Source organism: Pocillopora verrucosa, chromosome 10 (genome assembly GCF_036669915.1).
Source record: "Pocillopora verrucosa isolate sample1 chromosome 10, ASM3666991v2, whole genome shotgun sequence".
Classification (NCBI taxonomy): domain Eukaryota; kingdom Metazoa; phylum Cnidaria; class Anthozoa; order Scleractinia; family Pocilloporidae; genus Pocillopora; species Pocillopora verrucosa.
This window is the reverse complement of record NC_089321.1, coordinates 20,873,292-20,974,728: the sequence shown is the minus strand read 5'-3', so window position 1 is coordinate 20,974,728 and position 101,437 is coordinate 20,873,292. Positions and strand designations below refer to the sequence as shown.

At 37.2% G+C, this 101,437-nt stretch overlaps 6 protein-coding genes and 2 pseudogenes across 6 annotated transcripts; 4 read left to right on the top strand and 4 right to left on the bottom strand.

Moving 5' to 3' along the window:
* Positions 1-4,376: 4,376 nt before the first annotated feature.
* LOC136283775 (52 kDa repressor of the inhibitor of the protein kinase-like) lies at positions 4,377-9,922 on the bottom strand. The gene is made up of 5 exons (XM_066172969.1): positions 9,674-9,922; positions 9,315-9,465; positions 8,958-9,094; positions 5,692-5,760; positions 4,377-5,345 (listed from the first exon to the last, which is right to left on the bottom strand). Exons 1-5 carry the CDS (start codon positions 9,920-9,922, stop codon positions 4,683-4,685), a joined length of 1,269 nt encoding a protein of 422 aa, XP_066029066.1. The 3' UTR covers positions 4,377-4,682.
* LOC136283786 (EH domain-binding protein 1-like) lies at positions 9,316-12,113 on the bottom strand. The gene is made up of 6 exons (XM_066172981.1): positions 12,058-12,113; positions 11,862-11,919; positions 11,648-11,743; positions 10,580-10,639; positions 9,674-9,953; positions 9,316-9,440 (listed from the first exon to the last, which is right to left on the bottom strand). Coding segments are annotated over exons 1-5 (228 nt in total). The 5' UTR covers positions 12,060-12,113; the 3' UTR covers positions 9,316-9,440; positions 9,674-9,941.
* A 2,124-nt stretch (positions 12,114-14,237) lies between these two features.
* LOC136283774 (ZP domain-containing protein-like) lies at positions 14,238-16,136 on the bottom strand (annotated as a pseudogene).
* A 5,977-nt stretch (positions 16,137-22,113) lies between these two features.
* Positions 22,114-30,036, top strand: LOC136283773 (tetratricopeptide repeat protein 28-like). The gene is made up of 8 exons (XM_066172968.1): positions 22,114-22,180; positions 22,403-22,468; positions 23,430-23,591; positions 25,542-25,619; positions 26,088-26,187; positions 26,946-27,135; positions 27,196-28,095; positions 28,336-30,036. The coding sequence occupies exons 1-8, from the start codon at positions 22,114-22,116 to the stop codon at positions 30,034-30,036; spliced, it is 3,264 nt and encodes a 1,087-aa protein (XP_066029065.1).
* A 13,906-nt stretch (positions 30,037-43,942) lies between these two features.
* LOC136283772 (oncoprotein-induced transcript 3 protein-like) lies at positions 43,943-45,764 on the bottom strand (annotated as a pseudogene).
* A 3,484-nt stretch (positions 45,765-49,248) lies between these two features.
* Positions 49,249-59,034, top strand: LOC136283771 (tetratricopeptide repeat protein 28-like). Its single transcript, XM_066172967.1, has 11 exons — positions 49,249-49,281; positions 49,815-49,879; positions 51,233-51,301; positions 51,524-51,589; positions 52,532-52,693; positions 54,652-54,729; positions 55,207-55,288; positions 55,421-55,445; positions 56,089-56,493; positions 56,614-57,453; positions 57,574-59,034. Exons 3-11 carry the CDS (start codon positions 51,235-51,237, stop codon positions 59,032-59,034), a joined length of 3,186 nt encoding a protein of 1,061 aa, XP_066029064.1. The 5' UTR covers positions 49,249-49,281; positions 49,815-49,879; positions 51,233-51,234.
* A 5,663-nt stretch (positions 59,035-64,697) lies between these two features.
* Positions 64,698-69,804, top strand: LOC136283770 (triadin-like). The gene is made up of 10 exons (XM_066172966.1): positions 64,698-64,789; positions 65,145-65,415; positions 65,719-66,244; positions 66,293-66,478; positions 66,870-67,010; positions 67,495-67,591; positions 68,151-68,249; positions 68,925-68,985; positions 69,092-69,095; positions 69,719-69,804. The coding sequence occupies exons 1-10, from the start codon at positions 64,698-64,700 to the stop codon at positions 69,802-69,804; spliced, it is 1,563 nt and encodes a 520-aa protein (XP_066029063.1).
* A 25,888-nt stretch (positions 69,805-95,692) lies between these two features.
* On the top strand, positions 95,693-97,250 carry LOC136284060 (uncharacterized). Its single transcript, XM_066173845.1, is given in 1 exon segment — positions 95,693-97,250. A coding segment is annotated over 1 exon segment (1,077 nt). The 5' UTR covers positions 95,693-96,018; the 3' UTR covers positions 97,096-97,250.
* The last annotated feature ends 4,187 nt before the right edge of the window (positions 97,251-101,437 follow it).

Here is a 101,437-nt window from a genome sequence, read left to right as displayed (position 1 = left end):
ACTTAGATCGCTCTGACGAAGGGCTAACGCTCGAAACGTCAGCTTTTTTACCCTTTACGGTGGCTAATTTACGTTTTCAACCCAGTTGTTAACACTAAATTACCTGCTATACTCTCCCACCGACGCAGCACCACAGTTTCTTTAGAAACTTACCCCTTTATTAGATAACATTGAACAGACTAGTGTAGTGCTATACCTACTTTACAGCTTTTCCGATCATACTAGTGAAGGAGTCTTAACCCATTACCTCCCATTAGTGACTAAGAGAGAATTTCTCCTTACAATATCAACACAATATCAAGCATAGTAGTGATGAGAATAACGCAAAATATCAATTAGGAGATTAATTGATCCAGTACCAAATTCTCCAAATTGACAACATAAGAATTGTATGGCGGACAGTAAGGAGAATTACTAATGAGATCTTGGGAGTTAAAGAGTTCATATTACACCACTCTTCTCGTATCAGTTAACATGAGCAAAAAAAAAGACTGGCTATATAGACACCTCCGATTCGATAAACGCATAAGCGTGGCCGTCGAGTTTTGAGCCATTGATTAAATGGGTGAAAAACCTTGAAGGACTACAAGACTCAGAGATATTAAATCGGCCTCCTTCAACTCCCTCCAAGAAAACTTTCAATATCATTTCATTAAGCCAGACGCAAATCAAGAAATTGCGAAGAATCAAGAATGAATTTGTTTACGCAGGTGCATAAATACTAATGTTCAAAATAAACGTAGGTCGACTAAACTTAAAATTGATGTCATATGCTTTGGAAAGAGACGCGTCAATATTTTTTTCACACAGCGTTGACGATTTTCACAGCCATAGATTTGTCTCTCCACCCGCATGCTATAACATCCCAACCAACCTCAGAAAGGTTTGGATAAAAAAGGCAATCGTGATTGAATTTAAAGAAAATTTTAATGGAAAAATTTGGTTTAGCAAGCCTTATTGACCCAGACATTCGAAATAAACGTGTATAGAAGTACTGAAGAAATAAACATGTAGTCAATGAAGCCAACTAATTTGCTTTAATCATAATTTCCCCCTTTATATGACCAGATGAAAATTTTGTAAAATTATAATTCGAAGGGATAAAGGAAAATTTAGGATTGTGCGAGGTTTATATGCAGAAAGATTGAGCTACACCTACGCTGTTGTTTGGGAACGTGATAATGTGGAAGAGGAAAAAACAACAAATTAATTGAATGAAAAATGTTCGCTGATACCGAGGGGAAAGGATAGAAAAGCGCAGCAATATCTTGTGAGGGGATAACAAGTCACGTGACTATCTCCATGCAGCACTATCAGCAGACTCCATCAACTTAACAATAAAAATGGCGGTGCTGCTCAAAACGTTACGATCTTTTTTTTTTAACAGGACAAGGGTTATTTAACGAGATTTGGGAGGATTCTCAACATTTCCAAGTTGTCTCCATATGATCTTATAATACTCTGAGGCAACGTTCACACGATACTCGACCGGTGGAAAATTCGTGCGTTTGGGCGTTTCGTTCACATTATGTAACTTGTGTGTTTGGCTAAATTCTAATTTTTTTTTTTATTCAAGTCGGTGATTTACAGGAAATTGTCTAGACACCGATGATTTATCAATAAACATCATCACAATAGCGTGATGCTGTCTTACTCTGTGAAGTTTCCATCGGTCACTCCAAAAGAAGACGAGAAACGGTTATTTTTCGATAATTCAGCAGATATCTGGTTAACCCCATCGAGACCTTCTTTTGCCGATGAAGAGGCTAGACTCCAAACAATTTAAAGAAAGACGTACTAAACTTATCAAATTAGGAACATTTGCATGGTTCTAAATAAAGTCTTCGAAAAGTCTTGAATCAAAAACAAAAGCAAGAGCGAAAAAGTTTCAATAGTCAAAAACTCAATAAACTATACTCGATTACCGTGAAAGTGTCCACGTCAACCTCAATGTCAAGTTCAAGCTCTCTAAACATGATTGGCTGATTGATTGGATCACGCGCGCTAAACACGCATACAAAAGTCTCACCACGGGGATCGAGGGAAGAGGGGAAAAATTGTGATTTGAAATGCATTTACGGAGCACCAAGAACCCACTCTTCTGTCCCTGGTTTTTGGATAATTTGGCAGTTATGACTTTACAGTTCCCTTGTTTCAAAGAATGAAAGAGAAATTAAAAAGACGAAAACATTTTAGAGGGAAATTTTTTCAACTGAAGGAGAGGAAGTAGAAAAAACCGCATCTTTTTGTTGTCTTCGTGTCTTACGAACAAGATTCACTTCGCTGTCGAGTGCAATTCTGGTTTTGAGAAGAAAATCAAGCAGACCGCAAGACCTTTTGATCTATATTCATTCCAATGTACCCAACTAATAAACTAAAAACATTTTTTTTTAATTTTTGAAACGTCTCAGGGTTTTGAGGCGATTTTCTTTCAGTATCTAGTATTTGCTGTACATATCTTCATCGCTCATAACTCAACGGGGTTTGCGCGCGCACATCAGTTTAAAACAACCACAGTTAGAAGCTATCTATAGTACCTTGTCGACCTATCATATATTTCAAGTAATGTAATAACTTTCTTTCTGTGAAATATCGAAAGAGCTATTTGCAGAGACGCAGCACACTCGAAAATGAGAATGATATGCTATCGTCATGGTTACATGACATCACAAAGTATAAACAGGAGATTTTCATTCTTCTGAAACGCCAATGATCGTTTTTACCACAAGGAAGCAACGATCAGTTTTATGAAGAAAATGCGAAAAAGAGGTCGAAGTAAAAACCATCAAGAATTACACTTGAGATCTTCGGTTCCTTTTCCGACTGTGGAATGTTCCAAAGAAAAATGGTTAGTGGAGAAAAAGGAGAAAAAAGGTCATCGGAAAGGTTCACCGATAAGCATGGGTGTAATAGATTTAGGAGAAAGTTTTTGCTCTCTGCACTTTAAAGGTAGAGAAAGATTACAGTTATCAGGATGCAACACAAGCAAGGAAATATTGAACAGTTTGTTTTCAAGTCCGGGACGAAAACGAAAAAAAACCAATAAAATTTTTAACTTAACCAGTGATTCTTTTGTCTAATTGAGGCGCGCTAAATCTCAGTTTTAAGAAGCCGATGAAGTGTTTTTTGGAAATCGAAGACTTAGGACAGCCCTTGCTTTGGGTTGGTGAGTTTCGGAAAATGAAATTGTCTGGAGTAAAGATAATGAAAACAACACAAATTTTCGAAACGCTATTTTGCGAAAAAATGAACAAGAAAATTTAATCACCTTTTAAGGCTTAGAGACTAGGCAAATTCATAAAAACTAAGTTAATTTCCACGTTCTTACTCTTAAAGTCTTTAGGGTACTTACTTAAATTACATGAGCTCACTATACCCCCATAATTATCCCACAGTCTCACAGATAAGGAAGAAAGCAAAAAATTGTCGCGTCCAGGATCCTTAAAAAGCTTCCGGAAGGAAAGCCGCAATGGCAATGTTACCAGTAATGCTGCCTGCTCCAAGGAGACCACCACAGAGGCCAATGCTGTTCCACGTGCTCCATTGTCAGACGTGGTTGGTGACCATGAGAAAAAGAGGGAGGCGAGTCAGGGGTGGATCCAGGATTTTGAGTGAGTAGTTTCCACCCGAGGACCCACTCCTGCTAGGGGGGTTTGGGGGCATGCCCCCCCGAGAAAATTTGAAATTTGGAGCTCTCTAAAGGCCATTTCATGCATTTTTAGAAAATTTAATTGCCCCCAAAAGACTAAAAAAGCATGTAATCAAAAAGGCAAAAAACATTTATTTTTCTTGAAAGTACTACAGGAAACACTCTGATCTACAAATATTCCACCTTTAGCTACTGTGCAAACCAGTGTATATAGTGTTTTCAGGAAGGCCAAGTCATCACCAAGACTTTTCACACTGGAAAACATCACCTCCCAGTCAGGAAAATCAAGATGTGGAGAAAAAAAAACGAACCAAGTGTTAGTGTTTTTGATAACGAAAGAAAAACAAGCACAATTGATGATATAGTTTAAAGATTGATAATAAAAATCTACTTGCCTTTTTCATCCTTGGGACCACAGGCTTACCATCCATAAAGCCCTTCTCTCTCTCAAACTTCTTCTGTGTTGTGCTCCTATAATGAATGAAATGAATGAAAGCCAGGCTCAATAAATCCAAATGTTTAGCAACACTAAAAACAACATTTCCTGAGCTGGCTTTTATTCATTTCATTTATAGGAGCACAACACAGAAAAGAATTTGAGAGAGAGAGAGAAGGGCTTTATGGATGGTTAGCCTGCGTTGGGAGCTGGAATTCAAAATATAAAACAATTATTAGAAAAATATAAATTATAAGAATCATAAAATGATATACAAATTGAAGTAAAATGATAATTTGAAATAATACTAGCCTTTCTTCATCCTTGGGAATTGCTGTGAAGCTGGTTGAGTTCAGTGAAAATGTTTGTTAACCATTTAAGCTTAACATGAAAACCCAATGTCAATGTCAATGGAAAATCATCACAAGTAAAACAAAATAGAAAATAACCTTGAAATGAGTTGAAAAAAGTTATACAGGCACCAGTTTGAGCTTCTGTACTGTTCTCCATCAGTTTAAGGATTATGAGACTTAAAGGCCATAACCCAGACAGAACATAACTCACAAGTACTCTAGAAACAGCTGGTGCAAAAAATTATTACAAAATGTTTGCCATTCTCATTCTCCTAGGATGTAACTCAGCAAATAAATCTATTATACATTCAAGGTCAAAATCCATGTCTCTGTGGGCATGCATCAGTGCCATTCCATTCAGTCTGTCCTGGGTCATTGTATTTCTCAAATAGTTCTTAAGATTCCGAAGGGATGATATGGATCTCTCACAAGATGCAGATGAAATTGGAATTGTGATCAGGACTTTCAGCATGGAATAGATGTTGACATATGCATCTTTGTCAATATCCTTCAGTGTAGCCTCCAAACTGTCAGGAATAATATCTCCTCTGTTATCCCTCCCCTTCCACAATCTCTCCCATAACAAAAGCTCTGCCTGTAATCCTGCATAATTTGGTATGTCCTGTCTGAAATGGTTACAAAATTCCAAAACATTGGCCTTCCAGGCAGGGTCAGTAGCTAGTAAAACAGAGGGAATAATCGAAATACCTTTATAGCAAACAAATACATCATCCTGGAATCTGGTGTTGAGCTGCTGGAGTACATGGTCAAGAAAAACTCTAGTGAGATTGATCTTGAAATATCCCTCAGGAGTTGCAGCAGGAGCATTATTTCTATGCATTTGTCTCTGGGCTATCCTTGGCATTTCTGGCTGGACTGCTACTTGTCTTGCAATGGTCACTGCTTCCTGGTAGAGATTATGATGTCTGTCTCAATTGGGACAGCTCCTCTTTGCATCATTCTCTTGAAATCATTCATAGCAGTCATAGAAAAATTGTGAATTTAACAATTTCCTAGCGAGTGTTTGGTTAAGCGAGAAGCGGCCGAAGTCCAATTTGTGAGAGGAGACTTCAATAATTTGTCTAACTTATTAGCGTTTCGCTCACACTGAACTCCAAAACAAACACAAGCTAAACAAAATGCTCCGTCGAAATATTTGGAGTAAGCTAGCCATGGAAATCTTTTCAGCCAGCCCGAGACAAACTTACGAGATTTTCCATTTTCCATTGACACGGGGAAATCAAAAAGCTCACCTGGTTTCCACACGTTTTCGACGAACTCCAGCTTCTGATGCGGTGAGTAGTTGTGGATCTCGTCGAAAACTAGGCCAATGTCGAAGGGAGAACAATCCTCCCTCCGACAAACAGGATCTCCGCGAGTCATAACACTAGTATTTTTTAAACGTTTAACAGTAAATTCCGTCGTTAACCCCTGAGCAAGTTCAAAAGTACTTGTATTGTAGGAGCAACGAAAGAGACCCGCTGGGGGAGGAACTGCCCTTTTTATACTTTGTCAGTAGTTTCCAAGGTAGTTTCCAAACACAACTAGCCAATCAGAAGACTGTTTTGAATTGAGTGAGTTCCGATGACGAAATCTTTGCTAGCCAATCGTGAGGGGTTTTGACTGTGTTCCGCCTGTTATTGTCACCAAATAACAAGGACTTACACCCACCGGTTGCGTAAAGATTGGCTCCACGAACATTTTCCGACGGCTTCCGACGGTTTCCGAGGTGTAATCGAAGCTCGAAAGGCCAGCGCGTGGTCCGGAGCGCTCCCGAACGCCTCATGACCGCAATTATAACGAAATTAGTCATTCTAAACGTATTTTCTTTAATAAATAACTGTAAAACAGGAAGATGGTTTATTTCTGGAAGACGTTTAGTGATTTCCACAAAAGTATCAGTAGTTTCCAAAGGGAAATTAGAGTGTTTTCCAAAAGTACTTTTATCAACATTTAACTAGGTCGGAAAAAATTTGAGTGAGTTCCGGAAATCAGGTAAACTACCTTGGATCCACCCCTGGCGAGAGTTGGTGCTGACACTAAGGGTGATAGATGAAGGCTTAACTTATTCAGAACTGAAATATCACAAATTTCAAAGGTCAAGTTGAATCAGTTACGTTATTATTTCTGTGATGTTAAGTTCTAGATATATACTGAAGTCACAGTGATTGTCTCTTAGTCTTCATTACTATGTGTTCTCCCACATCAGCACTGACATTGATTTACCTATAAATCAAAATGACACATGTGCACATATTATAACCACTTAGAATGATTGTTGACAATTGCCATTTGAGGTAGACCTTTTGAAAAAAAGAAAAAGAATTTGGAATGTGTCATGAACTAGTTACAAAATATTGTTTACAGTTAAGACAGGAGATACATATATGTCTTGTAAAATCTACTTGGAGTACATTATTTCAAAGTTATTAAATTAAGGAAAAGGATTTGGAAAGTACTGTTATTATAACAGTGGCTTCATAAAAGCTGCAGTAAGAAATTAATGCTTAAAAATTGAAATCCCATTAAAAGATTCAAACAAGAATGCATGATGACCTGTTTAAAAACATATTGTGGACTATTTATTTACAATAGAGAGAAGAAATGTTTAATTACAAGACGTTTTCTTTCTGAATATAGAGCACTCAATATCATACATCATTTTCAGAAAAATCATACTTAAAATACTGTTATAAATGAACTTATTAAAGAACAATTTGTTTGAAAAGGGCAGCAGCATATTTTTGGGCAATTCTTGTCACAATTTTACAAGAGTCCAAAACACAAATGACCAATGTTCAAACATAGTAGATGAATTTTAATTCAGTCTGAAATGCAAAAAGAGAAAATAAACCAACATAAGAACATCTGCACCACTTCATATGACAGAATTATAGACAGTATGTTTTACTGCTAGATTGTATTAAACAAAAACACTAAAAATTAAATTAGCTATATGCCTTAAATTTCAACTAATCAAGATAGATTGCTGCCATAGGAAGTGTTAGAGCCTTGCAATTCATCTTACTAAAGATTACTGTTTCTTACAATTATTTAGGTATGAAGGCTCCACTGGCGAATTGCATCAATGAGTCCTGCAACTCTTTTTTCTTGAGCTCTGTTCTGATCTGTTTTCCTCCACCCTATAATGATAAAAATACAAAACCTTGCTTCCTTCATCTACATATTAGCTAATGCCTTTGACCCCAAAGAGAGAATAGCATCTAATTTCTCTTTAGAATATCACAAGAATAAAGGAAATAATCTCTATCTAAAGAGACTCAAGGTTGTTACACAAATTCACCTCTCAGCACCTTAGGAAATGTAAAGACAACACTTTGGAGTATATATATATATACACAGAATGATATTAGGGCATAAAGGGGTTAAGAATCAAGGCTCACTAGACCAGTCCCAATAACACTTAACTGAGAAAAAGAAGAAGAAACAAATGAATAGTTACCTTCCACTTCTGAAAGGCATCTCAAATCTGAACACAGCAAGTTAAGACAATTTTCAATGTTTTCTCCTTTCTGACGATGTTGGTGAGAGGAAAACAGAAATTAAAGCAAATCTGCTTCAAGATAAATACAACCTTTAGTTTAACAGAACCACCACAGTCTCTGAAAAAACCCAAAGAAATTATAGGACAAATATTGGAACTGCTCAATCAGTAAATCAAACATTTTTCCTTCCATTGCTCATTTTTCATCACTAACAGTACTGAAAATATATCCAGAGCAACTAATTAAGCAATATATGATGGATAGATTGATTATCCCATATCATAGACAGTAGGTAAACATATATAGGCACCTATGAAGAGTTTTTGGATCATGGATTACAATATAAGACCACATTTTAGGTTATAATGGACATGTTTATTTCATTTCTGAAATAAGTCTTTATTACTTACAGGGCAAGAATATCTTTTCTTTTCATCACTTTGAAATGGAAGCTATCCAATATAAGCCAGCCTTGGTTTAAGCTTTGAAATGCTTCTTTGTAGTCTAAACACAAAAAGTAAACAAATACATTGTATATGCTGTGTAAATTATGCATGGCTTGTAACACCTGAAATAAGTGTAAAAACTTGCAGTATATCTAGTTAGGGGATTATCTGTTATTTAAGAAATTCTGTCTTGGTTACTTATGGGAGTTAAAGGGTCAACATTTTTAACCCTTTCACTCCTGTGAGTGACCAAGACAGAATTTCTCCTTACAATACTAAAACAATGTAAGTAGGAGACTACTGGTCCATCCAATATCAAATTCTCTTATCTAACATCATATTAATTGTACTGCAGACAGTAAGGAGAAATAACTACTAAAATCCTGGAGTAGAAGGATTATAGCTTATAAGAGGGGGAAAGAACTCTACATTTTTTTTTGATGAAGGAATGCATGCTCTAAATTTGACTCAAAATGGGAATGTAACATATTAGTTGTATTATTTGAAATTCCAAGGCAATTCCCCTTTATTTATTAACAATGATTGGCTCAGTTCTAAATGGATCACCTGATGACATGGCTTTCTGCATTTCAAGTTCCACTTTTGAAAGGACTTCTTCTGAAGACAATAATTCTCTTGAATAAGCTTTAGTTCCTCTTCAACATAACTGGCCACCTCTGAGTGAAGCTGGCTTCCACTTGAGGCTGAACAAAAAAGTTAACAACAATAATCAACAAAAATAGTTATAATTCAGAATAAAACTATGTAAAGTAATGATTTTTATTCAGTGCTTATAGCTCAGGGTTCCAAAGATTCTTACAATATAATTGTTTGATTGAAATTAAATCAGATCAAACAGACAAAAAAAAAATTTGAGCCCCTGTCCCTTTGGCATGGGGGGCTGGAAAACAACACAGAACTTACTTGAATTTTCATCTCTCTTGGGAATGCACTTCTCTTTTGTTGCAACTCCATCTTCCTCAATGAAAACTGTTTCCCTGTAAACAGTTGAGGACAACACAGACAAGGAGTCCACTGCTTCTTCATCATCTACAACAGGATGTAATACCTCAGGCTGTTTATCAATTTGAAACCTAACAGTTTTATGTAGGTTCTTTTTATTCTGCACCCCTTTTTTCTTTTCACCCTCTAGTGTCAGCCCCTGGCTAAAAGGTTGGTGTGTTTGGGATGGAACAGGACATAAGATGAGCATGACGAGGCAAAGCCTGCCTCCTGAACTTTCCTGAACCCACTTTGGTATCGCTGCTAGATGAGGAATCTACCTGAGGTCCGTCTTTTGGAAAAATGCCACCTTGCTGTTCATTATTTTTTATATCTTCCTCAGCAGCAATGTCTGTACCATTTGAGCAGCCAACTTCATTGTTTTCAGCTTTCTTTCTGTCTTCCTCAGCAGCAATGTCTGTATTACTTGAGCATCCATGTTTCCTGCTCCTTCTTTTTTTCAAAGATTTATACTTTGCTGTCTTTCCCTCAGCTTTTCTTCTTCCTTGTTCCTCCCTGATCTCCTGCATTATCTCTTCCCATATCTCTTCATCTGTAGGACTGTAAAGGTAATACAAATATCAAGCATATTTAACAGCAAAAATTTTAATGGAATTTCACAATACCATTACTTTTAGACATAACAAAGAAAAATTGCATGAATTTAAACCATTGAAAAAATGAACTTCAGATTTTAGTCAATCTCTGGATCATGCAGCAAAAATCATAGTATCTCATTTAGAAAGTTTATTGATCAAGCTCACTGATCTAAAATATAACACTATGATAGGGTAATTGACTTTTAGATGCTGTGCATAAGCTAGATCATCATTACAGTAACCAGCTAAGAAAATTAATGAAGAATAATCACTGAATGACTTTATCATCTTCTTGCATAACCCAGGATAATTCAAATTCAATTTTACCAGAAACAACTTTCTTGATTGCTGGCTTAAGGGTAACAGTAACATACACTTTCCCAGGCATCTCTGTAATGTAATTGCTGATATCAATACAGCCAGTGGCCAAAAGCTCATGACGACCACTAGGGGACACCTAATGATTTCAAAGAAGCAAGACGAAGATGAACAGTGTTCAGATTTACTCCAAACTGTGTGGAGTGAAAATAATATCAAAGGCAAAGAGCGACTACATGCTCATGTAATAATGAAAAGGGAAAAGCTTACATTACAGATGAAAATATTCCACTGCTTTTCTTGATATTCTGTCATTTCCTCCTCTGGGTTCTACAATACAAATAAATATTGTTATAAAATAAAGAAACAAACTTGATAACAACAAATTAAAGAGACCTTGAGCAAACCATAAGAACGATGGAAACGAAGATGTGGCAAAAGAAAAGATCAAATGAGCAGAACAATAGTTGAGCACTAATGTTTAGAACTTTGTTTATGTTGAGCCTGTCCTTGGCCAAACAACAACGTGAAGTAATCAAATTTGGCGTGGTGTGTGTACGGGAACATACACTGACAGAAAATTATTTCAGTTTCAATATGGAACTCAATGTAGCTCACACACATTATGCTGAGGTTGAGATGTGGCACGATTAGAGACAGTAAAAACATTCATGCAGCCATTCAGGAAATTCCAACTAAAAATGTAGATTTATTTTTCATCAATCTGTCTTCTCGGCATCACTCTCCTGACTGGTTAAGGTTCCTATTAATTTTGCGAAATATTGTGAAATAGAGTTCATATAATTGTTTTGGCAATATAAATTCAATCATCTGTCTTCAAACGTTTTCCAGGTTCAATAGCATTTCATAATTTTTTTCTCTTCTGCTGTTGTGCTTTGAACTTTTACAGTGAAAATTGCAATAGATTTAACATTAATAAATTAACATAATATTACATAGTAATTCCAACGCAAAAGGCTAAGCGATATTAAAAACCTTGTGGCTTCAAAAAGTCTTCACAACGAAAGATGGACTGTTTTTATTTCAAAATTTCTTTAAACGTAACGCAAATTGAATCGGAGGAAGGAGCAAGCCTAAGAAAAAAGCAAGGAAGGCTTCAGTAAGTGGGTGTAACGTGTTTACGAAAACGATGGTTTCATAAAAGTTGGCCATGATTTCCGCACTTCCCCATAGTTCATTACGCATAGAGCTCTTGGATAAATAAAACAATGACGAAAGAAAGTCTTTTGGACCACAATTTCGTTTCCGAATGCTGTGGCACTTTACGGAAATCTGTCCCCAAATTTGTACCTCATGTTGCCTTTGTTTAAATCTTACCTTGAGGAGAGTAAGTTTACTATCTACTGGATCAGGCTCAGGCCAAAAATGAACACCACGATAACCATTTTCAACACCTCCAAACCATGCTACAGGCTGAGAGCAAAAGTAATTGGAAGAAATATTTCTTTAACTCAAACTGAAGATTAAGAAATCAATAACGTTTAGTGAGCTAAGAGAGGAAGAACAGAGATCCAAAGTCAACACTGAATACCTTTGTGCTAAATTTCGCTTTTCTTTTTTTCCAAAACACTGCAAGCTTGTGGGGATACCTAATTGAGGAACAGAAAACACGAATGTCAGCATAATGTGAAGAAGTTGCCATAGTCAACCATACTTCTGTTCAGTGCAGATTGTTTCCTTGTAGAAGCGATTGACGTTTTACTATTCGATGGCCGAGATGCACTTACATCTTTTGTTATCTTGGAATACTACAAAAGGCAAAGGAGTACATTGTATGTTCAAGGGGCCGCCATGACGTCTTTATGCCAAGACTGGTAACTAGTAAAACTTACCCCTCCCTCCCCTTCGCTGTCAATAATTGACCGTTATCAAAAACCTACTCTTGCAACACTGCCGTGAAAAATCCGAATTACCTTAGTACTTGTTTTTCACGGAGTCCTGCAACTTCAAAGGGCAAACAATATTCAGTTTGGGGAAAGACCCTTTGTTTCTGTTGCTTTAGTCTGACGCGGTATTAAACAGTGAAACCGAACTCAACCGAATTCTAAAAGGCATATTTTTTTCCTCAATTCAATTAATCATAGTGAAATTAATATTGTTTTCGAAATTGTTTGCTTCGTCAGAGTTTAACTTCTGATCATTTTCTAATCAGAAAAATAGGAAAAAAAGCCTGACTCTGTTGAGACAAGCAGCTTCGAAGACTAAACTCCTAATAGTAAAGAGAGAAAGAAAATACTTTATCGTGTCGCTTACCACCTTTTCTTGCGTAATTCAACATTCAATAGCGAAACAGATGCTGTGGTCAAAAAATTATCAGCTCTTGCTTTTTCCCGGCGGAACGGTATGAGAACACAAGCCATTGCTGCTTCTCACAAAACCTCTCAGAGAAACTCCAAGGATTTCTGTTTCGTTCATTGTGATGTCATGTTGCCATGAAAATGATTGCCTCGAATTCATGTTGCGCGCGTTCAGTGCACTGCATTGACTGAGGCCGGTTGGAATAACTTGAATTTCTCCATAACAGTTGAAGTAGAAGTAGCTAAATGAGGAAAACAGTTGCATCTGGGAAAACAATGTCCGCCTCTTTACATTTCCTCACTCGTGTACCTGTTTGTCTCCATTATGTCTTTAAAAGTCGATTCATAACGATTTAGGTAATTGTAGTTTTTGTGTTTCTTCCTATTTATTTCTAAATGGAACATTTAGCACTGAGCTGATACAAGGCTGACACTTTCGCTGAAAAAAGGCGTGCATTAGTACCCCCATTTCCGGCCAAACTAACTGTGTTGAAAACTGTGGCAACGAACTAACCAATCGCAGCTTTGATTTCACCGCACAAAGGCGTGAGTCCGCATGCAAAGTTTAATTTGATTCCCTCTCTATTTTTAGGGTACTTGTCTTCTACTTGATTTGATTGAGCAGAGTAGCAAAGAGATGTTAAGCCTTCGACACCTTTTTTGGACACTAAGGGCTTTTTGTAATGTTTATAAAAATGCTGGGAACATTCAGAAACGCTACATTATTTTCAACATATTTTCTGTCGTTATCACTTTCGGAAGTTTAAAATATTCTCACACTTCTACATGATAAAATGTTTATCAAATTACCAATTTGATGTAGTAGATAATTCAGCGCACTGACAAGCAATCAGTGTTGTCATAGGTCAGTTCCTCCTTGTATTCTTTTCACTTCTCTCTAAGCATCTCTCCTCAGAGTTGGTAAAAAAAATTGGAACAACTGCTAACGTACTCCCGCGCTTAACGCAGATTTCTAAACTTACTCAGAATACTTCAACGAAAAAAAGCAAATACTTCTTTCTACTCAGTAAGCACGCTTATTGAATCATATTTTTCGACATTTCCGGTAATGAGTAGATCATTGAAAAGTTCCATAAACTATGCTTCATTACACAAGCAGAGTCAGCAAAGTTTTGAGACCAGTCAATCTCTACGTATTGAGTCAAACTTGAGTAGCAGATATCAAAATAAGGATGTTTCCTCTGACAATGCATCATAACTAATGGGCTAAAGAACTTAATATTTTTTATAGTGAAGATAATCTGGAGCAGGTCGGATTTATTTCAGTTTTAAAGGCAAAGGCAGGAAAGCAACATGGTTACGCTTGCATAATAATTTTTGAAATCCTCTTGCACTGTCAAGTCCGCAATGAAGAAGCCTAGTCGAGTTTGGTGTTATGACTCCTTTTCGTGTTCCCGAAAGGTAGTCTGGTTATTTCAACTTTCATCATTCAGGAGTTATGATATTTATAGACTCCATCGAAATCTGCATTGCTTTGTTTGGTAAAGGGAAGGGATGAAAGGAAAGGACTTCCACGCATTTTTTTTGGTATGTCCTACTCAAGTTTTCCCAAGATTTGTCGAGTCCGCTCGTTGTCATAGAGCATGTGTTTACTCCTGATCTCCGCTAGCAAGCAGAGTATAGCCAATGGGCTTGTCACGTGACTTCTTAACGATCATCAGCGCATTTCCTGCCAGGCAAGCAGCGCACATCACAAACACAGACCTCATGAAGAAAGGACTGGATCCTAAGGAAATAGAAAAGAGGAAATAATAAATAAAATTACTGGTGGCAAATAATGGCATACCTTCTGAAAGGGCCTTTTGTTTAGAAATCTAAAGAACTACAAATATCAACAACGGTACCACCATTTGCATGTCAAAGAAGCCACAACACTCTAATAACACTTTTATTTCATGTTATTTACCATTTTTAGCAAAGGCATTCTCCTTCTTTCTCTCTCGCTTGCCTCCTGCGAGGTGGATCGGGCCCTGGGCCAAAGAATACACGTCATCAATCACGTGATCACTTACTACACGTTTACCTCTGCCACTTGATGGACATATTTTTGCACACTGTGAAGCAGGGTTCGTTGCGTTGCATACAATTACGTGGCAGTGCACGAATACGAATGGATTATCTGCGATGAACTTGAAAGCCTCCAAGCTAAACCACTGAGCACTCGATGAAGGCCCAGAGAAATACTTCACGGTGACGTCATTCGGAAATCTAAGAAAAAGAGTTACGCCTTGATTGGATTTCAATCCCTACTTCACGAAGTATCTGTTACCTACATTTTATTTTCCTAATGTACAAGAGGCGGAGATCAAGTTTATTAAAGATTAAATGGAATCTGCGCGCCGATTAAAAAAAGATCAGAAACAAATAAAATATTTCCTATAATTATCTTTCACATACCCTTTCTTTATAAATTCGTGCTTTACAGAACTTTTCTCATCTTGAGTGGGCGTGGCATAGCATCGATCAGCCATGATTGACAACCTCTTGTCAGTCGATGTCACTGACACTTTAAAGAAGAGAGGTTTACGAAGCAGCACATCAACAGGGAAGTCATCCATCATGTAAGGACTCACGAATCTTTTGTCATGGAACATATTCAGAGAAAGTGTGAAGTTTCCTTTGCCTTCATCACTGAACCTAAGTTTTCTGTTGCTTGGCCTTCAACCAATTGATGATACCACGCCAAACTTGGATAAGTAGCAGCTGAATGGTATTTCTATTTCCCGCACGCGTGTTGCGACGTCCTTAGGGGCCACAGGGATTTCAAAGACTGTTTTGGAGTAGACTATAGCTGTCGGTGTAAGCCTGCGTTTTGTGTCACAGCCAGTCAGCGGGGTTACCAGAGAGAAGTAGGCGTTGGTTTCCTCAGCCTTGCATCTAGTGTCCTGGAGTCAAAGACGCCTACGGCTGAGACCGCGGAGGAGGGACTTAGGAATGATAATTGTCATATTGTTGCTGTTGCACTGGACATTGACCCCTGGAGCTTCAGGAAAAATAAAAGTTTCATTATCTCCTAGAAGGAAGGAAAGTGGAATGTCGTATAAAGAGAATATTACTTTGTCGGGAAAAAGTGGGATGGAGAAAACGATTACTTTAGCAAAAAAATGTAATTATGTTATTTCTACCAGTTTGTACTAACCATGACATGTGTTGTTATCTGATGATAAGCTTAGCTCTGAGTCTGGACATTCACTTTTGTAGCCCCCTGCAGTATTGACACACGCCTCCGTTCCCAGAACATTATCAGGCTCTCCAGAACACCAATTGGTAAAGGTTGGCCGCGAACCATCAACCCAGAGCCAGCGAGACTGGTGTTTAGGATCCCTGTGCAAACCAATATGCATATGGTGTGAAGAATGAATTACCCTGGAGCCAAGCGCTTGATTTTCAGCTCGAGAATTTATCACGACGAGATGGGATCCTTGCGCTTCGCAGGACGCTTTTGCTGCATTCCAGAAGGCTGAAAACGTACCCAGTTCTTTGGACATACTGTTAAAACAACATGCATCAAGAATCAGTAAAGGTTCAGAAGAAGCATCTGAAACATGAAGTAAGATTCATTTCTACATTTACATTTGGTTTAAAATAAGGTTGCTTCTGCGTGTATGCCTCTTTTTTCTATGTGGTCCAGAAATAAGAGTTGATAAAAAAGGGGAAGCCTAAATACATTCGACTGCAATGTATCGCAATAAATTACCCACGCTCCCGCCGGAAAGTTTTGACTTTCTCATTTAGTCTTAATTATCTGGATTTCCGCCAACAACATACGCTAACTCTCACTGTATAGGTTACTTTTGTGTACAACGTGCGCTATTGATAAATTTAACGGGGTTCGCATGTGCTTTTGGATTAGCGTGGGCACATGAACAAACGTATCGAGAAGACTCATTTTATGTAGCTTTTTCATTCCCGTCAAGCCAAAAGACTTGAAGATGGGTTCAGGAAAGAGGTAAGGCGGAAAACAATTCAATTTTACACTTGATTTCGAAGAAATCTATGGGACGCCGAAAATAAAAACATCGATTAAATTGGAACACATGAAAGCTTTGTATAATTCAAATTCTAGTTTGACCAGATCAGGAACGATCGATGGCGATTAGTGATTTAACTGAAGGGAGTAGTTCTTATTTTTGGAAAAGCTACGATAGTGTTACTAAGTAAGAGTCGGAAGAGGTTAAACTCACCTTAAGCATTTCTTGGTAAGACAAGGACTGTAAAACCCACAATAATAACAGACAAAAAGCGAATGATGAGCATACCGACACAGACCTAACCAGTCTCTCTTGTAAGTTGTCCTTTTAATTTTAAGCAAAGGTCTGAAGAATTAGTGGAAACAAAGCATAAACAATTTACTTAAACGGGAATTTTCTTGAGTAAGCTTATCTTATCTAGCGACTTAGACGGTTTTGGCATTGTGTCATATTGATTTAATATACAGGACTCAATAGGACGAACAGTTTACGATTGATAATCCTAAAACGAACTTGCAATGAGCATAAATTCCGTGTAGCTTTTGAGTGAGAGGTACTGCACAAATGACGCTGAGAATTGTGTACTTGTTAATCTCTGCTTGAGTGCTTCTGTTTTCGCCTCTGGAGCTGTAGTGATATATTACTCGGTTTTGCATGTATTGGGACGATCTCAGAATAGACAGTCATCGAAAGTTAATATAAGCAATATAAACTAGTGTCACCGACGGCTGCCCTCTGAATGCTGTTTTTCAGGTCCTGTCGAATATAACAAAGAAATGTGTTACAGCCAAAGATTTACCAATTTTATCATGAAATATAATTGAATTTATCGAAATGCCAGCTGATATGTGGCTGAATATTTCCGCGCATCGACGATCTAATTGTGTTCATTACACGGAACGAGGCTAATGTTTACAAACCGCTTAATTTCAATTTCGAGAGAGTTACAATCACGGGAATGCTCATCAGAAAGTTTCATTTTTCCCTGATATAAGAAGGAAGTAATTTTGATTGCGCTCGAACTTCTTGAACGCCTCGTATATAAATATAACTTTAAACAGCAGACAAGCACACGATACCACGAGCTCCCGTCGATCTAATCCGATGATTAAAGATCTCACTTCAGTCTTCCGTGAAAGTTAGCTATTGGTCAACTTGCGTTTGCAACCCACATCACGCTTTATTAAAACACCCCAACACCTCTCGATGTTGAGCATAATTTTTTCGTATTTCTGTAGGACGGTCCAATTTTTTTCCGTCACCGAAATCGACAAGGCGTTTAAGAAGGGTGAGGGGGAAAAGTTTCAACAATTTTGTCAAGGATTGTAACCTTGTTCAGTAAAAATAAATATCTATTAGCCAAAAAGAATCATGTCAATCACCATATCTTGTAACAGCCTGTTTTACGACTCTTCCTTGTCTTCTTTGAACTTGGGCTAAGAAAGAATATTTATCTAAAGAATATATATACAAGCACAGCATTGTGTTGTGGCGTAGGAAGTTGCCGAAGTTAAATAATTTTTGATAGTTTTACCGGAGAGGGGGGGAGGGAAAACGGCCAATGAATACCAAAATTTTGCAACTGTCGATGGATTCTCGATATTTACGCTCAGTGACTCCTATGAGGCTGATCAACAACGCACGTTTAACAATTTTTCACCATAGTTTCCGTTGCTCCATCCATACCGGGCCAAAAATTACGAGTTCGAAGAAATTGTCTAGTCTGAACAATTCCCTGATGGGCATCCCTAAAAGCAGAAACGGCGAAATGGCGGAAAAATTGTCTCAAATCCTAGAAGATGGACTGGCAGGTAACAGTGCCCCAAATCTTAGAAGACGGAATGACGGAAAATTGTCCCAGATCCCACAGATGAAACAGTGGAAAATTAGCTTCTCAGTGTTCTTTCTCCACCCAACCCCCCCCCCCCCCATCCTAAAATATAACCCTTACACGAGTAGCAGGCCTATATTTATGAATTTATTGCGTCCTCAAGTTGTCGCTTGTAACAGATTCTTCTGCCGCTGCCATTTAAAATTTTTAACGTAAGCAACCTAAATTATACCAATTTATTTGTAATGTTACGAGAATAAAATAATTTACATTCTCTTGTTAATACTTAGTCCTTTATTTCTGTTGAGAGAATTACATTGGAATTGATAAAACACCTCAAAAAATGAAACAAATGAGACTGTTTTCTCTAATACAGGGTTCACTTCTAACTTCCTGAATTCTTCATTTGAAGATTTGTAAAAAAATGGTTTCGATGTCTTTAAGGTATGAAGTAAAATCAAGTCACGGAGAGATTTCTATTTCAAGTGTGCTTCATGTTTGCTTGCCATCAGGTGATTATTTTTAATTTGGTGCACATGAAAAAATTATCGCAATTCTTGGTCCGTGTTAACTTAATAATATGCGCTTGAGCCTCTCTCGAGGGGTTTTATTTCTGCTTGTTATTCTTAACAGTAGCTACTGGCAGCTCTTGCTTGTCGCGTGACGGCTCTTGATGCCTCCTTGATGTTGATTGTAACGAGCACGTGACAGTAAACCGGAAACGGTTTAGGAATGACTTCACGAGCGCATCAAACGCTCTGCACGTGAGACTCGACTAAGATTCGCTTGCTAAAAAAGAAATAACAACTTTTGATATCCGTTAACATTTCTAAATAAACATCTGCATGGATTAAGGTGCGATACTCTTAAGAAGCTTAAAAGAACCTTTCGATAGCATTTCTGAGTGTCAGACCTTTAGTCCATAAGACAGGGCTTGGCTGCCGGGCATTTAGACACAGCGTTACATTTATATTTGTGCCATACTCCGCTCTGACGAAAGTGAAAAGTTATGAATTTATTTGACGTCCAGTCCCAACTTGGCGATTGAAAAGTGAAATACGATGCCCAAAAAATAAATCCATGACGAGTAATGCATCATTTTCTGTTTCCAGTTCGACAAGCTCATAATAATATTCAGCTTCTTCGAAACTGCTCTTGTTACCAAGTTTATCATTTTGTTACACACCTGTGAGGGAAATCACATTTCACAAGTCAGAGCTGAAGGTGAGAATTAGATTAATAGGTTGGGATCTTTGCGAGAAAATTCATAAGAAAAACAAGGGAAGCACATGTAATATTGTTGTGGTTTTATGGGTGAAATTATTCTTATAAAATAAATCTGTGCAATCAAAAGAACATGTGCTCTTGGTACAAAAATAATATGACTCGAGGGTTGTCTTCATCCTTCTCGATTCAATTTCATTTGCCTTTGGTGGAGTCTATACTGCTAAGAGAAGAAAGGGGATTTTGAACTGCGAATAGCGAGTGCTCTCCACCGAAAGATAAATGACTAAATCGCAGGATGAACTAATCAGAATACAAAAATATTAAAATATGTAGATACATATATATATAGTATCAAACAAGACCAAAACGAAGAAACAAGCAATTAAACGAACTTGCGTGAAGTAGAAGAGCAATCTTAATCTCTAAACTAGACATTAGAAGGAATTTGGTATTTACTCGTGAATATGAAATCTTTCATATTTTCATCGAATGTAATAAATGTAATAAAGCAAAACATATTATTCTTGATATTTTTAGGCATGCAAAAATAAAAATGACATATTTTGGAGGATAAACGGATTCAGAGGATGGCAGTTTAACAGGTACTAAAAAACATCTATATTGAAGTTCATTACACGTATACCCCTATAGTTGCGCTACTCTTCGAGCCCGAGCGTAAGAAGGCTGTATATTGGCCGAGTTCCTTCTCTGCATTGTTAAAGAGGGAGACAAAGGCTTTGTCAATAAAGGATTTATTGCATAGAAAAATTATACAAACCAAGAGGTTGTAACATATGTACTCGTTATGGTTGTCTTTATTTTGACTAACATGGAGACAAAATTTCGGCCCCGTTGTAGCTAAAACTGCTGCAAAACCCTTTTTTTATGGAAAATAAACGTCTGGTTACAAAATTACAAAGTATTGGACCGGTTACAAGCAAATTATTTCTTTTTTGCGAGTTCATTTATGGAAGTCCAGGGAAAGCACATTTTACCCTTTAGGATAGCCGATCACAAGATTCGTTTTGCTCGCTCGTGGGTCTCACTACACAGGAAAATATAATAATAGAAGGGAAATTAGGGTAACGTCAAAAAGATCTAACAAAAGTGAAAAATTTAACCCTAAAATACCATACTGATAACAAATTTTCCCGATGAAAAGATTAAGTCGTGTCATTAATCCAGTCCCTCCAAATAACATCTTACTGAGAGAGTTTTGGATCAAAATAAAAGCGAACTGAAAAAACAAGACTTTCCCCAACAATCTTTTAAAGGGCTTGTGGCTTCAGATCATTCATAATTACTGAGCGCCTCGAAACGAAAATTTGTGGAATATTTAATTCTCTCGAACTCTTGACTTTGGTTAAACACACTGACAACTTAAACTAACCAGAGCTTCGGAAATTTTTCGAGGTACTACATAAAGTAATTTAAATCCTTCTCTCGCTCCAATTGACGGATAGGTAGGTTTAGATGGCCATCTGGAAACACTTTTCTTTGTATAATAGGCCGCGTTAATAGGGGCGTTGGCAGAACTTGTGATAGTTGTACAAACCCCTGACTGTGTTCAGCGTTTGTAAAATGCGCCGTTCAACTCGAAGCGGTGACATCCCCCTCCCCTCCCCGGCAACCTTCGGGTATTTGACAGTGGTCCATACCCAGGGAGTGGGGAATTTGACACAGAAGGCACTCCGGGAGTGCAGGATTTGAGACGTGCCCGGTTGAAGTGGGAAATTTGAACCGAAACTGTCAAGTCTCTCCAGCGGAGTACTCTCAAGTTTCAATTTTTGTCATAGAGGAGATACAAATTTGATTTGCGCTCACACCAGCACAACGCTCTCAGTATTGGAGGCAACTGCATCATCATGATCTTTCACAGTTTTAAGATAAGGCCAGGCACCATGCCTTTTCTCTCTTTTTGATGATTTTTTCTTTAAAAGGAGCACTGACCATCAAATCTGGCGGTTGGATATGGCATTTGAACGCAATTTTGGCCCAGGGGGGAATTTTAAAGAGCGAATCTTCAAAAGTTTAAATGCCAGAGATATTGCCTTAGAAGGGAATGTTGAAACTTTAAATTAATCGACGCATACAACTTTCAAGAATTCTCTTAAAATAAAGAATTTTCTATGCTTATTTGAGTACAATTAGGTTGATCATGTTTAGAAACGGAGAGCCTTGAACGATGTATCGAAACCAACCAAACAAACGAACAAACAAACATGAAATTAGAAGTGGAATTTAACTCGTGTGGTCACGAGACCACAGTAGTGTGACGACGAAAACCTTGAAATTCTCATTCTTTTGTTATATATTAGTATCAGACACAGGTGGTCTATTGTGCTCTCTTTAAATTACGTTCATTTGCGTCAACTTTTTTATTTTTTGACGATGTTCTTTAGCGCAGTACAATCAATTTCATTTTATTTTCCAGCTATGGCGGAAAGTGATCCCCCAACAGCAGGAAAGGATCTGGACTTAAACAATGAGCTTGCAGTCACAGGTGAGAGAAAACAATTCAGTAAGACGGCTATATGGTAATCGAGTAAGTAATTGCATGTTTTGTTTGGTGCAGCTTTTTTGGACCGTTTACACTTGAAGGTTTTAGGAAACAAATGAAACTCTGGTTTTCCAGCGAACGAAAAGGGAAAAAGCGAACTAAAGCACCGGTTGGAATTGCACATATAAATAAAAAAATAAAAAAGTATATTTTTGTTAATTTCAGCGTCAAACGAAAGTCAAGTTACTTCAAGTGAAACAAAACTTGGTGTATACGATGACCTTTTAAGAGGTGAGGGATTAGATTCTTTGAGATACGCCCCTAGGTATTTTTTTAAGTCTCTAGTCATGGATGAATAATTTCATAAGTCCTGATTTATCTCAAATTATTTGTCAACTCCTCGGAATATAAAGTTCCTGGAAGCTCATAATCGATAGTCTAAAACGCAAAGCACAGCGGTCAAACGTCTGCACGTTTACCGATATTGCAAAACTAGGTGAGATACATCAAGGCTATCAGAACCAAGTTGTCTCACAAGAGCTGAAAAGAACCAAAAAAGACAGTCAGTCACTTATCTTGTTTCAAAACCGTATAACTATTTTGGTAGACCTCAAAATAGAAAAGTAAATCAACAGGAAACAAAGATACTTAAGTTTTCCCTTTCTCTACTTTTGTTTCCTTTCCCAGATTTCAGATGAATGTTTCAAGTTTCTTTTTCTTGTTTTGCAAGACAGCAATCGTGTTTCTCATTTTTGCGCGGGCAATTGGTGCGCAGCCGGTCTGAATTGATCCCCTTGCGCATGCCCAAAGGTTGACCGCTATTTTCCTTCGCATCCGTGTTTAAGATTTCGCAGGGGGGGACGTAGCGTAACACTCCAAAGAACGGCTGTCAAGAGAACAACAAAGTGGAAGGACCATATTTTCATCAGATTTCACTTATGCCTCCTAATAGAGCTAATCCTCAGTTTGTAGTATAGAAGAGGTTTCTGTGAAATATTCACGACCGAAATAACAATCGATTCAATTAAACTCAGTAGATGTGCTACAGTTAAGACTCCCATTTACTGAGTTTATTTTATGTGAGCAAATAGTTAAATGCGCGAATAATCGTTTCCGAATTCCTTTTATTTTGGTAGAATTTTAAGCTTCTTTATGACCTACAATCTACTTTGTTAAGCAAAAGTTTGCATTATCCATCAAGGGTCGCTTTATTCATCACTAACTTATTAACACTAAGCCGATGTGTTTTCAGAGAGAGCAAAGGAATGTCTCGAGGAAGGTAACAAGAAATACAAACAAGGAGAAACTAAGGAGGCGATAAACTTCTACACGGAAGGACTTCAAATGAACTGCAAAGATAAACGGCTGAACGCCAAGCTTTACAGCAACAGGGCAGCAGCTTATTTCCATTTGGGTTAGAATTGGTTTTGAAACTTCTAAAATCTTTACATAGCCGAAATAACGAAATAAACAATCTGCACCCATTTCAAACAGGATTTTATCCACTCCTGTTGTCTTTCCTACGCTTTGTGCATCTTTCCTCACTTCATTACCCAAATGAAATCGGCAAAATGAACATTTCATGTATAGCAGATACGCGGAAATGCTCCTTAAAAGAAACAATTCTTAAGTAATCTTTCATTGCATTTTTGAGAAGTCCCTATCGCATTTTTTAATAATCCAAGATTATAGCCCTCTTACACGGCATTACTTCCAACCTCGCCAATCGTTGTGACTCGCTTTTGTGCAAATTGTCTCCAGAGGAGACATTTTCGTCGAGAATAAGCTTGGAATCACTGGCATGTGTGACATTAACAATGATATCGGAGATTTGAATGGTAAAATTTTGGCATAAGGCATGGGCCAAAAGGAAGATCTCATTGCCAAATAGCAGAACTAGTCAAAATTTTCTAATCTTAGAACTCGCTCTAAATAACAACATTCTGAGAATCATAGGATTCTTTTAGCTCCATAAAAGAGATAACGGCTCAGAGATTTCCTCAGTTACGAACTGAGTCGTTGATATTGAAGCTTCGAAGGGATGGACGCATTGAAGGGCCATACACTTTAAGACAAACAAAAGCTTTAAAAAACGAAATTTCCCAATGCAAATCATCTGTTCATCTTTATTTAGATGTTCAAGGTTGCAAATAACAACAATAAATGTTTTTGTTCTTATTACTAAGCATCTCGTTTCCTGACGGAAATTTTAATGAAAAAGTTTGGAATATCGTAGTCAGATAATGTGGATATGAGTCGGCTTTCTCAGCCTAAGAAGCCAAATTCTGTGTGGTACAAAAATGATACAAAAGAAACGTAGAGATGCTTCCTTTGATATTTATCCGTAAAACGAAATCTTTGATGTGCGTAGAATTGCCTAACATGAACTCCCAGTGTTAGTTGCTCGTGACCCTACTCATGCAGTTTCCAATTTTAAAATATCCATAGCCAAGGGGCAAGTAGCAAAAACCGTGTGTGGCGCTGGGCAATTTAGTACTATCAACTAAGTAGATAACGTAAATTTATGGGAATAGTCTCGTGATTATATTCCCACCAATAGCTTAGCTCAATTTTCTGCGTATAACTTGACACACACAACCCACAATGATTTCCAGTGCAATTTGAGAATTATCGCAAGTAAGGTTTTCAAAGCCTGTCCAAATTGCACAAGCACCAGGGCGAGGGTAATTTGTAGTCGTTAAAAATTTACGATTGATAATTTATTCCAAATTGCACGCGAAATATCATGTGATTACCAGATAAAACATGCAAGCAAAAATATGACTCTGTTTCCCTTTTTAGTGTCTTTATTTCGTGTCAAGGCTCGCCAATTGTTGCCAAAGTAGTTGAGCTTTTTTTCAATAATTTGCTTCAAACTTTTTAAACCTCTCCAGAGAATAATTGAGCGTTTGTACCTTACCTCTGTTATGTATCCATCGACAGCAGTAACCATCACACGAAAGTTATCACTCTCGCAATCTCCCCCGTCTTTCGTGCAAAATGTTGCGTAAAATTCATCGATAATTTTATTGGGGGCCTCCGGTTTATACTTTCATATTCGTTGTTGTAAGCCAGACTGGTAGCCAGTTTTTGTTCCTTTGTTGTGCGTTTTTAGTTTTAGCATTCTCCCTCAAACTTTGAGTTAAAACGTTGCTACTTTCTTCATTATGTTTTGTTTTGCTTTCGCGGCTTACCTGTCAATTAATTTAACCTCGACTTTCTGCACTTAACTTCAACTTTCTACTCTGTTTGGGATTAATTGACGTGTTCTCAGCCAATAAGCACGCTGAAATTTTTGCATTGTATTATTAGCACGCAAATCGACGTGCGATGACGACTTACACGTAATTATTGAATTCCACAGAAAACTACGAAGAATGTCTTAATGATGCAACAGTTGCCGTTCAATTGGAACCCACTTTGGTCAAAGCGATAAAGAAAGGTTTGTGTTTCAGCTATGAGTCATCTAACCTCTTTTCTGAGATTTCTTCCAAGGGAACTGTATAGATTAAGGCAGCTGACTGTACCTCGGGTGTCAATGATATCTAACGCATCAATATCTGCCACGTAGGTAAAAACTATTTTCCAAACCAAGTCAAAACCTATCGAAAGCTCAAACATGATTTAAAGCTGTTTTGTCAAACACGGTCTGATTTTTGTTCTTCATAGAAGCTCCACAAACCCCTTGTTTATCGTCTTAAAATGTAACACATTTGAAATACAAGTTAGCGATTATTTAGATGGAAAATTCAGCTTTCCAGTTCTCTGTTTCTGATTTTCAGTCAGAAAACCATGTTCAACTAAACATGTTTTGCTAGTGTGAATGGGGTGTGAGTCGATATTCTGGATACATTTAGATGTTGACGGTAGTGAATTATTTACCTTGCGACGCTCATTATTACCTTCTCAGGAGCCAGTGCTTGTGTCGAGCTATCCTTGCTTGAAGAGATAAGGAGCTGGTTGCAGATGGGATTGGCCGTATCCTTTGACGAGTGTTTCAAATGTAATGCGTAAGGCAATGCAAGCAGTGTTCACTGACGCCTATTAGAAACTACAGTATTTTCAAAGATCATTTCCACAAAACTTTACTGAACAGAAGGGGCCATAATATTGAATTCGCAGAGATTAAACAGAATGCTCCTCATCCGTGTCACTACAAGAAAACAGTAGGACGCCCGAAACTAAAAAGATAATTGCGGTTAGAAAGCTCGTAATACTCAATCTAATAAGAGTATTGTTAAGATAGCAAATCATCCAGATAAACCCCCGCTGGTCACGTATGTCCAATTCCAAGGTTTTTATGAGGAATAACATGGTTACAAGGGGTATTTGAGGAAAAACACCCCGAGTGATTTTTCAAAATTAAATGACCTTCCAGTGATGTTACCAATACCCGCAAACTGTGTGGCTCATTGCACGAAATTGTCCTTCTTTCTTAGTTAATAACCTCTTCAGATTCATATCAAATTTCTTGATCTCGTGGCTCAAAATATTCGGACTGAATCCTTTCGCTTCAGCCCACTTTTTCCAGACTGTAGGCCACATCGTGCTTTTCATGATGTTTATATTTGCTGCGTTTTCCTTGCGCTCTTGCAGTTCTTTCAAAACAACATAATTTCATTTACCGTTAAAAATGCTACTTAAACAATTAAGTGATTCAAATTTGACTAAAATACCACTGCTCCCGGCCAATCATATGCAAAAAATTTCCCAGCCGGTTGTATAATATTCTCATTATTATTGAAACTTTCTCACGTCACGTCATCAGCCATTTATTCTTGACCCGTTTCAAGATTGACGAGAGAAAAACGTTTCTGGTTCCAGTAGAGATAGGAAAGGCCAAAGAGGGAATCCGTTGTAACCGTCTTGGAAAAGCTTATGGTGATATAGGACAGTTCAAAACGGCAATCAAGTATCATCAACGTGGTCTACAAATTGCTAAAGAAGTGGGAGACAAGGTCAGAGAGGGAACAAGTTATGGCAATCTCGGCTGCGCTAATCGTAGTCTAGGACAGTTCAAAACAGCAATCGAGTACCATCAACGTCATCTAGAAATTGCTAAAGAAGTGGGAGACAAGGCCGGAGAGGGAACAAGTTATGGCAATCTCGGCTGCGCTTATTATGGTCTAGGACAGTTCAAAACAGCAATTGAGTACCATCAACGTCATCTAGAAATTGCTAAAGAAGTGGGAGACAAGGCCGGAGAGGGAACAAGTTATGGCAATCTCGGCTGCGCTTATGATAGTCTAGGACAGTTCAAAACAGCAATCGAGTACCATCAACGTAATCTAGATTTTGCTAAAGAAGTGGGAGACAAGGCCGGAGAGGGAAGAAGTTATGGCAATCTCGGCTGCGCTTATGATAGTCTAGGACAGTTCAAAACAGCAATCGAGTACCATCAACGTAATCTAGATTTTGCTAAAGAAGTAGGAGACAAGGCCGGAGAGGGAACAAGTTATGGCAATCTCGGCTGCGCTTATTATAGTCTAGGACAGTTCAAAACAGCAATCGAGTACCATCAACGTCGTCTAGAAATTGCTAAAGAAGTGGGAGACAAGGCCAGAGAGGGAAAAAGTTATGGCAATCTCGGCTGCGCTTATTATAGTCTAGGACAGTTCAAAACAGCAATCGAGTACCATCAACGTGGTCTAGAAATTGCTAAAGAAGTGGGAGACAAGGCCGGAGAGGGAACAGGTTATGGCAATCTCGGCTGCACTTATTATAGTCTAGGACAGTTCGAAACAGCAATTGAGTACCATCAACGTGGTCTAGAAATTGCTAAAGAAGTGGGAGACAAGGCCAGAGAGGGAAAAAGTTATGGCAATCTCGGCTGCACTTATGATAGTCTAGGAGAGTTCAAAACAGCAATCGAGTACCATCAACGTCATCTAGAAATTGCTAAAGAAGTGGGAGACAAGGCCGGAGAGGGAAAAAGTCATGGCAATCTCGGCTGCGCTTATTATAGTCTAGGACAGTTCAAAACAGCAATCGAGTACCATCAACGTAGTCTAGAAATTGCTAAAGAAGTGGGAGACAAGGCCCGAGAAGGAAGAAGTTATGGCAATCTCGGCTGCGCTTATGATAGTCTAAGACAGTTCAAAACAGCAATCGAGTACGATCAACGTGGTCTAGAAATTGCTGAAGAAGTGGGAGACAAGGCCGAAGAAGGAAGAAGTTATGGCAATCTCGGCTGCGCTTATGATAGTCTAAGACAGTTCAAAAAAGCAATCGAGTACCATCAACGTCATCTAGAAATTGCTAAAGAAGTGGGAGACAAGGCCGGAAAGGGAAAAAGTTATCGCAATCTCGGCTGCGCTTATTATAGTCTAGGACAGTTCAAAACAGCAATCGAGTACCATCAACGTGGTCTAGAAATTGCTAAAGAAGTGGGAGATAAGGCCGGAGAGGCATTCTCACTCTCTCTTCTTGGAAAAAGTCTTGAGAGTCAAGGTAAACTAAGGAGGGCCTTTGACTGCTTTCACTCTAGTGTAGAGGTGTTTGATAGTATCAGGGCGAGTCTGCATTTCAATGATCAGTGGAAGATTATTTATCGTGATCAGCATAAGAGTGCATACATAGGCTTGTGGCGTGTAAATCTAATCCAAGGTGAAGTTGTTGATGCTCTTCTCACCGCAGAGAAAGGACGCGCTCAAGCTCTGAGAGATCTACTCACCTTAAAATATCAGCCCAGAGATTTTTCGTTCGCTCTCCTTAGTTTTATTCCATCAAGTACAATTTTTATAGCCATCAGTGGACCTTACGTTCACTTCTGGGTTGTCCTTAGCGACGATAATATCCAGTCGAGACAGGTACATGTGAACAATTATAAGTATCAGAAGGAATTGGAATTTTTCATCAAGCAACTGACCAAAACTGCCTTGAAAGAGGTTGGTTCAAGAGATGCTGTTGCATGCGAAAATCCTCCTCATTACTGGCCGAAACCGGAGAAAGTGGCGAACGATATGATGCAAGTTGATGCAAGGAACTCACAATTAAGTGCTCTACAGAAGCTTTATGACATCATCGTTACTCCTATTGCTGATCTGATCAAAGGCAACGAGCTTACATTTGTTCCTGAGGGTCCATTTTGTCTTGTGCCTTACGCGGCATTGGAAGACTCAAATTCAACTTATCTGAGTGATTCATTCAGAATTCGTGTGCTTCCTTCCCTGACGACCTTACGACTAATTAATGATTCCCCAGCTGAGTTCCACATGAAGAGTGGTGCATTGCTTGTTGGCGACCCATGTTTCAAAGAGATCATGTATCAGGGAAGACGTTTGGTGCAACTTCCAGGAGCAAGAGAAGAAGCGGAAATGATTGGACGAATTCTCAGTATTTCCCCCCTCACTGGAGAGATGGCAACAAAAGGAGAAGTGTTAAAACGACTGTCATCAGTGGCTTTGGTACACATTGCAGCGCATGGTAAAATGGAAACTGGGGAAGTTATCTTGGCACCAAACACCACAAGAGAAACTCCTCAGCCTCAAGAAAAGGACTATCTACTAACGATGAAAGATGTCCTGGAAACTGGACTGCGGGCGCAACTGGTTGTTCTAAGCTGTTGTCACAGTGCTCGTGGGGAGGTCATGGCCGAGGGTGTGGTCGGTATCGCCCGATCATTCCTGGGTGCGGGCGCTAGATCTGTTGTGGTAGCCTTGTGGGCGTTAGATGACGAAGGAACCCTGGAGTTCATGAGTTTCTTTTACGATGCACTTGCTAAAGGCAAGAAGGCAAGTGAAGCTCTCAATCAGGCCATGAGATGTATGAGAGAATCTGGAACGTTCAAGGAGGTGAAGTACTGGGCACCATTTGTACTCATTGGTGATGACGTCAAACTTGATATCAAGGACATCTAGTTGCTGATCCATGTAATTATTCTTTTCATAACATTTATGCAATTCAACGTAGCTTTTAATCAAAATTGTCTGTTTATATATTTTAGCACGGGTGCCTGGTTGTCTAGTGGGTAAGAACTGCTTTTTTTTCCCGAAGAAATTGAGATACTTTACAATTGAGTCGACACTTTATAGACTCAACGATGAAAACGTTTTTCATAGAAAATAAGATTGATAATAATTGTTGTGAAGTGTATCGTTTCTTGTCGTATAGCCGAATGAAAAATTTTATGTAAACGCAAAGATTCTCCCTAATTGTGGTTCTTTTATTTTTTCAGTTCAGGGACCGAGCATTGGAGCTGTATCATAGATGACGAAACCCAAGGAAATAAACCTTTGCCTAGAAGCGTTGACATTTGGAACAGAAACCACAAGAATACCAATAAAATCTCTGTAAGAGTCTTCTATGCAAAGCAAGCAGAATAGAAAGAGCCTTTGAGAGTCCGTAAGGATTTCTCTTCTTTCACAAGTTGATATTTTACTTATTATCTCAAATGTTCTTATAAGCTATATGGATTTTGGACACATCGAAGAAAAAGGACTTTGCAGCATTTTTTATCGTTAATACCTGATTCGAACCAGCTTAAAAGTAATTTTTTTAAAAGCAGTTTCGTGAAATTACTATGACTGACTATGTAAAAAAAAATTTTCATCTAACATGAGTGAGTTTGTTATCTATAAACAAGTTTTTGGGCCGATTATATTAATTTTACGTTTAAGCTAAAAAGCACCTGGAAAACGCCGTTTTCCCTAAAATATTTTTAATAATTTTTTTCTATTAATCGGTTTTTGTCTTATGGCTGATCTACAGCTGACAAAACCATGTGCATGCGTAAACGTTTTCATAGAAATTGGAGAATAATCAGTTGAGTGATCGTTCGATTATCTCACTTTCAGTTAAATGGAAATTGTGATTAACATTTGGAGGAAATTTACCAAGTTATGATTAGTTTCTGTATCACGATTATTGGATTTTTCGGAATTAAATTAACAGATTTAAGCGTTTATAGCCAGTATTTAACATTATTTTTACCGATACTTCGACAGATCTTTCCCGGGTGCGATTGAAAGCGATAAAGTTTTTATGCATAAGGATGACAATATATTTTGAGTATGCTACTAAAACTAATTTTCCAATTGCAAAACGAGAAGTTAAAGAGGAGTTTCCTTTTTTTATTGTTGTTTTCATTGGTCAGTTTTAAAAATGTGTATTTTATGAAACATTTAGAGGAGAATTTCAATAAGTACAAGGAAGTTGTAGTCAAATAATGTAATCAGTCACTTTTATTGGGTTATTGACCCATTTAATGATTTTTTTGCTATATTTGATTGAAGTGACATTAAATGCTGTTTATTAAATTACAGAGCAATAGAATTGAAATTTATTTACGGGAATGTGCTACAGTGGGAGAGGAAAAAATCTCAGCATAACAAAAAGTAACGACAACAGCAAAGCATACTTCTTAAAATAAAACTGGAATGTTAGCAGCTGTCTCCTGGCTCTAATTCCCTGTGGTGAGTTTAGCGCTGCGTCAAGCTTAAAGAAGATACTCTACTCTATTTTCCCTAACTCCGCCGTCATTCTGAGAAAGTAACTCACTCGTCAATCTACAAATGGCCCAGAAAATTGAAGAAACTTCCATCAGAAGTTTATAACCGTCAAGAGTGAAAACCCATCTCCACATAAATTCCCTCTTAACGCCTCAAATGACATTCAGTAGACTTAGATAACATTGAACAGACTAGTGAAGTGCTATACCTACTTTACAGCTCCTCCGATCATACTAGTGAAGGACTCTTAATCCTTTACCTCCCATTAGTGACTAAGAGAGAATTTCTCCTTAAAATATCAACACAATATCAAGCATAGTAGTGATGAGAATAACGCAAAATATCAATTAGGAGATTATTAATTGATCCAGTACCAAATTCTCCAAATTAACATCATAAGAATTATATGGCGGACAGTAAGGAGAATTACTAATGAGATCTTGGGAGTTAAAGAGTTAATATTTACACCACTCTTCTCGTATCAGTTAACATGAGCAATAAATAAATAGACTGGCTATATAGACACCTCCCATTCGATAAACGCATAAGCGTGGCCGTTGAGTTTTGAGCCATTGATTAAATGGGTGAAAAACCTTGAATGACTACAAGACTCTGAGATATTAAATCGGCCTCCTTCAACTCCCTCCAAGAAACCTTTCAATATCATTTCATTAAGCCAGACGCAAATCAAGAAATTGCGAAGAATCAAGAATGAATTTGTTTACGCAGGTGCATAAATACTAATGTTCAAAATAAACGTAGGTCGACTAAACTTAAAATTGATGTCATATGCTTTGGAAAGAGACGCGTCAATATTTTTTTCACGCAGCGTTGAAGGTTTGTACAGCCATAGATTTGTCTCCCCACCCGCATGCTTTTACATCCCAACCAACCTCAGCAATGTTTGTACAGCCATAGATTTGTCTCCCCACCCGCATGCTTTTACATCCCAACCAACCTCAGCAAGGTTTGTACAGCCATAGATTTGTCTCCCCACCCGCATGCTTTTACATCCCAACCAACCTCAGCAAGGTTTGTACAGCCATAGATTTGTCTCCCCACCCGCATGCTTTTACATCTCAACCAACCTCAGCAAGGTTTGTACAGCCATAGATTTGTCTCCCCACCCGCATGCTTTTACATCTCAACCAACCTCAGCAAGGTTTGTACAGCCATAGATTTGTCTCCCCACCCGCATGCTTTTACATCTCAACCAACCTCAGCAAGGTTTGTACAGCCATAGATTTGTCTCCCCACCCGCATGCTTTTACATCTCAACCAACCTCAGCAAGGTTTGGACAAAAAGGCAATCGTGATTGAATTTAAAGAAAATTTTAATGGCAAAATTTGGTTTACCAAGTCTTATTGACCCAGACATTCGAAATAAACATGTATAGAAGTACTGAAGAAATAAACATGTACTCAATGAAGCCAATTAATTTGCTTTAATCATAATTTCCCCCTTTATATGACCAGGTGAAAATTTTGTAAAATTATAATTCGAAGGGATAAAGGAAAATTTAGGATTATACGAGGTTTATATGCAGAAAGATTGAGCTACACCTACGCTGTTGTTTGGGAACGTGATAATGTGGAAGAGGAAAAAACAACAAATTAATTGAATGAAAAACGTTCGCTGATACCGAGGGGAAAGGATAGAAAAGCGCAGCAATATCTTGTGAGGGGATAACAAGTCACGTGACTATCTCCATGCAGCACCATCAGCAGACTCCATCAACTTAACAATAAAAATGGCGGTGCTGCTCAAAACGTTACGATCTTTTTTTTTTTTTTAACAGGACAAGGGTTATTTAACGAGATTTGGGAGGATTCTCAACATTTCCAAGTTGTCTCCATATGATCTTATAATACTCTGAGGCAACGTTCATACGATACCGGACAAATTTTCGACCGGTGGAAAATTCGTGCGTTTGGGCGTTTCGTTCACATTATGTCACTTGTGTGTTTGGCTAAATTCTAATTTTTTTTTTGTTCAAGTCGGTGATTTACAGGAAATTGTCTAGACACCGATGATTTATCAATTAACATGTACATCATCACAATAGCGTGATGCTGTCTTACTCTGTGAAGTTTCCATCGGTCACTCCAAAAGAAGACGAGAAACGGTTATTTTTCGATAATTCAGCAGATATCTGGTTAACCCCATCGAGACCTTCTTTTGCCGATGAAGAGGCTAGACTCCAAACGATTTAAAGAAAGACGTACTAAACTTATCAAATTAGGAACATTTGCATGGTTCTAAATAAAGTCTTCGAAAAGTCTTCGAAAAGTCTTCGAAAAGTCTTGAATCAAAAACAAAAGCAAAAGCGAAAAAGTTTCAATAGTCAAAAACTCAATAAACTATACTCGATTACCGTGAAAGTTTCCACGTCAACCTCAATGTCAAGTTCAAGCTCTCTAAACATGATTGGCTGATTGATTGGATCACGTGCGCTAAACACGAATACAAAAGTCTCACCACGGGGATCGAGGGAAGAGGGGAAAATTTGTAATTTGAAATACATTTACGGAGCACCAAGAACCCACTCTTCTGTCCCTGGTTTTTGGATAATTTGGCAGTTATGACTTTACAGTTCCCTTGTTTCAAAGAATGAAAGAGAAATTAAAAAGACGAAAAGATTTTAGAGGGAAATTTTTTCAACTGAAGGAGAGGAAGTAGAAAAAACCGCATCTTTTTGTTGTCTTCGTGTCTTACGAACAAGATTCACTTCGCTGTCGAGTGCAATTCTGGTTTTGAGAAGAAAATCAAGCAGACCGCAAGACCTTTTGATCTATATTAATTCCAATGTACCCAACTAATAAACTAAAAACATTTTTTTTTAATTTTTGAAACGTCTCAGGGTTTTGAGGCGATTTTCTTTCAGTATCTAGTATTTGCTGTACATATCTTCATCGCTCATAACTCAACGGGGTTTGCGCGCGCACATCAGTTTAAAACAACCCCAGTTTTTTCTCTACGGTAAAAGCTTTCTATAGTACCTTGTCGACCTATCATTTATTTCAAGTAATGTAATAACTTTCTTTCGGTGAAATATCGAAAGAGCTATTTGCAGAGACGCAGCACATTCGAAAATGAGAATGATATGCTATCGTCATGGTTACATGACATCACAATGTATAAACAGGAGATCTTCATTCTTCTGAAACGCCAATGATCGTTTTAACCACAAGGAAGCAACGATCAGTTTTATGAAGAAAATGCGAAAAAGAGGTCGAAGTAAAAACCATCAAGAATTACTCTTGAGATCTTCGGTTCCTTCTCCGACTGTGGAACGTGCCAAAGACAAATGGTAAGTGGAGAAAAAGGAGAAAAAAGGTCATCGGAAAGGTTCATCGATAAGCATGGGTGTAATAGATTTAGGAGAAAGTTTTTGCTCTCTGCACTTTAAAGGTAGAGAAAGATTACAGTTAGCAGGATGCAACACAAGCAAGGAAATATTGAACAGTTTGTTTTCAAGTCCGGGACGAAAACGAAAAAACCCAATAAAATTTTTAACTTAACCAGTGATTCTTTTGTCTAATTGAGGCGCGCTAAATCTCAGTTTTAAGAAGCCGATGAAGTGTTTTTTGGAAATCGAAGACTTAGGACAGCCCTTGCTTTGGGTTGGTGAGTTTCGGAAAATGAAATTGTCTGGAGTAAAGGTAACGAAAACAACACAAATTTTCGAAACGCTATTTTGCGAAAAAATGAACAAGAAAATTTAATCACCTTTTAAGGCTTAGAGACTATGCAAATTCATAAAAACTAAGTTAATTTCCACGTTCTTACTCTTAAAGTCTTTAGGGTACTTACTTAAATTACATGAGCTCAGTATACCCCCATAATTATCCCACAGTCTCACAGATAAGGAAGAAAGCAAAAAATTGTCGCGTCCAGGATCCTTAAAAAGCTTCCGGAAGGAAAGCCGCAATGGCAATGTTACCAGTAATGCTGCCTGCTCCAAGGAGACCACCACAGAGGCCAATGCTGTTCCACGTGCTCCATTGTCAGACGTGGTTGGTGACCATGAGAAAAAGAGGGAGGCGAGAGTTGGTGCTGACACTAAGGGTGATAGATGAAGGCTTAACTTATTCAGAAGAACTGAAATATCACAAATTTCAAAGGTCAAGTTGAATCAGTTACGTTATTATTTCTGTGATGTTAAGTTCTAGATATATACTGAAGTCACAGTGATTGTCTCTCAGTCCTCATTACTATGTGTTCTCCCACATCAGCACTGATATTGATTTACCTATAAATCAAAATTACACATGTGCACATATTATAACCACTTAGAATGATTGTTGACACTTACCATTTGAGGTAGACCTTTTGAAAATAAGAAAAAGAATTTGGAATGTGTTACTTTACCAGTGCCTTCATGAATATAGCAGGAAAAAGTGTTTTTGAAATCGTATGTATCAAAATATTGTGAAGATGATAAACTGTTCACAAAACATATCATGAACTAGTTACAAAATATTGTTTACAATTAAGACAGGAGATATATATATGTCTTGTTAAACCTACTTAGAGTACATTCTTTCAAAGTTATTAAATTAAGGAAAAGGATTTAGAAAGTATTGTTATTATAACAGTGGCTTCATAAAAGTTGCAGTAAGAAATTAATGCTTAAAAATTGAAATCCCATTAAAAGATTCAAACAAGAATGCATGATGACCTGTTTAAAAAACATATTGTGGACTATTTATTTACAATAGAGAGAAGAAATGTTTAATTACAAGACGTTTTCTTTCTGAATATAGAGCACTCAATATCATACATCATTTTCAGAAAAATCATACTTAAAATACTGTTATAAATGAACTTATTAAAGAACAATTTGTTTGAAAAGGGCAGCAGCAATTTTATTTGTGGGCAATTCTTGTCACAATTTTACAAGAGTCCAAAACACAAATGACCATTATGTTCAAACATAGTAGATGAATTTTAATTCAGTCTGAAATGCAAAAAGAGAAAATAAACCAACATAAGAACATCTGCACCACTTCATATGACAGAATTATAGACAGTATGTTTTACTGCTAGATTGTATTAAACAAAAACACCAAAAATTAAATTAGCTATATGCCTTAAATTTCAACTAATCAAGATAGATTGCTGCCATAGGAAGTGTTAGAGCCTTGCAATTCATCTTACTAAAGATTACTGTTTCTTACCATTATTAAGGCATGAAGGCTCCACTGGCGAATTGCATCAATGAGTCCTGCAACTCTTTTTTCTTGAGCTCTGTTCTGATCTGTTTTCCTCCACCCTATAATGATAAAAATACAAAACCTTGCTTCCTTCATCTACATATTAGCTAATGCCTTTGACCCCAAAGAGAGAATAGCATCTAATTTCTCTTTAGAATATCACAAGAATAAAGGAAATAATCTCTATCTAAAGAGACTCAAGGTTGTTACACAAATTCACCTCTCAGCACCTTAGGAAATGTAAAGACAACACTTTGGAGTATATATATATATACACAGAATGATATTAGGGCATAAAGGGGTTAAGAATCAAGGCTCACTAGACCAGTCCCAATAACACTTAACTGAGAAAAAGAAGAAGAAACAAATGAATAGTTACCTTCCACTTCTGAAAGGCATCTCAAATCTGAACACAGCAAGTTAAGACAATTTTCAATGTTTTCTCCTTTCTGACGATGTTGGTGAGAGGAAAACAGAAATTAAAGCAAATCTGCTTCAAGCTAAATACAACCTTTAGTTAAACAGAACCACCACAGTCTCTGAAAAAACCCAAAGAAATAACTAGGACAAATAATGGAACTACTCGATCAGTAAATCAAACATTTTTCCTTCCATTGCTCATTTTTCATCACTAACAGTACTGAAAATATATCCAGAGCAACTAATTAAGCAATATATGATGGATAGATTGATTATCCCATATCATAGACAGTAGGTAAACATATATAGGCACCTATGAAGAGTTTTTGGATCATGGATTACAATATAAGACCACAGTTTAGGTTATAATGGACATGTTTATTTCATTTCTGAAATAAGTCTTTATTACTTACAGGGCAAGAATATCTTTTCTTTTCATCACTTTGGAATGGAAGCTATCCAATATAAGCCAGCCTTGGTTTAAGCTTTGAAACGCTTCTTTGTAGTCTAAACACAAAAAGTAAACAAATACATTGTATATGCTGTGTAAATTATGCATGGCTTGTAACACCTGAAATAAGTGTAAAAACTTGCAGTATATCTAGTTAGGGGATTATCTGTTATTTAAGAAATTCTGTCTTGGTTACTTATGGGAGTTAAAGGGTCAACATTTTTAACCCTTTCACTCCTGTGAGTGACCAAGACAGAATTTCTCCTTACAATACTAAAACAATGTAAGTAGGAGACTACTGGTCCATCCAATACCAAATTCTCTTATCTAACATCATATTAATTGTACTGCAGACAGTAAGGAGAAATAACTACTAAAATCCTGGAGTAGAAGGATTATAGCTTATAAGAGGGGGAAAGAACTCTACATTTTTTTTTGATGAAGGAATGCATGCTCTAAATTTGACTCAAAATGGGAATGTAACATATTAATTGTATTATTTGAAATTCCAAGGCAATTCCCCTTTATTTATTAACAATGATTGGCTCAGTTCTAAATGGATCACCTGATGACATGGCTTTCTGCATTTCAAGTTCCACTTTTGAAAGGACTTCTTCTGAAGACAATAATTCTCTTGAATAAGCTTTAGTTCCTCTTCAACATAACTGGCCACCTCTGAGTGAAGCTGGCTTCCACTTGAGGCTGAACAAAAAAGTTAACAACAATAATCAACAAAAATAGTTATAATTCAGAATAAAACTATGTAAAGTAATGATTTTTATTCAGTGCTTATAGCTCAGGGTTCCAAAGATTCTTACAATATAATTGTTTGATTGAAATTAAATCAGATCAAACAGACAAAAAAAAATTTGAGCCCCTGTCCCTTTGGCATGGGGGGCTGGAAAACAACACAGAACTTACTTAAATTTTCATCTCTCTTGGGAATGCACTTCTCTTTTGTTGCAACTCCATCTTCCTCAATGAAAACTGTTTCCCTGTAAACAGTTGAGGACAACACAGACAAGGAGTCCACTGCTTCTTCATCATCTACAACAGGATGTAATACCTCAGGCTGTTTATCAATTTGAAACCTAACAGTTTTATGTAGGTTCTTTTTATTCTGCACCCCTTTTTTCTTTTCACCCTCTAGTGTCAGCCCCTGGCTAACAGGTTGGTGTGTTTGGGATGGAACAGGACATAAGATGAGCATGACGAGGCAAAGCCTGCCTCCTGAACTTTCCTGAACCCACTTTGGTATCGCTGCTAGATGAGGAATCTACCTGAGGTCCGTCTTTTGGAAAAATGCCACCTTGCTGTTCATTATTTTTTATATCTTCCTCAGCAGCAATATCTGTACCACTTGAGCAGCCAACTTCATTGTTTTCAGCTTTCTTTCTGTCTTCCTCAGCAGCAATGTCTGTATTACTTGAGCAGCCATGTTTCCTGCTCCTTCTTTTTTTCAAAGATTTATACTTTGCTGTCTTTCCCTCAGCTTTTCTTCTTGCTTGTTCCTCCCTGACCTCCTGCATTATCTCTTCCCATATCTCTTCATCTGTAGGACTGTAAAGGTAATACAAATATCAAGCATATTTAACAGCAAAAATATTAATGGAATTTCACAATACCATTACTTTTAGACATAACAAAGAAAAATTGCATGAATTTAAACTATTGACAAAATGAACTTCAGATTTTAGTCAACCCTCTGGATCATGCAGCACAAATCATAATATCTCATTTAGAAAGTTTATTGATCAAGCTCACCGATCTAAAATATAACACTATGATAGGGTAATTGACTTTTAGATGCTGCACATAAGCTAGATCATCATCACAGTAACTAGCTAAGAAAATTAATGAAGAATACTCACTGAATGACTTTATCATCTTCTTGCATAACCCAGGATAATTCAAATTCAATTTTACCAGAAACAACTTTCTTGATTGCTGGCTTAAGGGTAACAGTAACATCCACTTTCCCAGGCATCTCTGTAATGTAATTGCTGATATCAATACAGCCAGTGGCCAAAAGCTCATGACGACCACTAGGGGACACCTAATGATTTCAAAGAAGCAAGAGGAAGATGAACAGCGTTCAGATTTACTCCAAACTGTGCGGAGTGAAAATAATATCAAAGGCAAAGAGCGACTACATGCTCATGTAATAATGAAAAGGGAAAAGCTTACATTACAGATGAAAATATTTCACTGCTTTTCTTGATATTCTTTCATTTCCTCCTCTGGGTTCTACAATACAAATAAATATTGTTATAAAATAAAGAAACAAACTTGATAACAACAAATTAAAGAGACCTTGAGCAAACCATGAGAACGATGGAAACGAAGATGTGGCAAAAGAAAAGATCAAATGAGCAGAACAATAGTTGAGCACTAATGTTTAGAACTTTGTTTATGTTGAGCCTGTCCTTAGCCAAACAACAATGTGAAGTAATCAAATTTGGGATGGTGTGTGTATGGGAACATACACTGACAGAAAATTATTTCAGTTTCAATATGGAACTCAATGTAGCTCACATACATTATGCTGAGGTTGAGATGTGGCACTGTTAGAGACAGTAAAAACATTCATGCAGCCATTCAGGAAATTCCAACTAAAAATATAGATTTATTTTTCATCAATTTGTCTTCTCAGCATCACTCTCCTGACTGGTTAAGGTCCCTATTAATTTTGCCAGTGCAGTGTCTTTTAACCTCCAGGAAGTGTTATTGTGAAATAAAGTTCATATAATTGTTTTGGCAATATAAATTCAATCATCTGTCTTCAAACGTTTTATAGGTTCAATAGCATTTCATAATTTTTTTTCTCTTCCGCTGTTGCGCTTTGAACTTTTACAGTGAAAATTATAATAGATTTAACATTAATAAATTAACATAATATTACATAGTAATTCAAACGCAAGAGGCTCAGCGATTTTAAAAACCTTGTGGCTTCAAAAAGTCTTCACAACGAAAGATGCACTGTTTTTATTTCGAAATTTCTTTAAACGTAACGCAAATTGAATCGGAGGAAGGAGCAAGCCTAAGAAAATAGCAAGGAAGGCTTCAGTAAGTGGGTGTAACGTGTTTATGAAAACGATGGTTTCAAAAAAGTTGGCCATGGTTTCCCCACTTCCCCATAGTTCATTATGCATAGAGCTCTTGGATAAATAAAACAATGACGAAAGAAAGTCTTTTGGATCCCAATTTCATTTCCGAATGCTGTGGCACTTTACGGAAATCTGTCCTCAAATTTGTACCTCATGTTGCCTTTGTTTAAATCTTACCTTGAGGAGAGGAAGTTTACTATCTACTGGATCAGGCTCAGGCCAAAAATGAAAACCACGATAACCATTTTCAACACCTCCAAACCATGCGACCGGCTGAGAGCAAAAGTAATCGGAAGAAATACTTCTTTAACTCAAGCTGAAGATTAAGAAATCAATAACGTTTAATGAGCTAAGAGAGAAAGAACAGAGATCCAAAGTCTACATTGACTACCTTTGTACTGTATTTCGTTTTTCTTTTTTTTCCAAAAAACTGCGCGCTTGTGGGGATACCTAATTAAGCAACAAAAACACGAATGTCAGCATAATGTGAAAAAGTTGCCATAGTCAACCATACTTCTGTTCAGTGCAGATTGTTTACTTGTAGAAGCGACTGACGTTTTACTATACAGGGGCCGAGATGCATTTACATCTTTTGTTATTTTGGAATACGACAAAAGCAAAGGAGTACATTGTATGTTCAAGGCGGCTGCCATTACGTCTTTATGCCAAGACTGGTAACTAGTAAAACTTACCCCTCCCTCCCACTCGCTGTCAATAATTGATCTTTATCAAAAAACTTCTCTCGCAACACTGCCTTGAAAAATCCGAATTACCTTAGTACTTGTTTTTCACCGAGTCTTGCAACTTCAAAGGGCAAACAATATTCAGTTTGGGGAATGATTCTTTGTTTCTGTTGCTTTAGTCTCACGCGGTTTTCAACAGTGAAATCGAACTCAACCAAATTCTAAAAGGCATATTTTTTCCTCAATTCAATTAATCATAGTGAAATTAATATTGTTTTCGAAATTGTTTGCTTCGTCAGAGTTTAACTTTTGATCATTTTCCAATCAGAAAAATAGAAAAAAAAGTCTGACTCTGTTGAGACAAGCAGCTTCGAAGACTAAACTCTTAATAGAAAGGAGAGAAAGAAAATACTTTATCGGGTCGCTTACCACCTTTTCTTGTGTAATTCAACATTCAATAGTGAAACAGATGCTGTGATCAAAAAATTATTAGCTCTTGCTTTTTCCCGGTGAAATGGTATGAGAACACAAGCCATTACTGCTTCTCACAAAATCTCTGAGACAAACTCCAAGGATTTCTGTTTCGTTCATTGTGATGTCATGTTGCCATGAAAATGATTGCTTCGAATTCATGTTGCACGCGCTCAGTGTATTGCATTGACGGAGGCCGGATGGAATAATTTGAATTTCTCCATAACAGTAGAAGTAGAAGTAGCTAAATGAGGAAAATAGTTGCATTTGGGCAAAAAAATTTCCACCTCTTAACATTTCCTCACTCGTGTACCTTTTTGTCTCTATTATGGCTTTAAAGTCGATTCATAACGATTTAGGTAATTGTATTTTTTGTGTTTTCTTCCTATTTATTTCTAAAGGAAACATTTAACAGTCAGCTGATACAAAGCTGACACTTTCGCTGAAAAAAGGCCTGCATTATTAACCCCCCACCCTTCCCCACCCAAAGTTTGATTTGATTCCCTCCCTATTTTTAGGGTACTTGTCTTCTACTTGATTTGATTGAGCAGAGTAGCAAAGAGATGTTAAGCCTTCTGCGCCTTTTTTGGACACTAAGGGCATTTTGTAATATTCATAAAAATGCAGGAAACATTCAGAAACGCTACATTACTTTCAACATTGCTAGGGGAGAGAAGAAGGGTCACCCGTGAAAATAATCTAAGCTTAGAAGTCAAATAAATGAAAGTGCCCTAACAACCTTTGACCAGACTTGCAATACGTACTAGAAAATTAAAACGCGCTCGTGTTTAGTCCTTAGGTATAAAACACGATTAACTACCGCAAAAAAATCAGTTTAAGATTTTATTTCCTCAAAACCGTTAGTTAAAAAAACAGTAGTAAAATCCTAACACCTTATCTGAGTATGAAACTGCTGGTGAAATGCAGTCGTTAGCTCATGTTGTTAATTGTGAGTATGAGGCTTTCCTCCGATACCTACTTCCTTTGCTAGTATAACGATCAGGTAAAAGTAAAGTCCTTAATCTTGATTAAAGTATCATTTTCCTTTACCCAGCATCATTCCAAATTGTAAACTCAATTACTGAAGGTATATTTTTTGTCGTTATCACTTTCGGAAGTTTAAAATATTCTCACACTCCTACATGATGAAATGTTTATCAAATTACCAATTTGATGAAGTAGTTAATTCAGCGCACTGACAAGCAATCAGTGTTGTCATAGGTCAGTTCCTCCTTGTATTCTTTTCACTTCTCTCTAAGCATCTCTCCTCAGAGTTGGTAAAAAAAATTTGAACAACTGCTAACGTACTCCCGCGCTTAACGCAGATTTCTAAACTTACTCAGAATACTTCAACGAAAAAAAGCAAATACTTCTTTCTACTCAGTAAGCACCCTTATTGAATCATATTTTTCGATATTTCCGGTAATGAGTACATCATTGAAAAGTTCCATAAACTATACTTCATTACACAAGCAGAGTCAGCAAAGTTTTGAGACCAGCCAATCTCTACGTATTGAGTCAAACTTGAGTAGCAGATATCAAAGTAAGGATGTTTCCTCTGACAATGCATCATAACTAATGGGCTAAAGAACTTAATTTTTTTTTATAGTGAAGATGATCTGGAGCAGGTCGGATTTAATTCAGTTTTAAAGGCAAAGGCAGGAAAGCAACATGGTTACACTTGCATGATAATTTTGAAATCCTTTTGCACTGTCAAGTCTGCAATGAAGAAGCCTAGTCGAGTTCGGTGTTATGACTCCTTTTCGTGTTCCCGAAAGGTAGTCTGGTTATTTCAACTTTCATCATTCAGGAGTTATGATATTTATAGACTCCATCGAAATCTGCATTGCTTTGCTTGGTAAAGGGAAAGGAGGAAAGGAAAGGACTTCCACGCATTTTTTTTTGGTATGTCCTATTCAAGTTTTCCAAAGATTTGTCGAGTCCGTTCGTTGTCATAGAGCATGTGTTTACTTCTGATCTCCGCTAGCGAGCAGAGTATAGCCAATGGGCTTATCACGTGACTTCTTAACGATCATCAGCGCAGTTCCTGCCGGGCAAGCAGCGCACATCACTGTTATAATATTGTAATTTTCACGCCCTGTGTTGAGTTTCATTTGCACGTGCTGCTAGACTCATTATATATTCAGTTTCGTTTGTGCCGTCGAGGCGCTTGATAGAGATTAAATGTCTGTTCAGTAACCGCTTGAACGTGTGGATCGCTGTGTTATTACAATCACAAACACAGACCTCATGAAGAAAGAAGAGGAAATAATAAATAAAATTACGAACTGGTGGCAATTAATGGCATACCTTCTGAAAGGGCCTTTTGTTTATAAATCCAAAGAACTACAAATATCAACAACGGTACCACCATTTGCATGTCAAATAAGCCACAACACTCTAATAACACTTTTATTTCATGTTATTTACCATTTTTGACAAAGGCATTCTCCTTCTTTCTCTCTCGCTTGCCTCCTGCGAGGTGGATCGGGCCCTGGGCCAAAGAATACACGTCATCAATCACGTGATCACTTACTACACGTTTACCTCGGCCACTTGATGGACATTTTTTTGCACACTGTGAAGCAGGGTTCGTTGCGTTGCATACAATTACGTGGCAGTGCACGAATACGAATGGATGATCTGCGATGAACTTGAAAGCCTCCAGGCTAAACCGCTGAGCACTCGATGAAGGCCCAGAGTAATACTTCACGGTGACGTCATTCGGAAATCTAAGAAAAAGTCGATGTCACTAACACTTCAAAGAAGAGAGGTTTACGAAGCAGCACATCAACAGGGAAGTCATCAGTCATGTAAGGACTCACGAACATTTTGTCACGGAACATATCCAGAGAAAGTGTGAAGTTTTCTTTGCCTTAATCGCTGAACCTAATTTTTCTGTTGCTCGGCCTCCAACCAACTGAGGATACCACGCCAAACTTGGATAAGTAGCAGCTAAATGGTATTTCTATTTCCCGCACGCGTGTTGCGACGTCCTTAGCGGCCACAGGGATCTCAAAGACTGTGTTGGAGTAGACTATAGCTGTCGGAATAAGCTTGCGTTTTGTGTCACAGCCAGTTAGCGGAGTTGCCAGGGAGAAGTAGGCGTTGGTTTCCTCAACCTTGCATCTAGTGTCCTGGAGTCAAAGACGCCTACGGTTGAGACCGCGAAGGAGGGACTTAGGAATGATAATTGTCATATTGTTGCTGTTGCACTGGACATTGACCCCTGGAGCTTCACGAAAAATAAGTTTCATTATCTCTTAGAAGGAAGGAAAGTGGAATGTCGTATAAAGGGAATCTTACTTTGTCGGAAAAAAGTGGGATGGAGAAAATGATTACTTTAGCAAACGAATGTAATTTTGTTATTTCTACCAGTTTTTACTAACCATGACATGTTTTGTTATCTGATGTTAAGCTTAGCTCTGGGTCTGGACATTCACATTTGTAGCTCCCTGCAGTATTGACACACGCCTCCCTTCCAAGAACATTATTAGGCTCTCCAGAATACCAATTGGTAAAGGTTGGCCGCGAACCATCAACCCAGAGCCAGCGAGACTGGTGTTTAGGATCCCTATGCAAACCAATATGCATATGGTGTGAAGAATGAATTACCCTGGAGCCAAACGCTTGATTTTCAGCTCGAGAATTTATCACGACGAGATGGGATCCTTGCGCTTCGCAGGACGCTTTTGCTGCATTCGAGGAGGCTGACTTAGAAGAGAACTTGTAGCACGAGTTTCGAAAACGTACCCAGTTCTTTGGACATACTGTTGAAATAACATGCATCAAGAATCAGTAAAGGTTCAGAAGAAGCATCTGAAACATGAAGTAAGATTCATTTCTACATTTACATTTAGTTTCAAATAAGGTTGCTTCTGCGTGTATGCCTCTTTTTTCTATGTGGTCCAGAAATAAGAGTTGATAAAAAAGGGGAAGCCTAAATGCATTCGACTGCAATGTATCGCAATAAATTACCCACGCTCCCGCCGGAAAGTTTTGACTTTCTCTTTTAGTCTTAATTATCTGGATTTGCGCCAACAACATACGCTAACTCCCACTGTATAGGTCACTTTCGTGTACAACGCACGCTATTGATAAATTTAACGGGGTTCGCATGTGCTTTTGGATCAGCGTGGGCACATGAACAAACGTATCGAGAAGACTCATTTTATGTAGTATTTTCATTCCCGTCAAGCCAAAAGACTTGAAGATGGTTCAGGAAAGAGGTTAGGCGGAAAACAATTCAATTTTACACTTGATTTCGAAGAAATCTATGGGACGCCGAAAATAAAAACATCGATTAAATTGGAACACATGAAAGCTTTGTATAATTCAAATTCTAGTTTGACCAGATCAGGAACGATCGATGGCGATTAGTGATTTAACTGAAGGGAGTAGTTCTTATTTTTGGAAAAGCTACGATAATGTTACTAAGTAAGAGTCGGAAGAGGTTAAACTCACCTTAAGCATTTCTTGGTAAGACAAGGACTGTAAAACCCACAATAATAACAGACAAAAAGCGAGTGATGAGCATACCGACACAGACCTAACCAGTCTCTCTTGTAAATCGTCCTTTTAATTTTAAGCAAAGGTCTGAAGAATTAGTGGAAACAAAGCAATTAACAATTTACTTAAACGGGAATTTTCTTGAGTAAGCTTATCTTATCTAGCGACTTAGACAGTTTTGGCTTTTGGTGTCATATTGATTTAATATACAGGACTCAATAGGACGAACAGTTTACGATTGATAATCCTAAAACGAACTTGCAATGAGCTTAAATTCCGTGTAGCTTTTGAGTGAGAGGTACTGCACAAATGACGCTGAGAATTGTGTACTTGTTAATCTCTGCTTGAATGCTTCTGTTTTCGCGTCTGGAGATGTAGTGATATATTACTCGGTTTTGCATGTATTGGGACGATCTCAGAATAGACAGTCATCGAAAGTTAATATAAACAATATAAACTAGTGTCACCGACGGCTGCCCTCTCAATGCTGTTTTTCAGGTCCTGTCGACTATAACAAAGAAATGTGTTACAGCCAAAGATTTACCAATTTTATCATGAAATATAATTGAATTTATCGAAATGCCAGCTGATATGTGGCTGAATATTTCCGTGCATCGACGATCTAATTGTGTTCATTACACGGAACGAGGCTAATGTTTACAAACCGCTTAATTTCAATTTCGAGAGAGTTACAATCACGGGAACGCTCATCAGAAAGTTTCATTTTTCCCTGATATGAGAAGGAAGTAATTTTGATTGCGCTCGAACATCTTGAACGCCTCGTATATAAATATAACTTTAAACAGCAGACAAGCATACGATACCTCGAGCTCCCGTCGATCTAATCCGATGATTAAAGATCTCACTTCAGTCTTCCGTGAACGTGAGCTATTGGTCAACTTGCGTTTGCAACCCACATCACGCTTTATTAAAACACCCCAACACCTCTCGATGTTGAGTATAATTTTTTCGTATTTCTGTAGGACGGTCCAATTTTTTTTCCGTCACCGAAATCGACAAGGCGTTTAAGAAGGGTGAGGGGGAAAAGTTTCAACAATTTTGTCAAGGATTGTAACCTTGTTCAGTAGAAATAAATATCTATTAGCCAAAAAGAATCATGTCAATCACCATATCTTGTAACAGCCTGTTTTACGACTCTTCCTTGTCTTCTCTGAACTTGGGCTAAGAAAGAATATTTATCTAAAGAATATATATATAAGCACAGCATTGTGTTGTGGCGTAGGAAGTTGCCGAAGTTAAATAATTTTTGATAGTTTTACCGGAGAGGGGGGAAGGGAAAACGGCCAATGAATACCAAAATTTTGCAACTGTCGACGGATTCTCGATATTTACGCTCAGTGACTCTTATGAGGCTGATTAACAACGCACGTTTAACAATTTTTCACCATAGTTTCCGTTGCTCCATCCATACCGGGCCAAAAACTATGAGTTCGAAGAAGTTGTCTAGTCTGAACAATTCCCTGATGGGTGTCCCTAAAAGCAGAAACGGCGAAATGACGGAATGGCGGACAAATTGTCTCAAATCCTAGAAGATGGACTGGCAGGTAACAGTGCCCCAAATCTTAGAAGACGTAATGACGGAAAATTGTCCCAGATCCCACAGATGAAACAGTGGAAAATTAGCTTCTCAGTGTTCTTTCTCCACCCAACTCCCCCCCATCCTAAAATATAACTCTTAAGGCCTATATTTATGAATTTATTGCGTCCTCAAGTTGTCGCTTGTGACAGATTCTTCTGCCGCTGCCATTTAAAATTTTTAACGTAAGCAACCTAAATTATACCAATTTATTTGTAATGTTACGAGAATAAAATAATTTACATTCTCTTGTTAATACTTAGTCCTTTATTTCTGTTGAGAGAATTACATTGGAATTGATAAAACACCTCAAAAAATGAAACAAATGAGACTGTTTTCTCTAATATAGGGTTCACTTCTAACTTCCTGAATTCTTCATTTGAAGATTTGTAAAAAAATTGTTTCGATGTCTTTAAGGTATGAAGTAAAATCAAGTCACAGAAAGATTTCGGTTTCAAGTGTGCTTCGCGTTTGCTTGCCATCAGGTGATTATTTTTAATTTGGTGCACATGAAAAAAATTATCGCAATTCTTGGTCCGTGTTAACTTAATAATATGCGCTTGAGCCTCTCTCGAGGGGTTTTATTTCTGCTTGTTATTCTTAACAGTAGCTACTGCCAGCTCTTGCTAGTCGCGTGACGGCTCTTGATGCCTCCTTGATGTTGAGTGTAACGAACACGTGACAGTAAACCGGAAACGGTTTAGGAATGACTTCACGAGCGCATCAAACGCTCTGCACGTGAGACTCGACTAAGATTCGCTTGCTAAAAAAAGAAATAACAACTCTTGATATCCGTCGACATTTCTAAATAAACATCTGCATGGATTAAGGTGCGATACTCTTAAGAAGCTTAAAAGAACCTTTCGGTAGCATTTCTGAGTGTCAGACATTTAGTCCATAAGACAGGGCTTGGCTGCCGGGCATTTAGACACAGCGTTACAATTATATTTGTGCCATACTCCGCTCTGACGAAAATGAAAAGCTATAAATTTATTTGACGTCCAGTCCCAACTTGGCGATTGAAAAGTGAAATACGATGCACACAAAATACATCCATGACGAGTAATGCATCATTTTCTGTTTCCAGTTCGATAAGCTCATAATAATATTCAGCTTCTTCGAAACTGCTCTTGTTACCAAGTTTATCATTTTGTTACACACCTTTGAGGGAAATCACATTTTCACAAGTCAGAGCTGAAGGTGAGAATTAGATTAATGGGTTGGGATCTTTGCGAGAAAATTCATTAGAAAAACAAGGGAAGCACTTGTAATATTGTTGTGGTTTTATGGGTGAAATTATTCTTATAAAATAAATCTGTGCAATCAAAAGAACATGTGCTCTTGGTACAAAAATAATATGACTCGAGGGTTGTCTTCATCCTTCTCGATTCAATTTCATTTGCCTTTGGTGGAATCTGTACTGCTAAGAGAAAAAAGGGGATTTTGAACTGCGAATAGCGAGTGCTCTCCACCGAAAGATAAATGACTAAATCGCAGGATGAACTAATCAGAATACAAAAATATTAAAATAAGTAGATACAAATATATATAGTATCAAACAAGACCAAAACGAAGAAACAAGCAATTAAACGAACTTGCGTGAAGTAGAAGAGCAATTTTAATCTCTAAACTAGACATTAGAAGGAATTTGGTATTTACTCGTGAATATGAAATCTTTCATATTTTCATCGAAATTGTAATAAAGCAAAACATATTATTCTTGATATTTTTAGGCATACAAAAATAAAAATGACATATTTTGGAGGATAAACGGATTCAGAGGATGGCAGTTTAACAGGTACTAAAAAACATCTATATTGAAGTTCATTACACGTATACCCCTATAGTTGCGCTACTCTTCGAGCCCGAACGTAAGAAGGCTGTATATCGGCCAAGTTCCTTCTCTACATTGTTAAAGAGGGAGACAAAGGCTTTGTCAATAAAGGATTTATTGCATAGAAAAATTATACAAACCAAGAGGTTGTAACATATGTACTCGTTATGGTTGTCTTTATTTTGACTAACAAGGGGACAAAATTTCGGCCCCGTTGTAGCTAAAACTGCTGCAAAACCCTTTTTTTATGGCAAACAAACGTCTGGTTACAAAATTACAAAGTATCGGACCGGTTACAGGCAAATTATTTCTTTTTTGCGAGTTCATTTATGGAAGTCCAGAGAAAGCACATTTTACCCTTTAGGATAGCCGATCACAAGATTCGTTTTGCTCGCTCGTGGGTCTCACTACACAGGAAAATATAATAATAGAGGGTAAATTAGGGTAACGTCAAAAAGATCTAACAAAAGTGAAAAATTTAACCCTAAAATACCATATTGATAACAAATTATTGATCATGTATGCAAACAAAACTTCGCGTCACCATTTATCTTTTTCGGTTTTTCCGGTGGCATGTGAACATCATTCGACCTCGATCGTCTTCGAAATTTTCCACGCCAATGATTAAATCCTTGACAGGAACTAAATCATTGCCTTGAACAATAATAATTGCGTATTAGTCATATAATTCTAACCTGTTTTGCCAGAAATGCTTTTTTTGCGCAATAACGGATAAAAGTAGCCGGCAAATTTGTTTTACTATTTACATCGTCCTTGGAGGATAAAAATGTAGGATCAGTGAATGCTAACAATGGCACAGAATGCTGTTCTGAAGGATGAGACTAGCACAACCACCTAACATGAGAAATTCATCCTCTTCAGATTTATACAGCGACAATTTTTTTTCTCAGCAATGCGTTTACAGATATTTTTAAAGTTCTCTCCATTTTTGCGATATCAAAAGATTTTCCCAGTTTCATTTCGGTTTCTGCTCTTATGGTCTGACGGTAGATTCTCTCAATGGCTTGATATGCAAGAGCCTGTATGCAGCGTTGGTTCTCAACTTGTTTTTGATTCAGTTATCGCAGGCAACTGAAATAAATTGTGAAATAAAAAGTGGAATTTAACTCGTGTGGTCACGAGACGACAGTAGTGTGACGACGAAAACCTTGAAATTCTCATTCTTTTGTTATATCTTAGTATCAGACACAGGTGGTCTATTGTGCTCTCTTTAAATTACCTTCATTTTGCGTCAACTTTTTTATTTTGTGACGATGTTCTTTAGCGCAGTACAATCAATTTCATTTTATTTTCCAGCTATGGCGGAAGGTAATCCCCCAACAGCAGGAAAGGATCTGGACTTAAACAATGAGCTTCCAGTCACAGGTGAGAGAAAATAATTCAGTAAGACGGCTATATGGTAATCGAGTAAGTAATTGCATGTTTTGTTCGGTGCAGCTTTTTTGGACCGTTTACACTTGAAGGTTTTAGGAAACAAATGAAACGCTGGTTTTCCAGCGAACGAAAAGGGAAAAAGCGAACTAAAGCACCGGTTGGAATTGCACATATGTGTCATAAAATAAAAAAGTATATTTTTGTTAATTTCAGCGTTAAACGCAAGTCAAGTTACTTCAAGTGAGACAAAACTTGGTGTATACGATGACCTTTTAAGAGGTGAGGGATTAGATTCTTTGAAATACGCCCCTAGGTATCTTTTTTTAAGTCTCCAGTCATAGATGAATAATTTCACATGTCCTGATTTATCTCAAATTATTGATCAACTCTTCGGAATAGAAAGTTCTTGGAAGCTCACAATCGATAGTCTAAAACGCAAAACACAGCGGTCAAACGTCTGCACGTTTACCGATATTGCAAAACTAGGTGAGGTGCATCAAGGCTATCAGAACCAAGTTGTCTCACAAGAGCTGAAAAGAACCAAAAAAGACAGTCAGTCACGTATCTTGTTTCAAAACCGTATAACTATAGAAAGGTAAATCAACAGGAAACAAAAATTCTCAAGTTTTCCCTTTCTCTACTTTTGTTTCCTTTCCCAGATTTCAGATGAATGTTTCAATTTTCTTTTTCTTATTTTGCAAGAAAGCGATCGTGTTTCTCATTTTTTAGCGGGAAATTGGTGCGCAGCCGGTCTGAATTGATCCCCTTGCGCATGCCCAAAGGTTGGCTATTTTCCTTCGCATCCGTGTTTAGGATTTCGCAGGGGGGGACGTAGCGTAACACTCCAAAGAACGGCTGTCAAGAGAACAACAAAGTGGAAGGACCATATTTTCATCAGATTTCACTTATGCCTCCTAATCGAGCTAATCCTCAGTTAGTAGTATAGTAGAGGTTTCTATGAAATATTCACGACCGAAATAACAATCGATTCAATTAAACTCAGTAGATGTGTTACAGTTAAGACTCCCATTTACTGAGTTTATTTTACGTGAGCAAATAGTTAAATGCGCGAATAATCGTTTCCGAATTCCTTTTATTTTGGCAGAATTTTAAGTTTCTTTATGACTTACAATTTACTTTGTTAAGCAAAAGTTTGCATTATCCGTCAAGGGTCGCTTTATTCATCACTAACTTATTAACACTAAGCCGATGTATTTTCAGGCATAGCAAAGGAATGTCTCGAGGAAGGTAACAAGAAATACAAACAAGGAGAAACTAAGGAGGCGATAAACTTCTACACGGAAGGACTTCAAGTGAACTGCAAAGATATACGGCTGAACGCCAAGCTTTACAGCAACAGGGCAGCAGCTTATTTCCATTTGGGTAAGAATTAGTTTTTAAACTTCTAAAATCTTTACATAGCCGAAATAACGAGATAAACAATATGTACCCATTTCAAACAGGATTTTATCCACTTCTGTTGTCTTTCCTGCGCTTTGTGCATCTTTCCTCACCTCGTAACCCAAATAAAATCGGCAAAATGAACATTTCATGTATAACAAACACGCGGAAATGCTCCTTAAAAGAAACAATTCTTAAGTAATCTTTCATCGCATTTTTGAGAAGTCCCTATCGCATTTTTTAATAATCCAAGATTATAGCCCTCTTACACGGCATTACGTCCAACCTCGCCAATCGTTGTGACTCGCCTTTGTGCAAATTGTCTCCAGAGGAGACATTTTCGTTGAGAATAAGCTTGGAATCACTGGCATGTGTGACATTAACAATGATATCGGAGATTTGAATGGTAAAATTTCGACTAAAGCATGGGCCAAAAGGAAGATCTCATTGTCAAATGTCAAATAGCAGAACTACTCAAAATTTTCTAATTTTAGAACTCGCTCTAAATAACAGCATTCTGAGAATCATAAGATTCTTTTAGCTATATAACAGAGATAATGGCTCGTAGATTTGCTCAGTTACGAACTGAGACGTTGACATTGAAGCTTCGAAGGGATCGACGCATTAAAGGACCATACACTTAAAGACAAACAGAAGCTATAAAAAACGAAATTTCGAAATCCAAAATCATCTGTTCATCTTTATTTAGATGTTCAAGGTTGCAAAGAACAACAACAAATGTTTTTGTTCCTATTACTAAGCATCTCGTTTACTGACGGAAATTTTAGTTAAAAAGTTTGGAATATCGTAGTCAGATAATGTGGATATGAGTCGGCTTTCTCAGCCTAAGAAGCCAAATTCTGTGTGGTACAAAAATGATACAAAAGAAACGTAGAGATGCTTCCTTTGATATTTATCCTTAAAACGAAATCTCTGATGTGCGTAGAATTGCCTAACATGAACTCCCAGTGTTAGTTGCTCGTGACCCTACTCATGCAGTTTCCAATTTTAAAATATCCATAGCCAAGGGGCAAGTAGCAAAAACCGTGTGTGGCGCTGGGCAATTTAGTACTATCAACTAAGTAGATAACGTAAATTTATGGAAATAGTCTCGTGACTATATTCCCACCAATAGCTTAGCTCTATTTTCTGCATATAACTTGACACACACCACCCACAATGATTTCCAGTGCAATTTGAGAATTATCGCAGGTAAGGTTTTCAAAGCCTGTACAAATTGCACAAGCAACAGGGCGAGGGCAATTTGTAGTCGTTAAAAATTTACGAGTGGTAATTTATTCCAAATTGCACGCGAAATATCATGTGATTACTAGATAAAACATACAAGCAAAAATATGACTCTGTTTCCCTTTTTAGTGTCTTTATTTCGTGTCAAGGCTCGCCAATTGTTACCAAAGTAGTTGAGCTTTTTTTTCAATAATTTGCTTCAAAATTTTTAAACCTCTCCAGAGAATAATTGAGCGTTTTTACCTTACCTCTGTTATGTATCGATCGACAGCAGTAACCATCACACGAGAGTTATCACTCTCGCAATCTCCCCCGTCTTTCGTGCAAAATGTTGCGTAAAATTCATCGATAATTTCATTGAGGGCCTCCGGTTTATACTTTCATATTCGTTCTTGTAAGCCAGACTGGTAGCCAGTTTTTGTTCCTTTGTTGTGCGTTTTAGTTTTAGCATTCTCCCTCAAACTTTGAGTTAAAACGTCGCTACTTTCTTCATTATGTTTTGTTTTGCTTTCGCGGCTTACCTGTCAGTTAATTTAACCTCGACTTTCTGCACTTAACTTCAACTTTCTACTCTGTTTGGGATTAATTGACGTGTTCTCAGCCAATAAGCATGCTGAAATTTTTGCATGTGTATTATTAGCACGCAAATCGACGTGCGATGACGACTTACACGTAATTATTAAATTCCACAGAAAACTACGAAGAATGTCTTAATGATGCAACAGTTGCCGTTCAATTGGAACCCACTTTGGTCAAAGCGATAAAGAAAGGTTCGTGTTTCAGCTATGAGTCATCTAACCTCTTTTCTGAGATTTCTTCCAAGGGAACTGTATAGATTAAGGCAGCTGACTGTACCTCGGGTGTCAATGATATCTAACGCATCAATATCTGCTACGTAGGTAAAAAGTGTTTTCCAAACCAAGTCAAACCCTATCAAAAGCTTAAACATGATTTAAAGCTGTTTTGTCAAACACGGTTTGATTTTTGTTCTTCATAGAAGCTCCACGAACCCATGTTTATCGACTTAAAATGTAACACATTTGAAATACAAGTTAACAATTACTTAAATCTATGGAAAATTCAGTTTTCTAGATCTCTGTTTCTGATCTTCAGTCAGAAAACCATGTTTAACTAAGCATGTTTTGATAGTGTGAATAGGGTGTGAGTCGATATTCTGGATACATTTATCATTAGATGTTGACGGTAGTGAATTATTTACCTTGTGACGCTTGCTATTACCCTCTCAGGAGCCAGTGCTTGTGTCGAGCTATCCTTGCTTGAAGAGATAAGGAGCTGGTTGCAGATGGGATTGGCCGTATCCTTTGACGAGTGTTTCAAATGTGATGCGTAAGGCAATGCAAGCAGTGTTCACTGACACCGGTTAGAAACTACAGTATTCTCAAAGATCATTTCCGCAAAACTTTACTGAACAGAAGGGGCCATAATATTGAATTCGCAGAGATCAAACAGAATGCTCCTCATCCGCGTCACTACAAGAAAACAGTAGGACGCCCGAAACTAAACAGATAATTGCGGTTAGAAAGCTCGTAATACCCAATCTAATAAGAGTATTGTTAAGATAGCAAATCATCCAGATAAACCCCGCTGGTCACGAATGTTCAATTCCCAGGTTTTTATGGGGAATAACATGGTTACAAGGGGTATTTGAGGAAAAACACCCCGAGTGATTTTTCAAAATTTAATGACCTTCCCGTGATATTACCAATACCCGCAGACTGTGTGACTCATTGCACGAAATTGTCCTTCTTTCTCAGTTAATAACCTCTTCAGATTCATATCAAATTTCTTGATCTCGTGGCTCAAAATATTCGGACTGAATCCTTTCGCTTCAGCCCACTTTTTCCAGACTGTAGGCCACATCGTGCTTTTCATGATGTTTATATTTGCTGCGTTTTCCTTACGCTCTTGCAGTTCTTTCAAAACAACATAATTTCATTTACCGTTAAAAATGCTACTTTAACAATTAAGTGATTCAAATTTGACTAAAATACCACTGCTCCTGGCCAATCATATGCAAAAGATTTCCCAGCCGGTTGTATAATATTCTCATTATTATTGAAACTTTCTCACGTCACGTCATCAGCCATTTATTCTTGACCCGTTTCAAGATTGACGAGAGAAAAACGTTTCTGGTTCCAGTAGAGATAGGAAAGGCCGAAGAGGGAATCCATTATAGCCATCTTGGAAAAGCTTATGGTGATATAGGACAGTTCAAAACGGCAATCAAGTATCATCAACGTGGTATAGAAATTGCTAAAGAAGTGGGAGACAAGGCCGAAGAGAGAACAAGCTATGGCAATCTCGGCTGCACTTATTATAGTCTAGGACAGTTCAAAACAGCAATCAAGTACCAACAACGTCATCTAGAAATTGCTAAAGAAGTGGGACACAAGGTCGAAGAGGGAACAAGCTATGGCAATCTCGGCTGCGCTTATCATAGTCTAGGACAGTTCAAAACAGCAATCGAGTACCATCAACGTCATCTAGAAATTTCTAAAGAAGTGGGCGACAAGGTCGGAGAGGGAACAAGTTATGGCAATCTCGGCTGCGCTTATCGTAGTCTAGGACAGTCCAAAACAGCAATCGAGTACCATCAATGTGGTCTAGAAATTGCTAAAGAAGTGGGACACAAGGTCGGAGAGGGAACAAGTTATGGCAATCTCGGCTGCACTTATCGTAGTCTAGGACAGTTCAAAACAGCAATCGAGTACCATCTGCGTCATCTAGAAATTGCTAAAGAAGTGGGACACAAGGCCGGAGAGGGAACAAGTTATGGCAATCTCGGCTGCGCTTATCGTAGTCTAGGACATTTCAAAACAGCAATCGAGTACCATCAACGCCGTCTAAAAATTGCTAAAGAAGTGGGAGACAAGGCCGGAGAGGGAACAAGTTATGGCAATCTCGGCTGCGCTTATGATAGTCTAGGACAGTTCAAAACAGCAATCGAGTACCATCAACGTGGTCTAGAAATTGCTAAAGAAGTGGGAGACAAGGCCGGAGAGGGAACAAGTTATGGCAATCTCGGCTGGGCTTATCATAGTCTAGGACAGTTCAAAACAGCAATCGAGTACCATCAACGTCATCTAGAAATTGCTAAAGAAGTGGGACACAAGGCCGGAGAGGGAACAAGTTATGGCAATCTCGGCTGCGCTCATGATAGTCTAGGACAGTTCAAAACAGCAATCAAGTGCCATCAACGTCATCTAGAAATTGCTAAAGAAGTGGGAGACAAGGCCGTAGAGGGAACAAGTTATGGCAATCTCGGCTGCGCTTATAAAAGTCTAGGACAGTTCAAAACAGCAATCGAGTACCATCAACGTGGTCTAGAAATTGCTAAAGAAGTGGGAGACAAGGCCGGAGAGGGAAGAAGTTATGGCAATCTCGGCTGCACTTATGATAGTCTAAGACAGTTCAAAACAGCAATCGAGTACCATCGACGTGGTCTAGAAATTGCTAAAGAAGTGGGAGACAAGGCCGGAAAGGGAAAAAGGTATAGCAATCTCGGCTGCGCTTATTATAGTCTAGGACAGTTCAAAACAGCAATCGAGTACCATCAACGTGGTCTAGAAATTGCTAAAGAAGTGGGAGACAAGGCCGGAGAGGCATTCTCACTCTCTCGTCTTGGACAAAGTTTTGAGTGTCAAGGTAAACTAAGGAGGGCCTTTGACTGCTTTCACTCTAGTGTAGAGGCGTTTGATAGTATCAGGGCGAGTCTGCATTTCAACGATCAGTGGAAGATTACTTATCGTGATCAGCATAAAAGTGCATACACAGACTTGTGGCGTATAAATCTAATCCAAGGTGAAGTTGTTGATGCTCTTCTTACCGCAGAGAAAGGACGCGCTCAAGCTCTGAGAGATCTACTCACCTCAAAATATCAAGCCAGAGATTTTTCGTTCACTCTCCTTAGTTTTGTTCCATCAAGTACAATTTTTATAGCCATCAGTGGACCTTACGTTCACTTCTGGGTTGTCCTTAGCGACGATAATATCCAGTCGAGACAGGTACATGTGAACAATTATAAGTATCAGAAGGAATTGGAATTTTTCATCAAGCAACTGAACAAAACTGCCTTGAAAGAGGTTGGTGCAAGAGATGCTGTTGCATGCCAAAATCCACCTCATTACTCGCCGAAACCGGAGAAAGTGGCGAACGATATGATTCAAGTTGATGTAAGGAACTCCCAATTAAGTGCTCTACAGAAGCTTTATGACATCATCGTTACTCCTATTGCTGATCTGATCAAAGGCAACGAGCTTACATTTGTTCCTGAGGGTCCATTTTGTCTTGTGCCTTACGCGGCATTGGAGGACTCAAATTCCACTTATCTGAGTGATTCATTCAGAATTCGTGTGCTTCCTTCCCTGACGACCTTACGACTAATTAATGATTCCCCAGCTGAGTTCCACATGAAGAGTGGCGCATTGCTTGTTGGCGACCCATGTTGCAAAGAGATCATTCATCAGGGAAGACGTTTGGTGCAACTTCCAGGAGCAAGGGAAGAAGCGGAAATGATTGGACGAATTCTCAGCATTTCCCCCCTCACTGGAGAAATGGCAACAAAAGGAGAAGTGTTAAAACGACTGTCATCAGTGGCTTTGGTACATATTGCAGCGCATGGTAAAATGGAAACTGGGGAAGTTATCCTGGCACCAAACACCACAAGAGGAACCACTCAGCCCCAAGAAAAGGACTATCTACTGACGATGAAAGATGTCATGGAAGCTGGGCTGCGGGCGCAACTGGTTGTTCTAAGCTGTTGTCACAGTGCTCGTGGGGAGGTCATGGCTGAGGGTGTGGTCGGCATCGCACGAGCATTCTTGGGTGCGGGTGCTAGATCTGTTGTGGTAGCCTTGTGGGCGTTAGATGACCAAGGAACCCTGGAGTTCATGAGTTTCTTTTACGATGCACTTGCAAAAGGCAAGAAGGCAAGTGAAGCTCTCAATCAGGCCATGAGATGTATGAGAGAATCTGGAACGTTCAAGGAGGTGAAGTACTGGGCACCATTTGTACTCATTGGTGATGACGTCAAACTTGATATCAAGGACATTTAGTCGCTGATCCATGTAATTATTCTTTTCATAACATTCATGCAATTCAACGTAGCTTTTAATCAAAATTGTATGGTTAAATATTTTAGCAGGGGTGCTTTTTTGTTACCTGGTTGTCTGGTGGGTAAGAATTGCTTTTTTTTCCCGAGAAAACTGAGATACTTTACAATTGAGTCGACACTTTACAGACTTAACGATGGAAACGTTTTTCATAGAAAATAAGATGGATAATAATTGTTGTGAAGTGTATCGTTTCTTGTCGTGCAGCCGAATGAAACATTTTATGTAAACTCAAAGATTCTCCCTAATTGTGGTTCTTTTATTTTTCAGTTCAGGGACCGAGCATTGGAGCTGTATCATAGAGATGACGATACCCAAGGAAATAAACCTTTGCCTACAAACGTTGACATTTGGAACAGAAACCACAAGAATACCAATAAAATCTCTGTAAGAGACTTCTATGCAAAGCAAGCAGAATAGAAAGAGCCTTTAGAGTCCGTAAGGATTTCTCTTCTTTCACAAGTTGATAATTTACTTATTATCTTAAATGTTCTTATAAGCTATAGGGATTTTGGACACATCGAAGAAAAAGGACTTTGCAGTATTTTTTATCTTTAATATCTGATTCGAACCAGCTTAAAAGTAATTTTTTCAAAAGCAGTTTCGGGAAAATACTATGACTGGCTATGTAAAAAATTTTTCATCAAGCATGAGTGAGTTTGTTATCCATAAACAAGTTTTTGGGCCGGTTATATTAATTTTCCGTTTAAGCTAAAAAAGCACCTGGAAAACGCCATTTTCCCTAAAATATTTTTAATAATTTTTTTCTCTTAATCGGTTTTTGTCTTATGGCTGATATACAGCTGTCAAAACCATGTGCATGTGTAAACGTTTTCATAGAAATTGGAGAATAATCAGTTGAGTGATCGTTCGATTATCTCACTTTCAGTTGAATGGAAATTGTGATTAACATTTGGAGGAAATTTACCAAGTTATAATTAGTTTCTGTTTCACGATTATTGGATTTTTCGGAATTAAATAAACAGATTTTTTGCGTTTATAGCCAGTATTTATAATTATTTTTCCCAATACTTCGACAGATTTTTCCCGGGTGCGTTCGAAAGCGATAAAGTTTTCATGCATAAGGATTACAATATATTTTGAGTATGCTGTTAAAACTAATTTTCCAATCGCAAAACGAGAAGTTAAAGAGGAGTTTCCTTTTTTTATTGTTGTTTTCATTGGTCAGTTTTTAAAATTGTGTATTTTATGAAACATTTAGAGGAGAATTTCAATAAGTACAAGGAAGTTGTAGTCAAATAATGTAATCAGTCACTTTTATTGGGTTATTGACCCATTTAATGATTTTCTTGCTAAATTTGATTGAAGTAACATTAAATGCTGTTTATTAAATAGAGCAATAGAATTGAAATTTATTTACGGGAATGTGCTACGGTGGGAGAGGAAAAAAATCTCAGCATAACAAAAAGTAACGACAACAGCAAAGCACACTTCTTAAAAAAACAACTGGAATGTTAGCAGCTGTCTCATGGCTCTAATTCCCCGTGGTGAGTTTAGCGCTGCGTCAAGCTTAAAGAAGATGTTCTTCTCACATTTTCCCTAACTCCGCCAAATTTTCAAAGTTATTTCTCGTGATAAACCGTCATTCTGAGAAAGTAACTCACTCGTCAACCTACAAATGGCCCAGAAAATCGAAGAAACTTCCATCAGAAGTTTATAACCGTCAAGAGTGAAAACCCATCTCCACATAAATTCCCTCTTAACGCCTCAAATGACATTCAGTAGACTTAGATAACATTGAACAGATTAGTGTAGTGCTATACCTACTTTACAGCTCCTACGATCATACTAGTGAAGGACTCTTAACCCTTTACCTCCCATTAGTGTCTAAGAGAGAATTTCTCCTTACAATATCAATACAATATCAAGTATAGTAGTGATGAGAATAACGCAAAATATCAATTAGGAGATTATTAATTGATCCAGTACCAAATTCTCCAAATTGACAACATAAGAATTGTATGGCGGACAGTAAGGAGAATTACTGATGAGATCTTGGGAGTTAAAGAGTTAATATTACAGCACTCTTCTCGTATCAGTTAACATGAGCAATAAATAAAAAGACTGGCTATATGGACGCCTCCCATTCGATTAATGCATAAGCGTGGCCGTTGAGTTTTGAGCCATTGATTAAATGGGTAAAAAACCTTGAAGGACTAGAAGACTCAGAGACATTAAATCGGCCTCCTTCAACTCCCTCCAAGAAAACTTTCAATATCATTTCATTAAGCCCGACGCAAATCAAGAAATTGCGAAGAATCAAGAATGAATTTGTTTACGCAGGTGCATAAATACTAATGTTCAAAATAAACGTAGGTCGACTAAACTTAAAATTGATGTCATATGCTTTGGAAAGAGACGCGTCAATATTTTTTTCACGCAGTGTTGACGATTTTCACAGCCATAGATTTGTCTCCCCACCCGCATGCTTTTACATCCCAACCAACCTCAGCAAGGTTTGAATAAAAAAAGCAATCGTGATTGAATTTAAAGAAAATTTTAATGGAAAATTTGGTCTACCAAGTCTTATTGACCCAGATATTCGAAATAAACATGTATAGAAGTACTGAAGAAATAAACATGTAGTCAATGAAGCCAATTAATTTGCTTTACTTATAATTTCCCACTTTACATGACCAGGTGAAAATTTTGTAAAATTATAATTCGAAGGGATAAAGGAAAATTTAGGATTGTGCGAGGTTTATATGCAGAAAGATTGAGCTACACCTACGCTGTTGTTTGGGAACATGATAATGTGGAAGAGGAAAAAACAACAAATTAATTGAATGAAAAACGTTCGTTGATACCGTGGGGAAAGGATAGATAAGCGCAGCAATATCTTGTGAGGGGATAACAAGTCACGTGATTATCTCCATGCAGCACTATCAGCAGACTCCATCAACTTAACAATAAAAATGGCGGTGCTGCTTAAAACGTTGTTTGTTTTTTTTTTAACAGGAATAGGGTTATTTAACGAGATTTGGGAGGATTCTCAACATTTCCAAGTTGTCTCAATGTGATCTTATAATACTCTGAGGCAACGTTCACACGGTACCGGACAAATTTTCGACCGGTGGAAAATTCGTGCGTTTGGGCGTTTCGTTCACATGGAACCACGCCTAACGTACGAAAATTTGGACGCCCAAGCGTTTAAAACTTTGAACACGAAAATTGAAGACGAACTTTTAGCCGGTGCAGTCAATAATTTGACCGCCACATTGTGAACACCTTAGACGTAGAAATTTGTGCACAGCGAAGGCGTGACTGCATGGATGCGTGGTAACTAGGCTAAATGACATGTATACAATTGTATACGAAGATGGAACGTGTTGGTTTATTGATTGCGGTGCTCGATAATATCACAGCTTTATTGCATAACATTATCTCGCAAATGTGCAGGGCATACCGAACTTGCCAGGCACGTAGGCGACCTTGTGCTGGTGTCTTGATAATGTCAGAAAATCAGGGTAAAAAACGTTGCACATCTATCTGTAAATCGAAGACGTCGAAGCAGCAAAAACACTGGACGCCATTTTGCTCTGGGTTAAGAAGCGTTCTGCACATGAGGAGACGGTAAAACACTCAAAAATGTCGTAAAATTCAACCTGTAATTAGTTCCATCTGAACAGAACGAAACTTTCGCACGATTTCGTGTATACAGAATGTCCGCTCGTCCAAAATTCGTCCGTTACCGTATGAACGTAGCCTTAGTTTCTTTCGAGTTTGATATAGTCCTTGAGTTTCAGTTCTTGCCCACAGACCTCATATCTTCCCTTCATCTCTGGGGCATTCTTAGGAGGTAGGCTCTGCCCAAAGTAGAGGAACGTAACCCGAGGTGATTAATTTCCGGACATAATGCTGTATTACTTCTTTCCTTTTCATTTTTCTTTATCAAATAATTCGTTAATATATTTCACATACATGTATTACGTTTGATGACACCGGAAACAAAGTTGACTCAAGAGGAGGCAAAGTAGTCTTTGTGTCAGGTAAAATTAACACTGTCAAGATCAGTGTAATGTTCTCCGGAATTGAGTTTCTTTCTTTATAAAACGGCACTGTCTGTCGCCATGAACTTTTCTTGGAGCTGTTTTGGTAACGCGCTTTGTTTCTTGTCTCTTTCTTTATTTCCATCCATATTTTATCTAAAAAAAAAGCAACAACAGCCTTAAAAAAAAACTATTAGCAAGTGATGATCGAGGATCTGACTGAGAAATACTGCAACGAAGGATACATGAAAAGATGAAAAACCTTTCAGTTTACTGTGCGGAGATCTTATAGAATTTAATTTAGTCTGCTGTTCTGGACCCCGCTTTAATCCGATAGCTTACATGTGAAAACTTCTGTATTAGGTCACTTGTATGTTTGGCTAAATTCTAATTTTTTTGTTCAAGTCGGTGATTTACAGGAAACTATCTAAACACCGATAATTTATCAATAAACATGTACATCATCACAACAGCGTGATGCTGTCTTCCTCTGTGAAGTTTCCATCGGTCACTCCAAAAGAAGACGAGAAACGGTTATTTTTCGATAATTCAGCACATATATGGTTAATCCCATCGAGACCCTCTTTTACCGATGAAGAGGCTAGACTCCAAACAATTTAAAGAAAGACGTAGTAAACTTATCAAATTAAGAACATTTGTTAAATAAAGTCTTCGAAAAGTCTTGAATCAAAAACAAAAGCAAAAGCGAAAAATTTTCGATAGTCAAAAACTCAATAAACTTTACTCGATTACCGTGAAAGTGTCCACATCAACCTCAATGTCAAGTTCAAGCTCTCTAAACATGATTGGCTGATTGATTGGATCACGTGCGCTAAACACGAATATACAAATCTCACCAAAAGGATCGAGGGAAGAGGGAAAAGGTTGCAATTTGAAATACATCTACGGAGCACCAAGAACCCACTCTTCTGTGCCTGGTCTATGGCTATTTTGGCAATTATAACTTTACAGTTCCCTTGTTACAAAGGATAAAAGAGAAATTACAAAGACGAAAAGATTTTAGAGGGAAAACTTTTTCAACTGAAGGAGAGGAAGTAGAAAAAACCGCATCTTCTTGTTGTCTTCGTATCTTACGAACTAGATTCACTTCGCTGTCAAGTGTAATTCTGGTTTTGAGAGGAAAATAAAGCAGACCACAAGACCTTTTGATCTATATTCATTCCAATGTACCCCACTAGTAAACTACAACATTTTATTTATTTTTGAAACGTCTCAGGGTTTTGAGGCGATTTTCTTTCAGTATCTAGTATTTGCTGTACATATCTTCATCGCGCATAACTCAACGGGGTTTGCGTGCGCACATCAGTTTAGAACAACCACAGTTTTTTCTCTCCGGTAAAAGCTATCTACTGTACCATGTCGACCTATTATTTATTTAAAATAATGTAATGACTTTCTTTCTGTGAAATATCGAAAGAACTATTTGCAGAGACGCAGCACACTTGAAAATGAGAATGATATGCTATCGTCATGGCTACATGACATCACAATGTATAAATAAGAGATTTTCAATCCTCTGAAACGCGAATGATCGGTTTGACCACAAGGAAGCAATCATGAGTTATTTTGAAGAAAATGCAAAAGAAAGGTCGAAGTAAAAACCATCAAGAATTACACTTGAGAGCTTCGGTTCCTTCTCCGACTGTGGAATGTGCCAAAGACAAATGGTAAGTGTAGAAAAAGGAGTAAAAAGGTCATCGGAAAGGTTTTTTAACTTAACCAGTAATTCTTTTGTCTAATTGAAGCGCGCTAAATCTCAGTTTTAAGAAGCCGATGGAATGTTTTTCGGAAATCGAGGACACAGGACAGCCCTTGAAAATATTGGTGAGATTCGGAAAATGAAATTGACTAGAGTAAAGACAACGAAAACAACACAAATTTTCGAAACACTATTTTGCGAAAATGCTTAGCGACTAGGCAAATTCATAAAAACTAAGTTAATTTCTACTTTCTTACTCTTAGAGTCGTTACGGCACTGTCTTAAATTACATGAGTTCACTATACCCTCATAATTATATACAGTCTTACAGACAAGGAAGAAAGCAGAAAATTGTCGCTTCCAGGATCCTTAAAAAGCTTCCAGAAGGAAAAGCACTATGGCGATGTTACCAGTGGTGCTGCTTGTTTCAAAGAGGCCACCACAGAGGCCAAAGCTACTCCACGTGCTCCAATGTCAGGCGTCGTTGGAGACCATGTGAAGAAGAAGGAAGCGAAAGCTGGTGCTGACACTAAGGGGGATAGTCCTCAGAAGGCTTCGTGTCGAAGCAATAAAACAAGATCAGGACCAACAAAGGTCAAAAGGGAAAGCTCCACCTCCACCTCTGCCTTCTTCTGACAGCCTTACCGTTTCTCATACCAGTCCATCCCTATCTGCTCCGTCTCGTCCTATTCCTGTCCGCCCTGCTCCCCCTCCACAGCGTCAACCACGTCCTCGTAAGGCGGCTCCACCTCGCCCCCCTCCACCAACTATGAAGCAGCCTGGAAAAAAGAGTGGTATTGCATCCGATGCAGCTGGCAAAGGACCGACTATTATTAAGAAAAAGGCAAACGAGATTTGCAAATATCCAAAGGATCTGAACCCGTTTGCAAATTCCAGCAGTGCACCGATAATGACTGCCCGTCGCAGAACAGCGACAAGGCCCTCAGAACTACTCACCAAAGGCGCAGAGGAAGAAAAAGTAATTCCAAAAGGGAAGAATATCCAATGGATAAAAATTCATTTAATGATACTGATGACACGAGGGAAAAGGTCTCCAGTACTCGTTGCCAAAGGCTTAGAAGAAAACGGAAAGAATCGAAAAGTGAAGAATACCCAATGGAAGACGATCCACCCGGTGATGCTGAAGAGATGTGCGACAAGCCCTCTAACACTCGTCGTCGAAGGCGTAGAAGAAAACGAAAAGAGTCTAAAAGTGAAGAATACCCAATCAAACACAATCCATGGAGTGATTCCGATGAGGGAAAGAGCTCTTCGTGTTCGGAGTCGACCAAAACTTCTGACATGTGGTCTGTTTCTTCATTGGAAGATATTCAGTTGGTGATGAACACTGCCACAGTAGAAGAGGTGCAAGTAAAGAGCAACCAGCAAGGTTTTATTTCCAACAGTGAAAAGGAAGAACATGGTGGGCGAGCAGATGACTAAAAGGCCCAGTCATTCCCATCTGATAAAGAGGTCTCTCCTGACGATGTCCCTTCCACAAACAAGGATAATAGCTCTGCAAGTGTCGGATCAACAAACCTTGATACTTCGACTGGCAAAGATTTTACAGATGTTGACGAGAGACCAATTCTCAAGCAGGCAGAACCCTCTGAGCAAGTAAGTGATATGGTAGAGTACCAGGGTGGAGACGGATATGGTAAGTTTTATGTATCTGCTCACCAAAAATACTGAAACGAAGAGGGGATCTCAAATCCAGTTCCTTTTTTCTGTAAGAATGGTACACAATAAACCTTATAGAGGGAAAAGTACTGTAAAGTAATGCATCTTCATCTACCGAACCGTGAAAAAGAGACATTAGAAACATTTAAATCTGCGTGCAAGTAAACTTTAGAATGATTCTTGATTGTTGCCAGTACTTTGATTCGTAGAGTGGTAATGCATCTGAAGATGCATCTGCTAATTGCATCATATGCAATGCCACTCTATGAATAAATTGAATGGATTCAACTGAATATAACTGATTCAGTATCAAATTCGCCTCCTCTTTTGAATATTTGAGCGCGTAGATCTTCTAAAATTCTTTTTAGCCTCCAATTCAAGGAATCATTGCTCAGAGTTGACCATTTACCTGGATGCAGAACTTCAGGTTGTCGAAAGCGAGTTGCTTTCTCTGCAGAAGGTGATGGTTAAATTGCAATCAGAGATGAGAGAGGCACTGGACACTAAAGGTTAGTTTTCTCGCCTCTTTTTCTTTGCTCTGGGCATTATGGGGAACGAACGTATTTGCTGACATCGCACAAAAAGCCAAGACATCGATACTAACAATAATTCAATTAAAGCGGTATTACCACTCTAAGAATCAAAGTACTGGCAACAATTCGGCCCAGCAAGCTTTATAACTGAACTCAACTTTCTCGTGCGGCTTTTCGAAGAGAAGTGACGTTTCCGCAGCTTGCACCCGTAATGTGAATGAGGAACTTCGGAGTGTGGTTTTGCAGATGAAAATAGGGAGAAATTGACCATTTTTTGTATAACTGTCAATTTCGAGGGCCACTCCCTGAAATCCCGGAACTGCTTTTAAATGTTCCCCCTCGTCAAATGGAAGACATGCTCTTCTCTCATCGGATCTGTTTAAATATCCGATCATACCTTTGCTACATATATATAATTAATCAAACACAAATTAAATAAAGCCTTCTTTACCGCTTGTAGATTGTGAAGCCGAGCTTCAAAGCTTATCGCTCGACTGGTTGACGCTCAACAAATTCCGTTCGGAACTTAACAAAAGGAAAAAAGACCTTATTGCTCTGTAAGTACATGTTTAGTCTACAAAGATGTTTTAAAAACATGCGCACCAGTTTAGAACAAGTGAACGAGCCCAGCTATGAGATGGTAACCAAAATTCAGCAACAAACGCAATTGATTCGCCTGAATCTTACTGAGACGCACGATCAAATGTTCCTTCATCAAAGTGAATTTGTTACCTCTGGTGTATGTGATCTCAAATTGCAGGTAATTTTTTCCTCAATTTATTTACGTTATCATTGACGGTGGCAAGAGCCCATCACGTTGGCAGGAGCCGTTGATGATATACACTGTATTTTCTACTTGAAAGTTTACTATATTCAATTTTTCTTATTTTTCGTCCTTTTTGCATTTAGTTCCAAACAAGAAAACCCGAAGGAGTGTTTGAAGTTCTTACTTGAGGACCTGAAATGCTTGATTGAAGTCAAAAGTGAGACTCAGTTTTTTTAAGCTATTCAATGTTTGTAATCGTTCTATTTCGTAACGTATCCCAAGCAAATGCGTTTTTTTGCAATCTTTGACCTGTCTTCCATCTTGTGGTGAGTTTTTCACGTTTTCTGCAGGTTGGAAGAAGACAAAAGAGCACAGAGCTCGGGTGAAGAATGTGTTAGATTTAATCCTCAAGTTGGCCAACATAGCCTGAATGGCAAACTTTATCAAAAGTAAGAAACGTGCAGTTAACTTGAATTTAAACGCATCTGGTTCTCTTCACATAATCTGACTTTGTATTTTGCCATGAGTTTGCCACAGATCATTTTGATTATACTAATATGTTACGGATAACAATGGCTAATTCTGCTTTTTGTTTTCATGTTTTTGCAGTTTCGATTTCACAAGCATTTCCTTATTTCTGGTCTGAGTTGTGTTGTAAATGACTTGAAATCCTTTGTAAATCACTTAATTCTGCCAATCACTTTAATTAAGCCGGAAGTTTCATTTTTCAATGCAAAGTTCTTAACCCAAGAGAATTATTCAGATATTATCTGTAAATAGTGAGAATATTTCACATGTCAAACATTAGTCATGTATATAACTATTATGAATTCATTTGATTGTATTGTAAATATTTTCGATTTTTATCAAAAGTAATATCTATTCACATTTTTTCTCTTTTTTTATCGCTCGGAATTATTCTATGATTTTGTAGATACTTCTTTTTCATTTTAAGTTCAGAGTTAAGGATAAAAACGCAGATCTGACCAAGTATATTTTCATCATCACATTTTTACGGTTTTTTTTCGATTACGCTGTTTTTTGCAAAGGGGAAGCTGGAATGATCTAAGTTGACATCGTGCTTTGTGTGTTTCAATCTAATGGCTATGTTTTCGTCCAATCAGATACGCTGATTTAGAATCATTTGTAATGGAGGCAACGTATGCGGTCACAGAGTCACTGCACGTAACTGAAAATTTTGCCTTTGGCGCTGCACTCTTTTTGTTTTCTGTCTTTTCAGTTCTCTTTCCTTTTTCTACTATTTTTCATAGCCTTTTCATTTTGTTTTTAGGAAGGTAGGTTTTGTTTTTATAGGTATTTTTATGAGTTTAGATTTTAACTAGGGTATTTTAGGTATTTTGTAATTCGGTTTTAATTTGTTGTTTTTCTTTTCTTCTGTTTTTCTCCTTCTTTGTTTTCCTTTTTCCGTTTCTTTCTTTTTTCTTTCTTTCTTTCGTTAACTTTATTTTATTATCATTATTATTTAATATTCAGCCTTTTTTTCCACCATCTGTATTAACAGCAATTCATACGCTGTTGGTTATGTCGGATGGTTTTCAGGCCGCATGCGTCACTTTTCTCTTACGATGAATTCATATCAGCGCTGATGAGTAACCGAACGCAAAGAGACTGGGACTCATTAAGTTTAAAGTCACTGCATAACTTTACCTGAGAAAAGAGTAACGTAATCGCTTCATTTTCTTCTTTCAAATTCCTGCAATATAATATTTGGAAAATTGTAAAGTTTTGAGTTGCATATCTCCCACATTTCACTTTGATTTCTAAAATTAATTATTGTAAATAAATTTAACTGTTAAAAGAATCAAGTGCTAGCTTCATTATATCATAGTAAGTCCATCTGTTTCCCTTTTGATTCGCCCTGAAAAAAGTAATTCATCGTGTTTTATCATTTGCATAGGTTTCGTATTTTTACGTCGAATTTTAACTTTCCAGGGTGTTCGGAAATTTGGGCGATTGGAGCCTGCAGTGCAGGCGTCTTGTTAATGCGAGTTAATGTTAAAAGCTCGCAATCGTTTATTTGATTGGCCATGTTTGATTTGCAGTTAGAGTGGACGGTGGGGGCAGAGGGCGGGCGAAGGGAGAATCACTCCCCCACATTAACCCCTCTCCTTATTTTTGACCGTCGACCGCCCCCTTGGTAGCCCCTTGTACAAATTTATTTCACTCCCCAGCCATTCGCTGTCGTTAAAATCAAAGATGGCGGCCATAATATTTGCCAAAACTACGCCTCGTAGGCTACACATGAGGCCACATGCTGCGCAGTTAGCTGCGCCCCTGATCTGGTGTAGATTAAAACCCAGTTTGGTTCTTGGTGCAGAATGCGGAAACACTTACCTTCGAAACTGTTCATTACCCTGGAAAATGTCAAGATTGAAAGTAGTAACTTATCACAGCATTAACAAGTTAGGCTGGTTGGGGCGAGTTTTCTGGCCTTATCACTGAGGGTGGTCGGGTAAAACTGTCGCAATTAAGGATCAATTTAATTTCGACACTTAATCCAAATGGCCTTATGAACACAACAATGATCATCACATACTTTATAAGTTTTATTAGTACTTAACTTACAGGTTTTTCTTTTCGTACTTTGAAGCCACTGTATAATTATCTCAAAACCAACATCAATAAAAGAACATTGAAAAATAATATAGGTAACCAACAAATAATTACAGGTTTTTTTTTCCTTCATACTTTGAAGCCACTGCAAAATGATCTCAATAGTAATGTCGATTGATAAAAGAGTATTACAAATACAAGAAACCATCTAATAACAACATGAATTTAGGAGCATGAACTTTTAACTGTTTTTTTTTTCACTTTGGAGCCACTGCATAATGACCTCAATACAAATGTCAGCACAATTGCAAGATTCTCACATATTAAATGTTAAGCAACAAAGAAAACACTTCGTGTGTGATTGACCAAAAAGTCTTCAACTGCGCCAAGAAAGAATTTCCAGCTTAACTTATTCAGAAGAACTGAAACATCACAAATTTGAAAGGTCAAGTTGAATCAATTACGTTATTATTTCTGCGATGTTAAGTTCTAGATATATACTGAAGTCACAGTGATTGTCTCTCAGTCTTCATTACTATGTGTGTTCCCCCACATCAGCACTGATATTGATTTACCTATAAATCAAAATGATACATGTGCACATATTACAACCACTTAGAATGACTGTTGACACTTGCCATTTGAGGTTGATCTTTTGAAAATAAGAAAAAGAATTTGGAATGTGTTACTTTACCAGTGCCTTCATGAATATTGCAGGAAAAAAGTGTTTTTGAAATCGTATGTATCAAAATATTGTACAGATGATAAACTGTTCACAAAACATACCATGAACTAGTTACAAAATATTGTTTACAGTTAAGACACCTGAGATATATATATGTCTTGTCAAACCTACTTAGAGTACATTATTTCAAAGTTATTAAATTAAGGAAAAGGATTTGGAAAGTACTGTTATTATAACAGTGGCTTCATAAAAGCTGCAGTAAGAAATTAATGCTTAAAAATTGAAATCCCATTAAAAGATTCAAACAAGAATGCATGATGACCTGTTTAAAAAACATATTGTGGACTATTTACAAAGGATTATTTATAATGGAGAGAAGAAATGTTTAATTACAAGACTTTTTCTTTCTGAATATAGAGCACTCAATATCATATATCATTTTGAGAAAAATCATACTTAAAATACTGTTATAAATGAACTTATTAAAGAACAATTTGTTTGAAAAGGGCAGCAGCATATTTTTGGGCAATTCTTGCCAGAATTTTTCACAAGAATCCAAAACACAAATGACCAATATTCAAACATAGTAGATGAATTTTAATTCATTCTGAAATACAAAAAAAGAAAATAAACCAACATAAGAACATCTGCATCACTTCATATGACAGAATTATTGACAGTATGTTTTGTTGTAGATTGTATTAAACAAAAACACTAAAAATTACATTAGCTATATGCCTTAAATTTCAACTAATCAAGATAGATTGCTGTCATAGGAAGTGTTAGAGCCTTGCAATTCATCTTACTAAAGATTACTGTTTCTTACCATTATTTAGGCATGAAGGCTCCACTGGGGAATTGCATCGATGAGTCCTGCGACTCTTTTTTCTTGAGGTCTGTTCTGATCTGTTTTCCTCCATCCTATAATTAAAAATACAAAATCTTGTTCCCTAATCATCTACATATTAGCTAATGCCTTTGACCCCAAAGAGAGAATAGCATCTAATTTCTATTTAGAGTATCACAAGGATAAAGGAAATGATCACTATCTAAAGAGACTCAAGGTTGTTACACAAATTCACCTTGTTAGCACCTTAGGAAATGTAAAGAGAACACTTTGGAGTATATGTATATATATATATATATATGTATATATATATATATATATATATATATATATATACAGGGTTTGAGCCAGGCCGCGCCATTGCGCCAATCCCGCAATAAAATTTAAAATGTCCCGTCCAAAAATGATTCAGGGGTCAATTTGTCCCCTAAAAAAGCGAGCGATTTTTGCGACAAATTTTACTGAAGTATTTGTGCCCAAAAAAAAAATTGCAAGAGTTGAAATTCAACATAAATTCGACCATATACGGCACAATTTTTCAATAAACAATTTGGTTTTAGCCGCAGAATTAATACGCTAACAGCAATTTTTGTGAAAGATAAGAGAAGCAAGATTTAGATGTTTGTTTTGTCTCATTTTGACAACATCGGAAACTGACCAATCAGAAGCAGTCATTCCCACGGCTTGTGTAAACATTGCAACATGATCTGACAGAACTCGGCTGAGTAAAGCGTTGTTTTTTTAAACTACAAAATTGTGATTCAAAATAAGACTTTTAGACTTATCATGACTCTTCTTCTCCCAAAACCACTTTAGTAGTGTTTCATCCAATTCTGGATACTTTGACAAAATGTTCAAAATTGCGGCTTTTCCCCCAAAATTGTTGTGGGAGAGGCTTCAGTGCCCAAAACAGGATTAAAAATGCATTGAGAAACAGACTAAAAGCCAACAGGTTAGATGTACTTATGACCATAGACATCGAGGGGCCACCTTCTGTGGACTTTGATTTTTCATTAGCCCTTGAAGAGTGGGCTATAAAGAACAGGAGAATTTTTAAATCGTGAAATACTGCTATTATAAATGTACATGTAGGATGTTAATTAACTAAGAAGGATCTGCAATGATATGTGGAAGCAAGAACAAATATGATTTTGTTAAAATGATAATGGCACAACAGAGTTGTTGGTCTTGTTCTTTTACAAATAGTCACTTTCTTAATTATTTTAGTGGCCATGATCAGCTGCTGGTTGTAAGAGAATCATACAGTAAAGAGTTTACAGAGAAAGATAAAAAGAAGCATGCCACCTTACAATGTAACTTGTTGCTATTTCATTGAATGTTTAAAATTTTAGTTCAGTTTGAAATTTTCCCTATGCTTAAGCAACCCTCAGAAATGGAAAATGTCCCCCCAAAAATAATCTAAAGGGACAAATTGACCCTAAATAGTCAAATCCTAGCTCAAACCCTGTATGTATGTATATATATATATATATATATATATATGAGAGGAAAAAACGACGCAACTACATATCCCGGGATATGTAGTTGCGTCGTTTTTTCCTCTCATAATATTTATTCTGCTCTACTTCAACGTATTGAGCACTCTTCCACGCAAAAATTGACCCGCAGACTTCCTATATATAGATATATATATATGTATATATATATATATATATATATGTATATATATATATGTGTATATATATATATATGTATATATATGTATATATATGTATATATATATATATGTATATATATATGTATATATATATGTATATATATATGTATATATATATGTATATATATATGTATTTAGGAAGTCTGCAGGTCGATTTTCGCGTGGAACAGTGCTCAATACGTTGAAGCAGAGCAGAATAAATATTATGAGAGGAAAAAAGGACGTAACTACATTTCCCGACAAGCCTGTTTCGTGAATCGCTTCACTCTTCAGGGGTTTAATTAAACCCCTGAAGAGTGAAGCGATTCACGAAACAGGCTTGTCGGGAAATGTAGTTACGTCCTTTTTACCTCTCATAATATTTATATATATGTATATATATATGTATATATATATATACATATATATATATGTATATATATATATATATGTATATATATATATATATATATATACAGAATGATGTTAGGGTGTAAAGGGTTAAGAATCAAGGCTCACTAAACCAGTCCCAATAACACTAAACTGAGAAAAAGGAGGAGAAACAACTGAATACTTACCTTCCACTTCTGGAAGGCGTCTCAAATCTGAACACAGCAAGTTAAGACAATTTTCAATGTTTTCTCCTTTGTGACTATGTTGGTGAGAGGAAAACAGAAATTAAAGCAAATCTGCTTCAAGATAAATACAACCTTTAGTTAAACAGAACCACCACAGTCTCTGAAAAAACCCAAAGAAATAATTAGGACAAATAGTGGAACTGCATGCTCAATCAGTAAATCCAACATTTTTCCATCCATACACTGCTAGCATTTTTCATTACTAACAACAATGAAAATATATCCAGAGCAACTAATTAAGCAATATATGATGGATAGATCGATGATGCACCTATGAAGAGTTTTTGGATCACGGATTATGATATAAGACCACATTTTAGGTTATAATGGACATGTTTATTTCATTTCTGAAATAAGTCATTATTACTTACAGGGCAAGAAGATCTTTTCTTTTCAAAACTTTGGTATGGAAGCTATCCAATATAAGCCAGCCTTGGTTTAAGCTTTCAAACTCTTCTTTGTGGTCTACAGACAAAAAATAAACAAATATATTGTATAATAGCTGTGTAATTTAAGCATGGCTCATAACACCTGAAATAATTGTTAAAACTTGCATTATCTCTAGTTGAGGGATTACCTGATTTTTATCATTTTTTACCCTTTCACTCATGTGAGTGACCAAGACAGAAATTCTCCTTACAATACCAAAACAATATAAGCAGGAGATTATTGGTCCATCCAATACCAAATTCTTTGATCTAACATCATAAGAATTGTACTGCAGACAGTAAGGGGAATCACTAATAAAATCCTGGAGTAAAAGGATTATAGCACATAAGTGGGGGAAAGAACTCTACATTATTTTTTGATGATGGAATGCATGCTCTGAAATTTGACTAAACATGGGAATGCAACATATTAATTGTATTATTTAAAAATTCCAAGGCATTTCACTTTATCATATTGACGATGATTGGCTCAGTTCTAAATGGATCACCAACCTGATTAAATGGCTTTCTGCATTTCGAGTTTTACTTTTGAACAGACTTCTTCTGCAGACAATAATTCATCTTGAACAAGCTTCAGTTCATCTTCAACATAACTGGCCAACTCTGAGTGAAGCTGGCTTCCACTTAAGGCTGAAAGAAAAAAATTAACATCACTAATCAACAAAAATAGTTATAATTTAGAATAAAACAATGTAAAGTTATGATTTTTACTCAGTGCTTATAACTCAGGGTCCCAAGGAGTCTTACAATATAATTGTTTGATTGAAAATAAATCAGATCATGTAGGAAAAAAAAATTTGAGCCCCTAAAGTGTCCCTTTGGCATGGGAGGCTGGAAAACAAAACAGAACTTACATGAATTTTCATCTCTCATCTCCTCTTTTATTGCAACTTCATCTTCCTCAATGAAAGCTATTTCTGACTTTTCCTGACCTCACTTTGGTATTACTACCAGATCAGTGATCCTCCTGTGGTTTGTCATTTGGGAAGATGCCACATTGCTGTTCATTATTTTTTATATCTTCCTCAGCAGCAATGTTTGTACCACTTGAGCAGCCAACTTCATTGTTTTCAGCTTTCTTTTTGTCTTCCTCAGCAGCAATGTCTGTATCACTTGAGCAACCACGTTTCCTGCTCCTTTTTTCCAAAGATTTATACTTGGCTGTCTTTCCCTCAGCTTTTCTTCTTGCTTGTTCCTCCCTGTCCTCCTGAATTATCTCTTCCCATATCTCTTCATCTGTGGGACTGTAAAGGTAATACAAATGTCAAGCATATTCAACAGCAAAAGAGTTAATGAAATCTCACAATACAATTACTTTTAGACAAAACAAAGAATAATTGCATGAATAAAAACCATTGACAAAATATAACTTCAGATTTTAGACAACCCTTTTGTTCATGCAGCAAAAATGGTATCCCCTTTTGAAATTTTATTGATTGAGTTCCTTGATCTAAAATATAACATTATAGCATTATGATATATTTTAAATACCACACATAAGCTAGATCATCATCACAGGAACTAGCTATGGAAATTACTGAGGAATACTCACTGAATGACTTTGTCATCTTCCTGCATAACCCATGATAATTCAAATTTAATTTCACCAGAAACAACTTTCTTGATTGCTGGCTTAAGGGTGACTGTAACATCCACTTTCCCAGGCAGATGTAATTGCTGATATCAATACAGCCAGTGGCCAGAAGCTGGTGATAACCACTTGGGAACACCTAATGATTTCAAAGAAGCAAGAATAAGATGAACAGTGTTCAGATTTACTCCAAACTATGTGGAGTGAGTGTAATATCAAAGGCAAAGAGGGACTACTTGCTTGTGTAAAATTGAAAAGGGAAAAGCTTACATTACAGATGAAAATATTCCACTGCTTTTCTTGATATTCTGTCATTTCATCCTCTGGGTTCTATAAATTACAGTTAAATACTATTTTAAAATAAAGAAAAAAACTTGATAACAATAATATTAGGGACCTTGAGCAAACCATGAGAGCAATGGAAATAAAGATGAGGCAAAATAAAAGATCAAATGAGCAGAACAACAGCTTAGCACTAGTGTTTAGAACTTTGTTTATGTTAAAGCTTTCCTTGGCCAAACAACAAGGAATCAAATTTAACATGGTCTGTATACAGAAATACTGACAGAAAATTATTTCACTTTCAAGATGGAACTCAACGCTACTCACACACATTATACTGAGATTGAGATGTGGTGCTGTTAGAGACAGTAATAACATTTATGCAGCCAGTTAGAAAATTGCCACTTAAAACAAAAATTGATTTTTTTAATTAATTGTCTTCCTTAGCATCACTGTCCTGACTGGTTAAGGTCCCTATCAATTTTGCCTGTGCAGTGTTTTTTAACCTCCAGGGAGTCTTATTGTGAAATAAAGTTCATATTGAAGAAATGTAAAATGGTTTCCGTGTTTACATAGCCTGATGAAAACACTTGGGAGGTTGGGAGAACACGAGATAAGTGTAGGAAACCACAACGCAAAGCAGAGTGGTTTCCAGCTTATCTCGTGTTCTCCCAACCTCCCAAGTGTTTTCATCGGGCTATGTAAACATGGAAACCATTTTACATTTCTTTTATAAAATAACTAATGAAAGAGGAACAAAAACCGTGTTTACATACGCTCATATAAAATGGTTTTATGGCCAATCAGAGCGCGCGTACTATTTGAATTATTTTATAAAAATTAATGGTATTTGGCATCTGTCTTCAAACATTTTATAGATTCAATAGCATTTCACAATGTTTTTTTTTCATTTCAGCTGTTGTGCTTTGAAATTTTACAATGAAAATTATAATAGATTTAACATTAATAACTCAACATCCCCTTGCGAAATGGCTTTTGGAATTCCTAGGAATTCCTAGGAATTTTTTCCTATGAATAAAGGTGTGAATTTTCACGGTAAATTCGGACTGGGAATTCCTAGGAATTCCTAGGAATTCCCAACCATAACAACTCTGGTTCTAAAAACCTAGAAATTCCTACAAATTCCCAGAAATTCCCAGAAATTCCAAGTTTATAGCCAACAGGAATTGGAATTCCTAGGAATTCCTAGGAATTCCAACTCAGAGAACCAATGACTTTCCCTGAAAAGCTGTAAATCTAAAAAATTCCTAGGAATTTCTGGGAATTTTCGGGAATTTTTAGGAATGTTTAAGAATTACTGGGAATTTTTAGGCAAAAATTTGAGGCTAATGATATAAAATAAATACTCTAAATTAAAAAAAAACCCAGCTAAAATTCAAGTATTCAATGAAATTTATTTAGAAGCTTATTTAAGGCCTACATGTAAATATTTTACATGTATATATATATTTTTGATTAATTATTAACATCAACTTGTAGTAATATTAAGATGGAATTTGATTTATTTTTCTTTTCTTGAAAACTTCATATGGATTAATCCTCAATTACAGCTATTCATATAAAATAGTCCTACTCAATCATTAAATTTGGTTTGACAAATCTGTTGATTCTTTTCCATAAAATACAATATCTTAAATTATATTTGAAAACCAAGCACTCTTGGGAGTGAAGGGGTTAATTGCAGATAAATAAAATTGACTTTTGATTGAAGTCTTGTTGTAAATGTAACAATAAATTAGAGTGAAGTTATCCTAAACTGCAAACTTAGCTGCTGTTTGTATTTTTTTCCCTGGGCTCCAGGAATTCACAAAACTGGAGTCTTCCTTTCCCAGAAATTCCCAGTAATTCCAAGCTTTTTAAATCAGAGTTAATTTGCATAGTTGGGAATTTTTGAGAATTCCTAGGAATTCCCAGAAGACTGGGAATTCAGTTTGCAAGGGTCATTTGCATAATTGGGAATTTTTGAGAATTCCTAGGAATTCCCAGAAAACTGGGAATTCAGTTCGCAAGGGTCAAATTACATAGTAAATCCAATGCAAGAGGCAAAGCGATAAAACCTTGTAGCTTCAAAAATCTTATGAACGAAAGATGGACCGCTTTAATTTCAAAATTTCTCAAAATGTAACGCTCACTGAATCTGAGGAAGGAGCAAGCTTAAGAAAAAAGCAAGAAAGGCTTCAGGAAGTGGGTGTAACGTGTTTACAAAAACTATGGTTTCAACAAAGTTGGCCAAGATTTCCGCACTGCCCCATACTTTATTATGCATAGAGATTTTGGATAAATAAAACAATGACGAAAGCAAGTCTTTTGGACCACAACTTTGTTTCCGAATGCTGTGGCACTTTACGGAAATCTAACCCCAAATTTGTACCTCATGTTGCCTTTTTTAAAACTTACCTTGAGGAGAGTAAGTTTGCTGTCTACTGGATCAGGCTCAGGCCAAAAATGAACACCACGACCACCATTTTCAATACCTCCAAACCATGCTACAGGCTGAGAGTAAAAGTAATCGGAAGAAATATTTCTTTAACTCAAACTGACAATTAAGAAATCAATAACATTTAATGAGCTGAGGGAGAAAGAACAGTGATCCAAAGTCCACACTGCTACCTTTGTACTGTGTTTTGCTTTTCTTTTTTTCCAAAAAACTGCAAGCTTGTGGGGATACCTAAAAAACACGAATATCAGCATGATGTGAAAAAGTTGCCATAATCAACCATACTTCTGTTAAGTGCGGATTCTTTCCTTGTAGAAGCGATTGACGTTTTACAATTCAAGAACCGAAACGCACTTACATAATTTGTCATCTTGGAATACGACAGAAGGCAAAGGAGTGCATCATAGTGCATCATATGTTCAAGGCGGCCGCATGACGTCTTTCTGCCAAGACTGGTAACTAGTGAAAATGACCCCTCCCTCCCCCTCGATGTCAACTATTGACCGTTATCAAAAATTTCTTCTGCGGCACTGCCGTGAAAATTTGTTACTACGAATTAGCTTAGTACTTGTTTTTCACCGAGTCTTGCAACTTCAAAGAGCAAACAATATTTAGTTTGGGGAATGACCCTTCGTTTCTGTTGCTTTAGTCTCACGTGGTATTCAACAGTGAAATCAAACTCAGCCAAATTCTAAAACGCATATTTTTTTTTCTCAATGCACGCAATTATAGTGAAATTAATATAGTTTTCGAAATTGCTCACTTCGCCAGAGTTTATCTTTCGATCATTGTCTAATAAGAAAATTAAAAAAAAAGAGTCTGACCTTAGTGAGACAAGCGGCTTCGAAGACTAAACCCTTAATAGAAAAGAGAGAAAGAAAATACTTTATCGGGTCGCTTACCACCTTTTCTTGCGTAATTCAACATTCAGTAGCGAAACAGATGCTGTGATCAAAAAATCATCAGCTCTTTCTCTTTCCCGGCGGAACGGTATGAGAACACAAGCCATTGCTGCCTCTCAAAAAAATCTCAGAATAACTCCAAGGATTTCTGTTTCGTTCATTGTGATGTCATGTTACCATGAGAATGATTGCTTCGAATTCATGTTGCGCGCGCTCAGTGCATTGATTAAGGCCAGTTGGAAAAATTTGAATTTCTCATAACAGTTGAAATAGAAGTAGCTAAATGAAGAAAACAGTTACATTTAAGAAACAAAAAATGTCCGCCTCTTTACATTTCTTCACTTTTGCACTTCTTTGTCTCCATCATGGCTTTGAAGTCGTTCATAACGATTTAGGTAATTGTAGTTTTTGCGTTTTCTTCATATTTATTTCTAAAGGAAACATTTAACAGTCAGCTGATTCAAGGGTGACACTTTTGCTGAAAATAGGCGTGCATTAGTACCCCTCCCCCTTGCCCCTCCCCCTTCCGATCTGACCCTCTCGTTTGAACAAACCAAATTCTTACAGTGTACGGAGAGATGTGAGGTGTGATAACAATACTGAACAAGCTACAATCCTAGCCGTAATAGTTTAAACTTTTTCCCCTTCCCACCTTAGACTGCCCTAAAAAATACAAATAAAGACAGAACACCAACTGGACAACAAGAGGTGGGGGTGGTTTTTTGATAAAGCTTCACTGGGGTTTCAAGTTGACAATTAACTTATGCTTACGGAGGACTGGGGTAAAATCTGTTATCATTGTGCTAGACAAGAACTTTTGATATCCTATGCTTGTGTGCTGTTAAGAAGTTACATCCATGGGGAGCTCAACAAGCTCGAGCGATACCAAAATTGTTTTTCCTTTGCGAACGTTCCTGTCATTGTAATTCTCCCTGAGTGCTCTATTGTAGTAATAAATACTAAATGGTATTTTAACATTCGAGGCACTGAATGAAAACGTGTCAATACGGTAGCAATTTTGTTTTACTCCAGTGACACGAGGACGCCCTTAAAAATAGCTCTTACTAGTGAGCTCTTAGCCACGCCGCAATTTGGAATGAATACGAAATTGAGATTGGTATTTGAAAGCTCCCCGGAAACGTTCGTTGCTTCTAACAAACGAAGAAATTGGCGATCAGAAATCACAATGATTTATGGAAGTTATAATGATGACAATAATTGTAATACAAGTAATAATCGAAATAAAAATAACAACGATAGTAATGATGATGAGAATAAAGATGATAGAAGAAAACGGAATGGGGAGACGCGGTGTTTATTTTAAATGGAGATCGTCTCAAAAATTTTGTAAAGTTGACGGTTTTAAACGTCAAATTAAAGTTACACCCAAGAACGAAGGTTCGAGCAACGAAGCTTCAAGAAATGTCTGCCGGGCACACAACAATGGGAGAGAGATTAAAGAGCGCTGTAGGACTTTGTTATAAATGTGGTTATTCCTATTTGGCTGTTGCTTAATAGGATTTTTTTCTGAGTAATAAAAAGTTTAGTTCTTTGCCATCTCAACCGTTTGGCTTTTTTAATAATCGCCCACCGTTTCAATTGAGTTCTTCTTGATCTGAGCTAGGCCAGTTGACCTTATAAACCGGTCACAACTGGAAAACACTGGCTACAATTTTCATCAAAACCGTGAACACAAGGTCATGAATCGTTCAAATCTGAAATGCCTATGAGGGTAACAATCCGAACCGAGGTGAGGGTATGGTGACTAATGGGAATAATGAAACATGAGAAATTGCTTTTTTATTGGCAAATCAACAGCAAAAGAGTGAGAAGATGGACTTTATGAAAGACTTGAGAAAAGTCGTGTTTCTTTTTCATTTAGATTTATTTACAATTATCATTATTATTACAAATCAAAGTATAATAAGGAAATAGCGGAAAAAAAATCGTAATGAAAAATAGGCAACTCAATAAAAAATGATCTCATGTCAATTTGAAAGAAAAAAACTAAGGCGATTACGTAACTCCTTTCCCTGGTGAAGTAATGGCGTGACGTTATACTCAATGAGTCCCAGTCTCCTTGTCTTAGCATTCAGTTAATCATCAGCACTGATATGGATTGATCGCAAAGAAAAGTGACGCATGCAGCCAGAAAACCACCCAATATAACCCACAGCGTTCGAATCGCTGTTAACACAGGTGGTGGAAAAGGGCAATGTTATTCAAAAAGAAAAAAAGGAAGAAAAAACGAAAGAAAGAAGGAAAAGGAAACAAAAACAACCCAAAATAATAAAAGAGGAGAAAAAAAGGTGAGGATGAGAAAATTGCAAAAAAAGATTCCAAACTCAAATTACAAAGTACCTAAAAAAAACCTAAGTTAAAATTGAAAATACGGATTACCTAAAAATGATAAAAGTACCTAGAGATATAACCTACCCACCTAAAATAAAAAAAAAATAAAAAAAAGCGGAAAAAAAACAGACAAAGAAAAGAGAAATACGAACAAAAAAAAACGTGTGCAGTGCCAAAGGTGAAGTATTCGGTTACGTGCAGTGATCTTGTAACTGCTTACGTCACTTTCATTACAAATGATTCTATATCAGCGCATCTGATTGGAAGAAAATAAAGCCATTGAATTGAAATACGTAAACTATGACTTTACCTTAGATCTATCTACCTTCACCTTAGAAATAAAACGTAATCGAAATAAAAGATAACAGGGTCGTAATGAAAGAAACCTTGACAGATCTGCTTTTTTTGTCCGTGACCCTGAACGTAAGATATTACATTCACAAAAGAGGTATTTATACTCATGAAATAGTTCTGTTCAATTAAAAAAAAGACGAGAAAAGATAGATAGTTACTTATAAAAAAAATGAAAATTTTTACAACAATAAAAACTATTTGAATTCATAGTAGTTATTCATAGTAGTTACATGAAAAATTGTTTGACAAACAAAGTAATCTCATGATTCAAGGATAATATCTGAATGATTCTCTAAGGGAAAGAACTTTAAATTTAAAAATAAAACTGCCCAGAATTTAAAGACTTAGAAAGGATTTTTAGCAAGAGATTATAATCTCTTGTTCTTAGCCACTTACAAACATGTTACTATATAAGTCTGACCAGAAATAAGGAAATAGTTGTGAATCGAAACTGCAAAAGGAAAGGAAAGCAAAAAGCAGAATTAGCCATCGTTATTGATAATGAAGTAGCTTAAATCAAAATAATCCAAATGATCCGTGGCAAACTTATTATAGAATGCGAAGTAAGATTACAAGAGAACCAAAGGCATTTCAACCTAATTAAAATGCAGGTTTCTTACTTTTAATGCCGTGTTATTCAGGCCATGTTGGTCAACTTGAGGATAAGATTCAGGACATTCTTTTCCTGATCTTTGTGTTCTTTGGTTTTCTTCCAACCTACCGCAGAAAACGTTATAAAACATCACTCACCATACGATAGCAGACAAATAAAAGATTGCATTAAAAAAACTCAGGCGTTGGTAACAAACCTCTTGTTTAACATCATACAAAAGAAAATTTAGCACTATCAAATTGAAGAAATAACATAGAAACTGATTCTTACTTTTGACTTCAAACAGGTATTTAAGGTCCTGACGTAAGAACTTCAAACACTCCTTCCGGTTTTCTTGTTTAGAACTAAGAACAACAGAGACGAAAGATAAGGTTTTAATATGATAAACTTTCAAATGGAAATACAATGCAAGGAATCAAAATGCTTAATGAAAAAAGAAGTGTTTATACATTCTTAATTTAAATCATTCGCTTTGGTTATTGAATGTGTATTACCATCTCATAACTGGGCATATTGACTTGTTCCCAACTATCGAGCAAGGTTTAAAACAGCTTTATAGGGATAAGATGTACTTACAGATTAAGAAGGTCTTGTTTCCTTTCGTCACGTTCAGAACGGAACTTATTTAACGCTAACCAGTCAAGTGATAAGCTTTCAAACTCGGCCTCACAATCTAAAAGGGGTAAATTAAAGAAGGCTGCATTTAATTTGCGTTTACTTAGTTATACATGCATAACCCTTTAATTGGCGCGACGGTATACCCGGATAATTGTTTCCAGCCTTTAACTCTTCCTAGGAGAGAAAATGTTTTCCTCTAGCGTTGCGTGAGGGAAATTAAGCACTTTGAATCCCGAGAGATTCCTGTCAACTAGCAGGATAGTTCGGCTGCTATTTGATGACAGTGAACAGTTGAAAAGGTTCGAAGCTAGGGATTCAGGATAGTGCCTCTCGAAAATTACTGTTCTGCACGTTTGTAAAAAATATGTTAGTTTTTATATATTGACTCATGCAAAGATGAAAAATAGAAAACTAACCTTCAGTGTCCATTGCTTCTTTCATCTGTAATTCCAATTTAATCATCACCTTGTGCAATGAAAGCAACTCGTGTTCGACAACCTTCATCTCTGTCTCCACATAAATGGCCAACTCTGGGAACTGACTGCTTAGGATGGAAGCTATAGAAGATTTCAGAAAATACACGTGCTTAAATGAAGAAAAGAGAAGGCAAATATATACACATCCCGTTTAAGTTCATATTGAACCAATTAAATTTGTTTGGTTAAGAGCAATCAAAATACAAGCAACAGTCAATAATGAAGGTTTACTTGCGCGCAGATGGGAATGTTTCTAATGACTCTTTTCGCCGGTTCGGTGGATAAAGATGCACTGTTTTCCAATACTTTCCGCTCAATAGGATCTATTCTGTGGTATGCTTACAGAACAACTTACCACAGCTGTCTCCACCCTGGCACTGTTCTATAGCAATTACTTCCTCGGAAGGTTGTACTTGCTTGATAATTGATCTCTCGCCCACATTTGAACAATCTTTAGCAGTCGAAGCATCAAGGTTTGCTGATCCGATACTTGCAGGAACGTTATCCTTGTTTGTGGAAGGGAAATTGTCAGGAGAGACCTCCTTATCAGATGGGAATGACTGGGCCTTTGAGTCACCAGAACCTTCTCGGTCAACCTGTTCGTCTTTTTCATCGCTGGAAGCCGAGCCTTGTAATGCACTCTTTACATTTAACTCTTCTACTGCAGCTGTGTTCACCACAAACTGAATATCTTCTAATAAAGAACCAGACCACATGTCAGAAGTATTGGTCGACTCTGAGATTGACGAGCTATTTTCCTATCAGTATCATTGAATGGATTGTGTTCCATTTTGTACTTTTCACCATGAGAATATTAGCGTTTTGTTCTACGCCTTTGACCAAAAGCACTGGAGGGCTTGTTGCGCGTGTCATCACAATCACTGGATGAGATGTCTCCCATTTTGTATTCTTCATTTTTGAATTCTTTCCGTTTTCTTTTACGCCTTTGACGACGAGTACTGGAGGGCGTCTCGCTCATCTTATGAGTATCATTGAGTGGATTGTTTTCCATGGAGTATTCTCCAATTTTAGAGTTCTTCCGTCTTCTTTTATGCCTTTGGCGACGAGCACTCAAGGCCTTCTCGCTGTTCTGGGACGAGCCGTCATTACCGGTGGTACCGTCGGAATTTGCAAACGGGTTTAGATCCTTTGGATAGTGGCGCATCTCGTTTTCCTTCTTCTTAACACTTGTGATATCACTCTTTTTTCCAGGCTCATTCGGTGGAGGGGGGCGAGGTGGAGCCGCCTTACGAGTTCGTTGTTGACGCGGTGGAGGTATCGGACTGAAATAGGACGAGGTAGACCAGATTGGGATGGACTGGTATGAGAAACGGAAGGCCTCTCAGAGAGAGGCAGCGGTGGAGGTGGAGCTTTCCTTTTTACCTTTGTTGGTCCTGATCTTGTTTTATTGCGGCCTCGACACGAAACCGCCTGAGAGCTATTACCCTTAGTGTCAGCACCAGCTTTCGCTTCCTTCTTTTTCTCATGGTTACCAACGACGCCTGATAATGGAGCAAGTGGAGCAGTACTGGCCTTTGTGGTGGCCACCCTCGAACAGACAGCAGCACTGGTAACATCGCCATCGCCCTTTCAAGTATTCAAAATGTCCTCTTAGTACTCTAAAAGAGCAAGAAATAACACTTTTACGCAGTTTTTATGAGTTTGCTTTGTATATAAGCCTTCCTTGAAAGGTGATGAAATTTTGTTGTTCATATTTCGTAAGTGGAGTTTCGAAAATTTGGGTTCTTGTTATCTTCACATCAGTCTATCAGAGGTTTGCAGTTTCATTTTTCTGAATCTCAATCGCCGTCATTTCCCTGCGATTTCCAAAAATCCTTTCATTGGCCTCTTAAAACTGAGATTTAGCGCGCTTCGATGAAACCGAAAAAGCGCAAGTTAAGTAGTTAATTGCTTGGGGTCATTCAGCTTTTTTCCCAGACTTAAAAACAAACCGTTCGTTTTTTTTTTCTTTTGCTGGCGTGTTTTCTTTTGTAACGGCTGCTTTATTCTTTAGCCGTACCAAAAGCGCAGATGGAAAAAAAAAGCTTCACCTAAATCTAACATGCCTATATTTATCGGTGATCTTTCCCGACGAGTTTTCGTCTCTTTTTTTTCTCCACTCACCATTTGTCTTTGGCACATTCCACAGTCGGAGAAGGAACCGATGCTTTGAAGTGTAATTCTTGATGGTTTTTACGTCGACCTCTTCCACGCATTTTCTTCAAAAAACTCATGATTGCTTCCTCGTGTTCAAAACGATCACATGCGTTTCAAAGGAATGAAAATCTTCTGTTTATCGATTGTGATGTCATGTAGCCATGACGATAGCATCTTAGTCCCATTCCCAGTGTACCGCGTCACTGTAAATAGTTCTTTCGATTTTTCACAGAAAAGAGAAGCTATGACTTGATTCAAAATAAATGATAAGGCGACATGCTACTGAATATCCAGCTTCCTCTGTAAAGAAAAAGCCGTGATTGTTTTATCCTGATGTGTACGCGCAGATTCCGTCAAGTTATGCGCGATGAGGATGCGTACAGCGAATACTAGCGAAAATCACCTCAAAACTTCGAGACGTCTCAAAACTAAATCTATTTTCTTTTAGCTTACTATTTGGCCACATGAAAGTAATTGAAAAGTTTTGTTGTCCGCTTGATTTTCCTCTAAAAACGAGCATTAATGGGTATATGGATATACAAATGCCTTTTTTTCTAGTTTTACCTTTTTTTAATTAGAAAAATCGTCCCTAAAATACCACTTCGCCTTGTTAATTTCACATTTTTCTTTGCGACAAGGTAACTGTAAAGTTATAATTGCCAAATAACCAAAGAGCAGGCTTTGGGTGTTCCTTTTTGGAATTGCAATTTTCCCCATCCGTTCCCCCCCGGTAAACTTTCATAAATTCATACGTGACGTACGTAAGCTGATCAATTAGCCAAACATATGAAGAGGCCTTCACACTAAGGTTAACGTGTACACTTGTTTAAATTTTCTTGAACTCTTGGTTATCAAAACTTTTTCGTTTGCTTTTGTTCAAGACTGTTAAAATACTTTTTGAAGGCTTTATTTACAGCCAAATGTATTTAATTTGATAAGGTCATTACATCTTTATTTACAGACTTTGGAGTCTAGCCTCTTCATCGATAAAGAACAGCGAGCGTTTAGGTATCGGGCTGCAATAGACTTCAAATATGACGTGCGTTTGATCAAGAACTATCATCCACTATCAGCGACTATTATACTACCTAAATAGTATTATTATTATTTACTATTGTAATAATAATTATAATTAGTATCATTGTTTTCTTTTTGTAATTTTTAATTATCATTATTAATATTATTATTACTATCGTGCTTTTTATTATCATCATTCTCATTGTTATTAACACTATTATCATTAGTATTATTATCATCGACACCATTAGCATCATGACTACACTTGTCTTCACTACCAACAGACTTAAGTGGAATGCAGCAAAATCTACCCGCGAATCCCTTAGATCCAAACTTGCCTCGATAAATTCAGCAGCTGAGGAAGAAGCCGTTACCGCTCTACGTACACCAAACGGGTGGATGTGGATCATTGTGTATAGACATCCTAATATCAAAAGACCTTGGTTGTGGGTTGATGGATCTCGCGTTAGTTATGCTCTCTGGAACGATAAAGATATTAACAATTCCGGCGAAAAGACTGATTGTGCACACGTCATGTCCACTGAGAGGCGAAGAAATAAAAAGAATACAATTGGCGAAATTCTGGCGCAAAGGATCATGGGTTATCTAGGCCAGGTTACCGAGGCCTTTGGACACTTTTTGTACATGTTAACAAGCAGATATCTTGATCAGCAGACTCTAAGCTTTAAAATGATACCAAGAACAGCTTGCCACCCATTGGGTGCAGCCAACTTGAAAGATTAAGGGTTTGGCTGTCAGACTAATAGTTCCAGTATATCTTTCTCATTAGGTCGTAGTACTACGTTCATGGTGGGCTTGGTGATGATTTTCATCGGTTTCGGCCATAGGAACTGGACTGATAATCTTCAAATAGGTACAAGACAAGCGGTTTGTCGCTAAGCGCTTCAGTGATGTACGGTGAAAGTTACCCGCTGATAACAGTTGTTGGACAGGACTCAATCAGATAAAGAACACACGATTTCGAGAAATGCAGGCGCAAATTAATTGGTCAACTATTTTAATCTATAGATAGAAAAATAATTTTTCATGAAAATCAGTGTCGCCTTCCGTGGGCTTAGCCCTTTAAAGACCACTATACACATGGAAGGAAATTACAATTAAATCATGAAATAATTAAGAGAGAAATATAACGGATTCGATCAAAACGTATATATATACGCGAAGTAATTCTCACCACTCATCTTCTATTTCAAATTCTAATTTAGAGTGGTGACGTGGAGGAAGCCCTATAAATCTTTTTTAAGGCCATATATTCCTGACCTTTCCTTGCTGGTACTCATCTTTACTCATAATTGGAGAAAGGGACCTTGAGAATTTAAATGTCGTTACCAACGTAAAAACGAAATTCGCGCCCTTTTTTCGCACTACCGGCCTCGGTTTGAATCTGGTCTGCAGCCCAACTTAGCGTCTGATCACTTCATCGTAAGAATCGCGTACGTTTTTTTATTTATTTATTTTTTCAGAGGGCACGGCAACAAATCCTGCAATCTGATTGGTTCTTTACCCGGTCAGCATTTTCCTATCTCTGCCCACGGGCAACGGTAACGCCTTCGTGAGTCGCCGAGGACATCCCCATACTACTTTCGTTCCCATTTGTCATAAATATATCTTTTTTTTCCGGCTGGGCAGTATTTTTAAGCAAAGACGTCGGTCACTACCTCAAGCCGATCAATAACTTATTAATCCCCTCTTTTCTCTCTCTCAAATCACTTTGGTTGACAGAAAAATTGGTTTCAGAATGAATTTGTTTAAGCATTAGTGTCATTACGTTGGTTTAAAAGTGGACTAAAGACCGTCTGCAATTCATTTTAATCGTTCACAAAAAGTACCTAGGAACTTCAAACGTGAGGTATTTGGTTACAGTTGAACTAGTCGATGGAACTTTCATTCATTCAATATCTGAATTTTCTCAAACAATTTGTTCGTAGTGAAAGGGCGAGCGGGAGGTCTTTCCAAGTCCCTTCAATTTGGACATTTGCATCGTAAATTGCACAACAGAAACTGAAGGAATTCCATGAGAAAAGGCTGCATTAAATCCCCTTGTGTCTCGTTGGAGTGTATCATTCGAATTTAGTTTTTGTGGAAGAAAGACCAGATTTACACACGCCATTGCAGCAAACAAATGAGCAAACACAACTTCAAAATAAAAAAATTGAATTTACTTACAATGAAATGAGGTAAATCTTCGTACATAATTATCGATGACAGTGAATAATACTTTCCGTCCGATCACTGACTGTTTTTGAAGAAAACATTGTCGTTACAGTCCTCCAAACTAGTTCCGTTGTTTTTCAATAGCAAACATATGCTTTTTTTTTTTTTCTTTTACGCGCTCTCTAATTGACAGGTGTCAGATCGTGACAGATACTTGTAAAAATAATGTTACAAAGTTTGTTCGGAAGCGTTTTAAATCACTTTTATCACTACGCAAATTAAAATGTTTCGGTAAAGCATTTCTCTTTAATTTGCATCACCCCTATTTTAACTACCATTTACTCGTTCAAAAATTGTTCAGTTTGTGGAAGATCTTGCCGTATTTACAGCCCTTAATCATTCGGGTTCTTTCGGAAGAACTTCGTTAAGTTTAAAAAAATATATATATATATGTTCTTTACCGGCTAAAGGTCGGTCCGTATGGTGTAAAACTCTGACCTCAGTCTTCAAAATGCTGCCCTCGGCCTACGGCCTCGGGCAGCATTTTCAAGACCTCGGTCACAGTTTTTCACCACACGGACCTCCAAGCAGGCAAATAATATATATGTATATTGTAAGACAAAAACCAATTTGATCACGAGGGTCAGTCAAGGAGCCAATCATAGCTATTAGTGAAGCTAAGCAAACTTCCTAAAGCGCGAGGAAAAAGTGAGCAGCGACTAGTCTTAGTGTTGCATTTGGGGCAAGTTTTCTGGCCTAATCACAGAGGGTGGTAAGGAAAAACTGTCGCAATTAAGGATCACTTCAATTTCGACACTTAAACGAAATGGCCTCATGAACACAACAATGATCATCACATACTTTACAAATTTTATTACTTCTTAACTTACAGGTTTTTCTTTTCATACTATGAAGCCACTGCATAATTATCTCAAAACCAACATTTATAAAAGAACATTAAAAAATAATATGATAAAAAGCCAACTAATAATTACAGGATTTTTTCATACCTTGAAGCCTCAGATCTCAGTAGTAATGTTGATACAAGAGTATTACAAATACAGGAAACCATCCAATAACGACAGGAATTTAGGAGCATAAACTTTAAACTGTTTTTTTTTTCGCTTGGAGCCACTGCATAATGATCTCAATACCAATGTCAGTAAAAGAGTCTTACATATAAAATGTTGAGCAACAAAGAAAATACTTCATGTGTGATTGGCAAAAAAGACTTCAACCGCACCAAGAAAGAATTTCAAGCTTAAATTATTAAGAAGGACTGACATGTCACAGGTCTGAATCAAGTTGAACCAATTACGTAATTATTTCTGTGAGGTTAAGATCTAAATATATATTGACGTCACACTGATTGTCTCTCAGTCTCTATTACTATGTGTTCCCTCACATCAGCACTGATATTGATTCACTGATAAATCAAAATGACATGTGCACATATAACCACTTAGGATGACTGTTAACACTCTCTATTGGAAGTAGATCTTTTAAAATACGATTTTAGAATGTGCTACTTTAACAGTGGCTTCATGAATAATGCAAGAAAAAAGTGTTTTTGAAATCGTATGTATCAAAAGATTGTACAGATGATAAACCTGTCACAAAACATATTATGAACTAGTTACAAAATATTGTTTACAATTAAGTCAGGAGGTTTGTGTTATCAAAACTATTTGAAGTACATCATTTCAAATTTGGAAAGGGATTTGGAATGTGCTGTTATTTCAACAGTGGCAGGAAGCAATTAATTCTTAAAATTGAAATCCCACTAAAATATTGCAACAAGAATGCATGATGACCTGTTTACAAAACATATTTTGGACTATTTACAAAGGATTATTTAAATAGAAGAGAAAATGTCTCATCAAAGAATTTTTCTTTCAGAATGTAGTCCACTCAATATCGTACATCATTTTCAGAAAAATCATACTTAAGATACTGTTATATTAATGAACTTATTACAGAACAATTTGTTTGAAAAAAGGGCAGCAAAAGGTTTTTGGGCAATTCTTGCCAAAATTTTTTAACAAGAATCCAAAAAACAAATAACCAATATTAAAAAAATAGTAGATGAATTTTCCTTCAGTCTGAAATGCAAAAAAGGAAAATAAACCAACATAAGAACATCTGCACCACTTCATATGACAGAATTATTGACAGTATGTTTTATTGTAGATTGTATAGTAAACAAAAACACTAAAAATTAAATTAGCTGTATATGCCTTGAATTTCAACTAATTAAGATACAATATTGACTGTCATCATAGGAACTATTAGACTCAATTAATAACTTGTATTTCAACTTAGTAAAGATTATTGTTTCTCACCATTATTTAAAGAATGGTGAATTGCATCAATGAGCTCAGCCACTCGTTTTTCTTGAGCTATGTTTTGATCTGTTTTCCACCACCCTAAAATCAAAATACAAAATCTTGTGTCCTTCATCTACAAATTAGCTTACGCCTTTGACCCTAAAGAGTGAATAGCATGTAATGTCTCCTCAAAATATAACAAGGATAAAGGAAATAATCACTATCTAAAGAAAATCAAGGTTGTTAAACAAATTCACCTGTCAGCACCTTAGGAAATGTAAAGAGAACAGTTTGCAGTATATATCTACACACAGAATGATGTTGGGCTGTAAAGGTTTAAGAATCAGAGCTCACTAAACCAGTCTAAAATAACACTAAACTGAGAAAAAACGAGGAGAAACAACTAAATAGTTACCTTTCACTTCTGAGAGGCGTCTCAAATCTGAACATAGTAAGTTAAGACAATTTCCGATGTTATTTCCTTTGTCACTATATTGGTGAAAGGAAAACAGAAAATCAAGCAAATCTACCTCAAGCTAAATACAACCTTTAGTTTAACAGAACCACAAAAGTCTCTGAGAAAACCTAAAGACAAAATTAAGACAAATATTGGAACTGCTTGATGATTAAATCAAACATTTTTCCCTCCACTGCCATCAGTGATGAAAAGGTATTCAGAGGAGCTAATTAAGCAATATATGATTGGTAGATTAATTGTCCACATCAAAGACAGTCGTTAAACATATAAGTACCTGTGCAGAGTTTTTGGATCATGGATTACAATGTAACACCACATTTTAGGTCATAATGGACATGTTTATTTCATTTCTAAAATAAGTCTTTATTACTTACAGGGCAAGAAGGTCTTCATTTCTTTTCATTACTTTTGAATGGAAGCTATTTTTCCTTCCATTGCCCACGTTTTTTATTATTAACAATGATGAAAAGGCATTCAGTGGAACCAATTAAGCAATATATGATAGGTAGATCAATTATCCCATACCAAAGATAGTAGGTAAACATATATAAGTACCTGTGCAGAGTTTTTGTATCATGGATTACATTGTAACAACACATTTTAGGTTATAAGGGACATGTTTATCTCATTTCAAAAATATGTCTTTATTACTTACAGGGCAAGAAGATCTTCTTTTCTTTTCATTGCTTTGGAATGGAATCTATCCAATATAAGCCAGCTTTGATTTAAGCTCTCAAACTTTTCTTTGCGGTCTACAAACAAAAAGTAGACATATGGATTGTAGAAGCTGAGTAAGTTAAACATGGCTGATAACACCTGAAATAAGTGTAACAACTTTCAGTGTCTCTAGTTAAGGGATTACCTGTTTTTTTAACTCCCAAGATTTCATTAGTAATTTTCCTTACTGTCTGCCAAATGATTCTCATTATAGTAGTTTGAAGAATCTGGTATCAGATCAATTATTCATCCCATAATTGATATTTTCCTATATTCTCATCACTTGTCTACAGGATATTGTACAGATAGAGTAAGGAGAAATTCTGTCTTGGGACACTCCTGTTAGTGACCAGGACATAATTCCTCCTTACAATATCAAAACAATATAGGCAGGAGATTATCAGCTGATCCAATACCAAATTCTCTGATCTTGCTTCTACATTGACTGATTTTATCAAATGCCAACTATATGACCTCCAGCATGGCTTCTTGAAAGGTAAATCTTGTGTAAGTCAACTCCTCTTGGTGCACAATGAAATTGGTAAACATCCGGATGCTGGTCAAGAGACTGATCTGATTCTGTAAGACTTTGCAAAGGCATTTGACTCTGTCTGCCTCACCAAACTGATCCAGAAACTAAGTTGGTTTGGTGACTACATGGTCCTCTTCTCACTTGGTTTGAAAACTACCTCAGTCAGCCATTAAAGGCAACGAGTGGCCATCAATGGATATTTCTCAAATTGGAACCTGTTAAAGTCTGGTGTCCCTCAAGGATCCATACTGGGACCCATCTTGATCTTTCTGTATATTAATGACTTCCCAAATGCTAGAAGTCACTGCACATTGGCAATGTTTGCAGATGACTCCAAATTATCAAAGTAATCCAAAACGTCAACCGCAGTGATTTTACTGCCATCCAAGGAGACCTTGATGGTCTAACCAACTAGTCTCTTACAAATGAAATTTATTTCCAGCCACCAAAATGCTTAAATCTAAGGATATCAAGAAAACAGATAAGCCCAGAAATATCATACTCTATATTGGGAACTGAACTTAATGTTGTCTGATCTGCTATGGATCTAGGAGTTATTGTAAGTGATGACCTGAAATGGACAGACCACATATCTTCAGTTCTTGCAAAAGCCAATTGCATGATGGATTTTATCAAACATAACTGTATAAAAGACCTCAAAAGAGACCTTTTGAAGACCCTACATCTATCACTGGTAAGATCACATCTCTTCTACACATTTCAATTGTGAGCTCCTCAATCTCCCACGCTAATGTTCAAGATCAGAAACATCCTGCGCAGAGCCACACGATTCATATGCAAAGATCCTGGCCTCTATTACAAGGAACATCTATTACAACTGAACTTACTTCCCCTGAACTAATGGCTGGAATATCTAGACATTGTCTATTTTTTTAAAGGCACATTAGGTTTAATTGATCTGAAAAGAAATGACCTCTATGAGTTTTGTAGTGAGTGCTCACACCATAGCGCCTCTGGTCTTTTTCTCAAAAATATGAAAGCTAAAACCTCACTCTATGGAGATTCCTTTTTTGTAAGAATCTGTAACATATGGAACACCTTACCAGGTAATATAAGTGCTAAAAAGGAACTACCTTCTTTGGTCAAAAAACTAAAATATTTCTTTTATCTAAGACTTAGCAAAGTTTTCAATCAAGACAACATCTATTTTTTAAAATTAGTTTGTGTAGAATGTTTCTGTTTCAATACTCCTAATGCTTATACATGTTAGTCAACCATCTTTTTCTTTTCTTTCGTTAATGATAATGTATTTTGATTTCTTGGCATGGGGGGTTGTAAGTGGGTTGGGTTTCAATTTTGTCTATTTGCAGGGGATAGGGAAAAGATGAGTAGCACAGTCACGCCGCCATTTTGGACTCAAGTGCCTTTGCTAACGAATATCTTCGGGAAGGTTTAACCTCTAAATCTCACACTTTCCACAATATAAGCTTAGTTATCCTACTTCATATTGGTGTAAAGAAAACAAGGTTTGCGACAAAGTGAAAATTGTAAAAAATAAATATTTCCTGAAAATGCGTGAATTTCTGGGTGTAACGCGTAACATGAAATGTATCAGACGGAAGAAAAAAAATGAAATATCTCAATATAGAACGCACATGGGGCCACTATTTTTTGGCCGTTAGTAGTTTATGACAAAAGCAACAGGCAGTATGATTTGCAACAGGAATGGTTTATTCAAACGCAAGTTATAAACGTCTGTTTTTATCACTGAACAATGTAACGCTCGCAACTATTAAAACAACCATAGTGTGCAAAACTAGCAATAATGATAATTTCGACTGTGTAAGCAACAAACTAATAACAAAAATGTAATGGGCATACATCATAATATTTATAAACCAACGCTGAAGTTGAATCGTCAAGTAGAATGTTTTCCAGATCAAAATAAAACGCGCAGAAACACATTTCGTAACGGCCATATTGAGCTTAATTCCATCACATATCCACCAGTAGATCCGGTGTCAGACGCGATTCTTGTTAAGTTGAGTAAACAAGCTCACCTCTCCTGGAATGGGCTTGTATTAAGCTAAATTTACAGAACGTTTCAACCCATTTCGTTAGATCTAACGCTAGAAATTTACGTTTGGTCGACGCAGAAACAATTTCCGCCATTGTTTCCGTGTTCATGAACCGTAACGAAGGAAAGTGACGAAGGAATATGGCGAAAAACACCACCAAAACTTTCACGAAATCCGCTCCTTCGCAGCTTCTCTTTGAAAGCACATGGTTTGTTTACACAGACAATAACATGGGAGTCCATACAGAGTTTACAGGGGCAGATTATTGCATAACAGTGAAATGTTTTACGCGATTTTCAACACTGAGGGAATTCAACCGCAGCAGATGGAAACAAAAGAGTCCAATCTAAATTCAGGTATTTCGCGAAAGAAGGCGGCGCAAGAAAGAAAAGCAGCGGCAAAAAGAGAAAGGGACAAGGCCTATTATCAACAAAACAAGGCAAAAAAGATTGCTCAAGTTAAAGAACGGCGAAAGAAATTGCAAGCCGAGAAATCAATTCGGCCGCACACACGAAGCATTGCCGAAAAAAACAAACGCCAACAAAAAGCAACGGAGCACAGAAAAGCTTCCCGTATCGCAGCACAAGAAAAAAGAGAAAAGACAAGGCAGCAAACAAGAGAAAGAGTTAGAAAATACCGTGAAAAGAAGCGAACAGAAGCACAAGAATTTAATAATAGCGTGGATTCTCCAGGTTTCGCAAACCGGACGTCGAAAAAACGTGCTATAGATAAAGTCAAGAAGACACTCCCTTCCACACCCCGAAAGAAGGCGGAAATTGTCCAAAGCATTGTCAAAAGCCGTTAGTAGTTTATGACAAAAGCAACAGGCAGTATGATTTGCTCATGTTACTGCATCAGTTGCATTGTGAATGATGAGGAGAATTGCACTAACAAGGCATGGCTTGATGAATGGAAGCTGGTGGAGCTAACCAGAGAGGGTGATGTGGCAACCACTCGACAGGCAACTGAAGCACCAATTTTAGACCATGATACTGCTTCCTACATAGCTGACCTGGCCAGCAAGGGAAGTACAGTTGCGATAGCCGCTGAAGATGATCCTGTCTACGACTTCTATCTCCTTCAGGTCACTTCTGATGGAGTTGAAGAACTTGACAGTAATGTCACAGATGACTATCAGTGTCATTATTACAGAGGAGACAGAGTTCTTAAGGGGCACTTTTACATAAGGGAGCACATTCATGACATGACCTTCACAATTGACGAAAAACGGAAAGCGTTTGTACATGCTGCTACTGTCCGTCACATTTGCGGTGACCTACCAGTCAGAAAGAGAGGACGAAAGTCTATTTACAAACTCCCTTTAAAAGAATATGAGGAAATCATTGCTTCAATGTGAACTAACGATTACAAAACCTCTTTTTTTCCATTTTTACATTGATTTTCTTAAGATTTTATGAAAAACCAAAAATGTGCCACGCCCACAAGGGATTGTGGGTAATACCAAAATTAGTGTTATTAATGCAAAATAATAAAAATATTTACAGATATTGATTACAATGTACATTTTGATCAAAATTAAAGTCTAAAAATGGTTTAAAAAGTGAAAAAATAAAAAAATAGTTATTTTTGAACTATGTTACAGCAAATGGCTATGTGACTGTGCTACTCATCAAAAGTAATTTAAATTTACCTGCCTTATAGGCAAATTGGTAAATAATAATAAATAATAATTATCTGACATCATAAGAATTGTACTCAGTGCAGACAGTAAGGAGAATTACTAATAAGATCCTGGAGCAAAAGAATTATAGCTCATAAGTTGGGGAAAGAACTCTACATTATTTTTTAAAGAAGGAATGCAAGCTCTGAACTTGACTCAACATGTGAATGCAACATATTAATTGTGTTATTTAAAATTCTAAGGCACTTCACTTTATCAAACAAACAAGGACTGGCTCAGTTCTAAATAGATCACCAACCTGATGACATGGCTTTCTGCATTTGAAGTTTAACTTTTGAACAGACTTCTTTGGAAGAAAATAATTCATCTTCAACAAACTTTAGTTCCTCTTCAACATAACTGGCCAACTCTAAGTGAAGCCGGCTTCCACTTGAGACTGAACAAAAAAGTTAATATCAACAATTAACAAAAATAGTTGTATCTTAGAATAAAACAATGTAATGTTATGATTTTTATTCAGTGCTTATGAGTCAGGAATTCAAGGAGTCTTACAATTAAACTGTTTGTTGAAAACAAACCAGATCCAACAGGAAAAAAAAAAAAATTGTGCCCCTGTTCCTTTAGCATGGGAGGCAAAAACAAAACATAACTTACATGAATTTTCATCTCTCAACACAGACAAGGAGTCCAGTGCTTCTTCATCATCTACACCAGGATGTAATACCTCAGGCTGTCCATCAATTTGAAATCTGACAGTTTTACAAAGCTTCCTTTTACTCAGCACCCCTTTTTTCTCTTCACTGTCTGATGGCAGCCCCTGGCTAACAGAAGGGTGTGTTTCGGGTGGAACAGAGTTATGAGGAGCATGATGAGGTGATGCTTGCCTTCTAAACTTTCCTGACCTCACTTTGGTATTGCTGCCAGATGAGGGATCCATCTGAGGTCTGTTACTTGGAAAGATGCCACCTTGTTGTTCATTACTTTTTTTATCTTCCTCAGCAGCAATGTTTGTACCTTTTGGGCAGCCAACTTCATTGTTTTTATCTTTCTTTTTATCTTCCCCAGGAGCAATGTCTGTACCACTTGAGCAGCCAAATTCATTGTTTTTATCATTCTTTTTATCTTCTCCAGGAGCAATGTCTGTACCACTTGAGCTGCCAAATTCATTGTTTTCAGCTCTCTTTTTGTCTTCCCCAGGAGCAATGTCTGTACCACTTGAGCAGCCAAATTCATTGTTTTTATCATTCTTTTTATCTTCCCCAGGAGCAATGTCTGTACCACTTGAGCAGCCAAATTCAGTGTTTTTATCTTTCTTTTTGTCTTCCTCAGCAGTAATGTCCGTACCACTTGAGCAGCCACGTTTCCTGCTCCTTCTTTTTTTCAAAGATTTATACTTTGCTGTCTTTCCCTCAGCTTTTCTTCTTGCTTGTTCCTCCCTGACCTCCAGCATTATCTCTTCCCATATCTCTTCATCTGTGGGACTGTAAAGGTAATACAAATATCAAGCATATTCAACACCAAAAGGGTTGATGGAATTTCACAATACAATTACCTTTGGACAAAACAAAGAATAATTGCATGAATTTAAACCATTGACAAAATAAACTTCAGATTGTAGTCAACCCTTTTGTTCATGCAGCAAAAATGACAATATCTCATTTTAAAAATTTATTGATCAAGTTCATTGATCTAAGATATAACATTATGAAATATAGTAATTGACTTTTAAATTCCACTCATAAGCTGGATGATCATTACAGTAACTAGCTATGAAAATTAATAAAGAATACTCACTGAATGACTTGGTCATCTTCCTGCATAACCCATGATAATTCAAATTCAATTTTACCAGAGACAACTTTCTTGATTGCTGGCTTAAGGGTGACTGTAACATCCAATTTTCCAGGCCTCTCTGTAATGTAATTGCTGATATCAATACAGCCAGTGGCCAGAAGCTGGTGGCGACCACTGTGGGACACCTAATGATTTCAAAGAAGCAAGAGAAAGATGAACAGTTTTCAGATTCACTCCAAACTGTGTGGAGTGAATATAATATCAAAGGCAAAGAGCAACTGCATGCCATTAGAATAGAAAAGGGAAAAGCTTACATTACAGATGAAAATATTCCACTGCTTTTCTTGATATTCTGTCATTTCCCCCTCTTGGTTCTACAAATACAAATAAATATTGTTTTCAAATAAAGAAACAAACTTGATAACAACAATATCAGGGACCTTGAGCAAACCATAAGAGTAGCAGAAAAAAGATGTGGTAAAATGAATGATCAGAATGAATAAGCAGAGCAATAGCTAAGAAATTAGAACTTTGTTAATTTTGAAGCTGTCCTTGGCTAAAACTCAACATGAAATAATCAAATTTGGCGTGGTCTATGTATGATAACATTGACAGAAAATTATTTCAGTGTCAACATGGAACTCATTATGCTGCTCACATACATTAAACAAAGGCTGAGTCATGTAGCACCATTAGAGAAAGCAAACACATTCATGCAGGCATTCAGGAAATTTCAACTTAAAAAGTTTAAATTCATTCTTTTAATCAATGTCTTCCTTGACGTCACTGTCCTGAATGCTTAAGGTCCTTTTTTATTTTTCCTATCATGGCAGTAATTTCTAGCCAGAAAGAGCCTTGTTGTGAGATAAAGTTCATATGATGGTATTTGGCAACAAAACGTTAAATAGAAACAGGATCATTGCATGTTTTTTTTTCCAGCTGTTCTGTTTTTAACTTTTACGATGAAAATTACCATAGATTTAGCGTTAAAACTTAATATGATATTACAAAGTGAATCCAATGCAAAAGGCAAAGCGATGAAACCTTGGGGCTTCGAAAATCTCAACAACAAAAGATGGAAGACTTCAGTAAGAGGGTATAACTTGTTTACAAAAACTATGGTTTCAAAAAAAATGGCCAAGATTTCAGCCCTTCCCCAGAGTTTATTATGCATAAAGATCTTGGATAAAGAAAACAATGACGAAAGCAAGTCTTTTGGACCACAATTTTGTTTCCGAATGCTGTGGCACTTTACGGAAATCTGTCCACAAATCAGTACCTCATTTTGCCTTTGTTTAAAACTTACCTTGAGGAGAGTAAGTTTGCTGTCTACTGGATCAGGCTCAGGCCAAACATGAACACCACGATAACCATTTTTAATACCTCCAAACCATGCTACCGGCTGAGAGCGAAACGAATCGGGATAAATATTTCTTTAACTCATACTGACAAGTAAGAAATCAATAACGTTTAATGAGCTAATTAAGAGAGAAAGAACAGCAATCCAAAGTCTACATTGACTACCTTTGTACTGTATTTCGCTTTTCTTTTTTTCCAAAAAACTGCAAGCTTGTGGGGATACCTAATTGAGCAACAAAACATGAAAATCAGCATAATATGAAAAAGTTGCCATGGTCAACCATACTTCTATTCAGTGCGGATTCTTTCCTTGTAGAAGCGATTGACGTTTTATTATTCAAGGGCCGATATGCACTTACATCTTTTGTTATTTTGGAATACGACAGAAGGCAAAGAAGCACATTGCATGTTCAAGGCGACCGCCATAATGTTTTTCCGCAATAATTCACCCCTCCCTCCCCCTCGCTGTCAACTATTGACCGTAATCAAAAACCTTCCCTCGCAACACTAACGTGGAAATTTGTTACTACGAATTAGCTTAGTACTTGTTTTTTTCACCGAGTCTTGCAACTTCAAAGGGCAAACAATATTCAATTTGGGGAATGACCCTTTGTTTCTGCTGCTTTAGTCTGACGTGTTATTCAACTGTGAAATCGAACTCAACCAAATTCTAAAAACGCATATTTTTGCGAATTCAATTAATCATAGTGAAAATAATATTGTTTTCGAAATTGTATGCTTCGTTAGAGTTTCACTATTAATTACTCTCTAATCTGACCCTAGTGAGACAAGCAGCTTCGAAGACTAAACTTTTAACAGAAAAGAGAAAAAGAAAATACTTTATCGTGTCCCTTACCACCTTTTCTTGCGTAATTCAACATTCAGTAGCGAAACAGATGCTGTG

What these genes read in the sequence shown, in the direction of transcription:
- LOC136283775 (XM_066172969.1), bottom strand. Translation starts at nt 9,922, where the DNA reads ATGCAGGAGATCAGGGAGGAACAAGGAAGAAGAAAAGCTGAGGGAAAG. An exon ending in GCAGAAAGCCATGTCATCAG is followed by an intron (nt 5,761 to 8,957) that starts GTGATCCATTTA and finishes ACATTGGCCTAG; the next exon opens with TTTTCGACGAGATCCACAAC. An exon ending in CGAAAACGTGTGGAAACCAG is followed by an intron (nt 5,346 to 5,691) that starts GTGAGCTTTTTG and finishes AATCTCTACCAG; the next exon opens with GAAGCAGTGACCATTGCAAG.
- LOC136283770 (XM_066172966.1), top strand. Translation starts at nt 64,698, where the DNA reads ATGCAAAAGAAAGGTCGAAGTAAAAACCATCAAGAATTACACTTGAGA. An exon ending in CCAGGGTGGAGACGGATATG is followed by an intron (nt 66,479 to 66,869) that starts GTAAGTTTTATG and finishes AATTCTTTTTAG; the next exon opens with CCTCCAATTCAAGGAATCAT. An exon ending in AGAGGCACTGGACACTAAAG is followed by an intron (nt 67,011 to 67,494) that starts GTTAGTTTTCTC and finishes TACCGCTTGTAG; the next exon opens with ATTGTGAAGCCGAGCTTCAA.
- LOC136283786 (XM_066172981.1), bottom strand. An exon ending in AAGCGAAATTTAGCACAAAG is followed by an intron (nt 11,744 to 11,861) that starts GTATTCAGTGTT and finishes TTTTGCTCTCAG; the next exon opens with CCTGTAGCATGGTTTGGAGG. An exon ending in GTAAACTTACTCTCCTCAAG is followed by an intron (nt 10,640 to 11,647) that starts GTAAGATTTAAA and finishes TTTGTATTGTAG; the next exon opens with AACCCAGAGGAGGAAATGAC.
- LOC136283771 (XM_066172967.1), top strand. Translation starts at nt 51,235, where the DNA reads ATGGCGGAAGGTAATCCCCCAACAGCAGGAAAGGATCTGGACTTAAAC. An exon ending in CAATGAGCTTCCAGTCACAG is followed by an intron (nt 51,302 to 51,523) that starts GTGAGAGAAAAT and finishes TGTTAATTTCAG; the next exon opens with CGTTAAACGCAAGTCAAGTT. An exon ending in AGCAGCTTATTTCCATTTGG is followed by an intron (nt 52,694 to 54,651) that starts GTAAGAATTAGT and finishes TAAATTCCACAG; the next exon opens with AAAACTACGAAGAATGTCTT.
- LOC136283773 (XM_066172968.1), top strand. Translation starts at nt 22,114, where the DNA reads ATGGCGGAAAGTGATCCCCCAACAGCAGGAAAGGATCTGGACTTAAAC. An exon ending in ATACGATGACCTTTTAAGAG is followed by an intron (nt 22,469 to 23,429) that starts GTGAGGGATTAG and finishes ATGTGTTTTCAG; the next exon opens with AGAGAGCAAAGGAATGTCTC. An exon ending in GGTCAAAGCGATAAAGAAAG is followed by an intron (nt 25,620 to 26,087) that starts GTTTGTGTTTCA and finishes TTACCTTCTCAG; the next exon opens with GAGCCAGTGCTTGTGTCGAG.